This window comes from Leopardus geoffroyi, chromosome B3, assembly GCF_018350155.1.
Source record: "Leopardus geoffroyi isolate Oge1 chromosome B3, O.geoffroyi_Oge1_pat1.0, whole genome shotgun sequence".
Classification (NCBI taxonomy): Eukaryota; Metazoa; Chordata; class Mammalia; order Carnivora; family Felidae; genus Leopardus; species Leopardus geoffroyi.
This window is the reverse complement of record NC_059337.1, coordinates 104,501,846-104,646,024: the sequence shown is the minus strand read 5'-3', so window position 1 is coordinate 104,646,024 and position 144,179 is coordinate 104,501,846. Positions and strand designations below refer to the sequence as shown.

General features: G+C 36.7%; 2 protein-coding genes across 7 annotated transcripts; one reads left to right on the top strand and one right to left on the bottom strand.

Annotated features, from left to right (window-relative positions):
• Window positions 1-49,130: 49,130 nt before the first annotated feature.
• Window positions 49,131-79,194, bottom strand: AP5M1 (adaptor related protein complex 5 subunit mu 1). Of its 6 annotated transcripts, none has more exons than XM_045451080.1 (9): window positions 78,778-79,194; window positions 74,046-74,691; window positions 70,078-70,305; window positions 67,900-68,039; window positions 67,073-67,158; window positions 66,344-66,462; window positions 63,380-63,476; window positions 60,466-60,544; window positions 49,131-49,383 (listed from the first exon to the last, which is right to left on the bottom strand). In XM_045451080.1, the coding sequence occupies exons 1-9, from the start codon at window positions 78,849-78,851 to the stop codon at window positions 49,293-49,295; spliced, it is 1,560 nt and encodes a 519-aa protein (XP_045307036.1). In that variant the 5' UTR covers window positions 78,852-79,194; the 3' UTR covers window positions 49,131-49,292. The 6 variants fall into 6 exon arrangements, 4 of the variants coding, with proteins under 4 accessions (XP_045307036.1, XP_045307037.1, XP_045307038.1 ...); XM_045451081.1 differs by lacking the exon at window positions 49,131-49,383 and adding an exon at window positions 53,774-58,317; XR_006705038.1 differs by lacking the exon at window positions 63,380-63,476 and having other exon boundaries at window positions 49,281-49,383.
• A 120-nt stretch (window positions 79,195-79,314) lies between these two features.
• On the top strand, window positions 79,315-140,703 carry EXOC5 (exocyst complex component 5). The gene is made up of 18 exons (XM_045451079.1): window positions 79,315-79,544; window positions 98,799-98,893; window positions 99,503-99,650; window positions 101,892-102,086; window positions 105,857-105,921; window positions 108,459-108,487; window positions 109,659-109,768; window positions 111,208-111,252; window positions 111,355-111,495; window positions 113,070-113,152; window positions 114,185-114,394; window positions 116,019-116,166; window positions 123,880-123,988; window positions 128,357-128,477; window positions 129,705-129,791; window positions 133,214-133,322; window positions 133,521-133,736; window positions 134,391-140,703. The coding sequence occupies exons 1-18, from the start codon at window positions 79,518-79,520 to the stop codon at window positions 134,577-134,579; spliced, it is 2,127 nt and encodes a 708-aa protein (XP_045307035.1). The 5' UTR covers window positions 79,315-79,517; the 3' UTR covers window positions 134,580-140,703.
• The last annotated feature ends 3,476 nt before the right edge of the window (window positions 140,704-144,179 follow it).

The window sequence follows — 144,179 nt, the reverse complement described above, 5'->3', positions numbered from 1 at the left end:
GTTTTATTTATTTTTGAGACAGAGAGACAGAGCATGAACAGGGGAGGGTCAGAGAGAGGGAGACACAGAATCTGAAACAGGCTCCAGGCTCTGAGCTGTCAGCACAGAGCCCGACGCGGGGCTCGAACTCACAGACCGTGAAATCATGACCTGAGCCGAAGTCGGCCGCTTAACCGACTGAGCCACCCAGGCGCCCCAACATCGTATATTTTTATTTGCTTTCTCTTGATAATATGTGTTAGAGATCATTTCCTATTAGCTCATGTAGTTCTATTCCATTTTTTCTATGGACTGCAAAATATTCCATTTTAGGATGAATCCTAATTTGTTCAGTTAGTCCTCTGTTCATCAACAGTTTCCAAAATTTGTTTTAGCTATTTCAAACAATGCTGCCTTGAATAGAGTTGCTCATTTATATTTGAGCAGTCGTGTGAGCGTTCCAGAGGAGAAATTGCTGGAAGCACAATTGTTAGGTCAAAGACATGTTCATTGAAAACATTGATAGGCATTTTTCAGATTACTCTCTAAAGAAGTTTTACTAATTTACATCCTCACCATCTTGAATGAGAATGCCAGTTTTATTAAATCAATGCCAACAGTTATTTATAGGTGGAAAATGGTAACTTGTTATAATTGCCATTGCTTTAATTTTGAGTAATGTGATCTCTTTCTGCATTTTTTTTATACCTTACTCTGAGAATTGCCTGTTGCTGTTCATTCCTCATTTTTCACTGCATTTTTTTCCTAAGAGCTCTTCCAGAAATGGTTAATGAGTTAACAGATGATACTAAAACATTATCTAAAATTAGTTTCTTCTAAGAAGAAGTTGTTTGTCATTGGTGTCTTGAAAAACAGATTCCGTTCCACTTAGTTCAATAAACACTTAAGGGAAGCTTTCCAAATGCAGAGCCGTACCCTCCACGGGGACAAAAAGATTAAATGGATAAAAGCCTAGCTCAGGAAGCTCACAATTTAATACAGAAAATGAAAACAAAAAGCTGTGCTCTTAAAATAACATTATGAGGCTGTAGGAAGTGCAAGAGATTACTTTAAACAGATTGGAGTCAGGGAAGGTTTAATGGAGTAGGTGCCATATGAACTGGGCCTTGAAGGACGAACGTATTAGTCTCCCAGGGCTGCTGTAACAAAGTACCACAAACTGGTGGCTTAAAACAGCAGAAATGTAGTATCTCATCGTTCTGGAGGCTAGACATCCAAAGTTAAGGTATTGGTAGGGCCATGCTGCCTCTGAAACCCAGGGTAGAATCCTTCCTTGCTGCTGCCCAGCTTCTGGTGGGGGCCGGCAATCCTTAGCATAGGGTCACCAGTCATATTGGATTAGGACCCACCCTAAATGACCTCATCTTAACTGAACCTGATCATCTGCAAAGACCCTATTTCCAAATAAGATTACATTCATGGTACGGGAGTTGGGACTTCAACATGTCTTTGAGAGGGGGAGGGAGGGGATACATTTTCATCCATAACAATGGATAATATTCCAACAGAGGAAAAAGGGAGGGCAGTTGGTGAAGGGTAGGTATCCTAGGAGAAGAGAAATGAGTAAAGACTTGTCAATACAGGGCATGTCCAGAAACTTCAAGTACTTTGTCCAGTTTTTTGAGAGCATGTTGCAACTAAGAAAACTGTGGGAGAGGGTCTTATGCCCGTATTCTCCAGGGAACGGTCAATGACTGAAGCTTTCAGTCATTGGTGTCTTAGGGAGATTATGCTGTAGTTTTGTGGAAAAGTAATTAGGGGGAGAAACTAATGGAGGCAGGAAAACCAGAGAGGAAATAATTGCAGCTGCCTCAGAGAGGTCAGGCAGCAAACACCAGACTTCCAAAGACAGTGGGTTAGGGTACATGCGCTCACCTTCAGACCATCTCCACCTGGGGCACAAAAGGCCTGCTTGCTTGTGATTTGAAAATTTCCATAATCCAGAGGCTCTCCCCACCCCACCAGAAGATTGCTTGAAATATACCCATATATTTCTTTATCTGACTGGGTTGCTTTATGAGTTGCAGTATTGCACCTGACAAAGGTCACACATATTGCATACTCTAAAAGAGGCCCCAGGGTTGTTTGTGACTCTTTGGAAGGCCTTTCTTTCTGATTTTTCCTTAGCATTTTCAGAACGACTCACCAAAATATCTTAAACCAGGAAGTGAAATTTGAACAACGTCTTCTCCTTTAAGTTCTTAAGAGGTTTTCTGTAACTTTTGCTCAAAAGAGTATATAAAAGTGGGTTAATGGCTGAATTAAGCAGTGCCAGCCAGGCAGATATTGTCTGCATCTGCAGAGGAAGTGTCCACCCACTGTTTACCATTGTGCTTGCCTGCGATATGCTTACAATTATGTAGGGGATCCAACAACAATAGCAAATAAAAGTCACAAGAAATAGATGAAAGGTACCATTGTATATTGTGCAGAGGTGTTGCACATTTCAAAATGTCCTGTTTTCTGCCCCAGGGAGAAGAGGAGCTGGGTATGTATAAATTATCAGCCATCCCCCAAGACTAGTAGTATTCCTGTCTGGGGCTGTTTCTCTTACGATCCTCAAATACCTTTAGAATCTTCTTGGCTGTTCTTTACAGAGAAGGCTATACTTGGCTTCATCTTCCTCAGCAATTGACTTTCAATGTCATGTAGCCAATTGGCTTGATCCCCAGCTACTTCTGCTGCTCCAACATAACTGCAGCGTGCCAACACATAGGTAGGAACAAGAAGACCAAACCTTTATAAACCTGAAATGGGTTAGCCTGAGTGCCCCGTGTTGCAAGTAGCTGGCTGATATTCAAAAGACTGCCATCTTATAAGGAAGAAAATTTGAAAAAGCAACTTAAATTCAGATCCAAATTCCAGTGCTAAGGCTTGTTTTAAAGATATTTTATGTGCTGTGCCAGACACCATGCATCTGTCTGTACACATTGTAGGCAATGTGTACGCTCAAGGTACGTGGCAGCCCAAAAAGCTAATGCCCAGATAGGCAGGACTGAATGCAGTAGGCTGAGTTCTAACTGATAACATAGCATTTATAATCACAAGGCGGTCCTGGTAGTAAAGCTGCATTCGAAACAAAAACTGCACTAAAAATATTTGTTATCAAGATCAGGGACTTTTGATTATCATACATTGTCTTAATGCAACGGTTTTAAATTCTAGTCCCAAAAGTATTCATTGCCCTCTGGAAGAATTGGATGTCAGTTTTGCAGAGTGTAATTTGTGCTTTTTTTTAAAAAATATAATTTATTGTCAAATTGGCTAACATACAGTGTATACAGTGTGCTCTTGGTTGCAGAGTATAATTTGACTTTAAGGTAGAAATAGCTTTTGTAGACACGAATCTACAGTTTATTCATTTATCCAACATTTTTTAGCACCTTCCTTTGGTGGGAAATAAAGTACCCCTTCATCTATTCAATTAACTTTTAGAATAAACAAATATATGAACATCTTAACAGTAAATATCAGCATAGGAAAATCTACACAATGCTTTTTTTTTTTAACCATAACTAAGAAGTAATAACCACACTGCCTATCCTTGCATTCAAGAACATTGTGAAATAAAGATCACTTTCAAAAGCCTTTTTTCCTTAAAATATAATAATAGGAAAGAAAAGCATTCAGGGTCACTATTTCTTAGTATTGTGTGTGCTCAGGTAATAAGAACATTTATTTAAAGAAGTATATATTTTTTGAAGTAATAGCAACAACTATAGCAAGATTTGGAGAGAATTAATTGCTTCATGTTTTCATGTTTACCCCTTTTCCCTTTTTGCTTCTCTTCGTTTTTTATCTACTTCTCTCTTTCCTTTTTCTTTCATGTTCTTCCTTGATTTTGGTTCTTTTCCCTTTTACTTCCATTTTCCCTTGTTTAAATTTCCCCCTTTTCTCCCTTCCTTTCTTTTTTCCTCTTGACTCTTCTCCTCTTTTGTCATCACATTTTAAAAATATAGCAGCATATGCAATATAATTATTATTTTATTAAATATTAAACATATATTAAATAGTTGTTAGATATTTTAATACAAAGCTTCCCCAAACCCAACCTGTAACAAATAAAAGGATAAAACTCATCAAGAAATTGGACCTTTTCTGCCTCTTTCTCATTTTACATAATGTTTACAAACAAGTGACTCCACTTTTCCTGTTCAAATGCCAGAAGGTAAAAATAAAAAAAATTAATTACTTTAATCAAAATCAGTTACAATGAGCATTTAAAAGAAATCACATAGCTTCTGTGATATTGTTTCTCTTATCTTTATATTACCAAAAACAACACCCTTCGTTAGTAAGAAATATGGACATTATAGAATAAAAATACGTGGTGACAGAAAATACAATTGCAAGAAAGTTTCCTAGGAAAAATGGTTCCTAAAGATCAAAGCAGAACTTGAGACACTAGCAAGGCATGGTGACTTCAAAGGTTGTTCTCTGCATAGCTGTGAATCTGCTTTAGGTATAAAGCTTGCAAGAACTTGGGCATCCTGAGAACATTCCAGATTAACTTCCCAGTTTGACAGAAAGCAATTATAGGCTCTGAAAAGGAGGATATTTTGAAACTAAAAGCCCAGATATTCATTTCTTTTTTCTTTCTTTTCTTTTTCTTTTTTTTTTTTTAAGTAGGCTTCATGCCCAGCATGGAGCCCAATGTAAGGCTTGAACTCACAGCCCTGAGATCAAGACTTGAGCTGAGATCAAGAGTCTAGCACTTAACTGACTGAGCCACCTGGGTGCCCCCGAGAAGTTCATTTCTGAAATGTTCCCTCTCATGGGGAATCTTTTCTCTGGTAAAAGCATGGCCAGACACTCAATATTTTTTTGTTCAGGAATTGAGGTTAATAAACTATGACTGTTCAAACAAGCAAGTAAACAAGTAAATAAATAAACTATAACTGTTCAAATGGAGGAAGAATGGCAGCTGCAAGTGAATTCTAATTTGTAAATGCATTATATACCAAAGATTACACCAGCGATACCTGATGTCCTTTCCTTTAAGTTTTGCTGCTTAAACCACTCAACCACCTCTCCATCTCTCTCATTACCTTTGATCAAACTGATTCAAGGATGCTTCATTATGACCCTCCTCCTGCACATGTTCTGAGACTTTCTCACTGTGCTCTAAGGGCAATACGGTTGAAACGAATATACTAGGGTACGAATTTGATATTTCAATACAAACCCAATATACCTTTGTATTGAAGTGAAACAAAGGTCAGTCCCCCTTTGCGCATTTACATCGATTTCTCTCTTCTCTTCTTTTGTCTTCGGTGATGCCATTATTTCGTCTACAAAACTCAGAAGTTATTGCCCATGTTGTGCCCGGCATGTATCTATGAAGATTTGCATGCTTCTTTTTCTACATGGATCTTCCCTGCCAAAGGTAATTTTGGTTTTACTGTGGATTAGGACTTTCTTCTCCTTTACTCTCACATTATAATGTCATCTATCAATTGTCCAACAGTAATTTATCAATGAGGTAAATTGTCCTCATGATGGCTTATCCATGAGCACCAGTGACCTCTTTCTGCTGCTTGTTTAGGGCTTGTTGCGACCCTCTGTGTCAAGAAAACTAGAGTTGCAGAGCCACATTCTGCCCACAGGGGCGTTAAGGAGGAAGTGAAGCAAGCCATCCTGTAAGCAGGATTCCAGCCTCCTCGGCTCACCCTAGTTGAAAGGATCTACCACCATGTTTAAAATTCTCCACTTCATTTTCAAGTAAATCCAGAGCAGATTACATGTCCTATTTTTGTGCTAATGTTTAATCCTCACAGTACCCAAGGTAGGAGAAGTACAGGTGTAATCACTCAGTATCCTCTTCTGAGGGAGAAATGACTCAAAGGAAGAAGATGAGCGATAAGGTGCTTTACAGCCTGATAAATCCCGTCTAAAGCACCTATATGGTGGCTGTGCTTAAAATGTTGTATCAGGGGAAAAAATTATGTATTGAGTCTATAAAACGGTACTTACTTCATAGGGTTGTAATAAGGATCAAATGAGATAACATCTGCAAATATTGTCCATTAAGCTACATTTTCTCACTATTTAATATACAAATAGCATAAGGCTAGGCAGTATTGTGTTTAAACTAAACAAGAAGTGATTTTTATAAAGCATGTATTTTTTTCCCACCCAAATATATTATTTAATTCATTTTCCCAAACACAGGTATTTGGTGAAGAAAATACATTGTCACTTTTAGGAACCTAATTTTTTACATTATGTTATTCTCAATAATATACTGTCTTGATCTTGAGACAAAGTGTCAGAACAAAAGATGAACCAAATAATAATAATAATAATAATAATAATAATAATAATAATGTTTTGACTTTCTCCTTTTATCTCACTCCCTTAATGTGAAACCATGTAAGTACTGTTCTGTTTTTCCATTCTGATAATACAGAGGAATCTCAGAAATCAATTGAATCTCCAAGAAGGCATTTTGTAATATTTGCATTCACGGCAGGCGACTGAAATATTACTTCCTTTGGACAGATGTTTTTCTATTAATTACTGTGGCTTAAGACTATATGAGCCTAATATTAAACAATTTTCCCTCATTGTTTTTGTGTTCCTTAGAGCACAAACCAGAAACAGGCAGTCTAATATACTGTGGGTGAGAGTATAAATTGATAAACTTGGAGGTTGACTTAACAATTTTTATTAACATTTTAAATGTGCATACTCTCTAATCCTGCAATTTCACTTCTAGAGATTTCCCCCAAAACAATTTTTGCACAAGTACCCAAAAACATACATCCTAGGTTGTTTGCTGCGGTGCTATTTGTAATGGAATAACAGTATCCCAACTCAAAAGCCAATTAGTAAAAGGGCTGATTAAATAAAATATGATACATTTAGAGAGTAGACTAGTATACAATTGTTAAAAAGACTAAACTAAGTATGCATGAAAAAATATTGAGGAATGGACACAAAACCACTAAAAGTGATTATTTCTCTAGCAGAACCATTATGGAGGATCTTTACTTATTCTCTCCATTATATATTTTACTAGTGGTTGAATTTTCAAAATAACAACAAATTGTTTTGTTAGCAAAAGTGCACACTCATGTAAGCATATCATAAATACATATAAAAGCTCTAAAGACAGTGCCAGGCAAACCAGAGTGGTTCATTGAGGTGAAGCAGGAATAGCATTCTGCCTCTGGACTTCAAGTCTAGTGTGCTTTTTAAAAAATAACACCACTTACATTTTTGTGCAAGCCACATATGGCATCGGTGGGTATACTTATGGAAGGAGGAGGGCCATGAGTAAACTCTGTTCTTTATGACCCCAGGACTCCTCCTTCCTCTGCTCCTACTGGCGCTTGCTTAATGAGTCACTCCCTGGCCTCCAGCCTCTGGGCACCCTTGAGCAGCCTATGGTGAATGAGCTTGTTCTCTTGAGGCAGATCCAAATGAAAATTAGTGCTGCCTGTAGGACTGCGCTGAAAAGCATCCAGAGGACAAATCTGGGACATAGCAGCATGATCAAGTAGAAATGCTGGCCATGAGTGAGGGTGATACCGCACTTGTGCCTTGCATTTGCTAATTCAGACCCATAAATATCACAACGAGTATCATCCCGAGAATTACCACCACTTCCACAGCTTTTCCCCAGGGTTAATAACTTAGGATATTAACAAGTTTTTGAGGGGTGCTTGGGTGGCTCAGTCACTTGAGCGTCCAACTTTTACTTTGGCTCAGATCATGATCTCATGGGAGTTCAAGCCCCCCATTGGGCTCTCTGCTGTCCGTACAGAGCTGGCTTCAGATCCTCTGCTTCTCTCTCTCTCTCTCTCTCTCTCTCTCTCTCTCTGCCCCTCCCCTTCCCCTCCTGCCTCCAGGCTCTTGTGAGCTCATTCTCTCTCTGAAAAATAAATAAACATTAAAAAAAAAAAAAAAAAAAAGATTTGGAAACCTGGCAAAACTGAAAGCAACCCTCCAACACATCGTGTTCTGAGTAGTCATTTGAGTTGTGGCCTATTTGGTTTCTCTGAGTGGCTTTGGAAAGTATAGGAGGATTATCAATTGCTCAGAATTGTTCTACTTTCTTTGAATGGTTCATTTTTCCTTGGGTGTTAAGAATTTTTATAAGCTTATTTTCTGTATTATCACAATGTCTTGGAATAATAGAATCATAGATCTATTTCAGTCTTTTGTCACCGAGTGTAACTATACTCAGACTGACCCTGTTCTTACTCTTTTATCTTCAGGAGGCTCTATACCTTTAAAATTCGGCATCCTTTCTTTTTATGCTTACTTCTGTCATACGTGGATCTACCAAATTACTCAGTATTACCTTATTTTATTTATTTATTTATTTATTTATTTATTTATTTATTTAAAAAAAATTTTTTTTTCAATGTTTATTTTTATTTATTTTCGGGACAGAGAGAGACAGAGCATGAATGGGGGAGGGGCAGAGAGAGAGGGAGACACAGAATCGGAAACAGGCTCCAGGCTCTGAGCCATCAGCCCAGAGCCCGACGCGGGGCTCGAACTCACGGACCGCGAGATCGTGACCTGGCTGAAGTCGGACGCTTAACCGACTGCGCCACCCAGGCGCCCCAGTATTACCTTATTTTAAAGTCTTATCACACATCTTATTAAAGTTACCTTCCAAATTCAACTTTTGCATATTATATCTTCTCAGTTGAATAAATAAATGTTAAATGGTAATCAATAGGAAAGTATTAACATTCAGTATTACACTGAACCTAACTAATGATAAATACTGTCCTTCTAAAGATTCCTGAAGATGTGAATCTTATTTGCCCAAGTCCTTATAACCAATGGAAATACCTTTGATAATTATGAGTAGATGCAACAAAACCTTTAAAAATAGTGTTGGAGGGAAGGAACCAGGGGTTTATACAGGTAACTACTGAATCTATTTTTTTTCTGTAATTAACGTTCTTCTTAGTATATAGCCACCGAGCTTCAAAGAGGACCACAAGTTTATAAAGAAGCATTCCATTTCTCTCTTACTTTTTGTTTTGGATATATGAGAAAGGAAAGAATGGAATATCTCACTTTGGGTTCAGAAGACAAATAATTATATTGATAGTTTATTTCAAATCACATGTATCTCCTGAGACAGCTATACTTCACTGTGAATTTCTTTCTTTCTCTTTCTTTCTTTCTTTCTTTCTTTCTTTCTTTCTTTCTTTCCCTCTCTCTTTCTTTGTTTGTTTCTTTTTCTTAAGTAATCTCTATGCCCAACATGGAGCTTGAACTCACAACCCCAAGATCAGGAGTCGCATGCTCTACCAAGTGAGACAGCCAGACACCCCTTTACTTCAAATTTCTTAATAGGAGATTCTTACAAGTCTGTTCTTAAAAGTCTGATTCTTACAAACACTGTTTTGGGCTGGGATCAATAAAAGACAAGACTTACCAATAAGATTTCTGAACTTTCACTTGAACTGGTCCAAGTCCGAAGCAGAAAGCTAGGAATGATTCCAAGGATTCTAGGGCACAAAGGCAGGGATGTTTGTGATAACATAAAGTGCAGCCTGTTTGAAGAACTGTTGAATTTACTGGGTCCTAACCAATTATCTCCTAATCTATGTCATTCCCAATTAATGAACCCATACATTCCAACCCAGTTCCTTACTCCTGGGGACTAGAAAACTTTTTACAAGTCAAAGATTACTTGATATTTACTAATGAAGAAATGTGAAAAGATCACTCCCTTTAAAATTCACTTCACACAGGCCAGATTGTGCATAATGCCAAATTTACTAATTTACTAAGAATTAAGAACATTCATCTTAACATTTTGCCTAAACCTCATTCTAAGTCCAATGGAACTTTAAGAAATTCTAATTCTCTCCATTGCACACACACACAAATACATACACACAAACCGTGTGTGTGTGTGTGTGTGTGTGTGTGTGTGTGTAAACTGAAGTTGCAAGGTATTTTTCATCTGACTTGAGTAAAATTATTCTTATCAATATTTTTACATGTCTCCGAGGAGAAATCCTTTTTCAAGAAGCTAATCCCATTTATATCTGTGGGAATGGTAGTAAAAACCGTAAAGTACCTACACTGGAGATGTCATAAATGATACTAGCTGCTGTTTCCAAGGAATCCAAGCTCAAACCACACGGTTGGTACACAATCAAATCCCCGTACATGGGTCCCTTTGTTCAAAACTCCGAACTCCAAGCTTCACTGTGAAATATATCTAAAGTAAACTGAGGCAGCATGAAGTTACATGTGCTATTGCTGTCCTTATTACACTGAGGCCAGTGGTGTTTGATATGTTTTGGGGTGAAAAGGAACAGCAGCTGTACTCTTAAGATTTTATCTTAAATCTGTCTAGCTCACTTTTTTTAAATGTTTATTTATTTTTGAAGTAGAGAGAGAGGGAGAGACAGAACTCGAAGCAGGCTCCAGGCTCTGAGCTGTCAGCACAGAGCCCACCGCGGGGCTCGAACCCACAAATCATGAGATCATGACCTGAGCTGAAGTCAGACGCTTAACTGATGGAGCCACTCAGGCATCCCTGTCTAGCTCACTTCAAAAATTTTTTAAAGTGACATAAAATTAACATACCATAAAACTCTCCCTTTAACATATAATATTTAACACACAGTTTGGTAGATTTTTGTATATTCAGAGTTGTGCAACCATTGCCACTGTCTCGTTCTGAAACATTTTAATTCTCGCAAAAGGAAATCCCCTACCCATTGGCCGTCACTATCCCTCTCCTCTGAGTCCCTGGCAACCACTAATCTGTTTTCTGTCTCTATAGATCTGCCTATTCTGGACATCTCACATAAACAGAATCATAGAATATGTGGTCTGTGGTGTCTGGCTTATTTCACTTTGGAAAATGTTTTCAAGGTTCATCCGTGTTGCTGGAGGTATTAGTACTTCATTCCTTTTTGTAGTTAAATTTCATTGTATAGATATATCATATTTTGTTTATACATTCATCCATTGATGGGCATTGGATTGTTTCCACCTCTTGGCTCTTGTAAATAGTGCTGCTGTGAATATTCATGTACAAGCATTTATTTGAGCGCTTGTATATACCTACAAGTGGTATGGTAATTCTATGTTTAACATTTTTTTTTTAGTTTATTTATTTATTTTTGAGAGAGAGAGACAGAGAGAGTGAGCGGGAGAGGGGCAGAGAGAGAGGGAGAGAGAGAATCCCAAAGACGGCTCTGCACTGTCAGTATGGAGCCTGACGTGGGGTGTGAACTCACAAACCATGAGATCATGACCTGTGCCGAAACCAAGAGTTGGACACTCAACCGACTGAGCCACCCAGGCACCCCTCTATGTTTAACTATTTGAGGAACCTAGTAGACTGTTTCCCACAGGAACTACACCATTTTCCATTCATACTAGCAATGTGTGAAGATTTTAAGTTCTCCACATTCTTGCCAATACTTGTTAATTGTCTGTCTTTTTGGATACTGCTATCCTAATGGGTAAGAATAAGTCATATGTTTTTGTGGTTTTGATTTTCATTTCCCTGATGACTAATGATGTTGACAATCTGTTCATGTATTTATTGGCCATTTGTATATCTTTTTAGAGAAATATTTATCCACATCCTTTGCCATTTTTTTTTAACTTGGGTTGTCTTTTTTATTGTTCTGATTTCTTTTTACGAGTTTGTCAAGAGACAGTCATACAGACATACCCACCATCAATATCTAAGAATAAAGGGAAACTATCAGATTTCAATAGGGAAAAAATCAAAATTTTCATTGCTTCCATCATAGAAAGAGATATGCTTACTAAATTTCCTTTTTAAACATGTACTAAAAGGATCAAAGTATTAATATTTTTCTGTGGGTTAAAAATATTCGGATAGTACAATTGTATTTGTAATATGTGAATTAACAATATCTACCTTACAGGGCTGTTGTAAGAATTAAATACATATTTAGTTCACCCTTATATCCCTAGGGCTTAGTACAGTGCATGGTATATAGTCGAAACAAATATTTGCTGAATAAATTCAGGAAGTACCCAACGGAGTCCCACAAACATATCAATATGTATGAGTTCCCTCCCCATCCTCTTCAGGAGACTTGAAGGAGGGAAGAATAACCATACTAGCAGAACTAGAACCCTCTGAACTGTGTGGCTTATGGTATATTATGAAATACTATAAGATTTATGGAGCCAAATGGTTTACAGGATGTGAGTGCTGGAACTCTACCTGTCTTCAGTGAAAAATGGGAGTTGAATATGTTAGAAAGTGCTTGGTTTTGGAAAGGTGAAAAGACCCCCATAGTGTTCCTAACTTCGTGATACTGAGTCGCTTGTCTGTGTATTTTCTGATTTGATATTCAGTATGTCAGTAAATTAGACCCCCAGCGGGGAGGCAGCCACCATCACAGTGCCGTAAATGGAGAGTGGAAAAGCTAGCATGTCAGGCCACTCAAGACACTAAGGTGGCTTGCAGGCAAGGATGTTGTTTGACTTTTGGAAATGGTTGCAAACCACTATCACAACTGATATTTGACTATTGCAATTTCAATTGATAATTAAAATGTCAGATAATCTCTGTCTCACAACCCCACTCATACAACTGGTTTTATCTTCCAGCTATATTAAGAGAATATGCATAAATCAGGAAAATTCATTACTCACCTTCTAATATTATTGTCAACGTGCACAGTCCAACACTACCAAAAGAAATCCTGCTTACATGCTTTATAAACAGTATTTGATATTCGACCTGAGAAAAAAAAGCTACTTATTGCAAATTGAAATTTTCATTCTGTGTGATATAAAATTGCCTGTTAGGGGCAAGATGGTTTGTAATACATGGAAAGTAGAAATGACTTACTCATACAGTTTAAATTAATGCTACATGAATAACTGAAGGCATAGAGTAAAAAGCACTAGTTATTTTATACTTAAAATTAATTCAAAAAATATTCTGATATGTTAACAAATTGAATTTGCACTTTTTAAAAGAAGATCTTATGTTTTGAAAAGACTTAACATTGTTAAACACTTGAATAATAATCTTTGGAACAAAAGGAAATTTATCTCTTAAAATTTTTAGACACAGAGAAAACATTGTGAATCTACCAATCTCTTTTAGTTCCAAACATAAACTGTAGTTAACTTTTTTTAATGTTTATTTTTGAGAGAGAGACAGAGAGAGTGTGTGAGTGGAGAAGGGGCAGAGAGAGCGGGAGACAGAATCTGAATCAGGCTCCAGGATCTGAGCTCTCAGCAAAGGCCCGATGCGGGGCTTGAACTCATGAACCGTGAGATTGTGACCTGATCTGAAATCAAAGTCAGATGCTTAACCAACTGAGCCACCCAGTGTCCCCTATAGTTAATTTCTTTTCTTGAAGATACACCAGGCAGAACTGAAAGACCAAGATATTCTGGTAGTTTGGATGAGCTCCCTAAGAAATACATCTTCTAGCAATGACCTGAGGCTTAATATCTGCTAATCCTAATGCTACTGGAAGATACTTCTTACCTTCCTAGGTCTGGAGAGCAAAATTTCCTTTCAACTTCTGGTATTTTTTTAGCAGTTGCTGCCTGTGGTTGAATCACCCAATGGTGCACTTTTAGCCAGCTGTGTGTCTTCATTGCGGTTTGTCTGTCTTAAAGGACATTCAAAGAAAAGGAATGGCTCGTTATATATTGGTGATCTTTTTTTCTCATGACCGAGAGATCAAGAGTCACATGCTCTATCTACTGAGCCAGCCGGGTACCCCTTATTGGTGATCTTGTTAGCTGAGATTTCAGGTAGACTTAGAGCTAATGGAAAAGGATGTGCATTGTAGAGTAGAAATAGCAGATGTTGTAATGTTGGAACCATTAGAAATAATAACATTGAAAATAATTTTTATGAGAACAGTTAGGTAAATGGTTGTTTTAGCTAGTGCTCAAATTCTTGAAAATTGAAGCTATGGAGGATAATTACGTGGCTTTGCAAGCACTCTGTTACTCTGAAATAGCAGAGGGTTTTGTCTGATAGGCTGTAGGTGCGGAGAGATGGTGGATGATAGCCATGGAATGTCATCCCTGGAACAACAGGGGGCTGTGAGGGGCAGCCGCATGGCCTGCATAGGCAGGCAGAAGCTGGCCATTGTTCAAACATGACCAGTCACAACTACAGCTCTCAGTAGAGCTCATTCTAAATTTGGGTTTTGTAGGGCGCCTGGGTGGCTTAGTCGATTAAGCATCCGACTACAGGTCAGGTCATGATCTCACAATTCGTGAGTTCGAGCACTGTGTCAGGCTCTGTGTGGACAGCTCAAAGCCTGGAGTCTGCTTTGGATTCTGTGTCTCCCTCTCTCTCTGCCATTCCCCACTCGCACTCTGTCTCTCTCTCAAAAATAAACAAACATTAAAAAATATATAAATAAAATAAATTGGATTTTGTTTCTTGGTTATGTTTTTCACTTGGGAAATTCAAAACAAGATCAGCCAAGGAATTTATAGAATCAACATGTTTTGAATACTATGTGGAATGAATAGAGTCCTCAGGATTCAGGCATTTAAATCAACTCATCTGCTTTATTCCTCAAGCTCTTTATGATGATGATGATAATGATTATTATTATTATTTTTAAAGTTTATTTTATTGGGGCATCTAGGTGACTCAGTTGGTTGAGTGCCCGACTTTTGGTTTCAGATCGTCATGATCTCACGGTTCGTGGGTTTGAGCCCCACTTTGGGCTTTGCACTGATGGTACAGAGCCTACTTGGTATCCTCTCTCTCTCCCTCTCTCTCTGCTCCTTCCCTGCTCATGCTAGCTGTTTAAATAAACTTTAAGTTGTTTATTTTATTTATTTTGAGAGAGAGAGAGAGAGAGAGAGAGAGAGAGAGAGAGAAGGCAGAGAGAGGGAGAGAGAGAATCCCAAGCAGGCTCCCCACTGTCAGCACAGAGCCTGATGCCAGGGCTCAAACACAGGAACTGTGGCTTCATGACCTGAGCCAAAATCAAGAATTGGATGCTTAACTGACTGAGGTACCCAGGAGCCCTGTTATTTATTTTTTTTAAGGCCATTCTGGGTTTGATTTCATGTACTGTGTTCCTCTGAAATTGTATGAGAATGCTACTCACATGGGGATAAGGACATGGTCTCATATATATGTGATGAAAACTTTCCTCTTGACAGATAATACTTTTATAGCAGTATCTTTCCTCTCTTATATTAGATACCTAAGAATCTAGAAACATTTTTCCAAAAAACATGTTCTTCAAAGTCACAGCATCCAGCAAGGATGATTATGCTTATTATACATACAAGAGGCAGAAATGCAATTGTTGTTGAAACAATTTGTTCAAATGATATAACAACTTCACCATTGAGCTATGATTTATCCTGAATTGCTAGGGTTCTATATCTTAATGATTCTTGCTGCTATTTGTTCAAATAAAAGGATATTGATTTTAAGGCAATCACAACTGAGATGTGGCTCATATTTCTAATAATTTTCTCAGCAATACTGTTTCATTTCTCACCTGGAAGTAGAAGCACGTGTAAATGTATTGAAATTGTGTATTTTGGTAGTACAGTCTCTACGTTTTCATAAATTAAAAAAAAAAAAAAGATGGGGGCTTAGTCAAGAGACAAACGTAAGATACGTTAATATATATCCTTCTTATACTTGTTATTTCTTGGAGAAGTGGCAAGGTGAAGAAATCACAGAGTCTCAAAGAGGTAAAATATGTAATGATATTGAGACTGAGCTCGAAATGTGTCTCTATTAAACAAACAAAAACAATGGGATTTATTTAACTGGTTACCTGAATTTTTAAACTCTGAATTTCCAGATGACCATCTCCATGAACTAGTTCCTTTGCTTCAGCTGGAGCACTATTTATAGGCATAGATTATTATAGTGAATGATTACCCCATATTGATTTTCCTGAGATAAAGAGGGATATAATAAATTATGCTCAGTAACCTCCCTAGAATAATATAAAAATTACCAAAATTATGGTCATAGACTTTCATTTTTATGAAGCAAGTAAAAACAATTTTTAAAAAATGACTAATTGTGGGGCGCCTGGGTGGCGCAGTCGGTTAAGCGTCCGACTTCAGCCAGGTCACGATCTCGCGGTCCGTGAGTTCGAGCCCCGCGTCGGGCTCTGGGCTGATGGCTCAGAGCCTGGAGCCTGTTTCCGATTCTGTGTCTCCCTCTCTCTCTGCCCCTCCCCCGTTCATGCTCTGTCTCTCTCTGTCCCAAAAATAAATAAACGTTGAAAAAAAAAATTAAAAAAAAAAAAAAAAAAATGACTAATTGAAATTAATACACCTTCTGCAGCAGAAGTGAAAGTAAGCACATTATCAAGCATATACAAAGAAGGGATATCATATTTAAGAATTCTAGGGGGCATCTAGGGGGCTCAGTTTGTTAAGCGTCTGACTTTGGCTCAGGTCATGATCTTACAGTCTGGGTTCAAACCCCGCATCGGGCTCTGTGCTGACAGCTCAGAGCCTGGAGCCTGCTTCGGATTCTGTGTCTCCCTCTCTCTCGGCCCCTCCCCCACTTGTGCTCTGTCTCTCAAAAATAAATAAATGTTAAAAAAAAATTTTTTTTAAAGAATTCTAATAGAACAGTTAAACTTACATTGACTTTAATAGCAATGGCAAACATTTGTTTAAATATGCATTTATTATTGTCAATACCCTACGGCATCACATTAATGCTGACAATTATAAATGACAGCAAGATGGGCATCTCGATGAAGGCAAAATGAATGCAAATATACTTTGCAGTTGTTTAGTTCTTTTTTTATCACAGGGTCTCACATTTATTATACTATTTTATTCTCAACATGAACTATTTTATACATTACACCTATTCGCATAATTAAAAATCTCTTTTCACTGAAGAAAACCAACCAAATATCCACCAACACTTCCACCAGTTTCTTTTAACCTAAGTTGGTTTTCAAATGTTACTTTCTTTTTACTAACTCTGGTATCACTCTATCTGCTTTCCCTTGTTTTATTCTCTGGAATACTGCTACGTCAGGAAAATCTTTATCTCCATGGTCAGGACTCTTTTGTGTTTTCTTTCCTTTTCCCATTAAATAGGACTGCTTGAAGTCTTTCTTGGTAACTATGGAATATTCTTCCGTGTATTATAACACTATTCATCTTGTTTTGCCACAGGATGTATTATACTACTCAGGCCAATTTGTACATTTCATTCAAAACATAACAATAGAACAGAGATAATAAAGATTTAATAAAGAATCAAGTTTAAAATTAATTATGTTTGCTGTATAATAAAGGCTGTATTTTAAGACACCAGAAATACCATATTCCATGTTTTCATGTTTTTACTACAACTGCTTCTTGGTTGAAACAGTTACAAATGCATAACACCATGCACTTAATAACTATTTGTTAGCATAGAAATATCTTTAAGATATTATCTGAACTGTCTTTAAAATGTATCACCTGTCTACATGAAACTAGAGACTTACTAAGATAACTTGTCTTATTTTTATGCTTCTTCATTTAACTTTTTCCTCTGCCAAAACTAGTCTACTTACCTTTGTGATAATATTTTTATTGAGACAGTGGTATCAGTTACTTCTCCAAAAATTAATTGGTTTTTTAAAATCGTAGAACATTTGTGTTGAGTCTGTTGGCCTACCACTGTACAAGTTATCAGAACTTAAAATCTCATCAGTACTGCAATACTTGTACATTTTCTATTTATATGTTCATTGTTAAGTTGTACTCAGAAACCAGATCTACTATTTTATTCTTGAAGTCATCTTGTCTAGGAATTTTTCTCTTGTGAATTTCCATAGAAATTATTATTTTTTTAATGATTTTTTTTTTTGAGAGAGAGACACATACAGCACAGTGGGGTAGGGGAAGAGAGACACACACAGAATCTGAAGCAGGTTCCAGGCCCTGAGCTGTCAGCACAAAGCCCGACACAGGGCTCGACCTCATGGACCACGAGATCATGACCTGAGTGGAAGTCAGACACCTAACCGACTGAGCCACCCAAGCGCCCTTCCATAGAAATTATTTTTGGCAAGTGATCGACTTGTATCTTCTGGAGACTTTTGCTTCCACCACCGCCCCTGGTGGCACTTGCGTGTCTCATGGTGGTGATCATGTCTACGCTGAGGAATTGTGTGATTGACCATGAATGAAACAATCCCGGTATCATTTTTACTTGTTTTGTCTTTTTAAATTGGACTCTGAATGAATTGCTAACCATGTGTGGATTACTAGCTATACTGTGAAAAGCTATGCTGTTGACCTTTTCACAATGTATTTTCTTAACAAGCTGTGGGAATGGGCTAGAGGGGTGAATTTTAAGAGAGCAATAGTTGCAAGGGTAGTCATCACAGTATTGTAAACTTCTTGCGTGTCTTTATATGCTACAGTCACAGACGATATTTGAACTTATTCCAGCACCATTTCCATCTTGTTCAAATAAGAAAATGGCTCTCGTGGGAATTCTTTTGACTCTGTCCACCTGCCACGGGGTATTCGCAGATTAGAACAAATGTTGGGAGGTGCCTCATGTCATGTAAGTGAACAATAGCACATTTGTTTGCCTTTCCACCTTCAAGGATATTTGAAGGTCGAATTTTTGTTTGTTTGGGCCAATTTTTTTTAATCATCAGTCTAGACGTTCCAAAAGGGCAGGGAAGCATCACTATCTCGAACAAAAGGAGCCCTCCTCAGTCAGCACCAAGAATATCAAAGTATTTCCTCTGAAGCTCTTAGGAACGAGTTATGAAAATATCTCAGTTACAAGTGGACAGCTATCTCACTTGTTCTCGGGACTTCTCCTTTATTTTTTTAATTTTTTTAATTTACATCCATGAAGGTCGAGTTTTGAAGAGAGTGCTTTGTGAACATAAAAATAGCCATGTACTTGTGTAGAAGAAGACCGACCCTTGATTGTAAGGAGGGCCTTCCAACTACACAGCTACAAATCAGAAAGAAAGCCCAACATGACAGACCAGTCCTCCTTGTGTCCACTGTTCCAGAATGCTGAGGGTTCCATTCACCCCTAGACATCTCCCACTCAGGGAGGCCCTGTCTTTGAGATGCCCAGGATCACACTGGAGCTGTAAACAGCGATCAGCAGTCCTGTCCTACTGTTAGCACAGGAGAAAATCCAAAGGGGAGGTGGTGAGAGAAGAGTTTTCCTTTCCACAATTTTGCATTCCATATAAAGAATCGAAATGTGCAGAGTTCTTGATGCTATTCCTGCACTGAACGAGAACAAAATAATAGCAGTTAAATCACCTTTTGGATAGTATTGCAGGAATTTCTCATGTCCCTACTACAATGGTAGGGGTCTGTAGGAATCATTCAACTGGCCTTTATTTCCTTTTCTAATATAATATTTTTTTTTTCAACGTTTATTTATTTTTGGGACAGAAAGAGACAGAGCATGAACGGGGGAGGGGCAGAGAGAGAGGGAGACACAGAATCAGAAACAGGCTCCAGGCTCTGAGCCATCAGCCCAGAGCCTGACGCGGGGCTCGAACTCATGGACCGCGAGATCGTGACCTGGCTGAAGTCGGACGCTTAACCGACTGCGCCACCCAGGCGCCCCTATTTCCTTTTCTATAAAATAGAGTAATGGGTGCCTCATTCTTACGGAGTGGGATGTTTTATACACATTTAAGAAGTGTTTATTTAAGAAATAAACCCTATGAGCACACTGTTTTTAAGATCCAATAAGTATCTTATTATTTTTGACATCTGTGATATTAAATGAAAGAAAATGCTTTTTTGTTTTACTTCTTATTGAAGAAAACAATGATATTTTCAAAAAGTTGATGTACCATGACAAGGGGCAGAAGACGCTCAGAACAGTGGTCTGTGAAGATTAGTTTCGCAGTAAACAGTCAGTGGATAATTGAAAGAGTGATTAGTCTGGGTTGTCAACAAGTAATGTGGGAGATAGAAGAACTAATATCCAAGGCACATGGCTAATTCCATATCCTCTGGAAAAAGGAAACTGCACTGGGCTTCAGTTATTGAAGGAGAAATTATTTTTAACAGTGTGTCGTGCCTCATTTTATAGTTCATTTAAAAAAAGCTCAAGCTTAGAACTGGTGAAGCCTGAGGAATAAAATCTCCATCTGCATACACATTCAAACACGTACAGAAACCAGGGGCTTCAGGGTCCAGAGTCGTGCCTGCTCACCGAGGAGAGTTTTCCAGAGGTGGGAGGAGATGCGGCCACACTTCACCCAGACGCAGGTGCAGCCTGTCTTCTGCAGAGAAGGAACAATGTCCGGAGTCGGCTGGCCTTGGTTTGTCGTCTCCTGTGGCGACTGCCAGTCGTTTGCGGGCTTTTGTCTATGCTTTGTGTACTACTTGACTCAGCTTGAGCCAAAAGCATCAGCAGCCGAAGCTGGAGTCTACCTTTCTGCAGAGAGCGCAATGTTTGATGTTTCTGAACATTTTTGCAACACATAACCACCCTGAGCTCCTGCTGCCTTACAAGCTCTTCTCACATGAAAGTACAAGACTCTAAAACGGCACCTTCCGCACACTATCCTTCCATTTAGGAGGCAGGCAGACAGTGTGTGCTGACAGCTGGCTGTCCATCTGGTGTTTGATGTGTGGCAGAAAAGCACCATGGGGTAATAAGGGAGATGGATGTTTCTCTAGGTGACAGTCGGGCCTTCCCGAGAGCAGACTCCCCTGGGCTTCCTGCCCTTGTGCCCTGAGCACTGCCTCTCCCCACAGGACCGCAGGCTCTGCCTTCTTGGTGTAGGGCAGCTCAGCTCTCTCTATGTACCTCCCTGGCTTTTCATTGATTTGCAATATCCTGATCACAACAAACATTTCTAGCACTTTCGTTGCAGTGCCACCAGCATGAATGCATTAGTAAAGGTTTGTAACAGCTTCCGTTCTTTTTCAGTTTTTGTTCATACCTGAAATTCTCCTTTATTTTTATTCATTCGTGAACCTTTTCTAGTCTCTGTTCTATAAAACTAGGAGGAACGTTTAGACTACACAAAAAGCTATCACCTTGCAACCTGTGTCAGGCCAAAGATAATTTTTTTAAACGTGGGTAATCTTCAGTTTGCTACGTTTGAAATTTATAAATAGTTCAAATATCTGTATACACATCGCTGTATTATGCATATCCAGTTTAACAATTATTTGGACAGTTAGCTTCTGAAATGACTCCATTTTTAAAAAATTGCACTTGGTATCTACAAAGATGTTTTGCACTTTTGACGGATAAATGCCTTACAAGTAATAGAATGTAAAAAAGCAGCATGAATTTTTTAAATGTCAGAACTGTCTCAATTCCCTTATTAACGGTAAAAGGACTATTTTTTGAAACAACATAAATAGCACACTTAGAAAAATGAATCGTATGTATACTAAAACATAGAAAATATTTAAAAATTTGTTCTGTTACCTTTTTTTTTTTAACATGAAATTTATTGTCAAATTGGTTTCCATATAACACCCAGTGCTCATCCCAACAGGTACCCTCCTCAATGCCCATCACCTACCCTCTCCTCCCTCCCACCCACCATCAACCCTAGGTTATTCTCAGTTTTTAAGAGTCTCTTATGCTTTGGCTCTCTCCCTCTCTAACTTTTTTTTTCCTTCCCCTCCCCCATGGTCTTCTGTTAAGTTTCTCAGGATCCACGTAAGAGTGAAAACATACGGTATCCGTCTTTCCCTGTATGACTTATTTCACTTAGCATAACACTCTCCAGTTCCATCCACATTGCTACAAAAGGCCATATTTCATTTTTTCTCATTGCCAAGTAGTATTCCATTGTGTGTATAAACCACAATTTCTTTATCCATTCATCAGTTGATAGACATTTAGGCTCTTTCCATAATTTGGCTATTGTTGAAAGTGCTGCTATAAACATTGGGGTATAGGTGCCCCTATGCATCAGCACTCCTGTATTGCTTGGGTAAATTCCTAGCAGTGCTGGAATTGCTGGGTCATAGGGTAGATCTGTTTTCAACTTTTTGAGGAACCTCCACACTGTTTTCCAGAGCGGCTGCACCAGTTTGCATTCCCACCAACAGTGCAAGAGGGTTCCTGTTTCTCCATATCCTGTCCAGCATCTATAGTCTCCTGATTTGTTCGTTTTAGCCACTCTGACTGGTGTGAGGTGGTATCTCAGTGTGGTTTTGATTTGTATTTCCCTGATGAGGAGTGACATTGAGCATCTTTTCATGTGCCTGTTGGCCATCTGGATGTCTTCTTTAGAAAAGTGTCTATTCACGTTTTCTGCCCATTTCTTCACTGGCTTATATATTTCTCAGGTGTGGAGTTTGGTGAGTTCTTTATAGATTTTGGATACTAGCCCTTTGTCTGATATGTCATTTGCAAATATCTTTTCCCGTTCCATTGGTTGCCTTTTAGTTTTGTTGAGTGTCTCCTTTGCAGTACAGAAGCTTTTTATCTTGATAAGGTCCCAATAGTTCATTTTTGCTTTTAATTCCCTTGCCTTTGGAGATGTGTCAAGTAAGAAATTGCTGTGGCTGAGGTCAGAGAGGTTTTCCCCTGCTTTCTCCTCTAGGGTTTTGATAGTTTCCTGTCTCACATTCAGGTCCTTTATCCATTTTGAGTTTATTTTTGTGAATGGTGTGAGAAAGTGGTCTAGTTTCAACCTTCTGCATGTTGCTGTCCAGTTCTCCCAGCACCATTTGTTAAAGAGACTGTCTTTTTTCCATTGGATGTTCTTTCCTGCTTTGTCAAAGATTAGTTGGTCATACTTTTGTGGGTCCAGTTCTGGAGTCCCTATTCTATTCCATTGGTCTACGTGTCTGTTTTTGTGCCAATGCCATACTGTCTTGATGATTACAGCTTTGTAGTAGAGGCTAAAGTCTGGGATTGTGATGCCTCCCGCTTTAGTCTTCTTCAATATTACTTACCTTTTTTAAAAAAATTTTTTTAGGGGCGCCTGGGTGGCGCAGTCGGTTAAGCGTCCGACTTCAGCCAGGTCACGATCTCGCGGTCCGTGAGTTCGAGCCCCGCGTCGGGCTCTGGGCTGATGGCTCAGAGCCTGGAGCCTGTTTCCGATTCTGTGTCTCCCTCTCTCTCTGCCCCTCCACCGTTCATGCTCTGTCTCTCTCTGTCCCAAAAATAAATAAACGTTGAAAAAAAAAATTAAAAAAAAAAAAATTTTTTTAACATTTATTCATTTTTCAGAGACAGAGACAGAGTATGAGTGGGAGAGGGCAGAGAGAGAGGGAGACACAGAATCCAAAGCAGGCTCCAGGCTCTGAGCTGCCAGCACAGAGCCTGATGCAAGGCTCAAATTCAGGAACCATGAGACCATGACCTGAGCTTAACTGACTGAGCCACCCAGGCTCCCCCTTAGTGTTACCTTAAAATAAGCATTACTTAGAGTTGATTAAAGGGCACTACCCAAAGGCTGTTGCTTGAAAAGGAGCAACTCTTGAGCTGTGATTATCAGAAAATCCATTCACTAGGAAGGAGAAAAACACCCCAACCATATCAGTGGCCTACTCTTCAGGATTAATGAACATTTTGCTGCCAAGATGACACCAATCCTCTTTCTCCTTATCCAGTGTTGTCTCTGTTTTGATTTGTCCTCACGTTCTTTGCCCATTGGCAGTGAGGGTGAGGCCATCTTGATTAGCTGTGGCCTGGCATCTAGTCTCAGGAATCCTTTAGTTCATGAGATGGGAGAAAACAGCCCAGGGATGGCCAAAGTCAGCCAGCCATCTGGTCATTGCTCCCACCTCCTATTTTGGAAAACCAAGTGTTTCTGTCCTCCCTAGGAGACAGAAGAAAACAATGGATTGAATTTTCTTGCTGGTCATGGGACCAAATTGGCTGGATATGGAGTATAATGAAAATGGAAATCTTTGCTATGAAATGTATGGTTTGGAATAAGTGAATCAAGGAGTTCTTCTGAGGATTAGGACGTAGTTGTTTATCTTGTTTAAAATGGAGAAGAAAAACTCTTTTTAAAAAATAATTTTTTTAATGTTTATTTTTGAGGGAGAGATACCGAGTGTGAGCTGGAGAGGGGCAGAGAGAGAGACACACACACACATACACAGAATTGGAAGCAGGCTCCAGGCTCTGAGCTGTCAGCACAGAGCCTGATGCTGGGTTTGAACCCACGATCTGTGAGATCGTGACCTGAGCTCAAGTTGGCTGCTTAGCCAACTGAGCCACTTAGGTACTCCAGAAAATCTCTTGTTTTAAGAAGCACAATTTTAAGGAGCCTACTGAGGTATCAACATTTGCAAGTAAGTAGAGTAAAACGTAGTACCATACTGTCTTGAAGGTGTACTAAAAGGTAAATCAAGAAGAGGCAAAAAAATAAAAAGATGCCAAAACAATGTAACAACAAAATTTGTTTACAGAAATGTATAATCGATATTCCAATGTGCACTAATTATGTAGTTTCTGAACTTCAAGCAAAATGAAAAGATAGAAAGAAAAAGCAAAGAAAGAGAAACCCTTTAGTGAAATGGAAAAAAGTTTCAATACCTAAGCTTGGTTTTAGATATTATATTTTTTTGTCTAAAACATAATATTTTAATATGCTTTCAGATTTTAATTTTTTTCTGAGATGGCCGTCCTGCAGAAAATGTTGCTCACTCCCATCTAGAAAAAGGACAGAAGGAGAGAAAGTGAACAGCAGGTAGCAAGCAGCAAGGTCAAGTGAAAGAGTGTGTGATCAGAAATGAAAAGACATAGGACAGCCTCTGTCTCGCCCTCATCGAAGCTGAAGTAGGACTCTGGTACAATTTCCCAGAAGCAGGCACATACCCCAAGGCATCAGAGAGTTTTGCAGTTCACACTGAATTTCACACAATATGGAGATTGGGGCTACTTTGTAAGACCACAGATTTCATGCAAAATTAGTGAATGCCTCATTTTCATCTTTCTATTTATCCATCAACTCTCAGGTATTGAAACTCCTTCCCCTTCATAGCCTCTTCCGCCATCTTTACCTTTTGGTTTTCTGCGGTTTGGATGATGTCTGGACATGGTTTTCTTTGAATTTATCCTGTTTTGCATTCACCAAGCTTCTTGAAATCTGTAAATCTGTATCCTTCACCAAATTTGGGAACTCTTCAGCCTTTATGTTTTCAAATATTTTTTCTCCACCAGTCACTTTCTCCTTTCCTCCAGAGACTCCAATACCATGAGTGTTACACCTCCCATATTGTCCCTCAAGTCCCTGAAGCTCTTGTTTTGTTTTGTTTTGTTTTGTTCTCTCTTCCAAATGGATCATTTATATTGATCTATCTTCAGGCATATTGATTCCTTGCTCTGCCATCTCTATTCTGCTACAGAACTTATCCAGTGAGGTTTTTTTTTTTTTTAATTTCAGATATATTTTTCAGTTCCAAAATTCCCACCTGGTTCTTTTTTATACTTTCTATTTCTCTGCTGAAGTAATTTATCTTTCCATTCATGATTTCATTAATATTCACCTTTATCTCCTAGACATTGATTATAAAATTTCTTTAAAGTTTTTGTATTTTAATTCCAACATCTGGATGATTTTGGAGGTGCATTAACTGATTGTCTTTCTCATGCGAATTGGTCAGAGTTCAAGGTTCTTTATATGTTAAATACTTTAGGATTGTATCCTGGACATTTCAAATATTACATTGTGATTCTCTGGGTCCTGTTAAAATGTCTAGAAAATGTTGAACTTATTTTTCCGGCAGGTGATCAGCCTGCATAGTTTGAATCACAAGTTCTAGCCCATCTGTGGGTGGTGTGGTTCCAATATCAGTTCAGTTCTCAAAGCCTTCACGATGCTTGTAGGAGAGCCTGGGACTTGTGTCAGTTCGCTTACAGAGTTAGGTTCATTCTTCAGATCTCTCTTCTCGGAGATTTTCTTCATACTCTTCAGTTCCCGTGGATCTTTTATCCAGGCTCCTCTGGGCATAGGAATGGTTTTCTTTCAGAGTTTTAGCCTCCTGGGGCACCTGGGTGGCTCAATTGGTTAAACGTCTGACTCTTGATTTCGGCTCAGGTCAATGATCTCACAGTTTGTGAGATCAAGCCCCACGTCGGGGTCTGTGCTGACAGCATGAAGCCTGCTTGGGATTCTTTCTCTCCTTGTCTCTGCCCTTTTGCTGCTTCTCTCTCTCTCTCTCAAAATAAATAAATAAACATTAAAAAAAAAAAAAGATTCAACAAAAGAGGTTTAGCCTCCTGTGTTAAAGGAGATCCCAGGTCCACACAACTGACCCATCTTCAGGGTGAAAAAGTGAGAAAAAAATGAGAGAAAAATAATGGGGCTTTCTCTATACTCTTCACATAACAAGACACCCTTTTCATGCAGTGACAGTGCCTCAGGTTAGGGCTGGGAGAGGAAATAGAAAATAGAAAAACAAGACTCCTCCCTTACCCTTCAGCTTTCAGGGATTCTCCTTAAATCCTCTGGTCAGAAAGTGTTTGTTGTCTGCAACTACCGAGCATTTCACTGATCTGGCCCGCCCTCCAGTAAAAGCTAAGAGATTAAGAAGCAGGAAAGCCAAAAACCAAAAAATGGCCCCAAACCCCACAGAACTCTCAGCAGAAAAACTGCCCCCACCACAGCGGGTATTTTTTTCCTTCCAGATTTTGAATTCCCACCTTAATCTGCCCTGTTTTATTTTTCAGAGTCTCCAGGTAGTAGCTTTTTGTCTTTTGTCCAGAGTTTTTATTTATATTCGATGGGAGAGGTAAAGTTAAACATAGAGTTTGATTACATTATGTAAAAATATATGTGATCGTATATAAATCTTTTTTTAAAATGTTGATTCATTTTGAGAGAGAGAGAGAATGGGAGGGGCAGAGAGAGGGGGAGAGAGTGAATTCCAAGCAGGCTCAGTACTGTCAGCACAGAGCCTGATGCGAGGCTCAAACCCAGAACCATGAGATCATGACCTGAGCCCAAACCAAGAGTTGGATGCTTAACTGACTGAGCCACCCAGGTGCCATTTGTTTTTTTTTTAAAGACCGGAAGGTCAAAATTCTCATCTTGGTCATTTGGGACTGGTAAGATTATGGTTTTTTTTCTTCATTTTATATTTTCTAAATATTTTATAACACACCTTTTTCAACTCTTCATATTTAATTCTGTTTCTTCCAAATATTTGGTTAGCTAAGTCTTTGCTGAAGGAGCATGTAGTTTACAATCATTAGAAACCATTAAATTCTGTACCAGCTAGATTTCTTTCAGCTTCAAGAAACAGATCACCAACTCAGTGACTTAAATGATAATGAAAATATTTTCTTACATAATAAAAAATCCACAGGAATCGTTGGAAGGTTGGTTAACCCTGTAGCTCTGTCTTACCACCTGCCATTCTTATGTTTGGCCTAGGCTTCAGGCTTAGTTCCTTCATGGTTGCACAATGGCTGCAGTAGTTCCAGACATCACATCTAGAAACAACAACGGTTAGAGGCTGAAAATAGGCCATCTTTCTTTTTTAAATTAAAAGGCATTTTCTTTTTAATTTAGAGAGAAAGAGTGTAAGTGGAGGAGAGGGGCAGAGGTGGGGAGAGAGAGAATCTTAAACAGGCTCCACACTCAGCATGCAGCCTAATGTGGGGCTCGACCCCATGACGCTGGGATCATGACCGAGCTGAAATCAAGAGTTGGATGCTCAACCCACTCAGCCACCCAGGCCCCCTCTCTCTTTCTTTGAATTAGTGTTTGATTTTATTATAAATGACAGAACACACAAAATAACAGTGGGTTAGGTATGGCTTCATTTTGCTGTTGTTGTTCTATACATGGTCTCCATTCCCAAGGTTGTCCACAGTCCCGAGGGATTGTTTTACCTCCAGCTATCATATCTGCATTCCATACAGCTGAATAAAGGAAGAAGGTAAAGTGCACATGTCAGTGTCTAATAAGGAAGATTGTCAGGAGTTGCCACACCACACTTCTACTTTTATCATATTGGTAAGAACTTATCAGGCTACAATGGGCTGCAAAAGAGAGTCAGAAATGTGTTCTTTAATCTGGATGTTCGTGTGCCCAGCGAAACTTTCTACCACTATGGCTGAGTGAAGCATGCATGTGGGCAACAAGGAGACACTGCCACTTTCTTGTACCTCTCAGTCACTTTTCTCAGAAGCCACCAGCAGACCTTCCCTTATGTCTTATTGGACAGACAAGCATTGCATGACCATGCCTAGGCCAATCCTGGTAAAGGAATGGTACCATCATAATTAGCTTGTGTCAATCAAGGTTCACCATCTAGGTTTGGGGCTGGAGTTATCCTCTCCCAAAAAGACATGGCTTCCAGAAAGAAAGCAGCCACCTGACAAAAGTTAGAACTCATAAGAAGGAGGAAGAGGCATAGGAAAAGGAGGGGCCCAGGGTGGATGTGGTAGGCAAGGTCACTTGCACACTTCTTTCTCCTCCTCCTCCTCCCCCTCTTTCTTCATCTTCTTCTTCTCCTTCTATAACGTTTGTTCATTTTTGAGAGAGACAAAATGCAGGTGGGGGAAGGGGCAGAGAGAGGGGGACAGGGAATCCAAAGCGGGTTCTGCACTGACAGCAGTGAGCCCAATGTGGGGCTCCATCTCATGAACTGTGAGATCACGATCTGAATGGAAGTTGGATGCTCAACCAGCTGAGCCACCCAGGAGCCATCCTTCTGTATAGAGTACAACAATGTTCACATCTCTGATTTTAAGTACAATTGAAATATCTATCGTTGAATGGATAAAGAAGATGTGGTTTATGTATACAATGGAATACTACTTGGCAATAAGAAAGAATGAAATCCTTCCATTTGCAGCAACGTGGATGGAACTGGAAGGTATTATGCTGAGTGAAATAAGTCAGTCAGAGAAAGACAGATACCATATTTTCACTCATATGTGGATCTTGAGAAACTTAACAGAGGATCATGGGGTAAGGGAACGGGGAAAAATTTACAAACAGAGGGGGAGGGAGGCAAACCATAAGAGACTCTTAAATACACAGAACAAACTGAGGGTTGATGGGGGGTGGGGGACAGGGGGAAGTGGGTGATGGGCATTGATGAGGGCATTTGTTGGGATGAACACTGGGTGTTGTATGGAAGCCAATTTGACAATAAATTTTTAAAAATATGCCAGGATACTGTCCATTAAAAAAAAAAAGTAAAGAAGATATCTGTCTGTGATGGTTCTTGTTATAGTTTCATCTCTTCACAGCTCCCCAAATAGTGAATTTATTGTGTATTTGTGGGGAGAGGAACAAAGCCCAATCAAACCCAGTTACTGCTAACAGCTCCCGCATATGCATTCTCTCCTTCTACTTAAGAGTTAATTTGAATTAAATTCTGAATATTGAAACTATTTGCATTAGACAAGCTTCCCAGGAAAAATTTAACTGTTCCTTACTTAGGGTTAATGAGGAGGATCCCTGAAGAGAATAAAACAGAGAAAACAAAGTTGGCATTTAAAATTTAGGGCATTTTGATTAGTCACATGGACTCTTTTTTTTTTTTTTTTTTTTTTGCCATACATGAACTTTTTTGGGAAGAAGGAACCAATATATGAAAAGGGATGAAAAAAAAAAGGATGGAAGAAAATGGCAATGAATGAAAGTAGATGAGAAACAATAAGAAGTCACATATGTGAGAGGGAGAGAAGGGCCTGTGTGCTTTTGTCACAGTTATGTTGCTATGGTAATGAAGCAAAATTGGGCTGATGCTGCACTATTGGTTTTGTTGGGAATGAAGAACCAAATATGTATAAGCAGAATGACAAATCAAGTCTTCAGTAAACCGAACAGATAGTCTAACTGTATTTCCTCTAAAAATTCAATATAAGAACTCCTACATTTTCAAAATAATACAATCTGAAGAAGATTCTGTAGACTTACACAATAATATTGAAGTTTCTTCTTAGGAATTAATAGTGAAAGAAAATGTCTCAATTATAAAATATATGTTCACCGTAGAAAAAATTTAAATACATAAGAGAACAAAGCAGATTATTAAAAAAAGACACCTGATCCTGTCCATTAATGTTTCGATGTATAGCTCTTCAGTCTCTTCGTTTGTATGTTTTTACCAATTGGGATCACATTCTATTACTGCACGTTGAATGTCTAAGTTAATTCCAGTTCTTCACTGTCTTAGTCAGCTTGGGCTGCTATAATAAATTACCAAAGACTAGGTGGCTTAAACAACAAATATTTGTTATTCCTCACAGTTGTGGAGGTTGGGACATCCAAGATCAAAATGTCCGCAGATAGAGTGTCTGGTGAGAGGCTGCTCTATTCTCACAAGGGGTGCATCCTCATGACCTAATCACCTCCCAGAGGCCTCACCTCCAAATACCATTGGAGGTGGATTAGGGCTTCAACATTTGAATTTTGGAAAGACAAACGTTTAGTCCATAGCACATCGTTACAAATAAGATTTCAAGGAAAGAATTTTGCATACATTTTTGTACCTCTATAAAGTACCTAGAGCTACTCTTGACACACGTGGGCAAATTAATACAAAATTTCTCATTGGCAATGAGAAATACAGAGAAATATAGCTGCTAGGAAGATGGTGCATTTTTATCTGCAAAACTAGTACATTCTCGGGGCGCCTGGGTGGCGCAGTCGGTTAAGCGTCCGACTTCAGCCAGGTCACGATCTCGCGGTCCGTGAGTTCGAGCCCCGCGTCAGGCTCTGGGCTGATGGCTCAGAGCCTGGAGCCTGTTTCTGATTCTGTGTCTCCCTCTCTCTCTGCCCCTCCCCCGTTCATGCTCTGTCTCTCTCTGTCCCAAAAATAAATAAACGTTGAAAAAAAAAAAAAAAAAAACTAGTACATTCTCTTCTTATAATCAAATAATCAGGTAAAATGTAAGTGTGTATTCACAGAGGTCGCTTTCTTTCCTCAACAGTTCATACACTCTATTTCCAGTTGTGGTACCACATAATTAATTTACTATACAAGATTATCCTTTCTAAACACAATTTCCAGATCACCTTGATTGGAATTGTGGGTGTTCCTAACTGCGGGGATTTAGGTCACATATTTATAATATCTTGGTTTATTTCCTTAGGTAGCTGTTGATGTTCATTTTATGTAGGTGTGACTTACTTAACTCTAGGAGTAACTGGGTCACCTCTTCCTCGCCATATTCTTCAATGGACCCTATTGGTTGGGTATTTTGTCAAGAGAGGATTAAAAGGTTTCATACTATTTATTAAAATGCTTACAGAATAAAACTTTAAAGGCTATGGATGTCTGCTGAAAATATCATTTGCCTGACAGATATTTATTGAATACTAAATGGGAAAAAAATGAGTTGACTGGGGAACATTTGTTGCAACATTTGTTGCTTTCCACAGCACTCTTATACCATTTGGGAAATAATCCTTTCAAGTAAATGGTCCTAGTAGAGGCTGCCTTCTTGGCCATAGGGTTGGGCATACCATCCAAGTCAATCAGAATCCTTCCACAAGATTTTTCAGTACTTAGTTGGGCAAGTGGGTGGTGCTTAGAAGGTAGAAGGCAATTCCTCTCAGGGCAATGAACTATGAGGATACACTACACTATCCTAGACAACGCTCCAGACAACTCCCAAATCTGTATCTCTGACTTGAATCTCTCCTTTATCCTCTAGAATTTTTATAGACCTCTCCATCTGAATGCCTTATCAACCAATGACCCAGACAGAATTCTTCACCCCCCCCCCCCCAATGCACTCACCTCTTGCCCAAACTGATCATCCAACATTGCTGTCAGTGTCCAGCCATCCAAGCCAGAAATATGGAAGGCATCCTCAACATCTCCCTCTCTCTCACCCCAAACACAATCAGTCACTAAACCCCATCAATCCTACTTTATAAATACTTGCACATTTATTCTCTTCTATTTCCATTGCTGTGGTCTTGGTACAGTTCTTCATCACAAGCTTTTAACTGGTCTGCTTGCCGCCAGTCTTAAAAACCTTCAATCTGTTCCATCCTGTCCCCATGCCCACCATATCACCCCAGGCAGAATGAGCTTTCTCCTTCAGCACTTTAGGGACATTCCTGCTCCCTCTGCAGCCTCTTCTCTGAACACTCTCTTGCCTCCAGCCACACTGAACAGTCTGCGGTTGCCTGAACGGTGTTCTCTCCCTGCTCTAGGCTGTTCATTTTGCTTAAAATACCTTTAAATACCTGTTTTCCTTTTTTTTTTTTTTGCCCCATGGCTAACTCCTGTTCATGGTTAAAGGTGGGAATTGGGTAGGGCTGTTCCACACATCCTGGGTGACAGTTTTCACCCGTGCCTGCCTGGTTGAGATCCTCTGGACACACTCACAGCACTGTGGTCTATACTAGCAGAGGACTCGCTACCCTATGCTGTGAAAACATGTCTAATTGTCTTTTTTCCTTACTAAGCTGCAAATTCTTTGAGGAAAGAGATTGGGTTTTGTTCAAATTTGTATTCCATCCCCTGGTCTGGAGTCTGACACATAGTAGACCCTTAATAAATAGCTATTGAAGAATAAATAAATGAAGGAGTGAACCCAGGGAAGATGTGCCATTAACTTTAGTTCTTTGATTCTATGAACCCATTCTCTTCCTGACCAACGATGATTCTATGAAGCACTGCTAGATCGGGTCTTGTATGAACACAGTACCCTCATGAAAATTTCTTTTGCTATAAAAGCTGGGAAATAGAGGTCTTCATGTTTACAGATGAAGAAACTAAGGCACAGAGAGGTTAAATGACACTCAGGGGCACACAGCAGGGCCAAGCTGGGTTAGCAGTCTGGGCTCCTCTGTCACGACTCTTGTTTTTTTCCAGCTACTAAGTTGCTTCCCTCAGGCACCTGTAACTGCAAATACTTTTGATCTTGTTTCTTTGAGAACTGTGTTGAGAGCTTCTAGCCTCAGGAAATGAACATTCCCACCTACAGACAACTCCCAATAGCTACTTAGCTCCTTTCTGAAACGAATTTACTCCATATTTCAGGCAAGAGAATTAAACAGAGCGCCTTCCAAGTCAGCTGCCCCTGGCCTCCTCCACACACTTCAAAAATTGCAGGGAGGGAAAGTCACCTTCTCGTTTGGCTGGGAGCATGAACACGGTCTCTGGGATAGGATCCATTTGGTTGGGGAATGGGCCTCCCTGGTAGGTTTTTATAAAAACGATTCACAGGTTAGTCATGGAACTAAAGCATTTGGTGCTGGAGGTGGTGGGGTGGGTGTTCAGAAAATAAAATGCAAAGATGAGAGTTGTTTCCATGATCCTTTTTCATAATAGTTTAGGCTTCTTTTCAACCAAACCTGGTGTGAGTGCTTGCTTCTATTTCCTTTTCTCCCCTAGTCACTCTGTATCTGCCCCCATCTGCTAAAATGATTTCCCCTGATTTGTCTTCAGTTTGTCTGATTTCTGTACTTACTGCTATGGCATTTAAACATGTTTAGCACGTCAGCTTGACTGAGGTGTCCTTTAGTTATAGAACATAACCCAGTTTAAAAATATTTGATTTATATGAATTGTTGAATTCAAAATACTGTTGGGTATTTTACATTAATTTTATTTTATTTTTTTAAAAATTTTTAATATTTATTTACTTTTGAGAGAGATAGAGAATGCGTGAGAGCATGAGTGGGGGAGGGGCAGAGAGAGAGAGGAGACACAGAATCCAAAGCAGGCTCCAGGCTCTAAGCTGTCAGCACAGAGCCCGATGCAGGGCTGGAACTCACGAACTATGAGATCAGGACCTGAACCGAAGTCAGATGCTCAACCAACTGAGCCACCCAGATGCCCCTACGTTAATTTTAAAAAGAGGATGTTTTATATATGGCTAGTCTGTTTGTCAAATGATTGCCTTTTACTATTCCTCAGAAGTTTTCATATTTCTTGTGGTCTTTAAGGTTGTTTAGTCACTCAAAGAATAACATAGAAAAAAAAGCTGTAAACCTGAACCCTAAGGGACAAATTGGTGATGAAAGGTTGCCATCTCACCAAGGCTTCTCAAGGGTCCACTTTGAACCATAGACTGCACACAGTGTGTGTGTGTGTGTGTGTGTGTGTGTGTGTGTGTGTGTGTAAACACATACTGTGTATACATATGTATTTGTATACATGTGTGATATATACATGTATATTTGTACATAATATATGCAGTGTGTACATATGTATATATATACACGTGTATATACATACTGTATGTGTGTGTGTGTGTATATATATATATATATATATATATATGCTATATGTGTGTACATACGTATTTGTATAAAGATGTATTAAGTATAGCCACCATGCATGCTTGTTGAAGTATTATTAGAACAAGGCACCCTATGAAACATTCTCTACTAAGGACAGGAATAATTTTGAGCACTGTGGGGGAAATTCTAAGGAAGCCTAATTAAAATCACTGCATGAACAGATATTGCTTTCATATTGCTTTCTCATATCAAGTATTTATCACAGAATTTGAGCTTTCTTTAAAAAAAAGGCACTCTAAATGTTTACAAATAAAACCTTCAGAATCAATTTCCTTCTGAATTGTAGTTGAGAAATAATAAAAATTCTAGGTGATATACCTAAGGTTTATGATTACACAATAGAGAAGAAGTGATTCTGAGACTGATGATGCCTCCATCTGCCAGGTGGAGGTCTGAGCATCCTCTCAGCCTCCTTCCCTTCCCCACCCCACCCCTGCAGCCTCCAAGAACGCCTGTCCAGGCAGCCTCAGGCTTCCGGTAGGGGTTGCTGTTGTCTAATACAAGGCCTATTGTTCTCAGTATAATTTGGTTATCCCTTCAGATCATTTCTCACCTTTGCCCTTTCCCAGGATTTAATCTATTTAAATTGATATGGGTTATTTGCTCTTGAGTTTAATGTGAATTTAATCTTATGTTACTGTCTAATACATGAAAGTGCTATTTTGGTTGCTGATTAGCATTAATTTTCCCCAGAATGTGTTCTGAATATCAGTGAGCTTGTTCAGGAGAATGAATGATAATTTTGTTTTAAAAGCAGTGAAATATTTGATTACTTTCTAAAAATGCATGGAACTGAATTTTGAAGTGATCAGTTCTGGAATCAAATGAAGTCTTTAAGAGGAATTGAAATACTGGCCTTAAGAGACAAAGTTCTTTCTTAAAATTTTTATTTTTCTGCTGTAGAGATGCATTATATTTGCATTTTTGAGCCTGAGTAATTTTAATTCCATTTTTATTGTACAAACCCAAGAGGAACATTTACTTTGTTTTCATTGATTGGTTATACAATTATTCTTTTCAGATACTACAAGAACCATGAACCATAATATTATATTCCTTGCTAATACATTTTGGCAAAAGTATTTACTTGAAAACACAATACATAAATGTAATGACTTTCTCAAATGAGTACATTGTTGCCATGAAGCAATCACCTTTATTTTAATGCAAGTAAAATTCATTAAAATTTTCTCAATTAGCAAAGCGACTTTTCCAAATGAACTAGTGAAGGAAAAACACTGTCTGTTTTATCCTAACCCAGCTGATTGGCCTTTTATTACCAGATGCCTATTTAAGGAGGAGAAAAAAAAGAGTAGTTTTTAATTTTAATACACTTGATGCAATGCTGACTTCCAGGAGATTAGGTATGCTTCTGATACACTTAGTTTCTTTTTGGTTAGTTTCAAAGTAAAAGTTAGATGTGAAAGCAAAAGCCTTTCAAGCAATGATTCTACCTTCAAGACTCTCTCGTGTTGAAAGAAGGAACTTGAAGGCCCAAATGAACAAATCCTTTGAATTACAAAACTTAATTTAAACAAAAGAATGTTGTATTTGTCTCCTTTCACTAAAATGTTTAAATCCCTCCATAAACCCAATAACCAGATTAAGTCATTTGACACACACAGTTGAGTTGAGCCTTATATCTGTAAGTGCAAATGTAGCTTTTTGGAAAAAGAATACAATTAACTTTGAATTCACATTTATATAGTATAGATTTCAGATTAATTGAACTGCCTCTTTCTGAAGTAATTTTTTAATTCTAGTGTTGGTTATTCATTTTATGTATAGAGTGAAAACATCTTTTTCTTAAGTAAAAAAAAAAAAAAATGACACTAGCTGTGCACACACTGAATGACTCAGAGTATGGGATTTATAAAATCTGTTAGATATTCCTAATAAAAATGCAAAGACTAAGAAGTTAACTATCCTATGTATTGATGGGATTCCTGCTCTTAAAATACTTAATATCATGGAATCTAATTCTTGGAATACCTGTTTAGCATTCTTTGGATGAATTGTAAAATGCTGGTTAAATAATATTTCTGAGGGTATAAGGTTAAGGATGAAAATTCCAATTTCTAATACTGTTCTTTTAGGATAAGTGACAATTAATATAGCCTCTGTCTTGTAAGGAGCTAGAGTGAGGTGTTAAAATAAAGTCTACCTTAATCCTGAGGAAACTTGTCAAAATCTTGCTCTTTCCCTGATATTCCCAATAGCTCTTAAGTTGACAGGGGGTAGAGTCCTAAAAGAAAAAGAAAAAAAAAAGAATCACAGCAATAAATTAGGGGCATGTGATATTCTCTAATAAAAGGAACCAGACTCCTTGGGAAAATGACTGATTATAGAGCTGAGGGAGAAAATATTCCAGATGAACTCAGAGGATCCTGTAATGCCAGGGAGTAGAGAAGTACTCAAAAAACAAACAGAAAATGAGGCATATCAAAGGGGAACAGGAGCCAACCTAACAGATCACCAGTGGACAAACCTGGAAAAATTTAGGCAACAAAATAAATAAGGTAGTATCGGATTATAATCCAAAATATAAAATAAATAACCAAGAATATACAATTGAACAAATAGAAAATAAATAAGGGAGAAGGGTATAATTCTAAACGATTTAAGTAGATACTCACCACCTGTCTGAGTTCTTCACCCCTGAGCGTGGGCTATGCTTAGTGACTTGCTTCTGAAGAGTAGAGTAGGGAAGGAGAAATAATAAGTAACTTTACATGGATAAATGTGGGAAATGCTATCTGGGCCAGGTCATCCTGGTTAACAGCATCAGTGATGTAACATTGATAGCGTGTACCCCGGACATGATGTGATGAGAATGACACTTCACCTCCATGCTCTTCTTCACAAATACCCATATCCCCAGTCTAGCCATGAAAATAAACATCAGACAAACCCATATTTAGGGACATTCTGTATTTCTCTAATTTTCTTAAGCCTGCTTTTATATTTTCTATTTGCCTTTTGATCTGATTTCAGGAAGACTTTCTCAATTTCTCTTCCAATCCATTTACTGAATTTCTCTTTTCTTAAATTTCCAATAATTCTTTTCTTCTACATTTTTCTGAATGTTCCTTTTTAATAGAACATGTTTCATGGATGCAGTATCATCTTTTATTTCTCTGAAGATTTTGATGATAGCTTTTTCAAAAAGTTTTCAGCTCCCCCTGTAGTCTTTGTTTCCTCCAAGCAGCAACTTACTTATTTTTTGCTTTTGGTTCATTTTGGACTATATCTTTTATTTTGGAAGTTTCCCTCAGATATCTAAGAATTCTTAACTGCTTGATGATAATTAAGAGTAGATTACTTAAAAGCTCAGTGAAAGTTCTCTTGTTAGCTGGGAGGCTTGATGACTAAGGTCTCACTCTAGAGTGATCAGGCTGTTGATGAGAACTCCCAGCCCACAGCAGTATTTCTAGGTCATCTTTCCTGGTGGGGTCAGGTTTCTGAAGAAGAACCTTTTTCATTCCTCCCTGAGTGGTATAAAAGTAACTGTCTGCTGTCTAGAAGCCAAGTTGGGAGGCATGCTGGCAGTAGTTGCAACATTTAGCATGGATACGTTATTTAACTTCATCCTTTCAAAATAAGGTCAACACCATTAACTTGTTTCTAGCACCTCCCAGTCCAGGGACCCTCTTTCTCCTAGCTCTGTAAGAGAATCAGGTACTGGTTCTCTGCCAGGTAGAAGAAGGGATGGGATTCAGTTATAACCTTCTACCACTCCTTTCTCATATAGAGTTGACCCAACTCCTCAAAATCAACCTGGTTTTCCAAGGTCCTTCTGATCAAAATGGATCCCGTAATACTATCTAGCTGCATAAGGGATGAAGTTCTCTTATCTATTGATAGGAAGAGACTGACAAGATACATTGTTAGGTGAAAAAAGCACATTGGACAACAGTATGTCTAATATACTTCCTGTGTTAAAATAGAGAAAATAGGGATGTATTTTTATAGTTGCTTATATATGCATGAAGAAAATATTTAAGGTTACATATAAACCTCTGCACCATCCTTCTTGATCCCTGAACCAATCACTGTAGTCAGGATATAACATACTGTATTCTGATTGGCCAAGCCTAGGTCACAAGGGGATGGCTAGGTTGCCCTCACTCATCATACGACACAGAAAGGGGAAGAATATTCCCCCAAGCTAGGGGAGATGGGTAATGAACACATATCTACTACAGAACCAAATGTGCTTAAAACCAGAACAAACCTAAAGGCTCAGACCTTTATATCTAGACTTGCTGCAGAACCCAGGGAGCCACAATACTAAGGATATGGAAAACGACCATTAACTCTCCAAAAGCATGCTCTCCATTTCTGTGGGCTTTGAAGTTAAAACTGGAATAGGATATCTTTCTCTAAGACCCTACCTGACTGAAGTTACTATTGCAAACTGAGAAACACATTAAACCCCTTCCGCTCACAGACTGTTTATTCCCTCCTGGTCTAGTTTTTGAATTGAAACTTAAATGGTGAGACAAAGGAAAACGTTTGCCAAAAGAGAGAGCAATACAGGAAGCTCCGGTTTCAGAAATGCTGAATTAATCTTCACAAAAACGGCCAACTTTTTAGAAAAGAAAAAACTCAGCTAAGCTCATTAGAAAGTCATCTAACCTTATGTTGAAGACAAAAGTGTGGATGTGCAGTTAGCGAATTACCTACCTCATGCGTCTTGCAGCTTTTTCGGAACCTTGGGAGAACCCAACTACTTGAAGAGAAAACACAGGCACGCTCAAAAATAGCTACACTCCATGCACTGGGAGAGGAAGCAGGGTGAGTTAAACCACTTGAGTCCCTGAAATATCATTTCCTCAATCTGCAAAATGGAGATAGGCCTGTTTTATAAAATTGTGGAGAGTTATATAGTGCCCTGTTGCTGCTATAACAAATTACCACAGATTTAGTGGCTTAAAATGACACAGCCTTCTGGTAAACACCAGTTTACCATTCTGGTGGTCAGAAGTCCTAAATGGGCTGACAGGACTGCATTCTTTCCAGAGTCTCTAGAGGGATAAGCCATTTTCTTGCCTTTTTTAGCCTCCAGAGGCTGCCCACATTCCTTGGCTCCTGGCCACATCACTCAACTCCTGCTTTGGTGTCACATTTTCTTTTCTGACTCTGACCCGCTTTCTTCCCTCTTATAATGACCCTTGTGATTATATTGGTCCACCCAGATAATCCAGGTTAATTTTCCAATATCTTATCCTTACCTTAATTACACCTACAAGGTCTCTTTTTCCATAGAAGGTAAGAGACTTTCAGGGGTTTCAGGGGTTAGGACATAGACATGTTTGGAGGCCATTATTCTGCCCTACTACAGGAGCATAAAATGAAATAATATCTGTGGAGATTTGTAGTGTTGTGCTTGCCACATAATAGCTAATTGACCAAATGCCAATTTTCAGATTTTAAGTTTTAACAATTTAGATATTTGACTATGCATTCAGTCCACTACTGAATTCTTTGATATTCAGTAATCTAGAGGGGGTTGGAATACATAATTCTATGTTCTCATGGATGCCAACCTAATTTGTTTATATTTATGAGCTCTGTGTACTGACCTTAGAAGATACTTTCTGTTCAGAAGTAAAGGGCAGTCCTTGAATGGAACCATTTTAAATAGCAAAATAGTTAACATGCTAGTTCTCTTCAGTGACTCTAACGAAAGCCAAATGGAACACATACGTTGTGGACAATATCCAGAGAATACTCAGTGTCCTAAAAAATGTTACATCTTGTAAAAATTAAAAGGTTATTTCATCAAAATATGTTGTAGGAGGCCAAGATTTGACAACATAGATGTTTGTGCCTCAGCAGATCTCCTCATTTGTATTTGGGGCAACAGGTTCCCAGGTCATCCCCTGGGATGCCCTTTGGGGAGGGTCCTGCTGGCCCTAAGCTGTACTCAGCACACCCCAGTGCCCTGAGTCAGGGTGGTAGATGCTAAATACTTATGTTTTTTGCATGGCCCATTACACTCCAAGGACCTCAATGGCCAAATAAAACTCCTTATCACTTTGAAGATATGCAGTAGCCTTGAGAGCCTCCCAAAAAGATTCATGAAACTATATTCATACATCTAAAGAAAGATAGAGACGATGGCTTTATTAATTTTAGCGAAACAAATAATCACCCATGATACCCAGAAGGGTCAATCTTTGCAGTAATGAAGTTTATATTTGGTATGATGGGCCATCCCTCATACGTGTTCTTCCTGGTTAATAATAGTCTTTGTTTGGTAGGCGCTCTCCTAGTAGGGAATGCTAATGTAATACTCACTGAGTTTTTCTGCTGCCGGCTGGGAATTATCAATAGGTCATAAATAAACTACCACCACATAGGAAAGACAATAAGATTATATATACTCCTACTACTTCCAATTACAGTAAGAGCAACAATTATAAGGTTGCACTCCTACAGCCACCCTGGGGAGAAAATGAAAGGAAAATGTTCCATTAGCTTAATGAAGAGAGCACAGCAGAGCTACAGTCAAATTTTCTCACTATTAGCACCTATGGTGTGCCCCAGCACACAAGGGAAGCTCGATACACAGAGTAACAATTAAATTTCCTGACAATTAGCCCCTACCATGTACATTCCCTGAACCCAAAGGAGACATTTCAAAGCATCACATTTACATTCCCCACCTTTTGATGATGGAATCTGAGTGAGTCATTTGCTTGTGGAGATGGAGCTGGGACTAAAAGTTTATTTTATAGATGACTGCAAAGTGTCACTGGCAGACTTGCCGGAGAGGACATACAAACTGAATGGTGGGTTTGTAAAAGGGAGGGCTTTGAAAGATGAAAGCAGAGAAATGTTCATGCCAACCTAATTAGGGAAAGATGGACTGGATCCATGTTGGTAATTTCAGTGTTTAGAGTAACTTCACTGTTACCTGTGTTAGAAAGACCAATTGTGGGGGAGGTGCTGGAAATAGATGTGAGGTCTCTCATTCCAACTGCCAAAGAACCAGGTTTGCTTCCTGGAAGGCATTATAGAGGAGAGAGCTCCTGAGACTGGCTCCCCTGTGTCCAGATTCTGGTCTACCACTCTACCTCACCAAACTCCAATTTCCTTCCCCTACAAAGTGCAGGTAGCAAATTTCCATGGGTTATTGGGAGGATTAAAAGATAAAAAGCCTAGGGATCAATCAACAGTAAGTGCTTAACAAATGTTAGTTATTATGATCTACATTCAGAACCAGCCTAAAACAGTATGCATTTGTATGGCCTAAGTAAATATTGGTGTGCAAAGAATACTCTCAAAATTTCCTTCTGGAGACCAAGATTTAAACTTTACTTGGGCAGTAGACAGGGAAGAGTTCACTTTGTTTCGTCTCAATTTAAGAAGTAAAAGATGTTTTTTTGCAATTTGGAGATGAAACTATCTGAACTGCTCTACAAATCATCCATAAATACATGGATAAATGTGGACAAATAATGGGTATCTCCCTCCCCCATTATCTAGAGCACAAGAGGCTTTTGCTTGGTCCAACTTCTCCACCCCACGAAGTGGAATACTGACCTTGAGCACACCAATCCACTACTGCGACTGCTTCTCATTGCCACATAGAGTTGCCATCGAAAAATGGGTGCTCCACTGTCCAACAGGCCTGACACATAGCGCTAGGAAGTCTCTGGGCAGCACAAAGCAGTTCTTAGATGAAGGTCAAGTCCTCTTCCTTGGAGCTAGCTTTGACCAAATGTGCACTTCCAGCGTAAGCCTTCACCTGTCTTATACCCCATGGCCTCCAGGGCACGCGTTGGCCTCAGTAACTCTGGATCAGAGTGGGTTCAACCCAGAAGCCTCTCTCACCCTTCCCTGGAGTTCACACCTCCAGGAATCAGATAACTTCTCAGTTTAAATCCTCAAAACACCCTCCGGAGGGTTTCCTGGATTGCAATTTCTCAACCTTTGACTTCCAATAGTAGTTACTGATAGAAAGCTGAAAAGAAAAATGGCAAGTCAAATAGCAGACTTCATCTTATTGAGAAACAGTATTCCCTAGGATAGTGTTTCAAGCATTATTATCCTTAGTGTCTGTGGATTGTGCTGGTGTTTCAGAAGGTAGTTTGGAACTGCAGTTAGAATGTAGGTGTTTCGTGAAATTGCCCCAGTTGTTTTAATATCATTTAGTTTGCATCAAGATACTGAGTTTAAAAAGTGAAAGCACTTCTCGGTAACACCTTCACCTGTCCTTGTGGTACCTGCCATTTTGTGACAAGCAAGGTCACTTCTTTCCCGAATGGTGTGGAAGCTGCTTTTTACAGCACTTGCTGCTCTCTTCCTGATTACCAGAAGGTTCACTCTTGCCCTCAGTTGCTGTGACAGTTGTACATCATGTAAAAATCATACCTTGCTTCCATCCCCCAGAACTCTTCATCCTTCTTCTTTCCCCTTTTTTTTGACTGTAAGGAATTTATCACTACTGACGTACCACATACTTTACTTACTGTTGTGATTTTGTTAACATTTGTTAAGTAGAGCCCTAGGGTGTTGGAGAGTGGGCCACGGTTCAACAAAAAGCACAAGGGAAAGTAAAACAGAGAAGCTTATTACTCACAGATCCCGGAGGAAGTACATGGCATGCCTCAAGGGGCCCGGACGATGGTCAAGGCAAGGTGCCAGGGGAGAGAGTGTGGTAAGACATAGGGTGTTTCCTTAATAGAGTCTGCAGGTAGACCCTGGTGTTCCTGGCCAGATTGGCCGATTCAAACCAAAAAAAGCAGGGTTTTCATCTCATTTAAGGGGTACACAAGGAGAAGGCCGAGGGAGATGGGAGAGACTGCTTATCACAAAGGTCAGGAACTTAGATTTACTTGTGACTGTGGGCGTGTGTTCAAGGGAGGGGCAAGTGTAAGTTCCACACCCCAGCAGGCAGCTTGGCCACACAAAATAGATGCCAAGGCAGCAATCTTACGGTGTAGTTTAGCTATACTCTCAACACCTGTGTATGTCTCTATTTTCTGTTTCTCCTTAATGTAAGTTCCATGAAGACAGCGGGTTTGTTTTATTCATTGTTGAATCCCCAGTGCTCAATTTAGTGCCTGAACGTAGTACATGCTCTATATGTTGTTGAATTAAAGAAGAATCTGTAGGTTCACAAAATCATTTGTGTGTGTGTGTGTGTGTGTGTGTGTGTGAAAGAGAGAGAGACCCAATCAAGGGACTTCCATAAGAGAAGAAATTTCTTTTTAATTTTATTTTTTTATTTTAGAGAAAGAGCACAAGTGGGGGAGAGGGACAGAGGGAGAGAGAGAGATAGAGAGAGACAGAGAGAGAGAGGGAGAGAGAGAGGGAGAGAGAGAGAGAGAGAGAGAGAGAGAGAGAGAGAATATCTCAAGCAGGCTTCATGCTTAGTGTGGAGCCAGACACGGGGCTTCATCCCATGACCTTGGCATCATGACCTGAGCTGAAATCAAGAGTCAGACACTCAACTGACTGAGCCACTCAGGTGCCCCAAGGAAAGATTTTCATAATTCTACAATTTGCTTTCCTAACCATGAGCCCTGTGATCATTGTCACCACTATCACTTTTTCCTGTTATTAACAATTTGTCTCTTCTGTTTCCTCAAAATTTTGTGCCTATAGATGACAAAATTTGGTTTATGTAAAATTTGTTTTATATGTACAATAGAAATATAGAAAGTGATAGGAACCTTAGAGATTATGTAGTCATCGTGCCTTGTTCCTACATTTTTTGAATGAAAAAACTGACAATAAATGATATAGTCATGATTGCATAGCCACCAGCGCTGTCTGTTTTAGTTTTGGGATAGAAAAGTCTTGTGACTTTAGAAAAAGATTTGCAAACCTGTCCTCATCAGGATAGAAGCTCCCCTAAGCTCATGAGCCCTCATGCACCATTTGCAATCTTGAGGTGATGACATGGGCTAAGTCACTGTATCAGGCGGGCCATGGGAGTAAGATGAGCAGAGTGGTTGATGTGGTGTGATCTGATCTGAGAGGTGGTATGGAGGCCCTATAACGCAGGATACAGAACAGTCTCCACGTCAGAAGTTGCACCTTTGGTCTTTGTGCTAAGCTTTACTCACTCTGCAATCCTATTTGAAAAGTGAATCCTCTGAATGGTGGAACACACAAGGTTCCTAATACTTTAGTGGGGACACAAACTTTGAAGTGATCTTAGATTTCTGGGATTTCACAGGAGTACTGAGATTCTAGGATTGGGGAAAGAACAGAGTGGAAACTAGGTTGTGCTCAAAGATGAAACAAACATGCTGAGAGCTCAGAGAACTTAAGGAGTTCTGAGTTGCTTCTCCAGTTAAATGGTTTTTTTGTTTGTTTTTTTTTAAAAAGGCTTTATAATGTCAATGGTGGGATATGATGCAGAACTAATCATGTTGTATAGTGGCTCTGGGAAGCAGTGACACACAGTTACTTAACAACTGTTAATTTTACTAATTAACCCTTGGTTCTCCTCACTGAGTATTGAACGTGTAAAGATCGGTGCAGAGCATCTCTGGATATTTTCTGCAGCTGGTGTACCTGGCACGAAACAAAGCATGTTTTGTGGGTATAGATGAAATGAAAGTATGCAGTCATGCGTTGAGGGCCGGGTGGTGCCCTCCTGACATTGTCTGTAGAGAAGCTTAAACACAATAGTGAAACTGACCAACCATGGGTTTGCTTTTTATTGTCACGTGCCAATAATTGTAAACAATGTTAGTGCCAAAACAGTTCTCTCCCAAACTACCTCTTGTGTGTTTGAATTCTAAATAATTAGTTATTGTAGAGTTGAAATAAAATATATGTAAATTTCAGATTAGCACATTTTGATAATTTATCCTTTAATAAACAATGCATCCTGCATGGAAGTTAATGTGGAGAATTCCCAGTTATACCATCAGCCTACACACACGGACTTGGTTGCATCCATTCCTTTACATAGTAATAGCAGTTGGGGATGTTTTTTGGTTTTGTTTTTAATTTTTTTTAATGTTTATTTATTTTTGAGAGAGAGAGACAGAGTGCAAGCAGGGGAGGGGCAGAGAGAGAAAGGGAGACACAGGATCTGAGACAGGCTCCGGGCTCTGAGCTGTCAGCACAGAGCCTGACGTGGGGGTCCAACCCACGAACTGTGAGATCATGACCTGAGCTGAAGTCAGACACTTAACCTACAGAGTCACCCAGACACCCCAGTTATGGATTGTTAAAGCCTGCTTTGCAGGTAATTTCTATCTACAAACTTTATGGTCCTACATAATCCTATTGACATTAATAATTTAGCACAGTGATTTTAAAGATAAGAAACAGAACTTGAGTCATCTCAATCCAGTCATTCTGGGAAGTTTTATTACAATAACAAGACAGCATGCTAAACCTGAAGTGTGAACTTTTTGTTTGAGAAGTATAAATCTTATTTCAAACATCAAATCTTTTACTAAATTTGAATAATACTTCTTTTTATTGTTAATCATTTATTTTCAACTAAACAGTAACTCAAGAAAATGGAAGGCTACATCATGGTGGTATGATTTAGTTGTCTAAACTGTACCTTTTGTAGACATTTTGATTTTATTAAAATTCACATCAGTTACTGTAATGCATTACTGTGACAAGCCAATGTGAAGGTACAAATTCACCTTTTAAAACACATTAATGCAATTTAGGGGCACCTGGGTGGCTCAGTTAGTTAAGTGTCTGACTTGATTTCGGCTCAGGTCATGATCTCATGGTTCATGAGTTAGAGCCCCACGTCTGCACATCATCAGCGCAGAGCCTGCTTGGGATTCTTGCTCTCTCCCTCTCTCTCTTCCCCTCCCCTGCTCATCTCCCCACCCCCTCTCAAATAAATAAATAAACATTAAACAAGTACATTAGTGTAATTTAAAAGTATTAGTATTTTTTCTTTACTTATTCTGCACTAAGTATTCCATTTTATTTTTTCCCCCACTGGCATGATTATTATGCCAGTAAAAAGCCCCCAAAATATCTATACATGAATGTTCAATAAAAGACAATTTTCATTTATCTGCACTCCTTTTCTGGCCATCATTCTTATTCCTTTCATGATTATCACTGAAAACCACATGGAGGTGATAGGTATTAAAAATAATCCACTCCAGGTGTCAAATAACCTAGTATGCCACTAATATCTACACTGAGTCTATACTGAGATCTTCAACTAGGATCTCCAGTAACCAGTTGCAGCTTTGCAAGTGGGCTTTGCATTTTGGTTGATTTGCTAGAGATTACTAAGCCAATGAGCTGTATAAGAACAATTTGAGTTCCATTTTTAACTTCGTCGGAAGAAAGGAATTCTTATTATTGGAATTACTTTGTCTTTACTGGTTAAATTAACATTCAGCTATTGAGGTTGCTGTGCAACAGACGACATTACTTTACCTACTGTGTGTTCAAAGTAGTCTTGTCACAGAAACAGCATGCTAGCATGAAAAGCCATGGCAAATAGGTAAATACATGTCTCTTGTGAATTAAAAAGGGGTAATTATGTCAGCCTCGCTGCATTTGTGTGTGAACAGCCAAAAATAATAGAAGTAAAAGTGTCAGGTAATATTTAACACTAAATACAAAAAATCACAAGATTGTTATAAGGAAAAGGAGGACCTATAAAACATAATTTTCAGTTTCTCTTGAGAGTATCCAAATTAGAATATGAAAACACATGCATGAATACTCGTTTATTTTCCCTTCTTTTTAGGCAGTTCCAGTCCTACACACTACAGATTTGATGGCTGCAATTTTCCTGTCAAAATAGATCTTTGCTCTAAAAGGGCCTCAAATTGTTATTTTTATTGAAAAAATTATCTTTATGCTTTATACAAACAAAACTCAAATAAATCCTGATATTGAAAATATTTTGGTTTCCTAGAAGAAACAAGCAGAATTATGCTGTATGGGGTGTGCTTATGAACGAGATGCATTTAAAAACAAACACACCTAAACTTGCAACAGAGCTCCAAAACTGTCTCTTTGGTTAACTACACACTTATTCCAGTGATTTCTGTCCTCATGCCAAATCTTTCTGGAAATCCCTTTTTCTTTGTGATTGGCCTTCAAATCATGTGGCATACTCTTCCAAATATTTGACTTCTTAAAAATTGAATCCTATGAATATAAGATGGTTGATTAAGCTAGATAAAGTGGGTGTTATTTAAAGAGGCAATCATAAAGTTCATTTTTTCTTCTGCAGCGTCTAAATTAGCTTTGAAGGCTTTTGCAAAGAGAAGTCCCCTCATTATTTTTCTAGCTATGATGGATTCACTAGAATCATCTCTAGAGGAGACTAATTTGAAAGACAATATGTATGTGAATACATAAGCTGGTAGAGTTAGTGAAGTGAGTCTCATTTTTAAAAAATAGTCAAACAGATTCTAATGGCTTTTGATGTAAAGTCATGATTGGTGGCATAACTAAGTTCACTGTGTTTTAGCAAAAATGAACTGCTTAAAGTTAGAAGTCACCAGGGGACTCTCTGACATGATCAGTTTCAGGATCATGTTAAATTCTCTCTAATCTTTTTGTTTTAAATTTTGCCTAGAACTTTATCAGTTGTAGATTAATAACACTATTTTGGATATAATTATTCAATATAAATAAATATATAATTAAATAATTATATAATTATTCTTAACCTTATTCCAAAAATGACTTGAGGAAACTAAAATAAAGGATATAATAGCAATAAAGATTGATTAATAAAGATCAATATAATAGGATAAGGTAGTATAATAGAATAAAAATAGATGCATTGAAATAAAATAGTAAAAGGAATACAATACAAAAATAATAACCAAAAATATATTTTAAAAGCTCTGGAAAAGGTCAAATAAGGTCAACATGTCAATTCTTAGTCTTTTTAAATGAATTTTTAATGTTTGTTTATTTTTGAAAGAGAGAAAGACAGAGCATGAGAGGGGGAGGGGCAGAGAGAGAGGGAGACGCAGAATCTGAAGCAGCCTCCAGGCTCTGAGCCGTCAGCACGGAGCCCAATGTGGGGCTGGAACCCGTGAACCATGAGATTATAACCTGAGCCGGTCAGACGTTTAAATGACTGAACCACCCAGGCACCCTCAGCTCTTAACTTTTAGTTACCAAAGCAGAGAGGAAAATTGTGTGTGTTACAAGAATGAGTACGTGTGTAGGTTCACTTACTGTGTGTGTGTGAGGAGAAGCAGTGAGGCTGGTTAGCTTCACTAGATGAAAATCTACATCTGACTTCGCCAATAACACAAACTTTTAATTTTTCTGTGCTGCACTAAATGTGGGAATTCAATATATTGCTTTCCTCTATTTTGCTAGGACATTCCAAAAAAAAAAAAAAAAAAAAAAAAAAAACAGGACTGGAAATAATTGTGACCTACTTCCAGTTCACAAGTCATTAATAAAATAGAAACAGCTCACACTATATGAGGGTGAGTCGAAAGGAACGAATGAGATCACCTATGCACTATCCTCTTTATATGTGTTGTCATTTAATTCACATACCAATCTTATGAGGTAAGATTCCTATTTTCCAAATGAGGACCCCAGGCCCAAGGTTTACTTACATGAAGATGGTATTTGAATTGCGTCTGCCTAACCCAAAAGGCAGAGTATATACTCCCTAGACTACACTGCTTATCAGCCCCTCTGAGGACTTCACTGAAAAACTATCTCAAGTAGCATAATGAAGAGCTATTCCTATTTTAGATTCCCTAAGTGTCAAACTTTGGTTTTCCAAGAGCTCCTAAATAATTTTGTGCACTCATCTGTGTCTCCACCTTTCTGTTCGCCACTTACCACCTCAACTATTATTTACTCAATATTTTTCTTTATGTGTATTCATTTTTATTTTTTAAATTTAATTTTAATTCCAGTACACTTAATACTGTTATATATTCACTTTTCATTTAAATTTAAGGAGGAGACTTTATATCACTATTAAAAATGTAAAACCAGTGTATTTGCTAGAAACAGAAACAAAAAGAGAAATACCTATGAGAACTGTGGGTTCGAGCAGCCCCCGGGAAGTTCTCAGGCGCCACCAACCGGGCAACCATAGGGAACCCTCCAGCGCAGGACTGGGAATTTAGGAAGCCCCTCCCCTCCATGGGTGTAGGGGCGTGGTCTTCAGCGGGAGTTTCCTGAGGGTCCCATAGGCCTCGATGTTATCTTGTTCCTCACTTTTCCTCTTTCAGACAGCAGGCAGAGAGACTCAGACCTTGGGAGGATGAAGGAATATACCCATTGCTATTAGCACTCTGCAGCCGCAGCTTATTGTACTGTTTTCAACAGAGCTAATTTGGGCAAAAGGTCCAGTAAAACAAAACAAAACAAAACAAAATGGTCCTAGTCTGTTGGGAAAGAACAAACTATTTTCAACCCTTTTTAGCATTACTAAGATTTAATTGCCTGGTTCTGTAACTTCAGATCTCCAGCTAAATTTGACAACTCAAATGGTGCTTTAACTCAATAAATCAAGCAATTTGACATTAAAAAGAAAAAATTATGTTGTCAACTAAATCAATTTTTTTCTATTATTTATAGGAAAAAGTTTCAAGAAAATCCAAAAGATAAAACAACTTAGAGCCTTTCTATATCTTAGATTATAAATTCTGGGAAAGCAAGCACTTAATCTTTACATTTTTTTCCTATAGCCTAGTACAGTAGGTTACATTAAATATGTGTTTCAGAATATTCTGAATGTATTCGTTTCCTTACCAGACATTAGACTCAGGCTTAATCAGTGCTTCACCTTATGAAGAAATGACTTTCACATGTACCTATTAGTTATGAATGGCACAGACTATATCTTGGATGAGATACAGAAAAGACTTCCAGAATTAAGCTCTATCAATAGTTTGTGCTATTACTGCATTTGTTCAGTGTTCCTGTGGATAGATTTTATTTTCATTCAGTCTCACTTTTGGCAGATTGCTATTTTTTCAAACCTTATAATATGTAAATTTTGAGTGAATGTCCTTCCAGGAATAATGACAAATTGTTAAACTTCAGTGAGCTTTATAAAACTTACACCCACTCAATTCTACAGCCATTTTATTAATTCCAAGCACCCAGTCAAGCAACGGAGTAGGCATTCCTGCAATATAACATAAAGCTGAACATTTAAAACCAAGGCCAAATAGGGGCACCTGGCTGGCATAGTCGATTGAGCAAGCAACTCTTGATCTCGAGGTTGTGAACTCAGGCCCCATGTTGGACATACAGGTTACTTAAAAAACAAAACAAAACAAAAAACAGCAAGGCCAAATGTTGTCCCAAATGGACAACTCATACAATTTGGAGAATCTGAAGGCATAACTGTCAAACTATGGGCAGAAACAGTGGCATGAAAAGGCCATTCTGAACATTTGCTACAGAAGGGAAAAAGCATTGATTGAATACCCATGCAGAAGACTCGGTATCCTTTAATACTCAAAATAACCCTATGAGGCTAGGAGGAAAGTGAAGATCACAGAAGTTAAGTAATTTATCCAGGACCACCCAGCTTGTAAATAGTGGAGATGGGTTTTGGGATCAGCTGTGTATGACTTCAAAGATCACGTATTTCCTCTACAGCACTTAATTATATGGATATGTTCCATATATGTTAATGGATATGCTCAAGATAATCACTTGGGATTCTTGGATACTAGCAACTCTATTTCATCAGTATAGGGAATCACTGAAAGCTGTGGCTTTATGGGATGAGAGGAGTCATAGCAGATCAGGTCATACTCTATTGAATACAATCAGGATCAACTCTGAATAGTGGGGAACTCACAAAGCCATTGTAGAATGAGTTCCAGAAGGGATTTCTAAGATGGAAATGCCCAGTGCTTTAAGGTTCACTGAAGCAGAACTGCAAAGAATGTGTCCTATGATGGGCAACAACTGCAGGCCTCAGCTGTTGCTGGCCCAACAGGCTGAGCCAAAGCTCTGCACAGTGTGTCTGAAGAAGTGTCATAAATGGTGGCATTTCTTGCAGTAGTGCTACAGATGGCAGTCATGGGGCAGAAATCACCTATGCTGAATGTGGACCAAACAACTGTTTGCACAATGAACTTTTTATATACACATGCAAAACCATAATCACTGAAACATCATTGATTTGTTTTAAGTGGAAAGACAATCTGCTTTATTATATATTTAACATTTTGCTACTTCATTGAATCAAGACTAAGCTTCTTTTGTGGCATGGGGAATACAAAGATGGGAAGATGTCATTGTCCTCAAGAAGTTCAAAATATTGGTGTGGGAAGCAGGGGAAAGGCTTGCAAACTAATACATGAGACCAGTGCTTGAGAACTTGTATTTTTCTTATTTTACTTATACACATATATATGTGTGCATGTATATTTATCCAAATGAAACAAGGCTAAGAATGTGTTCCAAAGGTACCAGTTCTACTACAGGTGAACTAGAGAAAATTTTAGCTTATTAATTGACTATAACATATATTACCATATCAAGTTATATAAATTCTTCACTTATAATTTTCTTTATAATCCTATTTATACATCATCCTATTTCCTTGATACTACAGAGGCAAATCTCAAACTATGGATTCAAAATTATCAAGGAAGGGGAGAAGGGGAAACAAAATAGGGTAATGTATACTTAGTACGTAGAAGTGCTTTCATATATTACGTATGTTAGGGTGGAAGTTAAATATTGCAACAACTGTTTCACTTAGAAATTTGTATTTATCTCTCCCTCCAAATTTCAGACATTTGGAAGCAACAAATATTCCTTTACGTGTATACACTTACCACGTTAGATGTTCAGGTTTCTGGAATTCTGTTTGTCAGATAGACCTGCACAGATATGATGTTGCCCTTCTGATGCCCTTCTTTGTTTGCCTGGTGAACATCTACTATCACTTCTTTGAACAATTTCTGTATTAATAAACGTATAGAAATAGTCTTCCATATTACAATGCTAATACATTGTGGGGGTTATAAGGTATCATTCAAAATCAAATATTATCTGTCTTTGTGTCTAGTTCTCGAGTGGCATATAATAAGAGTACAATAAAAGTTTAACACTTAATTTTTATTGACCTAATTAAGGTCTCCGTTTCAACTAGATTACTCAGCAGTTTTTAGTTCCAAGTCATACCTTATGTTCAATTGTGTTTAGGCCTTTAATGTTAAATCAAATGACTTGTGCTTTTAATATGAAGGAAATACATATTATGGACATGAAGCCACTGATAGCCACATCAGTTAAAAAGTCCTCTTGCAGGGTGCCTGGGCGGCTCAGTTGGTTAAGTGTCCAACTTCACCTCAGGTCGTGATCTCAGTTTGTGAGTTCAAGTCCTGCATCAGGCTCTGTGAAACCTGCTTGGGATTCTCTCCTTCTCTCTCTCAAAATAAATAAATAAACTTAAAAAAAAAAAAAAAGTCCTCTTGCCAGTATTAACTAAGCTATAGACATTACTAACCACTTTTCCTTGGTTACTTCCTTAGTAAAATCAGCGTTAGAGGCATTTGCTTTTTTTCAGATTAAAAAAAATTTTTTTTAAAACATGGACAAAGATAAGTTTTTTAGGAATGTTAAATAAAACTCATTTAAAATATAAACTTAAATATAGCAATTCATAACTTTTAAGTAATTTTTATCCATTCTTTCTGGATTTTAAAGTATATGTTGTAGAAATGGTAAGTAATAAAATATCTGGCTAAGAAGTTCTCAATAGCCTACAGCATGTGCTAATGATCTTTGCTAATTGTGATAGATATATTTTTTAGGCTGAAATGTAGAAGATTGACAACCTGTCCTATTGGTGAATCTAAGAAAAATGTCTTCAAAAATTAGTCAATCCATAAGAGACTGCAGAATACTGAATTACACTCAACAACACTTATTAAGAGACCAAGTAAAATATGGTATTTTAATCCCTGTTAAATACTATACTTTTCCTACTTCTAAAATATAAAAGTGATTTCAATTGTTCATTTTAGATAGATGAAAGGCTAAAATTATTTCTGAACTTTTAATTATTAATTTCCCATCATACCAGTACATACAATACTTCTGAAAAATTTTTAAATTTTATTGTTTATTTATTTTTGAGAGAGAGACAGAGACACAGAATCTGAAGCAGGCTCCAGGCTCTGAGCTGTCAGCACAAAGCCTGACACAGGGCTTGAACCCAGGAACCATGAGATCATGACCTGAGCCAAACCAGGCGCCCCGTTACTTCTTAAATGTTTAAATGTTAGATTGACATGTTATCATTTGCTGTCTTGTCTATTGTCAACTTAGTTTTTATGAAGTAGTTCAAGATAACTGCAACTCACAAAAGCTCTCACAATTATCATGCTCTTTCTCCAATGCACATATTACATATTGTTACACATTCACTTCAATAATTTCACAGCTGTTTTCTTTTTTTTGGTTTATTTTTAGCTCATTATTTCTTATGCATTGTTGTTTTGGGGAAGAAAATTTTACCAAGCATTTAGAAGTAATTGGAAGGTATATTCAAGCAAATGAGTCTTTTCTTATGGGATACATTTCTTAGATGAAAATCTTCAAAAAAGAAAGTATTAAAGTCTGATACTTAAATATTTTGAAGATAGATCAGAAACAAATTAAGTTAAATGTCAGTTATTTTTCTAAAATGTACACACAGCTCATTTTTATTATGACTCATGCACTAGGCTAGAGAATAGCAGGTTGAAGATGCAACAAATATTCTTTGAACACTTCAATAAACACAATGTAAACATTCCCTTTAATAATGTTTCCTTTGTTAATACAAAACTGAGTGCATTTTTCCCTTGCCTCTGGCTAAGCCATGACTAGCTGAGTAGCAACAGCAGAGTGCTGAAAGAATTTTTCAACAGTAATTTGCTTGTTCTAATTTACTTTTCAAGGTTGATGATCAGGAGCATTATGTTGCTTGCAAAAAGATCTATTTCTATTAATTTGATCCAGTCATTCCTGTTCTCATCATATTTAGTTTCCCTGGTAGCATTAAGTGAATCAGAAAGCCACTGGCACTTCAGTTCTATAGTTTATATACAAAATGAACTTCTAGATCTTTAAGAACAGAACTGTTACACCTGTTGAGAAAGTATGGGTACACTGAAATGAGGGACTCAATGAAACCTCCGCCGTTTGCTCTTCCAATAGAAATGATCCTTCTATTTAGCAGACTTATACAATACTGCAACGAAGCATTATCTGTTCAATCCTTTCTTTAAAGAAATTCTAAGAAGCCTTGGTTTTTAACTTGAACACAATCATCACCCATCAATAAGATCAATACATAGAACTCATATGTAATTTAAAATTTTTACATGGTGCATACTGAAAAAGGCTTTACATCAAATGTATAATATTCTAAAATGTAACGGGAAATAATCAAGTTATTCTCCAAATCTCCAACAAATTTGAAAATCGCTAAATGTTTTCCTGATCTCCTTTCTTTGAGGGAATGTGTATGGTTAGTTCCAATGTGTATAGTTCCAACATTTAAAGAGTCCCAGCTAAGTGATTTGGAAAATTGAATGGTAGTATTTTTCACACTACTGGCAAAGAAAAGAAACTCCTTCTTCAATCACTGGCAAATGAAAGAGTTAACAATATAAATAAAATGGATCGCACTTAATCCAGGCTATGCTTCTAAAAGGGAAAAAATCACAGGGTTTAAATATAGTCATTAATTATCTCTTTATAGCCTGCAGAGGGCACTCAAGTCCTTTGAAAGAAAAAATAAAAATTTTAAGAGGGATAATAATTTTTTTTATTTTTCATTTCTATTATTAGTATGTTAACTAAGCAATATTGTTTTTACAGAAACTGTCATTTAAAAAGAAGACACATAAAGGAAACATACAATTTGACCTCAAACGTTTAGTGGATTATTAAGACATATAAATTTCCACATGTCTTACCGGAAAAAACAAGTTAGCAGGTGGTTTCCATCCCAGGGTACCTGACAATCCATAAATGCTGTGCATCTTACATTAGCACCACACTGCCAACACTTACACAGATTAGTCAGGGCCTAGAGAAGTCAATCTGGACCTCAGAGTAAACTGATCATACAGAAAAGGCATTGACTTCTCCAGGCTACACATAGACAATATTATCATCTCCATAAAATAGCTGATGAAAAAAATTAGAAACTAGTTGAAAAGGCTTCAGTTCCTAAGAGCTGTAACCATCTTCTAGAGTAATTGCATGAGTTCTTTGGCAATTTTCATTTTAACGAACCTCTCCATCACTATTAATAAATATGTTTAGAGAGAAGATACTTGACTTCAATATTCTTCCTTTGACATGATACACAAATATTTCATAGGGAAACCCACCAAGTCACACATACTAACATATACATTATACAAATACACACATACATATGTATACACGTTTGATATAGTCTTTCTCTGACAGCATATTTCAAAATACATTACATTTTATTAACTAAATATTGACTGCATAGAGTAGTAATTATTAAAAATACTAGTTTCTTAGCAACATAGCCAGGGGATCCTGCCCTTCCATCTTAAGTCTTTTTCTGCTTTTCAATTTTCCTCTGGTTAAGTAACTTGGTATCAAAAGATATTTCAAAACAGATTGGTTACTAAATTGAAACTAGAGAGACTGATTCGGCACCAACATGAATTAGATATGCATAAGACATTGTTTCAATTTAGAAACTGGATCACAAAATGTTTGAGCCAAAAAACGTGTAAGAAAGTTATGTATATATGCAACTTACATTGCAAACTGCTACTAGAATAATGAACAATTATTAAGCATTTAAAAAATGCCTTGTCAGTAATAATAAAATTAGTAATAATTTAATACTGAAAAACAATTTTGTTACACACCATTGTTTCTTTTTTTAAGAGTCAGTCTTGAAACCTACTTGAAATATACTTGAAAATAAATCTCCAAATTTGGTATCTCGGATGATAAATACTGACATTGAGGTTGATAATAGTTTTAAGTGAACTTCTTGAGAAACCTAGCATAAAACACATCTTAATATTTTATTCTTAAAATATTGTGCAAAATTACATAAAATATTTTAAAGCTTAAAGTTATGAAGAGGTACTCAATTAAATGAGAAAAAGGCAGAAAAAATAGTGAGCAATACAGTGGAAGGCAGTTATTTTAATAATTTAAAATAATCTGAATTGTTTTTATAATGGCATCATTTACTTTTCTTCATAGAAAAAAACATCATTCTGAAAAAGAATATGATTATCTTAGGATGGCGATGTAACAAGCCTTTTTTCCTCAAGAAAGAACAAAGTTAACAGATAAAGCTTTGAAACCCTAAGTCTTAAGATGAATAATTGTGCATCACATGTTTCCCCCATTGGATTTCTTTACCACATAGCATGACATTTTTTTTAATGGGGGGGAGGGCAAGGAGAAACCATGCAGTTTAATAAAAATAGAAGCATTTTCTCAGCCTAAGTTGTAGCCATTGCTTTGATTTTGGGTTTATCGCAGGGCCAATAAGTATACACTCTAGTACATGAAATAAAACTAGAAGATATACTTAGAATATAGTCTTTGTTTCTTCTTTCTTCAAAGCCTATGTCGCCTAAAATCATTGTTAGTCAAAGCAAAAAGAAATGTTTGTTCTATTACGTAAGAAATAAACTTCATTTGGTATTCAATTGACTTTCTAACTTAGCAGACAGGACTTTACATCTTCAAATACTGAAAATAAATTGCATTCTTGGCCCTTGCTTTAAAAGGTTAGAGAGAATAAACGCACACCCTGGTAGTGTTCTAGTGATCTCCCTAATCTCAGTTGCACTTTGTCAGAACGAGGTAACTGGTAGTTAAGTGAAATACCCTAGATCAAAGGGGGATTAATCACCAACTGAATCCTTGCTGAATAAACCTGTCATTCAAGAAAATTATTTCCACTGAACTTAGCAGAGGATTGAAGGTATTTGCATAACAGGGACCAACGTACTTCAGCCAGGTTAAAAGGTTCAGAATTCATCCCATGTTTAGCTTTTTGCCTCCTTTTCCTTTCAGCAGCTGGGTACAATGGTTTCTAATCTGATAATACAGCTAACTATCTAAATGATGTCAGAACAGGAAAGTATTGCAAAGTTTGGATGAGGGATGGATCAATTTCACTTTCAGTAACTCCTAAATCTGATTTGTTGGAATTTAAGATGTAATCCTAAAAAAGTCCCTTAAACCTGAGGACTGTTTATTAACATCCCTTTCCTGACCTTTGTCTTAGAAACGACCGTTCTGCTATGGCAGCAGTCCCCACAGAGGCTCTGGATGATAACTCGACCTACCTACCTCTCAGGGGTGGTACAGGGGTATATGAATATCTATAAAGCAGCCTGAAATACTATAATACAACATGAAAGAAAATATTAGTTGTTACTGTATATAAAATTGTGCTTTGAAAGATCTTAAATCACACAATGTATAAAAACGACAATAATTTTAACTGAGAAACACTGAGTTGGTGTGAAAAAATTAGTTTATGAGACAGACTATTCTTTAATCAAAAAAGCCTTTTTATAGAAATAATTCTCTTAAGAATTCCTGAGAGGGCCATTTACTTCAAACCTGACGTTCACACTGATTATCTAAAAAAGAGAAGTAAAAAGTGCCCACCAGTGTAAAGGTATTAACTTATACTCTAAGAGTACTGCTGGCTTTACAAAGTTTTAAAAATATTGTTTAGTAAAAAATGAAGAAGGGTTTTATGAAAATCATGAACTATTTTTTTGAGTCCGTTTTCAGAAACTTAACACTTTTTGTACCTTTGGGGTCTACTGAAGAATAATTACCCTTACAACAGACATCAGATTTCATAATCATATTTTGGCACTAAAAGGGAATTTAGCAATTTTGCGTCTAGAGTATGTCTGACACCATCCAAATCTTTAACTGGAAGTAGATGCTCATATTCACCACAAACGCAAAGCATCTTTCAAGTTAAAAAATGCAAAGAATAGTTATCAAAGAAAATGAATAAAATCCATAGTGAGATAATTTTTTAGAAAATGATTGAAGTTTTAACCCAAGAAAGGACTCTTAGAGTGTCTTATAGCTTAGAATAAGAACATGTCAATCACGATTAAGCTTCTGGAATCGGAATCCCTTTGAAATGCAGCTGTTTCTTCTTTAATTGTGGCAGCGGACTCTGAAGAAAAGAAAGGTCCAGCCTTAAAGATGAGTAAGGAATACAAAATAGCTCAGGATTAGTTGTGGAGTTCAAAGGTCGCTAATTACACTAAGGAGTTCCCAGACACAGGGAAAACATTAAACAGGTCACCTACCAAACGGGAAACAGACTTTGTCTTCAGAAATTATCCTGAAGTGACAGGTTTCTAGACAAAATCAAAAGCATCACAGTGTGCCCAGCTGATCTCAACAGGATGAAAACATGAGTTGGTTTTAGTTCTGTAGCATTATGTTAGAATGGAATGGCAACAGATGGCATCAGGTTCCCCTTCGCCCTATACTTTTCCAGGACTCCCTACATTTTCCTCAGGCTTCTAGAAATGTCAAACCAAAGATTCACTGGGTTTTCTGATAGCTTGTAAGGAAAGTTTTCCCTAGGGGATTGTTATACTGAATATCTGTGTACTTACTAGATAAATGCCTCTTGCCTATCTTAGTGTACTCTACTCAACATTTATACAATAATCAAGATGTCCAAATGGCTCCATTAATATTAACATAAGTTAAATGTTAAGCTTCCCTTGAGTTTAAGAGAGATCAAATAACTTAAGGGAAATGGCTTTTTCCTTCTTTCAAAAGAAAAGTTTTTACTACTGATTATCTATGATTAAGCTAGAATAATAAGTTAAAGTCCTGGTCAGGCAGTTATTCTATTTTCTTTGTTACTTGGGATAATTTTGAACATGGAGCATTCTGCCATGATAATGCCTTGAGAAAATGAGAATTTATAATGAGATTGACCCTAATTAAAAAATCATATTTTAAATCCTAAATTTATTTGCAATATCCCTTCAAACTATCATAGCTCTCTTTCAAGGAGTTAGAAGCTTTCTTTAAGCTCTTCCTTAGGAGACTCATTAAGAAATAGAAACCAAGAGATAATTTAATTGAATATTAATCTGTAATGCATATTTTTTATAATGCTTCTAATGCTATTCTGTAAAAAGAAACTTGTCATGGATTAAGTTTTAAGGATCTTGAGATTTCATGTTTTCTTGAATGGTCACTTAAAGTCCAGCTTGACAATGAACTGCTCTGAAAATAGAATGAGACATATAATTGTAAAGACAGGTAGAGAATAAAGGGTACAGGTGGTTCCTAAAGAAATCAAGAGAATGCTAATAAGAAAGCAGGAGTGACAAAATATGCCACATGAGATTGAAATAAGATTAATACTCTCTACTCACAGAACAGCTTTTGAATTTTTACCTGAATTCATTAAGAACTTTCATATAATAAACATGAAAAACAGTATTATTCCTAAACTTATTTTTAAAAATTTGCATGCATTAAGTGATCACAAAACACTATGCTCATTTTTTGAAGGTATCCCACTCCTCTTAGTATGCTTACTGACATTCTGAGCAAAATGTTGTTGTGGCAGATTAATAAGTTCACCTGAAAAGTAAAGTAACTCTAGAACAGATAAACAAACACCTTATACAGAATTATGCAGATTCTTTATTAGTCAATAAGATAGTTCTGATTAAGAACAGGTTACTAATTAAACAACATTACTTTGTTTTCATTGACTGTTTTTTTGTTTTTTGTTTTTGTTTTTTTTCCAAGAGACTGACAGTGGTTTCTGATGTGGTATCTGGTATTCTGTAACAACACATTGTACTAGGAGCTTACTACTCAGGTTTGAAAGGTTAAAGAGTTTTTTATCTTGCACATCGTCTACAATCCATTGGGAATGGCTGCCTGCACCTTTGCAATGAGGAGACTGAGCCCGTATCCAGGAAGGCTCAGTGGAGAAAGAAGCCTGTGACTGATTGGCCAGGTCTGCCACAGGGACAGGAAAGAGCATGTATGGTAGAGTGACCAGGACTAGTCTAAAATAAGCCTAAAGTGAATCATGACTGTTTTATGCTCTGAATCTTATTTGAATAAAACTAAAGGGTAACAAAATAGGAGACATTAGCCTTTAAAATGTTCTTTCAAACTATGTCAGTCTAAAAACATTAAACAATAACATTTTTATAATTAAATCACTCAATGATTTTTTTTCATTCATAGTTTATATGCATACACGTTAAAAATAAAAGACAAATGATTTGAACTATGTTACCATTATATAAATCCTATTTAAATATGAGATAATTACAGTAATAATGATCCATATGTTACTGGAGCAGGAGCCTTAGAATTCCAGATGTAATAGTCAGAAGAAATTAGTTTCCGGTCTATAGAAAAAGGAAATAAATGGTAAGACTGTATTATCTTAACAAAAATTCAATGAGACAGCAAAGTCATGATATTTTAGAATTGTGGGACACAATTATTTCAAGAAAGGCAACACTCTGAAATATTCATTTTAATTTCACTTTATCAAGGCATTATAATTTTTACAACTTTAAAAATATGGGCTTATTAAATATATAAATCCATCTTTAAGCTTATGCCAAATTTATGCCAATATCCCTTACTCATATTACTTCTATCAATTTTCTCATGGTTTCCCTAAATTGTTTCTTATGGACCATTATGTCAACTACAAAAAAACTAAAAAATTTTTATTGGTTTCCCTTCAGTAACCTCTTTACCATGGTCCTAACTCTGATCTTACTATTCTTTTCCCATTCAAAGTTTCAGAGATAGAAATAAATATCCAACTTTCTAGTAATAGTCTTAAAAAGTTGCTTCGATGGTTTCTTAAAGTTCTGATCAAATTTAAGCTCTTTGTTTTAATACCTTTATAGCTTTGAACAAATGACAACCTCTCTGAACTCAAGTTTTCTGATATGTAAGTTTGAGATAATAATGCTCACTTGGAGCTAGATCCATGTAAATTCTAGTTATGACACATATCACTAAATATCTAATTCTGCCTTTTCTACCTTCCTTCTTCATAATGAAGAAGATAAAGGTAGGATGTATTACCTTGTTATTGATTTATCTTTTTCAGTCTGAGAACCTAGTAACATCGAAAGGCAACACAGCATATTGGTTAAGCGGGCCGGCTCCAAAGCCAGCCTGCTTGGTTTGAGTCCCAGTCCTGCCATCTACTACCTATGTGACCCTAACCCCCACGTTCCATTAGCATCCTCATCTGTAAAATGGAGATAATTCTTACATAGGATGCCGTGAGGATTAATGAGTTAACACATAGAATACTTAGAACTGTGCCTGGCACAAGGTGAGCAATAACTGTTAGCTATTATTATTTAAATAAACATTATTATCGTCGTTAATAGTTTCAGAACTAAGTTACGTATTACAAAAATAGATTTTACTGTGAAGATGCACAAAGTGGTAGACATGTTCTGAAACTAACAGAGGGAGGAAATAAAAGACTGGTCATAATTATGCATTTAAAATGATCTTTTATTCAACATAGTAACATTAATTTATATTAAAATATAAATTAATTACAGTAAGAAGCAGGTATATTACTGAAATGTCCCATCCTATATTATGTTCCCTGAGAATTACTACAATAATGTTAACATTAATAAGATACTTAAAGTATTTTAGACATTACTAATCTAAAGAGACAACATAGACAACCTAAAATATTGTCCCACAGACAGTCTAAAATTTTATGTTTGCATTCAGTATCCCATAGATAGAATCCAAAATATTTGTATTTAGACAAAACCACTGGTTTGTCTAACCTGATATATCTCATATTTTGCCCTCATTAAAAAAATGCATTATGAAGACTCTTTCATGTTTATGCATTTCTTTAAAATACAACCAAAAGAATGATGAATGAGAACAGAGAAATCCTAGGGAGATAAAGAATATGACTTATTCTGGTTACGTTACATAGAATTTATTATTGCCATTCACAATTGCTTAGACTTCTATAGTTCTAAGTTCTGTAATTCTTTTGAAACTTTCAAGTACAAAGTCCTGTCTTATCCTACCTATTTTGGGGACAACAATCCTTAGTTTAAGAACTATATATCTGATTTTAATACCTTTATTCTTCTTAATACATGAGGTAAAGAGGTCTGCTTACATTTAACTAACTTAACCTCATTCTAGCTACTTTTCTGTTCTATGCTATTATATTTGATCTGAATCAAATAATTCTGATTCATTTATAAATGAATCATCTTTTTGTCTCCCTGTATTTTCAAATACAGTATATATATTTATTTACAACCAACAAACTCACTAAAGGCTGGAAACTTTCTATTGCACTCCCATTTGTAAAATGCAGAGGATGCTAAATACTGCTCATTGACTACAGCATTTGCTAAAAATATTTAAAAATTTAAGTAATAATCATATCTAACATTTATTGAATCCATACTACAGGCTATAAGCATCATGCTAAGTACTCGGTCAATATAATTTTATCAAAATCTCATAACAATCCTGAGGTAAACAGTACTACTATTTCCATTTTATGGATGAGGAAACTAAAGCTTTGAGAAGTTTACTAACTTGCCCAAAGTTACACTGGTAATAAATTGTCTGAACCAGACTCAAACCTTTGTCTGTCCAACACCAAAGCCCCTGGGGACAACTTCTGAATCAAAGAGAATAACCATAGCAAAACAAATCCAACTTTATACTAAAGCTTGCCTCTATGCCAGTCCTTGCTCGTCCAGACCATTGTATAAACAAGAGAAGGCAGAGTGTAATGTAAAGTACACACGCTACTGGGGCGCCTGGGTGGCTCAGTCAGTTAAATGTTCGACTTCGGCTCAGGTCCTGATCTCCTGGTTTGTGAGTTCCAGCGCCGCATTGGGCTCTGTGCTGACAGCTCAGAGCCTGGAGCCTGCTTTGGATTCTGTGTCTCCCTCTCTATCTGCCCCTCCCCTGTTCATGTTCTGCCTCTGTCTCTGTCTCTGTCTCTGTCTCTCTCTCAAAAATAAATAAACATTAAAAAAAATTAAAAAAAACAAAACAAAAAAGTACACACACTATTACACAGGATAGGATCAGGTCAAAATTTTTACGAATTGGCATTATTCTCTAATCTATTTCTGTTAGATTTTATCTTAGGTAGTAATTGCATAGCACCATTTTATTCCCTCAAGTTAATCTGAATCTCTACAACTTACGTGTACTTATTTTTGGTTTTCCTGATGCAAAAACTTGAACTGAATGCTGATCCGCATAACAACCAGTGAGTGTATAATCTAAGATCCTAAAATGAAGCTAGAAAAAGAAGAGAAATATACCAAATTGAGATGATTATTTGGTAAAAGTGATGGCTACATTTTTTCCCTTGACACAATTTTAGGAATTTACTTCACACAGTTCTCAAAATAAAAATGTGTGTACGCACATGCATGCATAAACATACACTTTTTCCCCCTTTGCATTAAGACCATTTCTTTGTGAAGTTGTCATTATGAAGTGCTTAATACACACCAGATGCTTCACTAATATGGACACTAATCTATACTGCAAAGCATCCTTATTTTATAAATGAGGCAATGAGGTTCAGAGATGAGAAAGATTAGCATCCCAGAATGTAAGGAGCAGAGCTGGCATTTGAACTCAGACCCAAATGACAACAAAAGCTAGTGCTTCTTCCCCTAGGGTGTCTGGTGCTCTGTATGTCCTCTCTAGCTCTAAGGCTATCTTGCTGTGATATATTTCAGATCATAATTCTTTTACAGGCAGAAATGTATGTATACACTTTTCTAGCAAAACCCAACAATGCAATTACTAAAACTGAAACAGTTTATCTGGTGTTTGGAGGGAATGAGATATTCTGCTTAATTTTCCAGAAAACTGAAATTTAATTTTTATAGAATTAAGCTTAGAAATCATCCTTTCTCTCACCTATAAAACCTTTCTAGAATGTAATCCATATTTCTGGAGTTAATTGATAATGTGGCATCATCGGTATAAATGCCAATTATTATATTGTAGAAAGGGCTGTTAGCACCTTCTCTGAAGGCATAGTGGTGGGGTGCCTGAGTCACAATGATATTCAGATGAACTATGAAAGGTATCTGTCTTATGGAGGGAGCACCAGTCTCCTTTTGCTGTGGTTCTCATATTTGCTGCTCAAAGCTCCCAATTTTGTAATATCCTGATACCTTTTCTATGTTTTTTTTTCTTCTAGCTCCCATCCCTGCAATTTTCTCCCACTTCCTAAGTTTCTCCTTTTGATTGCCAAACTAACTGATCCACATACATAGAATGTAAATTTTCAAGTCTTCGAAGCAATTTTTTTCCTATTGCATCTCAAACTCTAATAGTAAAGGGCTTTTGCTTGTTTGTTTGGTATAATTCTGGATGCTGGAAGTTATGCCAAGATTGATTTCCACATAACTAGATATTATAAAAATAAATCTATTCAGTAAACACAAATATGTATTATGTTTATACATATAACTGAGTAGGGGATGAAAGATTATAACTGAGTAGGGGATGAAAATAAATTACAAAAGTCAGAATCCCTACGTTTGCAAGACCTACAATGTAGTGACATCCCACATTTTTTCTGAAAACTATCTGGAAATAGGAATTTTTATAATAATCTCTGAAATAAAGCTTGTGGGCATAGCTGAAGTCAAGATGGAAGAAACAAATATCACTAGTGTACTTCAGACTTCATTACCATTTCCTCTAATTATCTTTATATATAGATTTCAATCTCTATTCTTTGATTTCTTTACCATTCTATTTAGATTTTCCTTACTTTTCTGATCACCCCTTCAATTCTTCTCACTGGTTCTTCTAAATCATTCTCTTATTTTCTCTTTTTCTGATCTTATTTATTTCCACTGCCTCAACTACTTTTTCCACACAGATAACACCTAAGCCATTATATACTGTTGAGCTCTCTCTTAAGACTCAAGCTTCAGGTTTTTAGCTGCCTACTGGACACTTACACTGAGATATGTTGCTATTACCAGCAACATACATGATATGAAACCAACTTCCTCCCAACTTTCTCCATAGTAGTACTTTCTTCTAAATATATTCATCCTTCATCAAATATTTATGTGGTAGAGAATGAACTAGATGTTGGTGATAAAACAATGAATGTATGACACTCACATGGTCTCTGCCCTCTTGGAGTTTCAAGTGTGATTTAAGCCACATTTGTCTTTTTTTAATCGTGGGCTTAAAACCATTTCTTGTTTCTATATTTAATTAGTGACGAATACTTTACCTTTATCACAGCTTGTCCAGCAGTCTCTCTTTCTGTGACCTTCAGCATCATTAACTTACTGCCCTTCATCAGGAATACTAATATAGCTAAAAAATAGCTCCTCTCTCTCAAGTTTCATTATTTTTTTTCTACCTACCTTCTCACATCCATTCCAGATTGATCTTCGTAAAGTATTGTTTTCTGAAAGACCAACCACTCCCATATTCAAAAAAAGTATAACATTTTTTAACAAAAGAATAAAAGTTAGAATGCAAACCCTCCAAAGCTATAATCTAGACCTAAATCACTTATCCAGCCTTATGTGTTACTACTGTTTGTAGCACGGCCCCTAAGCATGCTTTGTTACCATTCATTCCTTTGATTAAGTCATTTATTTACCTATATAAATGTTCATCAATCTTCAAAGCTTCATTTTCATGTTTATCTGGGCCTCAGAGTTTTGCTTAAACTCCATCTCTACTGCAAAACTTTCCTTGACCACTTTGGTCAGAAGTGCTCACTGTTTCCTTCAAATACCAAAAGCAGTTAGCATTGATCAATTATTGACATGTATTGGTGGAAAATCCCAGAGGTCAAGGGCTACATCTTATATTTTTTGTATACAAATGTTGAATGTGATAACTAAGAGCTGGGTAGTTAGAAGTTGGTTTATTTGATGTGTTAAAGTTACAGTTAAGTGTTTCACCTTAAAATTTGTTACATATTAAGTGAAACAGAAAGTGACTAATACTAAATAGAAATTGCACAAAAAAATCTTAAAAAGGACTTAGCGCAGACAAGAAGTTTCTCCAACGAAAAATGGCTAGAAAACGTTAAAAATCACTTAGATGTATTTAAAATTTAAAAAGAAATACAAGTTTTCTAATGTGGTGAGCCATATAAATGTATTTACCTTTAAATATGCTGTACCTCCAATGCAAATCTCATCAAATGACTGCTTCTCATGACTCTTGGCTCCAAAAGTTACAGTTCCAGAAAGATTAATTTCCATTGATTTGGGGAACTTCTGTCCTAAGAACACAAATGCACCAACTGACTATTTTATTTTATTATTTATTTATTTTTATTTAGAAAATTGGTTTAATGTTTATTTATTTTTAAAAAAAAAATTTTTTTTTCAACGTTTATTTATTTTTGGGACAGAGAGAGACAGAGCATGAATGGGGGAGGGGCAGAGAGAGAGGGAGACACAGAATCGGAAACAGGCTCCAGGATCTGAGCCATCAGCCCAGAGCCTGACGCAGGGCTCGAACTCACGGACCGCGAGATCGTGACCTGGCTGAAGTCGGACGCTTAACCGACTGCGCCACCCAGGCGCCCCAAATGTTTATTTATTTTTGAAGGAGAGAGAGACAGAGTGTGAGCAGTGGAGGGGCTAAGAGCGAGGGAGACACAGAATTTGAAGCAGGCTCCATCCAGGCTCTGAACTGTCAGCACAGAGCTTGATGTGGGGCTCGAACTCACAAAGTGTGAGATCATGACCTGGGCTGAAGTCAGACACTTAACTAATCACTGAGCCACCCAGGTGCCCCTACCAATCAACCATTTTAACTATTTAACAATTTTAACTATTTTATTCTACAACAAATGAATGAAAAAAAGTTAATAAATAGAAGCTTACCAATAATCCAGACCAATGAGCTTTTCTCTCGAAATACTTCAAGCTGGCCAAAACTCACTTTGTATTCCACATGTGTGATTGGACCCCTTTAAAAAAGAAAAGGACACAACTGAAAGAACAAGTGATCATAAATAGAAAAGTTTTAAGAGATCTAAGTCAAATCTTCCTAGTGTTATTTATTATAAGTATAACATACAAAGCAGATCTGTATTCAAGTTTGCAGAATAAAGTAGAACAAGTAACGAATATTATACCTCAAAAAACACCAGAAACACAATAAACATTTTTGGTGATGATATGCATTTCATTATTAATTCTAAAAACAACGATAAAATCATATAGCATGTATAAATACAGTTATATAGATTGACATAGCATTAAAACTATGATTTTGGCATCCTGTGAAAAGAACTATACTGTAGAACAAATAAAAACAGACCTGATGACAATGTAATCTTATGATATGATTGGCTTAATTCACCAGGTAGCTGATAGTTGGGTTGACTTGTACGTACAGCACAGAGAAATTGCTAGAAATAAAGCCAGGAGTGAAATAATCCCTAAAGAAGCTACATTGCTTTTAAATTTATATTTACTAGCAAGTTTAGAGATTAAACTAGGTTAATCTCTTAAACAATGTCTTAAACAAGTCTCTTAAAGAGATTATTTATATGACTAAGTTTTGATTCAGATTCAGGATTCATTTGAATAAAATAAAATTTTTAGATCTTAAAAATAAGGTAAAAAACAAAGACAAATAATTTATTGTAGGGCAGTGGGAATGTACTAAGAAAGGCAGAAATCATGGCATCACGTTTTATTCCTACCTATTATAAAAAGGTATATGAGCTTCACAGAACTCAAAATTATTTTTCACACTTTCATGAAGTTTTAAATTAACTGTTATTTTTACTTGTATTTCTTCCTCTTTCATTTGATAAAAACCCAAAATCGGTGGAACAGGGACCTGGAAACAAACATAAACAAATTTTTGTATAATTCCTAGGTTAATGGATCTAAAACACCAATGATTGAGAAAAAGGCCTTGCAGTAGTTATTATATACAGATTACTCCAAACTGTTTTGATAATAGATGATGGAGCTATATTTGTTCTAAAGGTAGGAATTTTTCCTATTTCCAGTGATGAGAAAGGTGCCTTACAAGGTATGCAATACATCGTTTTTTCTTTTACTCATCCAGCTTCCCCTCCTCCAGGTTCTCTATGACCTGCAACATAAGTCATGCACTAGACATATTGCTCACTGATGCCTCCTCACAGCTCCTGCTGTCCTATGACAGCAGGACTTACCCACCCTTTAGCTCAGAGTAGCTTACTCAGTTGATTACCAATAACCAATTGGAGGAGAAACTTATCTGTAGGCTGGAGTGAGCCAATCATTCTTCTAGTATATTTAAAGTAATATGTAGACTCTATTTATGTAGTACAACTTAGAGCTATAGGTCATGTGGAAGCAGAGAAATCAAGTTGGAAGAGGAAACTGAGAAGCAGAGATGAGACAGACAGTGTAGACCTTGGTACAGAGTGACTTTAATTTTCATTTTCTGGTTCTATTCCTAGTACAGGCTAGGTATGCTTTTTATCCTTGAATGACAAGATTGCTTCTTGCATTATCAAAATAAATTCCTTTTATGTAAGCTAGCTTGAGTAGGGTTTTTTTTTTTTTTTTTTTTTTTGGTTGCCTCTACCTTCTTTTTTTTAATTTATTTTATTTTTTATTTTTTTAAATTTATATCCAAATTAGTTAGCATATAGTGCAACAATGATTTCAGGAGTAGATTCCTTAGTGCCCCTTACCCGTTTAGCCCATCTCCCCTCCTACACCTCCTCCAGTAGCCCTCAGTTTGTTCCCCATATTTATGAGTCTCTTCTGTTTTGTCCCACTCCCTGTTTTTATATCGTTTCCCTTCCCTTATGTTCATCTGTTTTGTCTCATAAAGTCCTCATATGAGTGAAGTCATATGATTTTTGTCTTTCTCTGACTAATTTCACTTAGCGTAATACCCTCCAGTTCCATCCATGTAGTTGCAAATGGCAAGATTTCATTCTTTCTGATTGCCGAGTAATACTCCATTGTCTATATATACCATATCTTCTTTATCCATTCATCCATCGATGGACATTTGGGCTCTTTCCATACTTTGGCTATTATTGATAGTGCTGCTATAAACGTTGGGGTGCATGTGTCCCTTCGAAACAGCACACCTGTTTCCTGTGGATAAATGCCTAGTAGTGCAATTGCTTGTTGTAGGTAGGGTAGTTGTAGGGTAGTTCTATTTTTAGTTTTTTGAGGAACCTCCATACTGTTTTCCAGAGTGGCTGCACCAGCTTGCATTCCCAGAGTAGGTTTTTTTAATCTACTGATTCACAATTAGGACAAGAGACAAATGGTATAGTAAAAAGAAGGTTAGGTTTTAGAGAGTGGAAAGTGTGGGTTCAAATCTAAGCTCTGTTATTTACCAGTTATATGACCCTGGGCATGTCATTTAACTTCTCTGAGACTCTCTTCATCTGTAAAATGGGGCTAGTAATACCTACGTTAAAGGTTTTAAAAGTACTGGAGAAAACACATGTAACATGCCTAGGACAGTGTCTGACACAGCAGTTATTCAATAAGCAACCTTTAAAAATAGTATTATGTATTTGTAACAACAGTTGCCTGAGATTACAGGTATTTTATGTTCATGATTCAAACCATGACTACATCATAGTAGGATCTACCTTATGTTCATGGAATCCTTATTAGGAAGCATTAAAAAAAAAAAATAACTACCATGACTTTGAAAACAATTCAGTGCTCTAACAGACACCAGAGAAAAGAGGCATCCTATTCAAAGAACTGAATCTTCATCTTCATTCATCAATTATTATCTGGTAAATAAATAATCAAAAGTTCTCACGTGGGCTAAAAGTATGAATGATTTGTTTACAATGATTCATAAACATGAAGATTGGCAAAGTCTCCACTTTGCCAAGATTGCTTACCTGGGAAGTATAGTAGCATAAGTTAAATGACTCTAAGGGAGGTGTGAGTGGAAATTTGTAAGGTCCGCTAAATGCAGAATCATCCATTGCATCAATGCTACTAGAAGTCAGAATGGCAGAATCAAGAGAAGTCACACAAGGATGAACTAGAATATCCTGAAGTGGAGACCCATTGGTGGGGAGACTCAAGCTGATGGTAACATTTGGCATGATTCCTTCTAAGTCACACTGCAATGAAAACAGAAACAGATATTACCAAGATCTTAGAAGCATACGTCTTCTGGGTGAGGCTTTTCTGAGTTTATCTAAGTCATTTCTCACAGCTTAACTCACTTTTCAAGGTATTACTCTTGCTTTCTGTGTTCTGGTTAGTCGTTCTATCATACTCAGATTCCAAGCCAGAGACTAGGAGAGACTTCCTAAAGGCCTGTAAACCCTTGAAAAGCTATTTTAAGTCACTAGATTTGCTTTCCTCTAATCAATCCACCCTCCAGAGCTATCTTAACAAAACAGAACTTTAAATATATTGTATCCATGCTCAAGGTGTTTCAATAGTTCCCCCTCAGTTTTGCATTACTTTTAAGTCTTTCATTGTTTGGCTCCCAATCTACCTCTTTAATCATTTTCTACCCTGAAGCTGGGAAGCCAGTGTTTTGGGAAGGTTATGGAAGCCAGATATGACAGCTTCACAGACCTCTCCCTGAGCTCCTGCTTTAAGGCTGTGCTGGCCAGATGTAGCACTTTGCAGTCCTTTCCATGAATTTCTTCAAGGCTGTTAACATGGTGGTATCTCAGAATTCTCTGCAAATTCTGACTTCTCCAGACCACAGTCATTAGTGACTCTTTCTGGAAGGCTGCAGCCAGAAGATCAGAAACTTTTATTCTCTCAACTCCTCTTCCATCTGGTATGAGCTTCACAGAATTCAAAATCATTTTTCACACTTTCATGATGTTTTAAATTAACTATTATTTTCAGTAAGCCCTAAATCCTATATTAAATACCTTTACTCCCCTAAAACTTGTAATTTTTTTTTTTTTTTTTTTTTTTTGAGAGAGAGAGCGTGTGAGTACATGTGAGGGAGCGCAAGCAGTGGAGGTACAGAAGGAGAGGGAGAGAATCTTAAGCAAGCTCCACGCTCAACGTGGAGCATGATGTAGGGCTTGATCTCAGGACTGTGAAATCACGACCTAAGCTGAAATCAAGAGTTGGACGCTTAATTGAATGAGCCACCTGGGTACCCCTAAGGGCTCTTTTTCTGACCCAACCAGAATGATACACCTTATCTATATGTTCATGGTAATCAGGTTCTTCCTTTCTATCTCAACTCTAACTTGACATTTCCCTCTATTAAACCCCCCAATTAAAACTAGCCAATTGGGCCATAAAGGCTTATGATATGTTTTGTTTGGCTAGATATGAACAAGTATTTTAAGAGTCAGTAGAACCCAGCAGGTATAATGCTCAGCTTCAAATGCAAGCAGCTAGTTCTGCTATCATATACATAGTCTGCATCATGCAATAACTGCCCACCCCCATAGGTATTTGTGCCCTGTTTCCCTCTTGAAGCTTTAAGTTCTTTGAAAGCAAAAATTGTTATATCTTTCTTTGTATTTCTAGTGCCTAGCACATTGCTATGTATAAGAGACACTCAAAAAATGCTTACTGATTAGGTATCTTTTTCTAGTTGTGGACCCCACCTTTGTTTTCCATTCTAATATGACATGCTTCACTTTTTTATGCTTTTATCTACTACTTGACATATGTATGAATTCAAGAATATATCTGCTATACAATGTAAGCACTTAGAGAGCAGGCAGGCATTATGAACAGTACCACATATAATTAGTACCTCATAAAGGTCTTTTGGTAACAGTTACAATAATGTCTATCACGTTTGGAAAAAAAAATGCCTAATAATCTTATCACAAAACTTAAATATTTTAGTGTTTTGACTTTTAAACCATCTGCTACTTCACTCTCTATATGTGAACTAGCAGGAACCAAAAAAAAAAAAAAAAGGTTTTTTTGATATTTATGGAGATAATAAAATGAGCAAATATTAATAGCAAATACTATTACAATGTTTAAATATTCAGTTTGTGCTTATTAAATTAGTCTAATATCCTAACAATCTAATATTCTTTTTTTTTTAATTTTTTTAAATGTTTATTTTTGAAAGAGAGAGAGAGACAGAGCACAAGCAGGGGAGGGGCAGAGAGAGATGGAGACAGAATCTGAAGCAGACTCCAGGCTCTGAGCTGTCAGCACAGAGTCCGTTGCAGGGCTTGAACTCACAGGTAGTGAGATCATGACCTGAGTTGAAGTCTGATGCTTAACTGACTGAGCCACCCAGGCACCCCCTAACAGTCTAATATTCTTTTTTTTTTTTTTTTTTTTTAATAGATAATTTTTTTTTCAACGTTTATTTATTTTTGGGACAGAGAGAGACAGAGCATGAATGGGGGAGGGGCAGAGAGAGAGGGAGACACAGAATCAGAAACAGGCTCCAGGCTCTGAGCCATCAGCCCAGAGCCCGACGCGGGGCTCGAACTCACGGACCGCGAGATCGTGACCTGGCTGAAGTCGGACGCTTAACCGACTGCGCCACCCAGGCGCCCCAACAGTCTAATATTCTTAAAGGGATCGGAAAATTGCAACCACTACGAAAACCACCAATGGATTATCTGCCACCTAGTCATTTAAAATACCAGATCATCAGTCTTTTTACTATTAAATGAGGAAATTCTAGATGAAACCTGAATACTATCTTTTAAACAAACCTGGCATATATAAATTTGAACTTTTAACCAGGAATTATAAAACACAGAAGGGACCTAGAACTTACCTGATTTTTTTTTTTTTTTTTTTTTTTTTTTTTGAGACAGCGCACAAGCAAGCACAAGCAGTGGAGGGGCAGAGGGAGAGGGAGAGAGAGAACCTTAACCAGACTCCACGCCCAGTGGTACCCAATATGGGGCTTGATATCATAACTGTGAGATCATGACCTGAGCCAGAATCAACAGTTGAGACACTTAACTGGACTGAGCCACCCAGGGATCCCAAAGTGATAATAGTATTATTTCTATTGTCATTTCCTATTTTCTAACCTTAAACCAGAGAACCCTACATTAACCTACCAACTTGTTTAAGTAATACAAGAGCCCTTCAAAATGGTTTTAGATATTAAATCAGAGATTTGTCAATTTCATCCTTTTTAGAGAAAATGGAAAATAGGTATGATGGTTTTAAAATATTTTCACAAATTCTTTGACATTACTCTTCAAAAGATGGAGCTTAATTCTAGTTGCCTTGAATGTGGACTGGACTTAGTAGTGACCTTTTCCTAATGAACAAAGTGGTGGAAGTAATGTCATCTGACCTCAGCTTAGGTAATAAAAAGGATAGCTTCTACCTGCACCTTCTTTCTCTTTCTCTGTCTCCCTCATCTGATCTCTCATTTGATCTATAGGAAGCTAGTTACCAAGTTGTGAGATTTTTAAATAGCCTACTGAGAAGTCCACATGGAAAGGAACAGAACCCTCCCACCAACAATTTGCTAGCCATGTGAGTTAGCCACCTTGCAAGTAGATTTTCCAGCCCCAATCAAACCTTCAGGTGACTATAGCTCTAACTGCAATCTTGACTGATCTCATGATGGACTTCATGCTAGAAGTTCCCATCTAAGCTGTTCCTGAAGTCTTAACCAATGGAACACTATGAGGATAATAAATGTTTATTTGGGGGATAATGAGGCAAATCAATATGCAGCAATATATAACTAATACAATTCATAAGGAATGCAAAAAGGTAATGTTACAAAATTTCACACAAATCTAACATTTAATGACTGCTGTTTATGAGAAAAATCAAGAATGTCATATAACAATGTAAAATAAAGTCAGAAAATTTTACTTTTCTCCGTACGTGTTAAATGGTATGATAAAACAAGTATGAGGGAAAATCTTACCTTGCAAGTGACAGTTCCAACGACCTGCCATGTATCTGCTATATCCTGTTTATTGTATTGCATGGATTTTACCTTTTCGGTGATAGAAATAGAAACTTGTGGTTTTCCTTTGTATGTTCCAACTTTCCAGGCTGGCTGTTTTTGTGAATGAGTGACAGAAGCAAAATTAATACTATCCAATGAATTCTGTAAATTGGCATCCAACAAAGTTCCAAATGGACAAGCTTGTAGAAGCAAATCAGGTAATTGGTTCAATTTTGTATTTAGCTCAGTGTCATTTTTTTGACTCAAGGAAAGAAAATCCTGTACTCCAAAAAGAAGTTCAAAGCCTTGTGAAATTCCACTAATGCTAATTAACGGTGGATGAGGGGATAAAGTTTGTTCAACTAGTGGAACACAAGCATATATCATGTTATTCTTCAGAAAAGCAACAACTGGCCAGAGTTCTTCACCTCCTATGAGGAGCCCATAGACGGATGTTTTATTGATGTGTGAACAGCTATCACGACTCTCTATGAAGTCCTCATCATCATCCAATAATCTAAGTTCAAAGAGTAGTGCTTTAAGAAAGGGACCATCTTCAGGAATAGGCACATAACTTGCTCCATTGAAGTCTTTGGCTCGTTTTTCAACAGTTGGATACCGTCTTTATTGTGGAAACAAAAATATTATGAATGGTTCTTCCAAGGAAAATAAAAATAGAAAAAAAAAACCCTAAAACACAAGGCTAACCGTAATAACAAAACACACGATAACAAATACATACACATATCCACAAAAACCATAACCAAAAAAATATATTCCATGTTAAATTTCTACTGTAACAACTAACTTTTGTATAACAGTTATGTAACTGTTCGCATATTATCTCAAATTATAAAGTCATTTATTACTGAATATACTTCAATTTAATTTTTTAAATAGGCATAGCACACAGTTCTAATTCAAAATTCTAGTCTCTTTGGCCACTCAGATTCCTACTTGGTCAGCCAGGTATGCATACTTGGATACATTTTAGGCATCTATAAGGACTTTTTTTCTGATTCCATCTTAGCAGGTTCAATTTAACCCTCCACAACTTTGGATTCACTAGTTGAGATGATACAAATGTAAAAGGAATGTTCTATTCTACTCAACTAATAGTGAATAGCAAAACACCCTGAGTCTTCTTGCCAACTCCTTAAAATATAAGAGCATTTTAGTAGTAAAACTGCTTATCTCTATGGCCCTGAAAGATATTATGAGATAATAAAAATAATAAAAACTGAATAATCTTTTATGGTTTGCATGTCCTAGACTTAATAGTAAGTTACTAATTTATCCTTTTGGCGGGAAAAAGACTAGAAGATGCTTTTGTTCATTTGCAGAATGATATGTTACAGTTTAAAAGAAAATGTACTTTTCCTACTCTTTTTCCCTCCACTCTAATGTCCAGAATAAAGTCATTTATTGGCTATTAACTTCTGTGTAAATCACCCACTTTCCTAAATCTATTTTCTTATTTGTAAAATAAAGGGGCAGCTAAAGAATATATAAGCAATTCTCACCAAGGATCAAGAACAAACTTAGCCAAAATAATTTTTTTGCACTAATACCACTAATAAGTTATTGATGTTTACTAATAATTTTTAAGAAGAAAAATAAGAATGTATTCAAAGTTACTTATATATTAATGAACCTCACTCACTTATATTCTGATGCACTTTTTTGATTGAGAAAGGAAAAGAATGAGCTCTCCAGTAATGGCTTAGAAAGAATGCCCTTTCTTTTTCTGAGTCTCTGGATAAGAAAGGTTGAGAATTTTGAACTAAACTCTAGCCCAGTGTCTTATCCTCTGGTTATCTAGAGGATAATTAAAGTCCTTCTTAAGTGTAAGAATCTCAATACTGAATGTACAGATAAGAAGTTAATCTGGGAGTGTATATAATGCCTTGATATGTGCTCAATAAATATTTTTGTTGGATAACTCAACCTATCATTTCAGATTTATTTTATATCTTTTCTAAAATAGGACTCAGACCTTGGCCCTATAATCATAGAGTACAATAACAACCTAAGCCATACTTAAGCTGATACTATTACTGTGTATCTGGACAGTAAACTTCTAAATCAGAATTTACACCAAGTTTTGTTTTGGGAAAAAGTAACCACATACAGGAAAGGTCATCTGCTTTTAAAAATCTTCAATGATAGCCATTATCCTTTGGCATATATATGGGTAATATGCCGGAGCATTTATGTTTAGCCCTTACATTAGTTCCAAGGAATCAGAAAACTGAAAATAATAAAACTTACTGCCTCCACAGAGATGTTGAAAAGCCCACCCAAACATATCTGAATTTTTCTTCTGAAATTCCTAAGTACAATGAGAAAAATCTTCTGAAAACAACCATGACTTCTTTAAGGGACTTATTTTTATAAGCATTAAAAAAAAATCTCATCTCTGTGAGATATTAAGATAAGCTACAAAGCCACAGATATAAATACAGTATGGTACTGGTGCAAGAATAGGCAAATAAAGTAATAGAACTGAAACAGACCAATATTTATATGGGAGACATATCAACTATCAATAATCCCAGAAATCAATGAAAAATATATATACTGAAAAAATATACTAAACATATGCAGGAAAACTGGCCCACACAATAGAGAAAAATATAAGGGGATTCCTCTATTAACACCACACCTGAAGATGGATTCAAGATCTAAACATGACAAGCAAAATGATAAAGTTAAGAGAAGATAATTTAAGAATATAGCTTGTGAAATAAGGGTAGAGAAAAACTTCTACAAAATCCCCAAAGTACTACTGTGATAGTAATAAAATTAGTGGTTTCTATTTAGCCAAGGGATAAAGTTGAAAACGACAAAATGAGAGAAAATATCTATCGTAGCTAGAAATGACATAGGCCTAATGTCAAGAATACACAATGAACTCGTGCAAATTAACAGGAAAACAAACAGCAACTCTCAAAGATAAAATGGACAAAGAATATATACAAGCAATCCACAGAAGAGGAAATCCAAAGGGCTAACAATCATTGCTACACGGTGAAATGCAAATTGAAATAAGATATCCTTTACACCAATATTGGCAAAAACTGGAATAAATGTTGGGATGGAATGGAGATATAGGAACCTTTGCTCACTGCTGATGAGAAGAGTGTTGACTGTTAAAGTATTCCAAGGAGCTAATTATTTGGCAATATTTAGTCAAAATCAGCAAAGATATGTCCTATGGACCTTTTGAGGCTATCTACTGCATCACTATTCTGGATGGCTGAGTTGGAAGCAACCCAGGATATCATCATTAAGGGAAGGATATAGGTAAAATATGGAGGATGTAGACCACAGGGTACAACAGAGCAATGGGCTAAATCTGCACTGTCCAAAACAGGAGCCACTAGCCACGTGTGACTATTTAAACTTAAATTAAAATTAAAGGAGATTGAGTTCCTCAGTTACAATAGCCACATTTCAAAAGCACAATAGCTACATGTGGCTAGTGGCTACAATATTAAACAGCACAGATTTAGAACACCATGTCCATTACTGCAGAAAATTCTATTGGGCAGAGCTGCTCTGCATGAACATAAAGTAACATGGACGTTTCTTTAAAATAGTGCTGAGAAGTCTGGCAAATGTAGAAAAAGGAAATGAAGTCTATAGCACACTTAACTGTGTAATTTGAAAAATGCATAGACAAACACAGAAATAAAAGGGTAGCAACAAACATATGAGAGTTACCTGTGAGGAGGAGGAGAGTGGCAGAAATAAGGATACTCAAGGTAATATGTAAGTTCTTGGATAAACCAATGAGGCTGATTAACCGTACCAATGAATACTATTAAACTCCTTGCTTGAGGTACAGCAACAACAAAGTAAGCCAGGTATATTAGGGGGAAATGGTAAACTATAACTCTGATGCCCTCAGGAACAAAACAAATGTTTAGGTTGCCAGGAGGGAATTTTTCATATCCACGTTGCCAACCACTTTCATTTAAAATCACACTCATCTTTATCTGCAATTCAGGGCTATGCTACCTCCCTACAGAGCTTTCCCCAGAGAAGAGTAACAATGTTGGCAAGAAAGAAACGTCCATAGCCACTGAGAATAAAAGGTCATAGGTCACAGAATTGCCACCTATATCTTACAATGAGTTATTGTATAATTCTCATCACAGAGCTCTTTTGATAAAATGTGGCAAATGCTACAAGTGGGACCAGATCAGCTCACACCATCTAAGAAAAAGTGAATACGGTTCAATTTTTTGTACTTTTTCAATTTTCTTCAACAATCCATCTGAAAATTTCTAAAAATTTCTAAAATAACAGTCTTTTAATGATCAGCAAAGATTTTCCGGAAGAATGAGTTAAAATGTCCTTGAATGAGCTTTATCAACCAAAGAAAAATGTGAAACCTGTTTAGTGCTCAGTAAGTTTCCTTTCTTTCCTTTGGTCATCTCCATCTCAATCCTAAGCAGGTGGAATTATTTTAAGATAAAGTAATAACAATATTGTAGAACACATAATGCTTAATGTGTGCCAAGCATCAACTCATTTAATTCTCACAACACTATTAAGTAGTAGTAGTAAGATCTTCATTTAACAGATGAAACGGAAGTTAAGTAAATTGCCCAAGGTGGCGGACCAAAGACACATCCCCAAACTACAATACATCATCCATTCCTCCGATCCAACACCTCTGAGAATTCAGACCTGCATTTACCTGGAGAATCTGACGGTGCCACAAAATGGAGTTCCCGGCTCGCGGCTTATGAGCCACACTGCCCGCTGGGCCATTAAGCCACTAATGCATCAGCTGATCCCTAAGGTCTCTACGGAAAAAGGACTGGCTTTCTCAAATGGACTTCTACCAGAAGACCCGGGGCTCACTCAACCTGAGCCACCTTCTGCCTCACCACAAACAGGTCGGGCTCTGCAGAGACGCTGGCTCCTTCTGGTGAAGTGACTAAAACCTCTGAGTCCGTCCTGTCAACACACGCCACAAAAGTTCTGTGACTCCTCACCTAGAATCTCGAGAAATATTCCTCCCCACCAACCCACTGCTTTCTTCCTCTACCGTCCACTTCCGGGACGGTGGCCCGCAAGGATCACAGTTCCTCACTCGCCCAGGCGACGAGCCTCTCTGCGGTTCGCCGGCTGCCGGCTTCCCTCGCCGGCCCCTCCCGACAGCCAACCGGGCGCGCGCAGCTCCACTTCCGGCGTATGAGGCGGTGACAATGGGAGCGGCGCGGGCGGCGCCGGGAGGCAGCTGACAGGCGTCTGCGCCTTCGCTTCATGGCCGCCCTCCCGCCCCGCCTGGGCTCTGTGGGGAGTGGGGGAGCCCGCGGCGGCCGGGAGCCAGAGCTGGCGAGCCGAGCAGGGGGCTGTGCGCGGCGCCGCTGAGGCGCAGCATGTGAAGAGGAGACGGCTTCCAGTGCGAGGCGAGCCTCTCAGCCGGCCGGGATGGCTACGACGGCCGAGCTCTTCGAGGTGAGTCCCGGCGGCTCCCCGGGGAGTGGCAGGCCCGGAGTGCGGGCCGCGAGGTGGGCGGGCGGGCGGAGGCGCGGGCGCGGCCCTGGGAGGAAAGGTGGGAAAGGCGAGGGGTGGGGTGGCGGCTCTGGGGGCCGCGCGGGCGGAGCGTGCAATGGGGGAGGGGTGGCTTGGGGACCTGGGTGGGGAGGTGGGCAGGGAAGGGAGCCCGGAATGGGAAAGGAGGAGGGTTGGTTTTGTCCGCGGGGCTGGAGGGGAGCGTCGGAGGTTTGGGCGTTGGAAGATGTACTGGGGATGAGAAGTGGGAAAGGCTGGCTCAGGGCGCGGAGAGACCAGCCGGGAGCCCCGGGTTGGGCGAGTCTCCCGTCTTGTCGCTTGGATCCTCAGATAATATTCTAAGGGGGCCACCTGAGACTGGGCCGACTGGGGGCTTCTCGCTGTTGAGTCATTAAAATTATTCCATTAGTGAACGTTACGAGTGGCACTCAGGTGCCTGCCAGTTTCCCCTTACCTTACGTTCGAAGAGGCTGAAATGCTTTTTAGGACAATAAAGGCCCACTTAGCCCTTCAGACTGAAGGGGGGCGGGGGGGGGGGAGCGAAACTAAACATCAATGTTCGGGTCTCAAGGAATTTAAATGTGTTATAAAACCACCTAACTGCTAGCTAGAGAATCCTTAGTGCCTGAGACAATGAGCGTTCTATTGTGTTTCTTTCCTTGAGCGTTTTCACTCTCTAAAACTTAAAATTTAATTTAGTGAAATCCAATGTAAGAAGCTGTGGTGTTTGAGATGAACAGAATAGGAAATTCTAACTGGATCACCAAACAACGAAACGTTATAAAGGCTCTCCTTTTGTGAAAGAAGTGAAAACAGATGTAACGAAAAAGGAAGGAAAGGCCCTTTTTGTGTGTGCTCGTCTTTCACAGCAAAAGTATAATGATTGAGACGACTGTAGTGGACAATAGAGAATTTCTCCGCAAGTGAAGATTGGATTTTCTGCTTCAGAGTCAGCAGTTTTGGCTTGAAATTTGGCCACAGTTTTTGCAACAATTGGGAACTTTTCATATGTTACTGTTACTATATTTTGGATTTCTCTCAGCTCCTGGATAGATCATGCTTTTGTTGAGAGGAATAACATATATTATTGTTATAATAGCTAATAATCAAATAGTAATTTGTGAGTGAAGAGAAAGAATTACAAGAGAGAATTTGGAAATATTAATTGTATGTTCTCAGATATAAGTGTTGGGAGGTAGATTATATTAACTTCTCACATTTCATGATTGTGCCATCTGTTTATTGATTGATTCAGGAGCAGGAAGTGACTCCTTTGCTAAAAGCTTTTATTGTATGTTCCTGGGCAAGATACTAAATAGTTCTGTAGTTTCTTGTTTTATTTTTCACGTCTCATAAAGGTAGAAAATTGTTCATGAAGTTGAGATCTTTAATATACTAAATGAAATACTGTTAACAGAAAACTATTATTCTGTTACATGATTCATAAGGCATTAACCTGTGACTTAATCCTGCTTGACGTTTCCAGTTGTGTTTTGGACCATCTTATATCTATTTTTCTTTAAATGTTTGACCACATGAGTCCCCTAACTTTAAAATATATTTGATTTCTGCCCTCCTTCCCCTCCTGGGGTAGAGGGGAGGAGGTAGAGAAATACATATATATATATTTTGGGGGGGGGGGTAGTAAATATTTATATTTGCTTTCTAGGGTCATGCCATTTAGTAAAGTAGTTAAACCAAATTAGGATTTAATTTAACTGAGTGACTCCTTATGTATAGCTGGTAACATTCACTTAACTGACCAGTGATGGCAGACTAGTCCTGTGGCCACAGGGTTCATAGGACAGCCTTACACATGCATAGATCTTAATTCATGTGACTTTCTCTTCTTGCTTCATCAAAATTAAAAGCATATTGTGTTAAAAGTTACAATTAAATGTTAATAGTGGTGATGAAGAAATGTATTTATCTTTTCAGCCCTGCAGTGGACTCTACTCTTGAGTAAGCTTTCATCCCTAAGTGAAAAGTTGGTCTTTCTGCTTTTGAGTGAGGAGGAAAACAAAAAACAAACCCCAGTCATCGCTGCCGTTTCCTGTTGCTACTACCATAGGATCTAGATTGTAGGACATGTTAGGGAGGGTCTTTTTCTCTTCCCGTTTTTTAGACACAGCTAGAGAACTGTAGGAAACAGGTCAGGATGTAGTCAGGATATTTTGTTTTTATGCATCCTGGTTTCTGCTTTCATTTTTCCACATTGGAGATGAGGTTAAATCAATACAAAATTATGCTTTCAATCCATGAAATTTCATAAAGTGTTAACTCTTCTTCTTTTAAAGTCTTGTTGTTGATCGTATGAGACTTCCTCTTATGATGTAAACACCCTCATACAACAAAATAAAACTCCAGGATATGATTTAGTAATAGATGTTTCAGTTATTTTAATAACACGTGTCCTGGAAATTGACCAGAATATCTTCATAGTTTCAACCCTTTTTGACAGACTTGCTGAAAAGTTCTATCTCCATGTTTACCTCAGGATGGGCATTGTAAATAGGAATTCCTGTGTGGTTTGGATTAATTATGTCCTCTGCATATGAAAAGTGGCTGAGGTAGTAAATTCTTCTTCTGTTGTCACAGATATTCCTCTCTTCTCTTACTGCATTACCGAGGACATTGTACTCTTACTGTTTTTCTCTGCTGTCATTCTTGGAGTCTTCTTTTTGGGCAGGCTACCTTTATGGATGAGTTCTTTGTTAACCAGGGTCCATTACCCATTCATTCAACAAATGTTTGTTGAGTTCCTATTAAGTTCAAGAGAAGATGCCAAGATTAATGAGACTGCATGTCTCAAAAGGAATGCCATAGAAATATTAATCCTATGAGATGTGCTGCAAAATAACCCAAATGGTTTAGAGGCCAAATAAGTTTTGGAAATGGGCATACTTTGTTTCATTAGAGGTTTACAACATACCTCCATATATTAAAGATTGTTATATTTTCTACTGCTTGTTAATTTTGTAAATTCCATGGAGCATACTTTGGGAAATGTTTAATTACATATAGAACTTGCCCTTATTATTAAATATGAGGAGAGAATATAGATGCATAGCTATGTACACTTGAAACAAAGTTGTAAATGGTGTCAAAGATAAAGTGCTGTAGGAGTTGAGAAGATGGAAAGATTACCTCTAGAAGTGGGAAAGGATTAAGAGGTGGCATTTGAATGATGTATAAAGGATCTGTTAGATTTGAGTTTGTGCAACTGCATGGAGGGACTTTCTAATAAAGTAGACAGACAATAAAAGCCAACACACAAAGGGAGGCAAGTATAGATCCTTGAGGCAAGGGGAAGAGTTCCACTTTGGCTGGAGTATAGCATGCATGAAGAAGAGGAGTGGCATGTAAGGTAATTTGGGGTTTAATTGTGGAGATCCTAAATGCCAGGATTAAGAATTTGACTTTTTTCTTTCCTGTGAATGTAGGTATCTTGATAATTGTGTTTGAAGTCAAGTAATTTAACTGTGGTAACAATGTTTGTTTTGACCTCCAGATTAGAATTTAAATAGCCAAGAACACATTTTTTGCACACAAACACATTTATGTTTCTTGGATTTTGAAACTAAGTTACAAAAGTTATTTAAATGTAGTGAAAAATCTCTCTTGTTCAATTAACTAGCTAAATATAAGTCAACATGAGATATGCAAGTAAGCACCACTCCTTTACCTTCTCGCTGCTGAAATGCTTCTTGTTTTAGCCATATTAGCTGTTAGATAAGGGTTTGTGGAACCTGGCTACCATTAATTAATTATCGTGTATTTTATGAAATGTGTTTATTCCCCAAACAATTATTGAGTACTAGGACAGAAGTCATTTCAAGTACTGGAGTTAAAAGATGGTTTGAGTTAAAAACCTACTTGGGGGAATGAAAGGAAAAGAACTCGGTTCTGTCAACACTCTATCACTAGTCTCAATTATTCATTTCTGACGCCACATGTGTACAGCTTTTACCCACAACAGTGCAGTTTTCCAGCAGACAGTGACCGGATGTTCTACAGTTCAGTTCAATTCTGACACTGTCTACTTGGAGTTAGCATCAGATCTCACAAGTTAAGGGCTCAGTACCACAGGAACGCCACCACTTCAGATACCAGTGGCAGTCCAGGTTGTTACCTGTGCTTCTAACAAACTAGCTGTAAATTAGAGGTTCTCATGACCACCTCCTCAGATTCGATAATTTGCTAGAACAGCTCACAGAACTCAGGAAAACAGTTTACAAACTAGATTATGAGTTTATTACCAAGGGATATGACTTGGGAACAACCAGATGGAAGAGATGTATGTGGCAAGGTATAGAGGAAAGAGCATAGCACTTTCATTCCCTCCCTGGGTGCACCACCCTCCCAGCACTTTGATGTATTCAGCAACCTGGAAGTTCTCTGAACCCCATACTTTAGAGATTTTTTAAAGATTTTTATAGAGGCTTTATCACTTAGGAATAACCAATTATTAACTCCGTTAATTCAGGAGTAGAGGGGCTTCTAATCATGCTTGATCTTTCTGGCAACCATCCCCCATCCAGGAGCCCTGTTGCTTCAGTAGAACAAAAGACACCCAGGAAATTCCAAGATTTAGGTGCTCTACGTCAGATGCTCCTATCAACCACATCACTCAAGAAATTACAAGGGTTTTAGGAGCTCTGCATCTGGAACCAGAGCTAAAGACCAAATATTAGAACAAAAGATGCCTCTAGCACATTTTTCACTTAGGAAAAAACAAAGGCTTTAGAAACTATAGTCAGGAGCTAAGTACAAAGACTAAAATGTATATTTCTTAAAATATGTATATTTTAGGGGCGCCTGGGTGGCTCAGTCGGTTGAGTGTCAGACTTCGGCTCAGGTCATGATCTCACAGCTCATGAGTTCGAGCCCCGCATCAGGCTCTGTGCTGACAGCTCAGAGCCTGGAGCCTGCTTCAGATTCTGTGTCTCCCTCTCTGCCCCTAACCCACTTGCATTCTGTCTCTGTGTCTCTCAAGAAAAATAAATAAAGGGGCGCCTGGGTGGCACAGTCGGTTAAGCATCCGACTTCAGCCAGGTCACGATCTCGCGGTCCGTGAGTTCGAGCTCCGCGTCGGGCTCTGGGCTGATGGCTCAGAGCCTGGAGCCTGTTTCCGATTCTGTGTCTCCCTCTCTCTCTGCCCCTCCCCCGTTCATGCTCTGTCTGTCTCTGTCCCAAAAATAAATAAACGTTGAAAAAAAAAATTTAAAAAGAAAAATAAATAAACATTAAAAATTTTTTTTAAATATGTATATTTTGTATGCATATATATGTATTTGTTATATTGCAGTATTACAGGGAGATATATATTGACAGATAATACAGTGTAGTACAAGTACACAATCTCTTCCTGGGATAATTAGGAAAGCTTTCATATAGTATTGACATATAAACTGGGTATTGATAGATGACTAGAAACTTCTCAAGCAGAAGAAGGGCATTCCAAGGCAGAGAGAGAAGTGACTAATTTTTAAGGTGAGCTGTGTTCAGGAAAACATTGAGTTGAGAAGAGATCAGGTCTGTCTGTGTATGCATGTTTTAGGCATGTGGCATGGTGGTTCGTAGCAAGGCATTTGGACCACAGAGGCAGTTTGGGGGAATCTTTGAGAAAGCCTTATAGGCCATGCTTATGGGGGCTGCCATGACTTTTGTTGGAGGCGGGTAGGAGTGGAGAGGCAGATAATTTTAATGTTACTGTGAAGAATGGCCTTCAATGAGGAAGAAATTGTTAGCTGGTAAAATAGAAGTCATACCCTGCCAGGCATAGTTCTTGTCTAGGCAGGTGAAATTCTGACCTAATTCGGTGGGGACAGAGAAAGCAGGAAATTTGGGAAGACATTTTGGAAGAAGAATCAAAAGATTTTGATTACTGAGGAGTTAATTCCAAATTTATGCAGTTAGAAAAGTAGGTGGTTGGTGATTGATTAACTGTGACAGAGAAAATAGGAAGGATCGTTTCAGAGGGAAGGGATCATGTATTCATTTTTTAAACCTATATTTTAAGTTTTTAAATTTTTTTTTTTTTTTAACGTTTATTTATTTTTGGGACAGAGAGAGACAGAGCATGAACGGGGGAGGGGCAGAGAGAGAGGGAGACACAGAATCGGAAACAGGCTCCGGGCTCCGGGCTCTGAGCCATCAGCCCAGAGCCTGACGCGGGGCTCGAACTCACGGACCGTGAGATCGTGACCTGGCTGAAGTCGGACGCTTAACCGACTGCGCCACCCAGGCGCCCCTAAGTTTTTAGTAAGACATCCTGGTGAAGAAGTCCAGAAGGCAGTTGGAAATATGAATTAGTATTTCAGAAAGACACCACAGGTGGAGATAACAAATTATTATGGGGATCTTCATCTTTTATGTGTGGCTGTTTAGACCTGGGAATGGATGACATCTCTCAGCTTTATTCCTTACTATTTTATGATCTTGGACAAGTTACCTGACCTTTCTGTACCTGTTTTCTTATCTGTAAAATGAGGATAGTAATAGTACCTACCTTAGAGAGTTATCTCTAAGATTAAACAAATTGATGTTTGAATGGAAATATGAAAATAGTAATTACAATATAGTTAACTATATCATATATATGCATTTTTGTTAAGGATATAATGAATCAAAAAAATGAACAATTCCTTGGATCCACGTGCTTAATTTTATTCCAAAAGTGTTTATTAAGTGCCTGTAATACATTGAATGTGTAAATTGGTAAATGCATTTGATTTGATTTGAAATGCTAATGTAACATTGTTACATACTTTAGGTGATGATTTTCATGGTCTTTGTATAATTTTAAAAGATACTGTAATAGAATGGAAAAATCTCTGGTTAGAATACTGGATTAATACCTTGACAAGGCTTAAATTTCATTGTCTCAGTTACTTATATATAAAAAGGAGTTGGAAGGGACTAGGGTAAGATGATATTTAATGACCATTCTAGCTTTAAAATTTTTAAACCTAATTTGTGATTCTTTTGAGACTGGTATAAAAAATGCCATAATGTTCTGTTACCTTTCTCTTTTGGGCATGGAAATCAGATGCTACTTTACTGTCAGAAGTGAGATATACTCTATTCTGAAGAGAGATTTTGTGTAAGAGAAACTAAAATGTTTCATAGGAGTCTAAAGTACCACCATGTAATTGTCTTCAAAACAGTTCTGCTAATAAGATTAATTGGCTCATTTTATCATAGTTTAAAGAGCTGCCATCTCCTTCAAGATGGATATTAAAAATGACTTTAGGGGCGCCTGGGTGGCTCAGTCAGTTAAGCGGCCGACTTCGGCTCAGGTCATGATCTCGCGGTCCGTGAGTTCGAGCTGTGCTGACAGCTCAGAGCCTGGAGCCGGTTTCAGATTCTGTGTTTACCTCTCTCTGACACTCCCCTGTTCATGCTCTGTCTCTCCCTGTCTCAAAAATAAATAAAAACCGTTAAAAAAAATTTTTTTTTAAAAAATGACTTTAAAAAACTAAAACTGTTCATCTCAGTGTTGCAGGTAGTTTTCAAATTTAACCTTGTAAAAGTTTGCCTTAGTTGTACTTAGGTGTCTTTTAAAAATTTTTTTAAATGTTTATTTAGTTTTGAGAGAGAGAGAGAGAACAGAAGCGGGGGAGGGACAGAGAGAGGGAGACACAGAATCTGAAGCAGGCTTCAGGCTCTGAACTGTCAGCACAGAGCCCAGTGTGGGGCTTGAACTCATGGAGTGCGAGATCATGACCTGAGCTGAAGTCAGACACCTAACTTACTGAGCCACCCAGGTACCCCTGTATTTAAGTGTCTTAATGTGCTTTGTCCTCCTACCTTTCCCTAGGTAGAATGAATCCATTTTGTGTGCTTTAAAAAAAAAACAACAACCACCAATACTCAATAAATGTAATTCATTTCTTAATCTGTCATAAAACACATAGTCTCATGAAAACCAAATCAAGTGGGGCTAAAAAAAGGAGAGGCAAAATGTAGTAACTCATTTAGTTCCAGTGTTAGAATTGCATAAGGTTCATATTTGGTTTCTGATAAAATTTTGGATTTATACTACCATAGAATGCTTGTTCTTTATTTTTGGCGTGTGGGGTGGTAGTACTGCCTTTCTGATTTTGTATGTATGAATCAGGGCTTGATTTTCAAGATCTTCTGCAGGGGATTTGGCCATGGTCCTAACTAGCAAGTGTTTTGATTTATTGTGCATCTGTGGTGCTCAACATTATTCTATTGACCACAATTGGAAAGCAAGAGAAATGTATGACATTTCAGCAGATGCTGCCTCTGCTTTCAATTTAACTGTGGGGAAGAGTGAAACTTACAAAAGTTATTGTAAAACAATAAATGATAAGAGTATAGTGTTCTGTGTTGAGGTTTGAATTTCTAAGCCTCTTTCGGGTTTAAAGAGTGAAGAAATCAGTGGAGGTCATGTAGGGAAGGAATTCTTCAAGGAGGAAATGGGAATTGAGCCAGGCTTTGAATAATTAGAGGTGTTTAATTGTGGGAGGAGAAAGAGTAGCCTTGTGGGATGAGTTACCTGGCCACATGTAAGGAAGCAGAAGTAGCATGGGTATGAAGAGAAGACTGAAATTGGCTGATGCTAGCTAGTGTGGCTGTTCATTTTGGGGAGCAAAGAAGTTGGGTAGGAAATGTAAGATAAGAATCTAAAAGGGTAAACAGAAGAGTGTGAACTTGATAGTTTAGGAATTGCATAGAGAAGTTTCTGATGAAAAGAAAGCAGTGCCTTTTTTTTAAATTTTATTTTTTTATGTTTGTTTTTGAGAGAGAGAGAGAATGAACGAACGTGGGAGGGCAGAAAGACAGGGAGACACAGAATCGGAAACAGGCTCCAGGCTCTTAGCTATCAGCACAGAGCCTGATGCAGGGCTTGAATTCGCCAACCATGAGATCATGACCTGAACTGAAGTCGGATGCTTAACCAACTGAGCCACCCAGGCACCCCAGAAAGCAGTGTTTTAAAGATTAGTTTGGCATGACATGCACAATAAATTTAAGAAAAATACCTTGTAGGTAGTACTTGAACCCATGGTTTGTTGGCTTAATAGGATACAGAAATACTTCTTTCAGAAATCCTTTGAGCCTTATTTTTTAAATAATTAATTAATACTTATTTATTTATTTTCTTACATAGGCTAGGGCAAAATATTACAGTTTCTTTGAGTTTCTAGGTGGTTGTAACACATTGTATTGGATCTGTTTTGGGAAAGGATGCTATAAGAAAATATAAAAGTTCACTTTTCTCAAACAGTGTTAAATTAGGGATTCATGTTCCTGTCCAGGGGCTTGATGTCTTAGTTTTTAATAGAAATAACTACAAACTCCATGTTTTTCTTGTCATTGGTAGCATTTGTAAAAAATATGAAATCAGTTTGACTACAATAATGAGTTACATAAAGTTGAATTTAATATAATAGCATTTTAGTCTATAGTGCATAATTCATAGGTATTTGTTTTTGTTGGGACAATTTTTGCTTTTAATTACTATAGTGAAAAAGAAGGTAAAGATAGAACTTTGTCAGGTTTGTGAAATTCTGAAAGATTTTTGGGGGGATTATTTACATGTATTTTTGAGAATCCTTTGGGGTGACTTGGTCATTTGGAGGTCTTAAAATCTGTTAATTTGGCTATCTTTCTTATTGTAAATGCCTCTGCAGCAACATTAAGTATTAGAGAGCAAGTTATTGGGATTCATTTGTTTGGTTTTGCTTTTTGCTTTTTTGGAACTTTCATTCCACTGGGAGCAGTAGCTGATTTATCTTAAACTCTAGTGATAATTTGCCTCTGAGATAAAACCTGCACTTTGCTTCCAGGACACTCCTTCACTCCTGAGTTTTCTTCCTCCTTCTCTAGTTCCTCCTACTTGGTCTCTTTTGTTGGATCCTTTTCCTTCATTTATCTCTGAATGTTGTTGGCATGCTCTTCTCCTTCCTAAATTTCATCTAGTTCTGAGATTTTAAATAACTCTAATTTTATATCTAGCTCTAGTTTCTTCCCTGTAATACACACTTATTTTTCTAATCATGTGCTATTTTCAATTACTGGTATATTTAATAAGCCTCCACAACACGTCATATGCAAAACAGAACTCATTTCCTCACTCCCTCTTGCATCTCTTTCCAGTCTCAGTAAATGACACTACCCATCATTTACACAGTTGTTCAGTCTGCATTCCTCCATGAATAATCATAATTTCCTTTTTAACTTTGTCTCCACATCCAATCCAGCAATTTGTGTGAATACATTCTTTAAAATGTCGTGAACCTGACCATTCTTTGGCATCTTCACCACCATCACTTCCGTTTGAGCCATTATCATCATCTCTCCATTGGACTACCACAGGGTTGCAGGTTGAGTTCTCTGAAAAGCAGACTTTGAGACAGAGTTTCGTGTGCAGAATATTTATTAGGAGATACCCTTGGTGTGAATATCTGTGAAGGGACAGAGTAAGGATGCAAGATCAGGCGTATGGAGAAATAGAGTTACAGTGTTGGCCCAGTGAGAGTGTTTTTGGCCCCTGGGGCGAGTTCTGAAACAAAAATAAACTGTCAGAGTTGTCCTGCTTTAGACCAAAATTGTCCCTATCTTAGTCATTTATATAGACCACCCTGGGAAAGGTATGATATTGAGTGAATTGATTCTCTGCAGTTGAGGTGATCCCTGAAAATACTGCCAGCTGAAGGCTCTCTACTGACAGCATGGCACTGATAGCAGCTAGAACAAGTCCCTTCTTGAAGGGAGATCTGGATAATACATCAGATAATACAAAGTGTAGCTTTGACAGTACCTGGATCAGTGTGTCTACCACAGACCACTTCTGTGCCACTAGGCTCCACTTTTTCATACGCATTTGGGGAGCAGCTCCTTTGGCATTCCAGTTGGGAGGAAAATTAGAAGAAGGTTAGTGGGATGAACTGTGGTTCCTACTATTGTGACTGGTTTCAGGTTGCAACTGATAATTCTCTCTTCTATGTTTCCCTTCTCTGTTCTCCATTCTAATACCCCCTTACTTTCAGCTAGTGCCTCCACTACTCTTCGTGGCTTAACTGGTTACCATACCCATCTTAGGCCAGGGTTGCTACACTTGTGTACTTTCAGAATTGGTCAAAGGAGTACCAAGAGTACTCCACGAATATATCTGTGTGTCACAAATACTGTTACGGCACCTATTGTGTAATAGCAGCCCTGCCTCCTGGTAATCAGAATCTGTTGCCTCTGCCAAGATGGTCACTCCTCTTCTTGCCTTTTATCCTCTGGATATAAGCAGCCAAAGCCCAGGCAGCACTTACAGTTTAATGGGACTCTTACTATATTCTCAGGCAAAGAGATCTTTGCCTCTGGACATCAAGACTCCAGAATTGTGGGAATAGCAAGTACAAATGGAGAGTCATTATAAGCAGGACCACTTCTGCTTTTATACTTTGTTCTCAGACTCTTGTTTTTCCTGTGGGAACATAGCATCATGTAAAGGTTTTATTTTATTTTTTTAAGTTTATTTATTTATTTTGAGAGAGAGAGAGCACAAGTGGGGTAGGGGCAGAGAGAAGGGGAGAGAATTCCAAGCAGGCTCCACGCTATCAGCACAGAGCCTGACACGGGGCTTGACTTCATGAACCGTGAGATCATGACCTGAGCGGAGATTAAGAGTTGGATGCTTAACCAGCTGAGCCGCTCAGGTGTCCCTCATATAAAGGTTTTAAATTTGGAATATATACCGCATCTTGTAGAATAGTGCTCCATCTTTATTGAGTTATTATCTCTGAACTGGCGCTTCAGCTATGCCTTCAGCAGACTGTTCCAGTGCCCTATTAGACTGACAGCTTCTGGGTGGTGTGCTTTGTGATATGACCAGTGGATCCATGGTTACCTTGTCTGCTGTAAAATGGGTCCTTTACTCTGATGTGTTATGTGGGATCCAGTGCCACAGGAACAGACACTCCCTCTGAGGAGAGGCATACCCAACTTGAATGTTTTTATTCTTGTCAGAATGAATTACTCATCCAAAATGGAAAGGAACCAGGTAATCAACTTGCCACCATGTGGTTGGGTTAGTAGTCTTCTTGAAGGATGGGGTGATTTCAGGGGCTCAGAGTTGGTTTCTGTCACCGTTAGGCTAGATATTCAGCTTTGACAGTACCTGGATCAGCCATGGTAAGTACGACCTCATGCTATGGGGGCCATGTTGTCTCTGTACTGTGTTCTTTCTGTTCATGTCCCCAGTGTGCTAATGCTGGGTAAAGGCTGGCTGATGTCAACTGGCAGAATCATTTTGTCTACTTGGTTGTTTGATTTTTCTTCCATGGTGGATGTCCTCTGGCGAGTGTTAACATGTGACACAATGATCTTCACACTCTGTGCCCACTTTCATGTGTCCATGCACATGCCTCTATCCCAGATTTCTCTGTCTTCAATCTTCCAGTCTTTGTCCTGTCATAGTCAGGCCCTTTGCCATTGTCTGTGAGTCCATATATATTCTAAACTAAGGTCAGTTCTCTGTCTACCCAAGATGATGGCCAGATGTCTTTACCAAAACTTTGACTATTGAGAGGATTTTTCTTGCCACTGAATTTTAAGGCTTCCCCTGAATGAAGTTTTAATTACTGCTGCTGTCCATTTTTAGTTGGCACCCACATGCCTAGCCAACTCTCTGCATGAGCCAAGTTCAGGCTGTTTCCTTCTCCATCAGCAGGTTGTAAGAGATGCCCCATAAGGCTATCCATGTAAATTGAAGGAGAGAAGCTAGCACAATAATGGTAGAAGTTTGGCTTCCTGCTTATGCAGTTTGCTTTCTGGTCCTATTCATGTTTGGTTCTGGGTCTACCACATCCATCTAGGTTAAACAGTTTCTCAGTCCATTGACATAATATCTTGGTGAGTCTTTTAGAACCCAACTCATGCTATGTAGTTCTGGATGCAGGTTCACTTCCTGCTCTGTGGTTAGGTGTGCTGTCTCTACCAGGGTCTAGTAGCACACTGGGAATTATTTCTCAAAAGGTGTGTAATCCTCTGCTGTAGATGGCATGATCTTGCTTTATTATCTCGCAGTTTGTGTTGGGATTATTCACTGAGGTTTGCCACAACTCCACGTGACATTGTTTCCCAATACTGATACCTTTAATACTTAAATTAAGACTGATTCTTTTAATACCATAGGGTCTGCAAAGTTGTATGGCCCAGACAGCAAGGTTGGTTGTATGGCCCCCACTTCTTCAGAGCCCTTTCTTGCTTTTGTGTCGCTTGGTATATGTGCCAGAGCATGTGTGCCCTGCATGCAGAACCTGGAAAGTCCTATCAGGTATTGTGTGTCTTTCCTTGTGGTGGGATGTGCAAGGTACAATAATTGTCCTTTACTTTGGGTGAGATGTCCTGGAGGGCCCCTGACTACCTTAAAATTTTACTGATTCAGTGTGCCCTGGAATCTTTGTATAGTATATACATGAGTACATGTATCTTACCAAGATTCCACCAATGATGTCAGTTATGTATGATGGATCAGTAAGGTGTTCTGCAGAATGTTCATATGGTACAAATCATGTTATAATAGGAGAGTTCACATAGTCCTGAAGCAAAGCTATAATTGTATACCACTGTCAGTTCTATGTGACTGTAAACTGTCTGATCCTCTTTTTTTTTTTTTTTCCAATAGGGACAGAAAATAGTGTATTTGCCATAGAAAATAATGTATTTGCCAAATCATTGGCCATATACCATGAGGCTTGGAGAAACTGTATCTGGTATGACAGATGTAATAGGCTACTTTTTGGTTGATTTTGAGATAAACACCTTTCAGGATTTATCTGGTTTTTGTAAAAACCCAGACTGATGAATTAAATTAGAAAATTGTGGGGAATATTGCCCGACCATCCTTTAGATAAGGGGTTGGCAAACGTATAGCCCCTGGGATAGATACCTGTTTTTAAAGTTTCACTGATATACAGCTGTGCCCATCTGTTTATGTATTGTCTATCGCTACATTTGTACTACAGCTATAGAACTGAATGGTGATAAGAAAGATTGTAAAGTACTTACTGTCCAGCTTTTTAAGAAAAAAATTTGCTGATCCTTGCTTTAGAGCCTTAAGAATGGCACTAAATTTTGACATTCCACTTGATTTACTACATTGAGTACAGAGGGGCAATTTCAGAGACTTCTTGGACTTCCTTACTGTGAAAGCTCTTGCTCTGTAGACCAAGGACCCAATGTGGGAATTATGTCAGCCATCAAGTGTGCCTGTCCTTCTTACATGTTTACGGACTGGGAAAATGGCCAGTAGTTGGGCTAATGGACCCATTGGATCAATGATGAGCTGGATCTTGGCTCTTGTATATCTTCACTCTCTTGAGTGCATGATGCTTGGAGTATCGGAATCAAGTATCGGAATCAACTAGGACTCTGTATACAACAGACCTCAAAATGTTTGAGTATTTCCCTTTACCTTGTGTACAGTTAGTTATTCAAGTAAATGGTTGTACCTCTTTTGGCGGGGGGAAGGAATAGTAGAATCATTACTGCATATACTTGCTAGTATATTGCAGAGTCCTTCATCCTGGGAACCTGCCTTTTCTTCGTTCATAGCTGAAAGTGTATCAAAGTGCATCCTACAATCTCTGGGCTCTATTACCTCTTGTACCTTATCTACAACTGTTCTCCCATTCACTCACTCTGCTAGTTACACTGGTCTCTTGTCATTGCTCACATACTGTTTGTTCTCTGTACTTGGAGCATTCCTTTCCTAGATGGCTTATTCCTTTAGATGTATTCAGGTCTTTGTTCAAAATTTATTTTCTTAGACGTTGTCTGATCACGTTTACCAAAATAACCACTTTAATCCATCACTCTGCATCCTTTTTAATTTTCTTCATAGTTCTTATTTATCATGTATCTGCTCGTTTGTCTGTCATTCCCTTTCATGATATCCATAAGGGCAGAGATTTTCTCCTGCCTTGTTTACTGCTATTTCCTTGGTTTATAGAATAGTCAGTAACATCTAGTAGGCTCTAAATGAATATTTGTTGAATGAAGGAATATTGTATTTTGAGAAAATTGAAATATTTCATATGAAAAATTCTAATTTTTCCCCATGTCAGTAATATTTGTTGATGTATGAGTTTTGGGGCATATATCATTTGATAAAACTTGTGTATTGAAATTAATGAACAGTGTAACATATTTAATTAGAAATTGCAACTACTATAGGGGCACTTGTACCCCAATGTTTATAGCAGCATTCTCAACAATAGCCAAATTATGGAAAGAGCCTAAATGTCCATCAACTGATGAATGGATAAAGAAATTGTGGTTTATATACACAATGGAGTACTACGTGGCAATGAGAAAGAATGAAATATGGCCCTTTGTAGCAACATGGATGGAACTGGAGAGTGTTATGCTAAGTGAAATAAGCCATACAGAGAAAGACAGATACCCTATGGTTTCACTCTTATGTGGATCCTGAGAAACTTAACAGAAACCCATGGGGGAGGGGAAGGAAAAAAAAAAAAAAAAGAGGTTAGAGTGGGAGAGAGCCAAAGCATAAGAGACTGTTAAAAACTGAGAACAAACTGAGGGTTGATGGGGGGTGGGGGGAGGGGAGGGTGGGTGATGGGTATTAAGGAGGACACCTTTTGGGATGAGCACTGGGTGTTGTATGGAAACCAATTTGACAATAAACTTCATATGTTGAAAAAAAAAGAAATTGCAACTACTGAATAATAAATAAAATTAACAAATGAGAACTATGATTATTAAGTATTTACATAGGTATGCATGTGCAAAAACTGACAGGGAAAAAGAACATTACTAGGTAAAGCTATTTAATGGAAGTATTGTGGAGTTTTGGAAGAGCTGACTACTTCGTAATTAATTTAGCTTTTTTTGAAAAAAAAAAAAAAACTCTAGATTTTACCAAAACTGAAAACTTGGACCTTTGAAATCAGATAAATCTATATGACCTTGGATTAAATAACCTTTTTGTATCACACAATTTCACAGGTATAAAATGAATGAATATTAATAAAACCTACCTTATAGAGTTGTATTAAATGATACTGAGTATGTAAAGTGTTAGGCACCTAATAAACACTTAAAAATTAGCTGCTGTCAGCATTTTGTCATTATTTAGGAGTAATTCATATGCTTGTCAGATTTCCTGAAGTTTGTAAGTAGCTGAGTTTCTAAAGATCTAAGTATTCGCTCTAAACATAAATTCCTTGATCTTGAGTCAATGTTTCCCAATTTATGTATGTAAATTAAAAATTATTAGACATATGTCAACTTTTGTTTCAACACAAATGAAATTGACTAGAGAGAGGTATGATTATCTAAATGATGATATGTTTGCTAAATGACTTAATTGTTATTTCAGAGGGTCAAAATTTTTCCTTTGCAGGATATCTAATTCATCATTAGGGTTTAATTCTCAAACATGTCAGCACATGGATAAACTGATTTATTTTTTAAGTAGTTAACAATATTCTTTATTTTCTATGCCTTCCTCGTATCAGATAGCTTTCCTATAATGGAAATCTTATGAGAGAAACTGGATTAATATAACTGCTATTTTTAGTTATTTGACCACTATAAAAGAGCCTCTTGTAGGTAAAATATAAAAAGTCTTTAAAATTTTTTAATGCCCATTTATATTGTTTTGTGTTCTTACTGTTTAGTGTTTACTTTTTTTGGGGGGGGGGCAGTCAGCTATATTAACGGTCGTAAAAGCTGTATGGTTTTCTTATAAGATATGATCCAGTTTGAAAGTTGATATTAGATCTTATGTATAGATAGGCATATGACAGTTTATCAGTTGTCTGAGAAAATTATTAGTTTACATTATTGATGGGTCATACAATTAGAATGTTTATAAATTTAAGTAGAAATTTCAAAAGACATGATCAGTGATGTGTGTGGGCCTTCATGTGACAGTTTTCTCCTTTTTAGCTTCAGCTGTTATCCTTACGACCTAACTTTAGGTACAAGGAGCTACTTGTAGTTTCCCATATTTGCCATTCAGTTTTACCTAGTAATAGAATAGTATGACTTAAATCTCAGCCCAGCTTGTGTTGTCTTGAGTAAGTAATTAACCTCTCTTACTCTCAGTTTCCTCATCATAAAGTGAGGATGAAATAGGACCTCCCTTCTAGGTCTTATGAAGAGAGTAGTAAATGAGGTAATGCGTGTAAACTGTTTACGTGAGCTGTTATTCTTGCTGGTACATATTCCTGTTTTTGGTACATATTCCTGTTTTTATGATGATGGTTATCCATAGTCTGACTGAAATTCATCCTCCCATTCCTCCTCTCACATCAGACTCACGTCATGAACCAGTCTCTCGAGTACCAGTGTGATGATAATGATAAAAAGAGCAAACTTCTTATCTGTTGGCGTTAATAGTCACCTCTCTTGTTCCATCCAGATAAGCTCTTTGTGATCTATCCATCTTCTCAGTTCCACAACTAGGTTAAGTTCTATCTTCTTTTTCCCTAATGATCTGGAAAGATATTTGTTCCATTTTTGTCTGGATGATTTTTCTTCTTTCTTTTGGTCTCAGCTTAAGTGTTAAGCTCTCAGAAAGTTTGCCAGTTGTAATTCCTGTGTCTTACCAGTCTTCTATCCCTTAGTGTCTTCCTGTCATCTCTGTTTCTGTTGTATAGTCTTGGATCCAGGACTTTTTTTTCCCCTTACATTTATCACAGTTGTAACTAGTTATTTCTGTAATTGTTTAATGTTGGCATCCTTACCTAGAAGATCATTTCTTTGAGGCCTTTCAGGAACCCTGTCTATTGAATTACAATTTGTATTCTCAATACCCACCACTGTGCCCAGCACATAGCAGTTGCTCAGCAAAATTTGCTGAATTAATAAATAACCCCTTTTTTGTTGTCCAATTACCTGTTGAGGTAGCGACTTATTCAGCAGTGTTAATATTAAAGTTTGGGCACAGGTTCTTAATTTTACTTATCACATACTTTTGCATTCTTTATAATTTCTTCTCTATTAGGTTGTGAGTTTCCTGAGGTTGCAGTTTTTTAATACATCTTTTTATTCCAAAGCCTAACAGCGTGCTTGGCACTGGAAATTTTATTGTTTAATGAATGTTTATCAATGAAAATATGTTTTTAAGATATGATTAACAAATAGGAAATTTTGCAGATAATAAGAATTCAGACTGGAATCACCAGCAAATGGTAGCAGTCTAAGTTACATGCTAAGTGGGAAGCAATACAGGATACCCATTTACATGAAAGAAGATGGTATGAAAAATATGTACACTAGCGTGTATTAGTCTAAAAAATTCATTGTCAGCTGCTAATGGTAAACATTTGAGTGTTTATTTTCTTGATTGGATCATCTGCTCTAATATTCTTTTTTTCATAATAAATGCTTTTTTTCTCAGAAAATTTAGAAAATTTTGTATCCTACTTTTTTCAGTATTATAGATGAACATTTTTTTCTCATTGCATGATTTTTCAGCATGATTTTAATAAGAACATGGTTTTCATCCTGGAAGTTTGTCATAAATTTTCAGTAATAATTTCATTAAGTATTTATATGAACAATTTTTCAGTATTGTACATAATACTTACTGGATGTTCTGTAAAAAATTTTGTGTTCATATCTGCTTTTCCCTTAGAATTTTAAAAGTAGAATTACTAGGTTAAAGGGTATGAGTATTTGTAATACTGTTTATGTTACTAAATCATTAGTTATTATCCTTTAAAAATATTGTACATGTTAGATTAGATGAGAGTGTGAATTTCAGTTTACCCTCTCCGATATTGCATATTATAATTACCAAAAACAAAAACAAAACAAAACAAAACAAAAAATCCCACCCACTTTGCCAGAGAGTGAGGTTAAAAACAAAAGTGATAATTTGACCTCATTTGATTACTAGTGAAGCCACATATATTTCATGTTTCTTGTATTTCTTCTATAAATTGTGTCCTTTGCTCATTTTCCCACTGGGATGTTCTAACTAGTCATGATACTGTTCTGATATTTTAATATCCTAATTTTTATTAATTTGATTTTTTTCAATTGAAAAAGCCTTGTACATTTTAACAATGTAGATGTATTTAAATGATAATTCTATTTTAAGTTCTCACATACTAGAACCTGTTTAATTTTTGCAAGTAGCATTAAGTTATCTTCTATGAAACTTTTTAAAAGAACACTTATTTTGTATTCCAGGAGCCTTTTGTGGCAGATGAGTATATTGAAAGACTTGTGTGGAGAACCCCAGGAGGAGGCTCTAGAGGGGGACCTGAAGCTTTTGATCCCAAAAGGTGAAGTAAAAATGTTTTTCCCCATAGATCCAACCTAGTTCAAGTTTGTGTTTGGAATAGAGGTGACTATTGAAATTCCTTTCAACGTTTATGTAAAGGGGTTTTAGTTAACAGTTGGACGATAAAGACACAAGCATTAGAAGTCAGGGATTGATTTATTTTCTTTTATATTTCTTTTAGAGAAGGATTTTAACTGGTATGAGGGGAGGAAATTTATTGTGTTATAAGAATTTAATGTTTTCTTCAATTAATAATAAATCAGAAAAGGTTGGTTCTACCTGTAAAATAAAAACATGTTGAATATGTTGTTTTAAGTGTAGTTATAAATCAGAGGAACAGAAAGTCATTGTTCCCTGGAATGCACAGTATTATTTTTATGTAGCATCTTTATCGTTTTAACTGTTTTCTGTAAAATTGGTTTCTATTCTGGCAGAGATTCTGAGTGAGGTTTTCATTCATGTTAAAGATAATTCCTAAGATGCTATACAGAAAATTAACATCATTCCTACCTTAAGAAATGCTTATTAATATTCTGTTACAGATGAGCTGGTCAGTTCCTAATGATTAATCATAGATGGATTGATACATACTCTGATTTTCCTCTACTAGGTTATTAGAAGAATTTGTAAATCATATTCAAGAACTCCAGATAATGGATGAAAGGATTCAAAGGAAAGTAGAGAAACTAGAGCAACAGTGTCAGAAAGAAGCCAAGGAATTTGCCAAGAAAGTACAAGAGCTCCAGAAAAGCAATCAGGTAAACACTAATTAAGCAATGAATAGTTTATACAGATTATATTTTTATTCCCTTCCACTATTAAGTTCTTTTTTTTTTTTTTTTTTAATTTTTTTTTTTTTTTTTCAACGTTTATTTATTTTTGGGACAGAGAGAGACAGAGAATGAACGGGGGAGGGGCAGAGAGAGAGGGAGACACAGAATCGGAAACAGGCTCCAGGCTCCGAGCCATCAGCCCAGAGCCTGACGCGGGGCTCGAACTCATGGACCGCGAGATCGTGACCTGGCTGAAGTCGGACGCTTAACCGACTGTGCCACCCAGGCGCCCCTAGTTCTTAAAGAACTCTAGTCAAATAATAGTAACCATTGAGGTTTCTCTCCACCATTTGCATCTCTGGGGAAAAATGTCAATGAATTGTTGTGAGGCACTCTTGGCACAGACTTGCTGTTGATCCATGGTTTGGGATCACAGTATTCCCTTCTTAGGTTGGAGTGGCACCCAGTACAGTCACAGTGCATTCTTTGAAGAATGTCACTTTAGCTGACCTGCATTTTTAGGGGCTCATGATTAGCTTGGATATTTAAGTGTCATTTGCATTCTCATTTAAACATAAAACAAAGCAATAACAGAACAGTATTGCCTGGATCACATTTTTCCCTGATCTGGGAAGTTTTACAGAAGTCACGGAATATGTGTCCCCATGAGAATTGTAGTATAACATGGGTAAGGTGAATGCAGTACTCTTCCTCAATCCATTTTGAAGTAAAATCAAATCACAGCCTGGCCCTGGGGTAAGTAGGCCAAATTTCTTAGCCCTTCTTAGGTCCTACACTGAATCTGGAATCTGTGAACCCCTTTTATGGCCTGGGCCTGATCTGGAACTTGATTGCCCTGTATAAGTGTAGTTCATGGAGCATTGTGTAGCATTGCTGCCTCTCAGGGGCTGTTTGTTCTTTAGTGTTAGGGATTAGCAAACTGATTTCTGCTCAGATTTTATTTAGTTAGATTCCTTCGCTTAAGCATATATGGCTTTGAAAAAACATTTAATGAAGTCAGTAGTTTACATAAGATAGAGGATGTGTTTTTACATAGTCAAAGTGATAGATTCCAAATACTTCCAATGCAGTTTTCTCTTGGTAATAATAATGGTATTATTAGTTAACCTAACAAGCTCTGGAGATAAGTCTGCTCTGCCACTTACTAGCAACTTAACTTCCCTGTGCTTTAGTTTTTTTCATCTACAAAAATAGGTGGTTACAAGGATTAAATAAGTTAATACATATAATATGCTTAGAACAGTGTCTGGCCCAGAGGAAGTCCTTAGTGAATGTTTGACTCTCCCCCCCGACCCCCATCTTAACTTAAAGTAAGAATGAAGTGTCATACTGTATTATCACCAATTTTGTTATTGGCAGTTCTAAGGCATTCATTGTGTATAATTTTCATACACCACAGAACAATCTCTGTAGTCAGAAAAGAGGAAAAACATGTTAGGAAGTATTGTACCTTTGCTTCATTTAAATAATTGTTATAGTCTTTTCTGTTTTCAAAACTGGGCAAGAACCATCTTACCTTATTTCTAATGTTGGCATTGCTCTTCAAATATTTAAAATACACGTTAACTACTCTATTTATTTTTGAGAGAGAGAGAGAGAGAGAGAGAGAGAAAGAAAGCACGAGCAGGAGAGGGGCAAAGAGAGAGGAAGAGAGAGAATCCCAAGCAGGCTCTGTCTGTCAGCGCAGAACCAGACATGGGCCTCAATCTCACAAACCATGAGATCATGACCTGAGCCAAAATCAAGAGTTGGACGCTTAACCAAATGAGCCACCCAGGTCTCCCAATATTCTATTTTTAATTAGTGTTTTTCACGTCTGACATATTTTGACTCTGCGTGATGGCAAGCAAATTGTCCAGATCATGGGTCCCTTTGATATACTTAGTTCATTGTTTTCAGGACTAAATGGTACTGGGAATGTTGTTAAACAGGATACTGTTTTGTTTCTAAACAAATGTTCTTGATAAAATGTTTTAATAGTTAAAGGTATAAAAGTGTGCAAGTTTGTTAAAAAGTTTTCAGATCATGTTATGCTGCTAATGGGCATAAGTTGTTTTTGTAGTTTACCTCATATATAACTTCTATATTATCTTCAGTTACCTAAGTTAGAGAGTAGGGGTGAGATTGGTGCTCTGGGTTTGATATGAATTAATTTATAAACTGGATTCTCTGATTATATTTTATGCTTGTGTACATTTTTCCTAGGTTGCCTTCCAACATTTCCAAGAACTAGATGAGCACATCAGCTATGTAGCAACCAAGGTCTGTCACCTTGGAGACCAGTTGGAAGGGGTAAACACACCTAGACAACGGGCAGTGGAGGCTCAGAAATTGATGAAATACTTCAATGAGTTTCTAGATGGAGAATTGAAATCTGATGTTTTTACAAATTCTGAAAAGGTGAGCACTATCAGAATGACAAAAGCAAGCTGCATCATTAATAGCAATGCCCTAATTATTACTTTCAAATCACTGAGTAGCTGATTTATTGAAACTTTTTATGTTCTGAAATGTGTATTAGTACACTTGCCTGCAGATTCCTGATGAAGTATGTATATTCAGATTTTTAACTACAGGATTGTCTTGGCATTTTTGTTTATAGAATTATGTGTGGTTTGGAAATGCTGAGGTAACTATGTTAATAGTTCTTTCCCATAATTGACTTTTTTTTTTTTAATTTTTTTTTCAACGTTTATTTATTTTTGGGACAGAGAGAGACAGAGCATGAACGGGGGAGGGGCAGAGAGAGAGGGAGACACAGAATCGGAAACAGGCTCCAGGCTCTGAGCCGTCAGCCCAGAGCCTGACGCGGGGCTCAAACTCCCGGACCGCGAGATCGTGACCTGGCTGAAGTCGGACGCTTAACCGACTGCGCCACCCAGGCGCCCCCCCATAATTGACTTTTAATATTAACCGAATTTAATAGTTATATTCTGTTGGGTTTAGGGGGTGGTGTGACCTAAATCATTGATAAGCTGAAATATCTTTCTGCACAAGGAATTCAGAGTTTCTGGTTTCTGTTGCTTGAATAAAGAGCTCTAGTTTGGACCAAAGAGATTGGAAAAATCTGAATTGTTTATGTTAATCCTTTTCATGGCACTAGTCACTTAATACTGGTCTGAGGGTACACGGTATTGACTGTTCTGCAATCTTGAAAGAAGGTTGTTTAGCTGACTCTCTCCCCCCCCCCCCCCCCCCCGAGGGGGAAAAATTCAAAATGCATGAAGAAATAGACATTCTTATATATAGTATATGCACAAGGTAACATTGTCCACTAATACATTGAATATACAGTCTTCCTGTATTATTCCAAGTTTACTCCATGGGATATTTATGATAGTGGAATGTTAAAAACTAAGTATTGTTGAAGTTTACTTTGAATTCGGCAACACTGTTTTTTGTAAGTAGGAACTGTATAAGCTTACAGAAAAAGCAGTTACATATTATACATAATTCCTCTAAGGAAAAGACAGTATTTTAAATAATGAGTGTAAGGAATTATATTTATTGTATAAAGGTAGAATTGACAAGATTAACATTAAGAATGTTGTCGAACTTAAACACTTGTAAGACAGTGGCAATATCTAGCTTTTGTTACATTTATATGATTTTTAAGTATAAAAGTATACTCACACAGACACACACCCTAAAGCTTGAGCAATGAACTGTTTCAGGATAGTTTATGGAATGCTTTTATTTTGTTTCTTAAATATAAAAATGTATGGTTATAATACAAAAGTACATATTTGTGCATATTATAAAATATGTTTTTATATATGAAAAATTGTATGTAATTTAAATTTTATAACTTGGATTACCTGGTGTTATACCTGTTGGATTGTGTAATCTGTTTATGCTGTTATAAGCCAAATGCAGATATTTTACCCAATGTGAGTTGGCCTTTTATTTGAAGGCAGCTCAAAGTAGCCATTTAGAGTCTAGAGAAAAAAATATTTTAAAATTGACTGATCATACATATTTTTAATCCGATTTGTATTTCTTGTAATGTTTTACATCATGAAATTAAGTTCTTTATACACTTATTTAAACATTATAATTATCCTCAGGTCATTGTGTAGTTCTTGGTATTATCTGTTAAGTTCTAATTGAAAGAAAAAGTCTTCATATTACTATTTCATTCACTTGTTCACTCATTTATCTGTAGTTTTTGGGGTGCAAGTATAAACTAACAGTTTTTTGTTCTTGTTTTTTTAGACTAGTAATTTTTAAGTGAATTCTTCTTCTTTGCTTCACTCTCTTCTATTTTCCGTTTTCTTTCATCTTGTGTTCCTTTTTTCTTATGTTTTGTTCCTTTTTTCCCAATCATCTTGTTTTTCTCTCATGTCTTCCATAAGTTTGGGGTTACTATTTGCTAGTTATGAATCATTATTTTTGGCTTAGTATTATCACAGTTAACTACATTTAAGAACTTATATTTGGTATTAGATTGCCAATTACAAGTTAAACTTCTAGCTATCTCAGTTTCTATACTCTTGCCAGCTCTCCCTTCCCAATGGAAAGAAAAGGCAAATCACCCACACCTAGAGAGATGTGTGATTGCAGAAGGAATTAGAATAGGATAACACATCTTCTTCCTGCTCCGTAGTCATTTTTATTTCTTTTAACTTTGCTTTAAAAAAAACTATTTTCTGTCCATGTCATATATATTCCCTCTTACCTCTATTCTTACAAAGTTTGTTAGTTGTCTTACTCCCTAGAATCACAGCTTATTGTTCTTCATGTAGATAATGCCTGATGATTTGATTATCTTTAACACTGTTTGCTGCATGGGTGGCCTCTCACCTTACTCTACATGTAGACAAATTATTAGATTGTGGATTTGACAACTTCTGTACTTACTATTGTACTATACTTTTAACTGATTGATGCCCTTGAGAACTATTGTGCTTTAAATGATTTTTATAAAATAATTTCTTGTGGAAATTCAATAAAGTAAAGCGTTATTTATTGCTATATTCCTACTACATTAAGGAAAGTTTGCAAACAGCACATAATGGGAACTTCCATCTCTTAAAATAATAGGACAGATTCCTGGTAGAAACAGAACTGGCTATAGACCAGGCAGGTCTTTTCTGAAGGGGATATTGGTGAGGAGAAAAGGTTGGACATTGCTAGTCCAACTAAATGGCATGGTGCAAAGTGATATTGGAGTGGTACCTGTTCCCATGTGCAGCAGGATGGAGTGAGTGTTTATAACTGAAAATCACAGTGACATACAGACAAGGGGAGAAGAGATAACTAAAACCAGAATGCTATGTTCACTATTGTTTGGCAACAGTTTGTTGGGCCCTGCTGTTGTCCACTTTGCTTGCCAGACTTCACATGAGTGCTTGGTTAGAAAGATCTGTGTTAATGTTTTTAGCTCTTGCTTCATGTTTGTAAGAGTCTCTTTATTTTTTAGTGTAAAAGAAAGTGAGTGATCGTAAATCAGTTGCTGAAGGTGTGCCAAAACTCAGTAATTAATTGAAACTTAAAGAAAAAGAAAATATTGTATAACTCCCCCCACACATTAGTGTAAGTAAGCATGGTCAAATATTTGCATTTCAAGAACTTTAGACCCTTGGCCTGAATCCTTTAGTTCCACCACTTAAAGAAGTACACCTCTGTACCATATTTCATTCAGGAGACTTCATATTCAACTCTATATGTGCTTTTAGAACAAGTTTTATAAATTTATGTGTTTATTAAATGATAGGTGTTTTAGCTGTTTTATTTAGTTATATTCATTCAGTTCAGCTTAAAGTGGGATATATGCAGCAATATGATCTGAATTATTTTCATAAATCTTGTTTGTCTTTTTTTGGGTTCATAAACCAGAAGAGACACTTAGGCTTTCAGCAAGCAATGATTTTAATTTTTTCAAAGTAAACTTGAACTGCAAGTTTCACTGGGAAGGGATTATGGCATTATAAAATCACAAAATTTCAATACCAGAAAGACAGATGTTTATGTTTTATTGATTCATTTATTGATGATAATGTATTTCTGTTGCTCACAAGGTTTTATTTGTATGGATTTTAAAAGATAATTGTTGGAGTGAGGGTCTATTGGCATACATAGGGGATTATTATTATTTCCAAATATAAAGATATATTTGGTATGTATAGGGTTTGTTTTTTTAATTATTGCTTTCATTTATTTTTGAATAGATAAAGGAGGCAGCAGACATCATTCAGAAGTTGCACCTAATTGCCCAAGAGTTACCTTTTGACAGGCAAGTTCATTTCTCAAGAGCTAATTTGCATGTATGCTATAATTTATAAAGGTTTATTTTTCCCTGTATGTTTTTGCTTATTCAACAAGAGTTTATTGAGTACCTCCTTTGTACAAGCATAGTATATAAGAGTTGATTGAAAAAATATAGTTTCTTAATATCTAAATTTAGTGGTATACTTTGAAATACTTTCAACCTTTTGTCTTTTTTTTTTTTTTTTTAAGTTTATTTTATTTTGAGAGAGAGTGCGTGCATGCGCAAACGGGTCAGGGGTAGAGAGAGAGGGAGAGAGAGAATCCCAAGCAGTCTCCACACTGCCAGCAGAGCCCTAGACACGAGACTTGATCTCATGAACCCATGAACTGTGAGATCATGACCTGAGCCATGATCAAGAGTCGGACACTTAACTGATGGAGTCACCCAGGTGCCCCTCTTTGTCTTTCTTCTGAAAAAAAAATTGCTGAAGAATTTTGAAATTTCCTAAAGTGATGTTTTAAATTTTCATTTTTTTTGGACTCTGATAAGCTGGAATGGAGGGAATGGGGAAAGTTTAAACATGGGGCCATTCAGCTGCTTTTTCTTATATCTAGATGAGAGTCCTTAAACTTTATGGAGTTTTAGACACCTTAAAAGTTGATGAAAGCTAAAAAAAGTTTCTTCAGAAAATTCAGATCCACACAGATTGTTATAAGCAGCTTCATGGAATTTTAGACTCTTTAGCCTAGCCACAGACTCCTCCTTAGGGACTTCAAAATTGGACCATTTCCTTAAATGGGTAAAATGTGTAGATAACAATAGGTTGCCTGATAATTGTTGGATAATCTCTCCATTCTATTCTGCATATACTCATCTTCTCCTATTTCTCAGTTACATATTTCTCTTACAATTCTGTTTTAGTCTCTGCCAAGCCTTGGAGTTGAATATATGTCCTAATTAGTTTTAATTCTTTCACAAAGATCAGTATGGCCTTACATGCATTCTATTCCACCATGACTTTGATACATCAGTTTTGTATAACTCTACTTTTAAAAAAAATTTTTTTTAATGTTTATTTATTTTTGAGAGAGAGGCAGATTGCGAGTGAGAGTGGGTTAGGGGCAGAGAGAGAGGGAGACACAGAATCTGGAGCAGGCTCCGGGCTCCAAGCTGTCAGCACAGAGCCCGACGCAGGGCTCGAACTCACGAGCTGTGAGATCATGACCCGAGCCAAAGTCGGATGCTCAACCGACTGAGCCACCCAAGCGCCCCTGTACAACTCTACATTTTTATCACCTTCTTTATCTGTCTTTGCCATCTCTTTTGCCAACCATCCTCCTCTCTCTCCAAACTGATTACATAGAATCTCTCAACATTACTTTTTCATAATGTACATTCTCCCTTGATATTTAAGATTTTAAAAAATTCTAGTGTAGGGGCGCCTGGGTGGCTCAGTCGGTTGAGCGGCCGACTTCAGCTCGGGTCATGATCTCGCGGTCCGTGAGTTCGAGCCCCGTGTCGGGCTCTGTGCTGACAGCTCAGAGCCCGGAGCCTGTTTCGGATTCTGCGTCTCCCTCTCTGTGACCCTCCCCCGTTCATGCTCTGTCTCTCTCTGCCTCAAAAATAAACGTTAAAAAAAAAAAATTAAAAAAAAATATTCTAGTGTATGGTAGTATGTAATATTTTAGTTTTTGAATTTGCAAAGATTGGATGGTTCGTCTGTAACACACATTGCTGGGTCCTTTTTATGACTTCTATTTTATGTTTCATATACTGTTCTTGTTATTTTTCTTTTAAATAACAGTAATGGAATTTTTTTTTATGAAAAAAATCCCAACAGAAGGGGCAAATAAACAAATAGGAATTTAAAATGTTAGCGAATAGGGCCACCTGGGTGGCTCAGTCGGTTAAACATCCGACTTCGGCGTGGTCATGATCTTAGGTTTCATGAGTTCAAGTTCTGCATTGGGTGAGCTTGAGCCCCTGCTCTGAGCTCCACATTGACAGTGTGGAGCCTGCATGGGAATTTCTCTCCCCCTCTCTCTCTGCTCCTCGCTCACTTGTGCACACACTCTCTCTCAAAAATAAATAAATTAAAAAAAAATCTTTTAAAAACTTGTTAGTGAATATAAGCAGAGACAATAGCTCAGTGTTGGGGCTGGTGGGGTTGTTAATGCCTCATATAGAACATCTCCCTCTTTAACAAGTTATTGGTTATTGAGAGTGAGTTTCATAAATGAGAACTAGCCGCCCCATCTGAATGGCCCAAATTCAGTTTTGTTACCTGGCATGCTTACTATCAGTACTCTTTCCCTCCTGGTTGGCTGACTAGCTGGTTTGTTTGCTTTCCTTCTTTCCTTCCTCCCTCCCCCCCCTCCCTTCCTTCCTTCTTTCCTCTCTTCTTCCCTTTTCCCCTCCCTTCCTTCTTTCCTTGATGATGATCTTTAGTACAAAGGTTTCCCTTACACTCCCAGACCCCGTTTCCCCTTTTATTAACATCTTAGATTACTGTGGTACATTTTTCTCTAGTATGAACCTCATCATTGGTTTTTATCTTCCAGATTTTCAGAAGTAAAATCCAAAATTGCAAGTAAGTGGAGTTTGATTTATTTAATAGTTGTGAATAGGTGATAAAAATACTTCTGTAAAAGAAAAAATAGTAAAAGGAGAGATAGCGGGAACAATGTTATCTTCTCACCTTATCCCTGAGTTTGACTCCTCTTCCTTGAAGCAGTCATTACCAGTTTCTTAGGTATTCTTCTAGAATATCCTATGGATATACAAGCATAGGACATAAATTACATATACATGTGTAGAATTTAGTCCTGTCTCTGGTTATTTTTAAATAATTGGTAGCATCCTATACAAATAGCTTTATATCTTGTGTTTTTAATTTAACAGTGTATCTTGGAGGTTGTTTTGTATCCATGTATCTGTAAAGTAGGTTCTTTGTCTTAAAAGCTAAGAGCTTTTAACTTAAAAGCTCGTGTGAGCATTTCAGTATCTTTATAACTGCTTACATGATTAGTTTTATCCTTTCCAATCTTTGGATTATATTTTCAGCAGATCACTCTGGGTCTCTGGAAAAGCCGTTATATTTGCAGGCTCCCATGGTAATTTGAGTCATGTTTGGGAGACCATTACATAGAAGGTTCAGAGAGCCACCTACTTTCCCTAAAGTGTTACAATAAGAATGACATAGATAGTTGGACTTCTTGGCAACGTTTCTGATTACTGTAGATTAACACAGCATTCAGGTTTTCACACAGAACATTAGTAGCCTCAATAACGTAGTGAATCAGACACCATGTATTATCTTAAGGTGATATTTGGTGTTAAATCCACGATAGTTCATGGTAAAGACATCTGAATTCTATTAAAGAGTTCTGTAGTCCTCTTCACCATTTCTACAGCTTTATGTTTAAGATTTTTTCCTATCTCATACTATCAGAAATGACATCCAGAGGTTTATCTCAGTCAGCTGCTTTTTTAAGTAACAGTGGTAAGTGGTAGTCAGACCAAGGGAGTTCAGCTGTTTTCCTGGTTGGGAAGATTTCTTTGTCTTTAAAAATATAGATTTATATTATATCATAGTGTATTTTAGGGGCTAGATTCACTGCCTATAATCACATATTGTTTTTATAAGTCTTTCAAAAGAAGGCTAGATCCATAGTCATTTTATTTGTAAATAATTCATGTGCTTGTAAATAACTTGCATACGTTGTCCCGTTGTAGCTGAATTACTTCCTTTTTACTTTTAGGTAAATACCATGATTTAGAATGCCAACTGATTCAGGAGTTTACCAGTGCTCAAAGAAGAGGTGAAATCTCCAGAATGCGAGAAGTAGCAGCAGTTCTGCTTCATTTTAAGGTAAATAGTAATTATTAAAAATGAAGATTAATCTTCAAGATTGTGGAGATTATATAAATTCTATATATTATAGTCACCGATTATCCTGTTAGTTGTATGACTCTCACAGTGATTATTTTTGTTGTTTTGAACAATTTAAATGTATATTTCATATCTCTTCCATAAATTATGTTAAATTTTAGGTATTTAATATTATATTCAATAAAATTTTATCAATGACTTTTTATATTGGTTGACATAGAAAATCATACTGTCTTCTTGTCTTTTTATTTTTTCAGTCATACATGTTATGAAATAGGTCAAAAGTAAAAAGATTTAGCTTTAAATATCTGGTGGAATGTAGGAGCCAGAGATTAGATGGAATATAATTAGTAAAAGACTTAAATCCAGAAGATCTTAGGTGGTAATACAAAGAAATACTATCTTCTTGGATTTTGAATTAGGGAGAGAATCCCTATAAAGAAATTAAAGAAATAGTGCTTTGCAATTTGTTTCCTTTTTTTTTTTTTTTTTTTCAGAGAGAGAATGCAAATGGGGTAGGGGGGCAGAGGGAGAGGGGGTGGGAGAGGGAGAGAGAGAGAGGAAATGAATCTTAAACAGGCTCAGCACAGAGCCTGGTATGGGGCTTGATTCCATGAGCCTGGGATCATGACCCAAGCCGAAATCAAGAGTCGGACTCTCAACCACCTGAGCCACCCAGGTACCCCCAATCTGTTTATATTTGTATCTGAGTAGGAAATAGGAGTTTTTTGTTGGACTTTTCACTTACAAGCAACATATTAAGTATTGAGAATGGCTCTTGACACAATAGTGTACTTTGGCATTGCTTACCTTCCTTGTTTTTATGTATGATTTGTTAATGGACAAAAATCATTATAGAGAGCTTAATATGACACATTATTTTGTTTAAATACATTCTGCTGAAATAGATTTAATTTTAAAAGTAAATTTCCAGAATGCCAGTTAAATACAGCTCTGTTCAGAGTCTTGCAAGGGAACACAAATGCTTTGAATCCAAGAGTGGAAAGAAGGAAATATATATATGTATATTAATATGAAATACATAATGTATTTATTTATATATATTAAAAACCTTTTCTCAAGACTGAATCTGTGTGTGTGTGGGTGCATGCATGCATATACATGTTTTGGAGTTGAGGGAGATTGGCTAGGTGATCATAGGGCAAAATGACTACAAAAAAACTCATACCAGTTTTCTTCTTTCATTCTAAAATCTTGCAAGGATATGAACCAGGTGATCAATTTCATAAAAAGCAACTGGGAGAATTTCATTTAAATCCAACAACTGTTATTATTGGTGATTTATTAGGACATAGACATAGCTTTATTACATATAATAATTTTTATTGAGATTATTACTGTTGTGATTATTGTTATTAAAACAGAACTGTGATAATGTATTTCTTTCTTCTTTGTAGGGTTATTCCCATTGTGTTGATGTTTATATAAAGCAGTGCCAGGAGGTAACCTAATAGTACACTTTTCTGGATTTTATTTTATGCTAATTTGTGTTTTAAAAACCATTTTAAAATTATACATTAACTATGTAAAATGCCTCTGTTTAGGGTGCTTACTTGAGAAATGATATATTTGAAGATGCAGCAATACTCTGTCAACGGGTAAACAAACAAGTTGGAGATATCTTTAGTAATCCAGAAACAGTACTGGCTAAACTTATTCAAAATGTATTTGAAATCAAACTACAGGTAATTTTAAACTATGACTAAGTAATTCTTAAGGCAATAAGTGATTTTTTTCTCTGTTTTGAAAGTTATTTATTTATTTTTTAATTTTTGGTTCACTCATGTAATGCCCTTTGGAATAGTAATCTCCTTATTCAGTGAATGGGAAAAGAATAATAAAGTCATGCTTTTTTAAAAAAATATTGTTCACCAGGAAAAAAGGTGCTAATCACCAAGCATCATCAGAGCACATGTTTAAAATTTGTGTAGCAGCAGTTCAAGCAAGTCATAAAAGGTTGTAGAGGGGTAGCCTCAGATTGTTGTTGTTGTTGTTGTTGTTGTTGTTGTTGTTTTTTGAGAGAGAGAGAGCATGCTAGTAGGGGAAGGGCAGAAAGAGAGGGGGACAGAGGATCCAAAGCAGGTTTTGCACTGACAGCAGAGAGCCCGATGTGGGGCTTGAACTCATGAACCATGAGATCATGACCTGAGCCCAAGTCAGACGCTCGACTGACTGAACCACACAGGTGCCCCGGTAGCCTCAGATTTTTATTTTTATTGGGTCCTCACTTTGACCAATGAATGTATTTATGAAATTGAGTAAGAATTTTAAGCACAGTCTGTAGAATTTTCATAATATGGTACTAATATGAAAAGAAAAAACATAGTAATTTCTAGGTGTGTAGGATGGTTTAGTGTTGTTTTGGCTGTATTTCATGGATGTGAGACACACAAAAAAGTTCCATGCTGTTCCGCCATCTTGGCTCCTCCCGAAAACAGTAATTTAATGTACAACCTGGACTTCCATAGCACTATACATTAAGGCAACATTTCCTAAACTATGTTTTCTACTGGATTAAGCAACATAAAAGAAGTTTTTGTTTTTAAAACACAATTCAGAACTTTTTATGGCCTTTAAAGGTACTAACACATATTGTGATTCTCTAGGAGGAATGTGAAGTACAGCATTTCCCAATTTTAGAGTAATGCCTGTTAATCATAGGGGACACTAGTGTTAGCCAGGCCACAGTTTGAGAAATGCTGCTTTAAGGAATTGACTGTATCGATACAGCATCAGGGTTTGTTTTTTGGGTTTTGTGGGGTTTTGTTGTTTCTTGTTTTTTTTGAATATTTATTTATTTTGAGAGAGAGAGAGAGAGAGAGCATGAGCAGGGGAGGGGCAGAGAGAGAATCCCAAGCAGGTGCCACTCCATTAGCATAGAGCCCAATGTGGGGCTCAATCCCAGGAACTATGGGATCAGGACCTGAGCCAAAATCAAGAGTTTGATGCTTAATGAACTGAGCCACCTGGGTGCTTCTGGGTTTTGTTTTTTAGATGTATTTTAAAAAGCAAGATAGGCCAGTTTCAAAAGAAATTTTGAAATTCTTAATACTTATTCCCAAGACTGCTATAGATGAACATGTAAATATGAGAAGCATTAAAAATTAAAAGCCTATTATTTTTTTATATTGGTATACTTCTTATGCATTGCCTTTTCCATTGTATTTTAAGTAAGAACAGCCCCAGAATGTGGAGTAATTTAGAGAAAAAATATAATGTTTACTTGACATAATGTTGGCCATTTTTTTTTCCCTTCCAGAGTTTTGTGAAAGACCAGTTAGAAGAATGTAGGAAGTCTGATGCAGAGCAGTATCTCAAAAATCTCTATGATTTATATACAAGGTATGTTTTTAATTACTAGAAAATAGTAACATCTCAGATTTTCTTTCCTTTTTTTTTTTTTTTTTTTAATAGAAAATGGTGAAGTATTCAGGTATTTTTGAGTAAAAGTTTGTTAGTAGTATACCTTTCAGCATTAAATACTTGGTTACGTAGTTTACTGTTATAGAAAGAGCAGCATTCTTAGCACATTAACTTAAGGAATCAGATATTCTTTATAGTCATGTACTTTAATGAAACTTTGTTTATGTTGTTTAGGACTCAAGAATTTTGTTTTGAATTTTAATTGTAAGCTAGTTCCCTATCATTTTTTTTCTAAGAAGTAGTATGATTATATTTATCTGCAGTTAAATCTTTAGAAATTGAGAAAGTCACAAATTCTTAACAAATGAGTTTCAGCCTTAAGTTTGATACGAAAATTTGCCTTAGGCTTTTGTAAATGAAAGTGTTACACTTAGAAATATTATATCAGAAGCTTCTTATTGGAGTTTTTTTCCAGTCCTGTTGTTCTTTGTCAGTGACGTCATTTTGGGAGGAGGGTCTTCAAAAGTAACTATAATCAGGAAGTCCATCCCAACAACGTTTATTGTGAGTCTGTATTTAACAATGCAAAACAGAAAATTAAAGAAAAGTCCACATGGGCAAAGACAAAAGGGAGAATGAACAGAGAGTAGATCTTCCAGTATTCTGACTTGGGTACTATGTTATGAATGCCATTAGAGTGTAGTTGAAATCATTCTGCCACTGTTGTCATTTCTAGACTGGTTGGTTGCCTAGATTTTTTCTCTTAAGTCGCCTATCCCTAGGAGATTATCCTTAGTCAGTTTGCAAAACCACAATGTTGTTTGTGATGTCAGTCTACTTTATATATAGCACTGTGCAGCTTCTCTCTGTATCCTAAGCACCTTCCCAAGGTTTAAGAAATGGTGGTTTAACGTAAGTTATTAAAATTACATTGTAAAAATATGTATTCCTCAGTGTTATTACTATACCTAAAATATACATTCATCTTTTTCTCCCTTTTTCCATGAAAAGAACCACAAATCTTTCCAGCAAGTTGATGGAGTTTAACTTAGGTACTGATAAACAGACTTTCTTGTCTAAGCTTATCAAGTCCATTTTCATTTCCTATTTGGAGAACTACATTGAGGTAGAGACTGGATATTTGAAAAGCAGAAGTGCTATGATCCTACAGCGCTATTATGATTCAAAAAACCATCAAAAGAGATCCATTGGCACAGGAGGGTAAGTGTTTTTGTTAAATGTTACAGTTAAAACTAAAGATGTTAAGAATTTTATTGTATTTGGACAAACTTGTCAAATATTGACAGTTACTGAAATTTTCTATGAAGAACTCATTTAACCCAGCTTATTTATGACACCACTGATCAAATCCTGTCTCTTGAACCATGTATTGAAATGACCTAACATGATGTAATTAAAATGTAAAGCAGAATACCAGCACTATAAATAGTCGCCTTTTTTTTTCCTAGACTGAATAAATTATTCCAGGTTATTAACTAGGAAGCACATCAGTTTTTGTTGTTGCAGGTGTGGAAAAAAAAATAGCAAATAGTTTACATTTTAAGTACCCTGAGCTTTTAATGACTTGGGCATAAAATTAATTAATTAATACCTAAAGCCTGGGAGTATTCACATACTAGAAGAAAATGATTTGTTCTAAGAATTGGTGGCATCTTAGTTATCCAGATCTCAACTATGTGGAACCCAGTCATTTTTAGTATGAAGCAGAATGACTTATGCAGAGCCATGTAATTAGAGTCCAGAGTATACTCAAATCACTTTCTTGATTCCCAGTTTGTCATATACTACATAATGATCAGGGAGAGGTTATAGTTAGGAATAAGAAGTGACATCTTGGGGGCACCTGGGTGGCTCAGTAGGTTAAGTGTCCAACTGTTGATTTCAGTTCAGGTCATGATCTCATAGTTGTGAGATCAAGCCCTGCGTCGGACTCAGCATGGAATGTAGAGCCTGCTTGGGATTCTCTCTCTGTCCTCTCTCTGCTTCTCTCCTGCTTGTGCTTGTGTGCACGTGTGTGTGCACGTGTGTTCTGTCTCTCTCTCACAAAATAAATAAACTTAAAAAGTGACATCTGAAAGGCAGCAGCAAATAAGGGAAGAAAAAAACTAAAGAACAACCATGAGAATTTAAAAAAAAAAATTAGTTTGGGGCTCCTGGGTGGCTCAGTTGGTGGAGCATGCAACTTTTGATCTTAGGGTTGTAAGTTCGAGCCCTCCATTGTGTGTAGAGATTACTTTAAAAAAAAATAAATAACATCTGAAAAAAAAATGTTCACAATACTCCAGAGTTAGGTAGTCTAGGAGCAAAAGAAGTTTAACCTAAAGATACCACCGTATAATAAATGTTCAAAGTGACTGGTTACTCAGTCATTAAGAAAAGCTATATTATGGTTAATATATCTTATTTAATAATAATGAAGAAATAAGAAGTATGTTAAAATGGTTAAATGTATTTAAAAAAGCATTAAATTTTTAAAGTTTATTTTAAGAAGGACCATTTAGTTATATTAACTAATTTGGAATAGTCCACTTGCTAAGGAAACCAAATAAGGAGTTTTTGGCTATTGAGTCAGAATTATAGAGCTGAAAAAGACTTTAAAAGTCCTAACTCCAAATATACTAATTTTTCAGATGAAAGTCTTCTGTGTAGACATTAAGGCTTGTTTCACTTTATAGAACTAGAGTTTATTGGAATTAGAACTTTTAGGTCTCCTGGCAGTTAGTCCATTTTTCTTTGTTGATGTGTACTAAGTTGAACAGCATTTGAAATTGAAATCTGTGTATAATAAAGTGTTCTCTTTTTATTTGTTGTCATGATCCATTAGTATTCAAGATTTGAAAGAGAGAATTAGACAACGTACTAACTTACCACTGGGGCCAAGTATCGATACTCATGGGGAAACTTTCCTATCTCAAGAAGTGGTGGTTAATCTTTTACAAGAAACCAAACAAGCCTTTGAAAGATGTCATAGGGTAAGAGTAATTGTAAATTTATTTTATTTATATATAGTTGTGTATTTTAATTTTTGCCTTGTAATAAGATCTAAATCTGCTGTCTGGTTAGGTACAACTATTTTTTGTAATAAAGATAGAGTTTTTGTTTTGAAGAACAGAATTATTTTTAAAGTTATTTAGAAGTATATTTTAATATAATTTTATGAGTTGAATATACCAAAATTTTTTTAAGGTATTAAATCAATACATGAAAGGGAGGTTTAGAACTATCTTATAAAAATATAGAGCATTAGGGAGAGAAGGATGTTTTAAGAACCCAGGTATTAAAGGAAAAGAATGAAAAGTTGACTCTATTAAAATTTAGAATTTCTGTCCAACAAACACACTTTAACAAAGTAAACAGATAAGTCACAGCCTGCAAGAAGTATTTATAGCTAGTATTACTAGCAGAAGATTATGGGAAACAAATAATAGTGGCACATAATTGTATAGCACATACCATGTTCAGAGCACTTTAGGTATACATTACTCATTTAATCATTGTAACAACCTTGTGAGGTTTTTATTCCATTTTACAGATGAAGAAACTGAGATATGTACCTCTTAAGCAGTGGAAATGAGAGTTGAGACCATCTTAATTTTTTATTTGTATTGATGTGTATATGGTTTATATATTTTATATTGACAGACGGTAAATCAGTATAAATTACACACATAAATCAATAGAAAACAAAGGCTACACATAAACAAATAGAGAAAATGCAAATTACCAATAAGATTTTCACTCTCACTAATAGGAAAATGAAACGTAAAATAGGGAAAATAGTATCTCATTCAGTCTGCAAAAATTAAGTCTGATGATATCAAGTGTTGGTAAGGATGGGGAGCAATAGATATTTTCATACACTGCCATTGGAATAAAAATTGTATCTTTACTTTGGATAGTAACTTGAGAATTCCTTAGAGAAACTAATAGGTATATGTGCCACATTGTTTATAATGGTAAAAAATTAGAAGCAAATTAAGTGTGCCTCAAAAAGAGAATTGATAAACTGACATTGTTGATACACTAGAAAACTATATAACAATTTAAATGACTAGAGTTACATGTATCAACATTAGCAAATCTCAGAAATACAGTGTTGAATACAAGATGGGGAAAAGATATATTCAGTATAATACCTCTATATAAATTTTTAAAAAGTAAAACTATACCTTATATCATTTAGGGATGTAGACAAGCATAGGCATGATAAATTCAGAATAGTGGTTGCCATGAAGGAGGAGTACCTAAGGGACTGTATCCATATTTATAATGTAGGACCCCCTCACCCCCCAGATCTGAAGTACATTTGGAAAAATGTTAAGATGACACATCTGGGGGTTATGGATATATTTGGTAAATTACTGTGTCTAGTTTTCTGAATGCTGGAAATAGGTTAAAATATTTCTAAAGGTCATCGAACTTGAAACTGTCAACATTATATTGTTTGAGTCACAGTAACTAGCTCTAAATCATGACCTTTGTCTGGAAACTTACAAGATAGAAATTTAGTTCAATTCAGTGCATTCTGATCCAGCAACATTATGTGTTTACTTTGTACCAGCTGCCATGTTAGACATTGAGGATATAAATGAAAGACATATACCTTACTTTCGAATAGTGTGGAGAAAGGAGGTAGCATATAAAGAATCAGTGCAAAGTAGGTATATCCTGCTGGGACCAAAGAAGATGCAACCAGCTCTGCCTGGTGAAGTAATTGAAGAAGAGTATTTTTTATAAAAGATTACAAGAAGGGAACTTTTGAGGCCTGAGTCTTGAAAGCTACATAGGATATCTACAAGAAGGTAATTCTTGCAGAGAGAATACTACATATAAAAAGACATACATAGGGCTGTCTGGGTGTCTCAGTCAGTTAAGCGTCCAACTTTGGCTCAGGTCATGATCTCACAGTTGATGGTTTCAAGTCCCTTGTTGGGCTCTGTGCTCCAGCTCGGAGCCTGGAGCCTGCTTTGGATTCTGTGTCTCCCTATCTCTCTGCCCCCCCTCCACTTGCACTCTCTCTCTCTCTCTCTCTTTTTCTCTGTCTCTCAAAAATAAATAAAAATGTTAAAAAAAAAAAATCCTTGGTGGATGTCAAATGGCTTTCTTCCTGTAAAAAAAAAAAAAAAAAAAAAGACATAAAGATTGGCTGTGCAGCATAAAATGCTTGAAATAAAAATGTACATTGGAGAGTAATAAAAAAGGAAGTTGAAAATGTAGACAGAAACTTTTTGTGTACTCTGCTTAGAAATTTAGACTTGACCTTGTAGTTGATGATGGAAGCTTTAAAGGATAATTAAAAAGGGCAGTGTAACTTGCACTGTTGATGGGAATGCAGGCTGGTGCAGCCACTCTGGAGAATGGTATGGAGGTTCCTCAAAAACTTAAAAATAGAGCTACCCTCTAGCCCAGCAATTGTACTACTGGGTATTTATCCAAAGGGTACAAAAATGCCCAGTATTTATAGCAGCACTATCAACAATAGCCAAATTATGAAAAGAGCCCAAGTGTCCATCGACTGATGAGTGGATGAAGAAGATGTGGTATATATACAGTGGAATACTACTAGGCAATCAAAACTGACATCTTGGCATTTGCAACAGCATGGATGGAACTGGAGAGTATTATGCTAACTAAGCAAAATAAGTCAGTCAAAGACAAATATATGATTTCACTCATATGTGGAATTTAAGAAACAACAGATGAACCTAGGGGAAAGGATGGAAAAATAAAAGTAGAGACCATAAGAAACTCTTAAAGAGAACAGAGGATTGCTGGAGCTGTGTTGAGTGGGGGAGGGTGGGCTAAGTGGGGTGATGGGCATTAAGGAGGGCACTTATTGGGATGAGCACTGGGTGTTACATGTAAGTAAGGAATCATTAAATTCCACTCCTGAAACCATTGTTACACTCTATGTTAACTTGGATTTAAACAAAATTAAAATATTAAAATTAAAAAGGGCAGTGTAATTGGTCCTTTTTTTCCTTTTTTAAAAAATAACTTCCAGATATCTTTGACATTCAGTAAACTGCATGCATTTAAACCACATGATTTGATAACTTTGATAAGTTATATCTACATTTCTGAAGCTATAACTTCAATCAAGATAACAGATCCAGTACCCCAAAAAGTTTCCTTTGTCCTTTTATAATCTGCCTTTCCTCTCCCTCCACTTCTGTTCTCATTTGCATGAGACTGAACAGCTTTATGTCACTGTAGATTCATTTTCAAAAAGAAGTCGACATTTGAGGACTGAGTCTTGAAAGCCAAATAGGATGTCTTCGAGAGGTTGATTAATTTTCTAGAATTTTTTTATAAATGGTATATAGGATATTATAATATAGTATTTTATAAATGGTATGTAGAATATATGTACACGTGTTTCTTGCTTTTTCAGCACGATTCTTTAAGAATTCATCCATGTTGTGTATATTATTTACTGTGTTCCTTTTTATTGCTGAGTAGTATGTCTTTGCATGAATATACCACAGTTTATGTATTTACCTATTGATAGACATTCAGATTGATTTCATTGTTTGACTATTAATGAATGAAGTTGCTGTGAACATTCATGCATATGTCTTTATGCAGACATAAGCTTTCATTTCTCTTGGATATATACTTAGTAGTAATACAGGTGAGTCATGTGGTATTTCTTTTAAAGAAACTGCCATACTGTTTTCCAAGGTGGTGGTTTCATTTGACATTCCCACCAGCAATATGTGAAAGTTTCATTTGCTTCCCCATGACCTCCAGCATTTGGTATGATCAGTCTTTTTAATTTTAGACAATCTAATGGTGGATAGTGATATCTCATTATGATTTCAGTTTGCATTTTCCTAACGACTAATGATGTTGACTGTCTTCATGTGTTTATTTGCTATTTGTATATATTTGAGGTATTTTTTGTACATTTTAAAAATTGAGTTCTCTTATTTTTTGAGAGTTCTGTGTTCTGGTTACATTTCATTTATCAGAAATGTGATTTGCAAATGTTTTCAGTCTGTGGCTTGTCTTTTTAATCTCTTAACAGTAGTGTTTCATTTGATGAAATATGGATGATGAGAAGTTCTTAATATTGGTGAAATCCAATTTAACACTTTTCTGTTATGGATGGTATCAGAATTTTTGGTATCAGATATAAGAAATCTTGGCCTAACCCAAAGACACAAAGACTTCCTATTATGTTTTCTTCTAATAGTTTAATAGTTTAAGATTTTGCATTTAGGTCTTTAATCAGTTTTGAGTTAACTTATGCATGTCATGTGATGCATGGATCAGAGGTGGGGTTTTTTTGTTTTGGGTTTTTTTCTTGTTGTTGTTGTTGTTTTTTTGCATTTAGTATCCAGCTGTTTAAACATTATTTATTGAAAAGCTATCTTTTCTCCACCAAATGCTTGGGAACCTTTGTCAAAAACCATTTGAGAGTTTATATGTTGATCTATTTCTGGACTCTGTTCCATTGACCTACTTGTGTTTGTGCTAAGACTACACTGTCTTGATCACTATAAGTCTTGAGTCAGGTAGTATAAGTCCTCTAATATTTTCATATGTCTTATAATCAGTTTGTCAGTCTCAGGGGAAAAAAATTTGAAATTTTGATTTTGATTGCATTGGATCTGTAGTTCTGTTTGTGGACAATTAACATCTTAACAATATTGAGTTTTTGGTCTATGAACATCGTATATCTCTCCATTTTTTTAGATCTTCTTTAATTTTCCTTAGCAATGTTTTCTAATTCTTAGCACACAAGGTTTATCCCTGAGTGTTTAGTATTTTTTGTGCTATTTTAATGTAATGTCAGTAGTATTTTTTTAATTTGTATTTTTGATACTCTGTGTTAGTGTATAGAAAAACAGTTGATTTTTATATGGTGATTTTATACCTGCAACCTAACTAAACTCACTTATTAGTTCTAATAGTTTTTTTTTTTTTTCTGTAGATTCCACAGGATTTTCTGAATAGACAATCATGTTATCTGCCAATAAAGTCAGTTTTACTTATTCCTTTCAAGTATAAAAACCTGCTATTTTGTTCTCTTGCCTCATTGCATTGGTCAGAACCTCCAGTTCAGTGTTAAATAGAAGCAGTTTGAGTAAACACTGTGTACTATTCTTAACCTTAAGAATAAAACATTCAGGGGGCGCCTGGGTGGCTCAGTCGGTGAAGCATCCAACTTCGGCTCAAGTCATGAGCTCATGTTTCATGAGTTTGAGCCCCACGTCGGGCTCTGTGCTGCCTGCTCAGAGCCTGGAGCCTGCTTCGGATTCTGTGTCTCCTTCTGTCTATGCCTCTCTCTCTCTCTCTCTCTCTCTTTCACTCAAAAATAAACATTAAAAAAAAAAAGAAAGTATTCAGTGTTTCACCATTAAGTATGATACTAATTGTAGGTTTTTCACAGATGCTCTTAATCAGAATGACAAAATTCTTTAATTTCTACTTTTCTAAGTAATTTTATAAGATTAGGTGTTATATTTTGTCAAATGCTTTCTTTTTATTTTGTTAATGTGCTGAATTACATTGATTTCCAAAAGTTAACCTTGCCTTTCTTGGATAAACCCCAATTGTTCACCATGTGTTATCCCATGTATATTTTGTTGGATTAGGTTTGCCGAACTTTTGTCAAGAATTTTTGTGTTTGTGTTCATGAGGGATATTGACTTAATACATATACTTTTTTCTCATAATGTCTTTGTCTAGTTTTGGTTGTCAGGGTAATACTGGCCTTGTAGAATGAGTTGGAAAATAATCCTTCCTCTTCAATTTCCTGGAAGAGTTTGTATAAAATTGGTATTATTTTTTCCTTAAATGTTTGGGAGAATTTACCAGGGAAGTCATTTGGGCCTGCGGTTTTCTTTGTGAGGGTTTTTAACTACAAATTCAACTTCTTGAATAGACTTAGAAATAGGTTATCTATTTCTTTTTAATTGAACTTTGGTAGTGTCTTTTAAGTATTTGTATATTTTACATAAATTGTTGAGTTTATTGGGATTAAGTTGTTCATGATAGTTCCTTATTGTCCTTTTAATATCTGTAGAATATATAGTGATGTCACCTTTTCATTCTTGATATTGGTAATTTGTGTCTTTTTTTCCTGATCAGTCTAGCTAGAGGTTTATCAGTTTTATTGATTTTCCCAGAGAATCAGCTTTTGGTATCTTTGATTTTTCTCTGTTCTTTTTTGTTTCATCAATTTGCACTCTTTATTCTTTTTTTGGTACCTACTTGGGTTTCATTTGCCCTTCTTTGTTTAGTTTTTTAAGGTGGAAACTGAGGCCATTGATTTGAGACCTTTCTAGCTTATAGCTAGTTAAGGGCATCTGTTGAGCATCAGTGAGCAAAGAAGAGAGGTGAAGGTTGTGGTTAGAGTGACTAGTGAAGAATAAACTTTGGGGAGTGGTATTAAGAAGACCAGGAAGGGAATCGAGTAATATCAAATCAGTATTTATAATAGATCTTTTAAAGTGGGCTGTGTATTTCAACTCCCCCCTCTTTATATCAGATGATAATCATTACTCTGAGAAAGGTACATGAATGGAGACTACAAAGAGGCAACAATCAATTGATAAACAATACAGGAAGCAGTTATAAGAAGTTGAGAGGTAATTTTCTAACTTTTTAAATAGAGATTTCATTTTCTCACTGTGACGTTAATAATTCTTTTACTGAGTAATCATCAGCAACATCAACAGCAAAATGAACACTTGGGAGTTTACTGTGTGCCAAACACTGTGCTAAAAATACTTTATGCGCATTTTCGTATTTTATTCTCACCTCTGGACTAGGATATAAGTACTGCTAATAGTATTCCCACCTTACAGATGAGAAAGTGAGGCCTTGTGGGGTTAAATAACATCTTAAGGGTTTACTCAACCAGGGAGTGATGAAGCTGGGATTTGAGCCTGTCATAGTTTAGTGCATCGGCTACTGATTTCCCCATCTCCTCCCCCAGTAGAATAAAGAATCCTTCTTATTTTGAGTTTTGCTAGAATAGCTTTTGTTAAAGTTAGTGGCTCTGGAACTTCTTTCACCACAACCTACAATAAGAAATGGATTTTACAGGGGCACCTAGGTGGCTCAGTTAAAGCATCTGACTTTGGCTTAGGTCATGATCTTGCAGTTCATGAATTTGAGCCCCACATTGGACTCTCTGCTGTCAGCATGGATCCTGCTTCAAATCCTCTGTCCCCCTGTCCCCCTGATCCTTCCCCACTCACTCTGTCTCTCTCAAAAATAAATAAACATTAAAAAAAAAAAAAGGAAATGGATTTTACATGGCAGCCCAGGGGACATTTGTTATATGTATGTTTGTGTATGTGTTATGTTTTGCGTGTATGTGCATCTCATTAAACTATATTTGGTTTTAATATGTACATTGTACTTCATTTTCTATTGATTCTCTCTTCTCTCCTCTCTTTCTTGTCACAATCCACTAATGGATTGCAATCCAGGTGAGAAAAACACTGATCTAGTCTAAGCCGGGAGAATTGTAGACAAATCGGGAGCATTGTAACTATATGTCTATGTATGTGAGAGAGGCATTGGGGGTGGGAATGGGAGTATAAGTTATTTTGATATCTGAACACTGGCTACATCTTAGACAAAATTGATTGCTAAAAAAAAAGTTGCTTTTTTTTTTTTTTTAAGATAGACTTGAGGAGTAATGTGTTTGGTTTTTCTTTTTAAAGCTTTCTGATCCTTCTGATTTACCAAGGAATGCCTTTAGAATTTTTACCATTCTTGTGGAATTTTTATGTATTGAGCATATCGATTATGCTTTGGAAACAGGACTTGCTGGTAAGTATATTTATTTGTCTTATAATTTGCATTAAATTTCTTTAATCATGCTTAGTTCACTGTATGCATAATATTGTTTTATATATATTCAACTTTATACATCGAATTCAGTTCAGTGCAATGAATAATGCTTTTTGAGCTTCTTTAATGCAAGGGTTTTCCAGGTGCTGAAAGTTACACAAAGACACAGTTGTCTCATATTTCTTACATCAAGCAGGGCAGGGCAAGCTACATAAGTTACTGCAGCGTATGGGCAGACTGTAGTACAATGCTATAGGTTATAAAATGTCAAGGGAGCAGAAATAAGGATGACAGCAATTCTTGTTGAGGCAATTGAGTAATATAAGGTGTAGAAAGAAAAATATTCCAAAATAAGCCTGGAAAGGAATGAATTCATATTAAAATTTTTTCTTTTGCTTTTGGTCTTTTGGGTTTACTGGTATTCATAGGGTAATAATGACTTCTTCCCTAAATCCCAGTCCCATTAATCCAGTTGCCTCTGAACTTTCCACCTGTCTATTGTGCATCTCAGATATAACATATGCCTAATGAAGCTCTTTATCTTCCATCTAAATCTGTTTGACTCCCATTTTTCTCCATGTGTTTGAAAGGTATTACTATTTATGGGTTGTTCAGGCCCCAAACATAGGAGTTGCCGTAATTTTTCCTTTTCGTGAATGCTGATAGCCAGTCTATCAGCAAATCCCATTAGTATACTTGCAGACATAACTCAAATTCATCTACTTTTCTCAAGGTCTACTGATGCCACTCTAATGTAAATACCATCATCTCAGGGCACCTGGGTGGCTCAGTTAAGCGTCTGACTTCGGCTCAGGTCATGATTTCATGGTTTGTGAGTTCGAGTCCCACATCAGGCTCTGTGCTGACAGCTCTGAGTCTGGAGCCTGCTTTAGATTCATGTCTCCCTCTCTCTGTGCCCCTCCCTAGCTCGCTCGCTCTCTCAAAAATAAATAAAACATTTAAAATACATACATACATACATATATACATACATACATATATACATACATACCGTCATCTCTGTCTACTCCTAACTGGCCTTTCTGTGTACATGCTCACTTCTGCACAGTACTGACTCCACATAATAGTCAGTTTGATTATTATTTCTTTGTTTAAGACCCGTTAGTAACTTCCTGTTACTTTTAGGGGGAAAATAATAACAGACTTCACAAAAGCATGGCTTTTGATCTGTCCTCCTCTTATGTATTCATCCACATCTCATATTGCACTTCCTCTCACTACCTCAACCGCTCTGGCCTTCATTCTTTTTTCCCACTCAGGCTTGTTGCACTTGGTGTTTCCCTATCCCTCAAATCCTTTTCCTTCAGCTCTTCAATGCCTGGCTTTTTAACCTCTGATCTCAACTAAGAGGTCACCTTCTCAAAGAGTCCTTTGCTGATCACACTAGCCAATGTAGCCCACCTCTCCCAGTCCAGTAACTCATTATTTCGTCACTGAATTAATGTTTTTCATAGCACTTCTCGCAATGAAATTTTCATCTGTTAACATCTGCCTCCACTAACCAGAATTGATTAATTCAACACATACCTTTTAAGTGCCTACTCCTGCACTCATGGAGCTTTCAATCTCAGGGAAAGGATAGACAAATGACTAGAAAGTGCAATGTAAAATTGAGTAAGAGTTAATGAGAAGTGTTGGGGAATTGGGATGGGAAATTCAGGAACAGAGGGCTTTTTTTTTTTTTTTTTTGAGGAAGGATGGTCAGAGACTGCCTGTCTGAGGAGACATGATCCAGAGAGCTGAATGAGGTGAAGGAGTGAATTGAGAATTTGGAGACAGTATTTTAAGAGAACAGCATGTATGCTCTTGTGGCTAGGAATCTTAATCTGTCTTATTCACCGTTATTGTCTGGCACCTAGAAAGCACATAGTAGATGCTCAAAAATGTTTATTGACTGTATGTCACATCATTTCATAAAGTTTTTAACATTGAAGCTTACTCACCCATAATTCAGTAACCTTGTGGTTTATTCTTACCCATTTTTTTATTTGCTCTCATGATGTAGATAAACATTTGTAGCCTGCTATTTTTTTTAACAAGTACAGCAGACTCTTTTTTCTTTTTTTTAAGTTTATTCATTTTCTTAAATAATCTCTACACCCAACGTAGGGTTCAAACTCACGACCCCAAGATCTAGAGTCACATGCTTTGTTCCAACTGAGCCAGCCAGGTGCCCTAATTACAGCAGATCTTGACATCGAGTATTTAACATTTGCCACTTGCAAATGACTTAATGTGGCAATTTGTATTGGGTAATAATACCTCAAAGGTATGAAGATTAAAGAAGATAATGAAAAAAGATAACATGAATTTGAATCCATATGGTATGAAGGATCTGTTATTAAGCTCATATGGAAATCTAGCATCTTCATTTTAATAGTTGTATGTATTCACAATTTGGAAGGGCTTAGGGGTGAGAATGTTTCTTATATTCATAAACTTTCTTCCATGCAGCCATTTAGTTAGTATTTACTGCTGTTATTTCTAATGATAGAATAAAATTCTGTCATGCATATATATAATAAAGTTAAGTAAACTTAACTATCCCCTATTTCTAGATATCTTGAATCTTTTCAGTAATATAAATAATGCTGCAGTGAACATTATAGAGCTTAGAGTGTTTTCCTTATTTTGAATTATTTTCTTCGTATGAAATCCCAGAAGTGAAATTAGCAGTTCAGAGTGTGGTACCTGGGGCCCCTGGCTGGCTCAGTTGGTAGGGCATGTGACTCTTGATCTCTGAATTATGAGTTCAAGCCCACGTTGAGGGCAGAGTTTACTTACAAACACACACACACACACACACACACACACACACACACACACAAAGTGTGTTACCAATTTCAAAATTTCTATACATATACAGTTTTGCAAAAGGGTTTTTTTTTTTTTGCAGTAATTTACACTGTTATTGACCTTTATGATTGTACTAATTCTTTGCATAGTGTTGAATATTTTTTTAGAATAAAGGGATTTTTTTTTTTTTAATTATGTAGAGAGAGCGCACACATGAGTGAGGGAGAGGGGCAGAGGAAGAGAGAATCTTAAGCAGGCTGCATGCTCAGGACAGAGCCTGAGGCAGGTCTCAGTCCCATACTGCTGGTTCATGATGTGAGATGAAATCAAGAGTCAGACGCTCAACCACTGAGCCACCCAGATGCCTTTGGATATTCTTTAAAAACCTTTAATTTAATGGTTGAAAACACACATAAATATTACCTTTTGTATCTTCCATTAATAATAAGGATTGGTATTTTCTACATGTGTACTGACTTAATTTTCTTTCTAAGTTTGTGTTGGAGTCTTTAGTTTTCTTACTATTTGGTGATTTTATCGTATCTTCTTTTTTTTTTTTTTTGAGAAAGAGGGAGAGCGTGTGCAAGCATGTGCACAGGTTGGGGAAGGGCAAAGGGAGAGGAAGAGAAAGAATCGTAAGCAGGCTCCATGCAGCCAATGCAGGGCTCTGTCTCACAACCATGAGATCATGACCTTAGGCGAAATCAAGAGTCGGACGCTTAACCAACTGAGCCACCCAGGCACCCCTTTTGTTTTCATTTTTAAAACTTTGAAAAAAAATCATCATCCCATAAAGAATTCTAGGTATTAAACTTTTATTTTCTCATGTATGAATATTGTCCTTAGCCCATTATGCTTCTTAATTTTCGCCAGAAACATAGACATCTAAGGTTAGAATGTATCTTAGAGTTTATCTATTGCTCTTTTACAAAAAAGATGAATCTGAAATCTGGAGAGGTCAGCTCTCTTTTTTGGAGTCAGCATGTGGAGTCACCTGAATAGCATGCTGAAAGAATTTTTTTGTAGACAGCGAGGAGACTTTGAATATTTTTGAAGAAATAATAGCAAGATGAGTGAAATGTGTAAATTTAAATATATTACTCTGGCAACAATATATTAACAGAAAAGATAAAGTGATTTGAACCCAGGAAAGTAACAAAAAAATTATTTTAACTGAGATAATGAGGCCTTGTTATAAGAAAAATGGTGGAAGTGGTTCATGGCTCATGTGAACCACTGGGCATGAGAGAGTAGGAAAGAAAAGATACAGACCAAGATGATTCATTTATTGATGTACTTTTTGTTTATCTCAGCAAATAATGAAAACTGAGTAGATGGTGAAACTTTGCGTGTAAAAACTTTGGATTGATTTTATTATTAAGCTTAATTTTACTTTTCTGTCCACAAAAATCATTGCTGATTTATTAAAATAGCAGTTGCTTTTATTCATAATATCACATTCATTTTTTCAGTTAGCAAGATGAATTTCTTCAAGTGTGATTCTAATACATACATGCCTTCCAATTTTAGGAATTCCTTCTTCAGATTCTAGGAATGCAAATCTCTATTTTTTGGATGTTGTGCAACAGGCCAATACTATTTTTCATCTTTTTGACAAGCAGTTTAATGATCACCTTATGCCACTAATAAGGTTAGTCAAATTGATTTTTGTTGGTATGTCAGTGAATATTATAATGTTCTGTACATATAAAGACTTACAACAAAAATTTCATGAGATTAATAGGACAGATTTTAATATACGACATTAAATAAGGTTTGGTTTATATTTTCCTATCAGTTTATGTGAACTTTTCAAGCATGTGAGGATTAAATAAGGTGGAGTATATGTGAACATGCCTTATAAAATTATATGTGTACTATTAAAAGATGAACAATATATAAAAGATAATATTTTAAACATTTTATTGTAAACATTGATATGCCAAAAAATTAGTCTAGAAACAGTCTTAAAGATAAGATCACTTGTAGTCCCTAAATCACACTTTGAAAGGAAATGTACTAATTTAAGAACTGTAATGCCACATAGCAAAGAATCCACATAACTGTTAGAGTTGCATATTCCTTAATATTTTGTGTGTTTTTGACATTTAGGTGGCATTCAGAAGGCAAATATGATTGTCAAAATTATTTTTTAGTGTAGGAAAGCTAAATCAACTGGATTGGCTGTAGTCTCCAAACTTTAATTAGTATAATTGATTATATTCTTAAGATATCCAGTGGATTTTTTGTTTTTTATTTTTTGTTTTGTTTTTTACTGTTGATTAAAAAGGAAACAAACACAAAACAACAAAACAAGAAGAAAACGAAACAATCCCAAAATTTCAAAATCACATATATTTATATTCTTGAGGGATATCTTCTCTGAGATGAAAGTAATGAATCCAAAAAAAAAAAAAGAAAAAGAGAGAGGTTAGAGTGGGAGAGAGCCAAAGCATAAGAGACTCTTAAAAACAGAACAAACTGAGGGCTGATGGGGGGTGGGGGGGTGGGGGGGTGATGGGTATTGAAGAGGGCATTTGGGATGAGCACTGGGTTTTGTATGGAAACCAATTTGACAATAAATTTCATATATTAAAAAAAAAAAGTAATGAATCTAAATCTTCTTCCTTCTCTTCTAAATGGTTAATTTTTCCTAGTGTGACTATTAGGCATAGTAATACTGCATAATTTCCTAGTTTGAATTGGGCACTGTAGTTACTACTTACGTGCTTCTTGGATTTGCAAGCAAATTAAAATAATATATATGTATGTTTGTGTATTTATAAATTTTTATAACAATATACATATGCATATGAAAAACTTTCAGAGTTATAAGGCTACTAATGTGATTTTTTTTTTCCTTTTAAACATTGAATAGCTCTTCTCCTAAGTTATCTGAATGCCTTCAGAAGAAAAAAGAAATAATTGAACAAATGGAGATGAAATTGGATACTGGCATTGATAGGCAAGTTGTTAGTTTTATTTTTTGTTTTTTTTTTTAAGATTTTATGTTATTATTTTTTTAAATGTTTATTTTTGAGAGAGACCATGTGCGAGGTAGGGGAGGGGCAGAGAAAGGGAGACCGGATTGGAAGCAGGCTCTGTGCTGACAGTAGAGAGTCTGACGCAGGGCTCGAATCATGAACCATGAGATCATGACCTGAGCTGAAGTCAGATGCTTAACCAACTAAGCTACCCAGGTGCCCCTAAAGATTTTATTTTGAAATCCACACCCCCATGTGGGGTTTGGACTCTCAGTCCTCCAAAAGCCACATGCTCCACCCACTGAGCCAGCCAGGCACCCCCCCCCCTTGCCTCTTACATTTTTTAAATTGTAAAAACACTAGGGGCGCCTGGGTGGCTCCGTCGGTTAAGTGTCCGACTTCGGCTCAGGTCATGAGCTCACGGTTCGAGAGTTCGAGCCCCACATCGGGCTCCGTGCTGACAGCTCGGAGCCTGGAGCCTGCTTCCGATTCTGTGTCTCCTTCTCTCTCTGCCCCTCCCCTGCCTCACACTCTGTCTCTCTCTCTCAAAAATAAATATTTTTTTAAAAATTTTAAAATTTTTGTAAAAACAGTATTATAAATGCAGCATGAAAATGGTTTTTAGTATGTTTAGATTCTTTTAAACTAGATTCAGTTGAAAACTATTCTTGGAAGCCATCGTTTTCTCCTCCTCCTCCTTTCTCCTACTCTTTCAAAACTCCTTAAAAATGGTATGTAACATAGAGGATTTTATTTTCATTTAGAATTTTCAGGGTTATGTCTGAAATGCTTTAAATAAATATGCTAATTTTCTGTAAGTAAATTTCATTAAGTGAATGCAAACTCTGTGTTCAAAAATTTTTGTAACAGTTTTTGTAGTTAATTATCTGTTTACGGTATAGAGCAGTGAGTCTCTTTTCTTGAGATGATGTGGTGGTCTTATACTTACTAATGATGATGACAGTTACCATTTATCAAGCTTTTGCTGTGTGCCAGGCACAGTGTTAAGGACCTTCACTTGTGTTATTTATTAGGTAGAAAATACTATTTCTGTTTTACAGATGAGGAAATGGAGGCTTAAAGAAATAAAGTATTTGCTCAAGATTGCACAGTTAGTAGTGGTAGAGCTAGGATTCAAATGCTAAAGCCCTTGCTACTAGGTTTGGGCATATCTTCTTTATATATTGTAATTCTGTTCCTTTCTCTTCTATTCAACAAAGCATATTTGAGTGCAAGTTAGTTAACAGTGCTGTTACAAGGAGAGCCTGGAATTCACTCTAATTTGTGAAAAAGTAAATAATTTTTACTTTATTAGTAGTATCAAATTTGCAGGTCACCTCCCAATTACCTTTTCACTAAGATCAATATACTGTAGAGTATATGATAATGAGGGAAAGAAAAATAAAGTTAAAGAATAAAACTGGGAAAAGGGCATGTTATAGAATTAATTACTGAGCTTAATTTACTGATTATATGCTTAGAATAATCCTAAAAACTGGCCTCTACCTTTTGCTTTCAGTCAGGACAACAGGAGATTATACATACACAGTATTTCACATAATGTAATATGTTTATATACATTATAATCATCCCTTCAAGAAGTGTGTATTTTCCTAACCTAAATCCCTCATATTAACTTAATTTGTTTCTTCTTGGTTTGCCTCCGAATACCTAAAAATCATATTTGGGACATGGGGAGGTTGGATACATTAAGCTTTCAGAGGTACAGGAAAGATGTATTTGTTAGGTATCTTCTTAATATCTTTCTATATAAGCTTTAGTCTTGGGCGCCTGGGTGGCTTAGTCAGTTGAGCGTCCGACTTCAGCTCAGGTATGATCTCACAGTTTGTGAGTTCGGGCCCCGCATCGGGCTCTGTGCTGGCAAACTCAGAGCCTGGAGCCTGCTTTGGATTCTGTCTCCTTCTCTCTCTGCCCCTCCCCTCTTGTCTCTCAAAAATAAATAAATGTTAAAAAAATTTTTTAAGCTTTGGTCTCAAAGTCTTTGTACTAGTTGACCAATTGAAAGCACAGTGATCTGTAGTGGTCTCATGAATGTGAACTTCTAATTTTTTTACCCATTTTCCATGGATAATGGGTAAAAGAGGGAAGCAGAGCATCCACCTGATCCCTTCTGGTATTTTCAGACCAGTGTCCACCTGTGGGTATTAGGTCAGAACCTCTTTGCCTTTGAAGCTCACATCATCTTTTCTTATTGCTGTTATCTCTCAGTCATTTACGTTAGTCCCCTGTATTTATTGAGAATTTGGGCAACAGGCTCACAGTTTTTCTTTTAACCTTAGTGTAGGTCATTTCCACTTCCTTGTGTCTGACCCATTCATTTTCTTGACCATCTTCACTTTAGCTACCTACTCTCATATCCTGCTAGACCTTGTTATCATTGGTAACAAAAACCTCAAACTTGAATATCCCACTCATTGCTCATAACCTCTTGTTCTTCCAACTCCACAACCTGCTTTCTGACCTCAGCAGGAGCTCTAGCCCTTAATTTATTAATCGTTTGCCAATTACCCTTTTCCTAGCTTTACTTTATCATTATGCTTAGGTTGCTTGACCCAGCTCTTGAATTAGTCCCTTCTAATTCCCCTAAAATATATTTCCATTAACCATAACTATCTTACAGATCCTAAGTTTTGGATCAGTGCAGTCTCTTTTATTACCATAACTGGGTGACTGATTGCTGTTAGAGAATATCACATAACTCAAATGTTATTGGTACCACTACAAACCCATGCTCTCATTTCTCAACTGGGTCTTTAGTACCACTTGTTCAGCCTACTGATTGTCCTTAGAGTGTAAACTCATATGCTTCTCACGTCTTCTTCCAAATGTTGGCCATTCGTCTTAAACCCTCTATCTTCCCCTCTTGCTAACCATTCTCTGTATATAATTGATAAGGAAATAAGTTAGTGACAGATTTCCAAGATCTTTAATATTACCTTAAATAAAGTATTGGGCAAGAGCAGGAATCTAAACAAAACCAGAGTTCATTGATAGCAAGACCTAGAATTTATTTTTTCTAAAATCTGAAATCTACCAACAATAAATAATTTTACAGAGCTATGAAATTAAATAATTTCAATTTAGTATAAATAATATAAAGTGATTATAAAATAAAGGGATCAAGGGGCTCCTGGGTGGCTCAGTTGGTTAAGTGTCTGACTTCGGCTCAGGTCATGAGCTCACAGTTCTTGAGTTCGAGTCCCATGTCAAGCTCTGTGCTGACAGCTCAGAGCCCGGAGCCGGCTTCAGATTCTGTGTCTCCCTCTCTCTCTGCCCCTCTCCAGCTCACACTGTCTCTTTCTCTCTCTCTCAAAAATAAACAAACATTTTTAAAAAATTTTTAAATAAAGGGATCAAATATATGGTGTTCTCAATTCTCTAGGACGTTAAATTGTATGATTGGACAGATGAAGCATATCTTGGCTGCAGAACAAAAGAAAACAGATTTTAAGCCAGAAGATGAAAACAATGTTTTGATTCAATATACTAATGTGAGTAAAATGATTCAATATACTAGTAAGAATATCTGCTTTGCTTAATAATTTCATTAACATTTTCATTGGTGCATCTTACTGTGCTCTAAGTTATTTTCTTTTATACTTAGAAATCAGTGAGACGCTATATGTATTTTCTCCTCATCTAAGTTGATATCCATTTCTATGTAATAAGTGTAGAAAAAAATTTTACAGGCCTGTGTTAAAGTCTGTGCTTATGTGAGAAAGCAAGTGGAAAAGATTAAAAATTCCATGGATGGGAAGAATGTGGATACAGTTTTGATGGAACTTGGCGTACGTTTTCATCGACTTATTTATGAGCATCTTCAACAATATTCCTACAGTTGTATGGGTGGCATGTTAGCAATTTGTGATGTAGCTGAATATAGGAAGTGTGCCAAAGACTTCAAGGTACGTATTCACAAATCGGAAGCTTGTAAATAGGCTCAGGAACATAAGTCAGACTGTTAAGAATGCATGCTGACTTACTGTCATTACTGAAAAGTTTACAACTTTTTGATATTGTAGCAAGACAGATCTAACATTTTCTAACTGGAAAAGTGTTGTTCCAATCATATTTTCAGTATTAACACATTTTTGCTTTGTGCTTTATTTTAGACAAGGCCATATTTCAGTTCCACAATTCAAATGACATTGTTGACTTTCATAACTAAAGCTGTATATATCACACATCAGGAAAATATGTTCTTTCTTCATGTATATCTCTCTGAAATCAGTTTTCCTTAAGGTTTAAATTATTTAAGAAAAGTGCTAAATTAATGATAACTAATTCTAATCCACAGAAGTATAAATCATTGTTAACTATTGAAGAAAACTGGCATACTATATATCTTTTCAAAAAGATTATACCACGTTTTTGTAATGTCTGAAATATTTGAGTTTTAATACTTTCTGAAGCTTTAAAATTTTTTTAATATATTGAACCTCTCCCACATTAGTAACTCCTGAATAACAGTAAATAAGTGAGAAGGATTAAAAACTAATTGTAAAACTAGAAATCATTTTGTTTCAATGCTGTTTTTTTTTTTTTTTTCCTTAATTCAGATCCCACTGGTATTACAGCTTTTTGATACTCTGCATGCACTTTGCAATCTTCTGGTAGTCGCCCCGGATAATTTAAAGCAAGTCTGCTCAGGAGAACAACTTGCTAATCTGGACAAAAACATTCTTCACTCCTTCGTACAACTTCGTGCTGACTATAGATCTGCCCGCCTTGCTCGACATTTCAGCTGAGGTTGAATTTACAAGGGAAACATGTTGTACTTCAGCAGGTCTTGGTTGACAGAAAGCACAGGAGATTTCTTATGACACAGCCAACATTTTATGGAAAAATGACTGTTTGGAAAAACAGCAGCCATACTTACCCTTGAGATTTTATTTGAAATTTGGACACTACCTGGCCATATTTTGCTTTTTTCCCCTTAAGTTAAATTTTAATTCCATTCTTGAACTTAACAAATTTCAAATTCTAAATTTCAAATTATGTGAAACTACGTGTCACTCTTTTCATCCTGGAAAATGCTGGTGTCAGAAGACAAATGAGATGTTATCACTGTTCCAGTTCATGTTCTTTGACCTATTCCATTGGGAAGTTTCACCATCCTATTTTGCATTGATGGTAAAATACAGCAAAACTGCATTTATTATTTACCAATTTTTAATGACCTTTTCAGCACTTGGTAATTGTTAACCAATTGTTATTTTAGGTGTTCTTAGAGAACTTTTGCCTCTTTCAAAAGGTTAACAACTGAGCATAATTTCTGTAGTTGGTTAATTGGATTTTTCCCTGAGGTACAACAATAGTATTCCAAGAAAAATGTTATAAACTGAACTAATATGATGAAATGTTTTATGTAGATATTAGGAGTGGATCAGAATACATCTGCTTTCTGGGTAAAAAAACTTAAAGTTTACTATTTCTTATTTCATAAACAGATTTTAAGCCAATGCTAGCAAGAAATTAATAAGTCTACCTTATTTTATATTTCACTTAAGGTAAGGTGGCAGACCTTAACTGAAGGACCATATTTATTCATTATTTTAATATTATAAGGGAAGTAAAGTTGAGGTATAGTCTAAATGGTAAATATGAGAAATATTGACAGTGTTTAGCAACAATGCATCCCTTTAAGATTACTTTCTTAATACTAAACTGGAATAAGATGGGATGGCTGAACATTGATAATCTATTTTAAGGGGAATCAGTAATTGATAGATAGCATTATATATTCTAAGTCTGGAGACAAGCTTTGTGAAGACTGATTGCTTTTCAGATCTATAGTTTCTGTCATTATCTTTTTCAAGGCATTTCTGAAGCAATTCTTGAATGGAGTTAACTGAATTGGCTTAATATGGTGACATAATAAATCACTTATAAAATTTTAAACGTCAAGTGGAAATTTAGCAAGGCTATTTACTCTACAGTCTCTCTAAACTTGCTCTGCAAGAATTCATTCTTATCTGTGTGTAGTATTTCAGTTCCCTTTGTGTTGTTCGCAATCTTCTAAGAACAGATAAACTTTAATGTTCAGCTCATTCTTGGCATTTTTTTCCTTTAATGTAGGCTTTTTGGCCTAATTTTGGCAAACTACTTTTCTTTTAAGACTATGTTTCTGAATAGTCATCAATCTTACCAAAACTTCCAGATCCAGCACTACCTACTGTTTAAGTTACTATTGACTGAATTTTCTTAATTTTCTGTTTAGCCCAGTGTTATCAAGGTAAGCAAAAGAAACAAAGTATGCCAACTTTTATCAAAGCATTTTAGAAAATTGTGGCAGCTTTAGAAAGCTGTCTAGTTTTCTATTCCCTAGCCAAGGGGAGAGCCAGAACAGATTTTGGATACTAGAGAAAGTCATATGCTTGTACTATTGCCATTTTAGAAAGCTCTGATGTGAATTCAAATTATACCTCTGTTACTTAAAGCCAACAATTTTAAAGCAGTAGTTTTACTGGCCATTTGAACTCTTTGTACAGTGTCAATTTGTAAAAAAAAAAAAAAAAAAAAAAAAAAAAGAGAGAGAGAAAGAGAAAACAAAATCTTAAATAAAACACGAGAGAACATTTTAAGACTTCCAAATCAGAGAAGTGCTTCAAATTATTTTGTTTGGATTAATTTTTTTAAATGTAAAACATAAACATGTTGCTTAAATATTTTGTTAATTATTATTTCCATGCTTGAATTTTGTGCAATATTTTCCATTATGTCCATTGACCAAGGCAGTGACAAAAAAAACTCATAAGTGAATACTTAATTTAGAAGTGTTAACATTAATGCTTAATAAACAAATTCCCTGCAATTGTTTTTTTTATTTCACTCCATTTTTTACATCTTAAGGATATCCATACTGAATTTTCTAAATTATTGCTATTTCAGTTTTTAAGATGTTCCTTATTTTTTATAGGTCTTCTCACCTCCTTTTTTTTTTTTAGAAGAAAAATACTTTTTTTTCTAAGATTAGAAATTTAACTGATTATCTTTCTTTAAAAAATTTTGTTCTATAAAGCCCTGTGCATTCCTTGCATTCTTTTTATTCCAATTTTTAAGGCATTTTTTATATTTATGGCCACTATAAAATTTTGCCCACAATTTATGACTCAAAAAAGATGATCAATAAGTAAGATGTTTTTCAAATGCACATGATAAAATTTTAAGTAGCAATAATGGAACTTTGTATATTAGTAACATTAGACAACATTTGATTAAAGAGAATCCTTACAGTTTTCTGCATTTCTACAGGAGCTAACAGACAATATCTATGTAATGTTTTGAAGTGGAAAATATGCTCCAAAACACTGCAAATTATTTTTCTGCAACTTAAGTATATTATGTTAAAATACAGGACACAGGTTTTAGCCTCGATAAGTTATGGTATTGAAAATGGCAGTCGACCACAGTAGATAAATAGTCCTTATGAAGAATTATAAAATAACAGTTGAATGAATCTTTAGACAGATGACTCATTGACTATTTCAAGACAAGTATTAGCCTCATTTTGAGCATCTCCATGGTTGCAAGTCCCTAGCACCTTCCTTTTTTGAAAAAGAACTGCTAAATACATTAACTTATGATATATTTAGATGATTTTCTTTCCTCTTTCACTTTAAATTTTCACTATCTGAACATCAGCCTTCTGGCTTACAGTGAAATAATTTTATTATTAGATTGATTCAAAGTGGAGAATGTACTGCTTCCTTAAAATGCCTTTTTCTCATCTAAGATGGTGAATATTCACAGGTATCCAGATAAAGAGATTTTGGTTCCTGAAATGCCACAAAACCTTTTAAGGTGGTCATGTTTATAAGGTAGTGCCTAAAACATGCTTGAACAACTGTTATGTGAGAGTCAGCAAGGTTCACTCTGTGCATAATTTGTTATTAACTTAAAAAGCTCAAATCTGGGATTTAACTTTTTTTTTATCAATACAAAAGTAGGTTTCATATCACCTACATACTATGCATTGACTCAGAAGTGTGAGGTACTTTCTAGAAGTGTACCGAATTCTCCTGATTTCTATTGGAGAATTTGATATCAAAAGCACTTTAAACTTTCATCCAGTTAATTTAACTATACTCAATTCTATACTCAATACTATAATACTCAATATACTTCTCTCCGCTTGAGAAACTCGGTCCTGAAATATGTTATGTGCTTTCGAGGAAAAGACCAGTTTATATTGTTAGAGTAAATAATTCTACATAAAGTAAAACAACAATTTTTAAATATTGATGCATAATAAAGATAATTATAGCTCCATTTATTGGTTCAAATTCAATGCACTATGCTAACCATTTGTATACATCATCTCATTTGATTCCAAAACAGCCTTAAGAGTTGGGTAGTATTATCTCCATTTGACAGATGAAACATCTAAGCCACAAAAAACATTAAGTAGACCTGCTAAAAGTCTGTAGGTAATAAAAGGCTCAGATTGAAACCTAAATCTTTCTCACTCACTCTTGATGTTCTGTGCACTATTCTCCTTATGTAACATTAAATAGGTCTTTTATTTTGATAGACTCATTAGTTTTCCTTAGTCTAATTTCCTTCTCATTCAATGTTTGGTTCCCACTGTAGTGTTTAGGCTATGAAGTTGATACACAGGATCAGTATTTCATTTACTGTTCCCAATGTGTGGTCATACTTTTTAAATTTGGTTTTTAAAATTTTATAAGTGGTCATGAAATTTTAATTTAATATTAAGTTTGTAATTAATAGAAATCTTTCAAAAAGTTCTCTGTAGTATTATTTTACACAATTACAGTACTATATCTGCTTAACTTTTACAGAAGAAAGAGTCCAAGTGTTTTATAACATAGGAGTAAATCACAACTCTACCTTGGAAAATATGGGCAAATCAGTATTTCTACCTTCAAACACAGACTATTTTAATGTCATACGTTTGCCAATTGTGTTAATTATTTAATGCATTTGGTAGTTTTTAAATGGCTAATGCTGGAGTGAAAATATAGGGGGAAACATGCATGTTTAATCTTTTAAGAGTTAAGACTCTTAACTTTTATTCTTACCACTGATCAGTCCTTTCTCTTTCCAAATTTAGGGAGGAAACAACTCCTCAAGTGTATATGAGAGAGAAACCTGACATGTTAGAGTGTAAGAATTTTAATTGGTGATTTGGAGCATTTAGGCTGATAACTCTGGGCTTTAACAAGATTGATATTTTTGAATATTTGGCCCTGTATACTTTAACACTAATATTTGGGTGATAACAGTAAACTTCAGTTCTTGAGATGAATATCACTTGTGGTGGGAGAGAAAAGTAATTAACCATACTTGTTCATTTTTTGAGTGTTTTAGATGGTTGCAGTCTGCCTCACCGTACAAAGCCAATTTAAATATGAATATATCACATCATACTCCAAACAGCAAACAACCTCAGAGGAAAGTCATTTATTCAGAAGGCATAGATTTGTGCTAGACAGCAGTGATGCATTACAAATATATAATTATTTGCACTAATATTTGAGCAGGTGGAATGGATTAGAACATGGTCAACATTATGCTGCTGATAACATGTATTTTTCTATATTAATATGTACTGTGCAACATGTATTAAAATTGTCAATAATTCATTTTAGCCAGGATACTAATATTTATATTACTATGTTGAAGAAACAGTATCCAACTGAGCCACTTTTAATTTAAAAGTCTGAAACTGGAATTAAGTTTACTTTGAAAAACCACTTAAATTTATAATCACTGGAAGGTCAGTAACACATAGAATTATCAGTGACTGGTGACTTAATTGGAAGAAGTGTGGAAGGTTAAGAATAGGTGTAGGAATCTGGAATGAGTAAGTTAAGTTTCATTTATTTATAGCTCAGATGAATGACTTCCTTTTATTTTAACTATTAGCAATCTTAAATGAAGGAAAATGTCTTATCCCTTCCAACGTATCTTCGTATTAATACTCTAAGTCTGCAGATTGGATGGAACCACCTCTGAGGAATTAATCTCAAATGGTGGATTTTCAAAATTTTTGGATTAAACTTTGAGAGGTAGGAAGCCTTCTTGGTGCCCCTGTAATCTTAAATAGGCAGGTGCCTTTAAGTGAAACCATCCCTTTTTATCTGCCTATCATATTAATCTTTATACTGTGGGTAGATTTGGTTCCTTTGAACTGTAGTATTTTGTTGTGGCAGTTTTATCAAACCTGCAGCTTTTTGCTATAGAGAATAGTATCCACACAGAATCTAGACACTGCTGACCTAAGAGAACTGTGAAACTACCTCTAAGTATATTGTTTGCAAATGTTGTGTGCTATTTAGAGGATCACATGAGTTTATGTGAAAATACTTTAGAAGGAGTAATACTAAGTGCCTCTATATTAGGATTCTTCAGTAAAATGTATTTTCATTTTTTGCCACAAGGGGGAGAAGTTATTTTTATAGTAATACCTACATTTTTGTTTGATTTAAAAAAAAAATAGAACTCACATTGTTTTTCTCTACTGAACAGCACTTACGAACATTATCACCATCCTAATAGGAGTGTGTGTGTGTGTGTGTGTGTGTGTGTGTGTGTGTGTGTGCGCGCGCGCGCGATTCTGAAAGTCATGTGAAAAAAATTTCTGGGTCAATTAATGACAAAACTAAAACCGTTTTGAAGAACCTGTATGTGCACAGCAGACACAGGAATTGGACAAAGTTCATCATAATTAAAATTATGTTTTTTGGAGTTCTATATCTCATTGAATTACTTTATCAGCTCTTTAAGAATGATCTATTGATTAGTTCTCTGCATTCTGCTTTTTAAAGAAAAAATTTTGAAACAATCTCAAACTTACAGAAAGGTTGTAAATACTGTACAAATAAAATGTTTCTGCTTTGAGAGTAAGCTGCTGTCATGGTGCCCATCACCCTCCAGTACTTTTACGTTTCCAAAAAGAAAGAATTCTTCCATATAACCACAATACAACCATCAAAATAAGGAAATTAGCAGAAATTAGCACTGGTGTATTACTTCCTCAGACCCTGCCCAATTTTCACTAATTGTCCCAGTGATGTTTTATAAAGATCCAGTTCAAAGTCACACGTTGTCTTAACGTTGCAGAATCTCTCATTTCTTTGGCTCTGGAGCAGTTCCTCCGTCTTTCCTTGACTTTTGCTACCCTCGACTTACATAGATTACGGGCCAATTATTTTGTAAAATGTCCCTAAATTTGGATTTATCTGTTTCCTTGTGATTAGATTCTAGATGCATTTCTTTTGCAGGAATATTACTGAGCCAATTCTGTCAGATAGTGCACAGTTTCATTTTGCCCCATTTCTGATGATGTTCATTTTGATTTTGATCTCTTGCTTACCTATCATGCTTTTCCACTGTAAAGTTACTGGGTTTTTCTTTGTAAATATTTTTTGGGAAAATAGTTGAAGCTATGTATATATCCTGCACCTAATCAAATCTTCACTTTATTAATGTCAGTGTGAATTCATGGTTTTCTTTTTTCTTTTTTAAACGTTTTATTTATCTTTTGAGAGAGCATGAGCAGGGGAGGGGCAGAGAGGGAGGGAGGAACAGAGGATCCAAAGCAGGCTCTATGCTGACAGGCTGACAGCAGTGAGCCCTATGCGGAGCTCAAACTCCTGAACTGCAAGATCACGACCTGAGCCGAAGTCGGATGCTCAACCATCTCAGCCATCCAGGCACACCCATGGTTGTCTAGTCAATAGGTTATAATCTGTTACTTATTTTGCATCTCAAATTGTCCTATGTTTGGGCACTGTGAGCCCTTTCACATTGGCTCCTATGCCCTTTTGATATGTTGCCATCATTTTTAAAGCACTTTATTACTTTTAGGCACACAAGTTTTCCAAACTCTTCTTGTACTGCCTTTGCCCCAGCCTTAGAATCAGCTATTTCTCTACCATTTGGTGGGAATTGGTATTTAGAAGCCATGATTTGTGCGTGAGCTGTGCTTATCATGACTGAGGTGTCATTACTGCTGCTTCTCAGGGGACAGTGCTATGGGGCTTTATGTGTGTATATACAGGCACATAATTAAGTTTTTTCAATTTACATACACATACACTCTCCTATGTGACACCCTTCTCCACTTGAGCTCCAGCACCCCATATTGGGTTTCTCCTAGTCAGGAGGAAGCCTTCCTTGCCCCATTCAGTTACCAGAGTTTTGGCTTTCGTATAAAGGGGAATGAAAAATGGTTACTACAGAAAGCATGGAAAGATTCTAAATAAAAATTACTCATAATTTCATCAGTCAGAAACAATTATATTTTGGTGTGTTTTCTTTTACTGTAAGCAAATTAGTAAAGCCAAATCGAGAAAGGTTAAAGTGTTTATTCCAAAACATGGCACTTAACATTTTGAAGGAATTAAATTTGAAGTGCATGCATATGCATATGTTTTTCTGTATCTTTTGCTACTATGAGTAGTTGCTAATTACAGTACATCAGAGAAACTGCGAATGCAAATTTGACCATTGATGACTGAATACCAACAGGGTATTTTTACTAGTAAAATTCAGAAGGAAAATGATCATACAATTGTCATCTCACAGGCCAAAAGAAAAATACATTTAAGTAAGATAGACTTTATGTGAGAAAAGAACCGATAATCTGGGATGAATTTAATAGATGTTATAATAAACTTAATGTGAAATGGGAGTCTACATGAACAAATTAGTCAACTCTCAGTTTCCTTGTTAGGTCTCTATGATTACTAAAATTCTATAATTCTAAATATAGGAAGATGCAGGCATTCTATTAAGAGCTTATAGTGATGTCAGAAGTAGATTAGCTCAAGAAGTCACCTCCGAGCCCAACTGAGAATGAATGTATAAGAGCCAAATCCTCCCCTAATGCTACCAGCACGCAATGACCATATACCATTGTGATGAAGAGCCAAGGCTCTTGATCAGACAAATAGCAGATAGGCATCTTGGCTTTATTGCTTATTAATTCTGTGACCTTGTCACAAGTGTTGTGAAGTGGGGAGAAACATTTGTGATCATTTTTCATTCTCACCATTTTTATAAGCCTTTTAAAGGGGTTTCTAATCCGTTGGGGGATCACTTCATTCTTCATCGGATGAATATTGAAATTCTGTTTTTTTTTGCCAGGTACTGCATTAGAAGTTAAAGGGAATTAAAAAGATCCTGCCCTCAAGAATCTAGCCTAGTGTGAGAACGTTTGCAACCAATCATACTTATTACATCTGTAATAAGTACTGTAGTAGTAGCATGGGACCAGGTGCTGCAAGAGCTCAGAGGAGCTGGTGATTAAGTTTGTGGGCCGGTAGGGGGTGAGGCAGGTCATTAAAGCTACTAAAGTGACCATTTATTAAATACATACTAAGTCAAGCAGCTTGCTAACAAGTACATTTGTTATTTCAGTTAATTCTCACACTGCAAGAGTGTTATTATCCCTATTTTACAAAGGGAACTGAGAAGTTCAATAACGACCAAGGGTATATATCTAAAAAGTAATAGAGTCAGAATTCAAACTGTACCCACAAGCTCCCAGAGCCAATGCCTTAACCACTTTATTTCCTCTAAAAAGGTTTCGCAAAAGAAAGTTAACATTTCAATTGAACTTTGAAAGGCAAGGCACTTTTTAGGAAACGGGGCAGGGGAAGGGGCATTCCAGGTAAAAGTGACTCATACTTGCAGCGGTTTAGCGCGGGAGTCACTGGTATATTCACTGAATGGGAAGACTTATGTGAGTAGAGCTCAGGGTGTGTGGTCTGTCAAAAGGCAGGTAAAGTTGGAATACTTGGGTCAGGGTTAGCTTATTAAGAATCGTAAATGTTATGCTGATTGTTAAGCTGTATCAGGAAGATGACAAAATCGACCATTACTGATTAGGTGAATGACATGAACAGCTCTAAAAGGATGACAGGAATGCATGCAGTGGTTCAGAGGGGAGAAGAGAGCAGAAGCAAGGCTGCTGCATTAGTCTTGGATGGGGAATGCCTGAACAGCGTAGCACAGGAATGAAGAGGATGCGATGGATTCAGAAAACACTTGGAAGATTAAACTAATAGAACCTATTTATTGTTGCTTATTGGATGTGGAGGGCAAGGAAGAGAATCAAAGATGATTACAAGATTTTTAGCTTACATATCTTGGTGAATGCTAACATTGTTAATTTACACAATAATGTATAATGTTGTATACATTAGCAAAAGCAGGTGTGGAGGAGAGCCCAAGCATGCCGGAAGAATATCTTCTTGCACCAGGAGAACTTGGTTAAGGTCATATAAAAAATTTAAAGATTTCAATCTTCTGCATTTTTTCAGATATACTAGAAGTTGTGGCAGGGAAAAAAATCCATTGGCTTTGACACATAGGAG

Bases quoted from the DNA above. Each gene is read 5' to 3' on its own strand.
- AP5M1 (XM_045451080.1), bottom strand. From the start codon at position 78,851: ATGGCCCAGCGGGCAGTGTGGCTCATAAGCCGCGAGCCGGGAACTCCA. The intron at 68,040-70,077 runs GTAAGCAATCTT...GTTTGTTTCCAG, and splicing joins TATGCTACTATACTTCCCAG to GTCCCTGTTCCACCGATTTT. The intron at 49,384-60,465 runs GTAATTATCTCA...CATCCTCCCAAG, and splicing joins ACATATGGATCATTATTACT to GTCTGAGTCTCTCTGCCTGC.
- EXOC5 (XM_045451079.1), top strand. From the start codon at position 79,518: ATGGCTACGACGGCCGAGCTCTTCGAG. The intron at 109,769-111,207 runs GTAAATAGTAAT...TCTTCTTTGTAG, and splicing joins CAGTTCTGCTTCATTTTAAG to GGTTATTCCCATTGTGTTGA. The intron at 133,323-133,520 runs GTGAGTAAAATG...AAAATTTTACAG, and splicing joins TTTTGATTCAATATACTAAT to GCCTGTGTTAAAGTCTGTGC.